Genomic DNA, 134,250 nt, shown 5'->3' on the forward strand with positions numbered 1-134,250 from the left:
CCTGCACCACAAGCTGGTACAAACTCTTTTTCTGGGCCTACCTTCCAGCTGGATGGCAGACACCATTGCCTTCAGGTGGTTAGCCAGACTCTTCCACTGGCCTGCCAGCCATCCATATAATTTTCCTGTGGGCCTGTGAGGGGTTAGGCTGAGTAGATTGCTTCAGACTGGTTGCCAGCCATCATATATCCATGGCAGCCTCTCTTCTTCAGGAAGCATCCACTTGTGCCAGAACCATAGGTAAGAATCTCACCCACATGATGTGGTCCACACTAATGATAACCATAAGGGATAGTACCACTACCTATTCTAGGGCTTCAGGTAGTAACTACCAGCATTAATAATTCAGTTTTTCCTTTTGTAATCGTGCAGTAGGTGTGATGCCTAAGTCAGATGGTGACTTTACCCAACAGTGTTCTATAGGTGAGACACGAGGCTATGGGAAGTGAGGATGGCACTGTAAGGCAGGGGAAAGGTGTGATATTGGGAGGACACGAGTGGGAGGAGGTGTGATATTGGTGAGCGGTTAGTGCTGCAGAACTGTGTGCCCCTCAGGGTATTACACTTGGCTTTATTCCTTGATTTAGAAGACACAGAAATAGGCTACCAAGATGCTGCTGCTGCTGCTCACCATCTCATACCAAAGGAAAGATCCTCTCAGGGTTCTGAAGCTTCTTTTGGTCCAGGTCATCCTCTCCAGGTCAGCCAAAGCAGATTTATCTGAAACAGTGCTGAGGCATTGGATAGCATAGGCCTGACTGTGTGAAGCCCAAGCCCAGTGGCAGTGTCCTCAGAAGGCCCAGACCAAACCTTTGGGTATTTTGGGTAGTCAAACCAAGGGGTTGAAGGTAGAGTGCCCTGGGAAAGCAGCTCAGCATTTACAAATAAGTCTCAGTCTGCACCCCTGGTGTACTCTAGGGTAAGTGTGTAGCTGTAGGAGGCCAAACAGAGGTTCTTCCCTGTCCTTCTTGCTTCAGGTTTGAGGATAAAGTATCCAACTTTACCCTCTGTGGATGAGAGGGTCTGGTCCACATGTCAGAGGATAATTTCATGGTTTCTGAGGCTGTAGAGCAGATTTCTTTCCAATGACGATCTTCAACACACTGTTTTCAGTGTGTTCAGCAGGAGTCTCGCTCCATGAAAGAGTGTTGGCATCTTTGACCATGCTGAAGAGCTACAGTTTCTTTATTTTGCTCTGATGCTGTCTGGATTTATTGTCCAAACCACTTGTAATGCAGCTGAGTCAAGCAGGCAGCAAACAGGTGATAGTTTTGGCATTCTGTGTTCCTACATATGTTCAATGGTCCTATAGGGATTCTGCCCCTAAGAAAAGATGGGCACATATATCCTTCCAAGGAGAACTGGTACCAGGGTATTTCCTGGCTCCAGTCTAACATGAAGAAGAGGATTGCACAGAGCATCTGAAGGGGAACACTACGAGTGGGAGCACTGTGTTGTAGCTGTGTTGTCCAGATCAGGTGAGTCTGTGGGATGTGTGTTAGAGGTGGATAACCTGCTCAGGTTAGGTGTATCCCCAGCTAACCACCAGCTGAAGTGCTCTCCTGCTATCACAGATGATCTTGTTGGGGCGGGAGAAGGAAATGAAGACACAGGGGATGTGCTTTGAAAGTAGCACGGGACACTGTCAATAAGTGCCCCCTGGATAGAAGATTGCTTGTCAAGGAGACAGTGGAATGATCCACTTCCTTACAAATGATCCCCAGGGGCTTCTGTCTATCCATTTGTCTTTCTGTCTATCTTTCCCAGGGAACATTCTTCCCACCAGTGACCTGCTCATAACAGATCTCTCCAACAGTAGTTTCCAGTACTTCCCTGCTACTTTCCAGGGGTGGTTTCTGAGTAAGAAGCCACTGTGGCATGGCACAGCGCAGCAGTGAGCCTGCCCAGGTGTATTCATCATGTGGAGGATATTCTTGGACATCAGGAAGTACTGGAAGTGCTTATTCTTAAATCTGATATGTGGGGCCATATGGTGTTATTACTGTGGCATTAATTATAAGTTTATCTGACCTTTTTTGGATAATAATTCAAAGATGTTTGATGAGCAGGTTCTTTAGTACACTTCCATAAATATCCCAAAGACACTTTCTTCATTCTTTTTAACACTATTTTCATCTTCATTCAACATGTTTTTGTAGCTGTGAATTACTTCCTGTGATTTCAATGCAAGGCACTTCCTAACCTCTCTGGAGCCACTCATAATTCTAAGGAAAACCACTAAGACAGTGCTTTATCTCTTACACCAAAGCCTGAAAGCCAAGAAATTTTAAACTTCATAAAGCTGGGGACACACAATATATGTCTTGGGCACAATGTTGTTAAAAGCCTGAAAGGGTTTTTTAAGTTGCTATATTTTCTCATTTCCCCATTAAATAGAGGGCCTTATCTATCTATCTTGTTTCTCCTAAAAATGCTTGCAGAAGAAACATCAAGAAGGGTCCTTGAAAAGGGATTTGTTCTCAGAATGCTTTTAATTCTGTAGACTTTTTCATTTTTCTTAATATCGCTTTAACTCAAGTGCCTGAGGTTTTTTGCTTTCCTTGAAGACGATCCCAGTCCCCAAACCCCCCTCCCAAAAAAAATCTCAGAAGTGCTCTTCAGCAGGTCAGAATTGAGAACACTTATCTTTTTTGACAACTTGATTTTTTAAAGTTTAAATTAATTTGTGAAGACTATAAAATTTCTGATCTTCCTGTCGCAGAAAACAGCCCAGAAGGACTGGGGCTGGAGGGGGGACTTCCTAGGAGGACATTTTCGGGGGGAACAAATTCGGAGCAGCTTCTGCATTGCAGACCAAGCCCCCGGAGGGGTCTCTGGCAATCGTTTTCCTGCCTCCTGGAGGAGGCAGCTCGGCTCTGCGTGGCCAGGTCGGGGCAGCCCCGGGTCGCTGTTCGCGGATCGGCGCTGCGGCGCTCGGCAGCAGAGGGCAGCAGGCAGCGGCGCCGGGACCTGGTCCGGTGCCAGGCTGTTCGCAGTCCGGCTTTCTATTCCCCGCTCCTGCCTGCCTCTCTCCCTCCTTCTCCTCCTCCCCCTGTCCCTCCCGCCCCCGGCTCGCCGCTGGCCGCCGCTCCGAGCTCCGGGCAGCACGGGCAGGGACGAGCGCTCGGAGATGTGAGTCGGGCTCTGGGGATGGGGATGCGCTGGCACAGCCGGGAGAGGGGCGGTCGGGGGGGGTTGACCCTTCCAGGGAGGAGAAGAGGTCAACGGGGCTAAGCTGCTGCTCGCTGTCCCTCTGTTAAATTGTTACCAGCTCGTTGAAGGGTCCTCCTGGGTGAAGTTTCCTGAGATCTGGGCAGTGAGCTTGTTTCGGAGGAACACAGAGGGCAAAAGGGGAGAATGAGGGGAAAAAAGTGTGAGTGCCAACTTTCTGAGGGCAGAGATGGAGGCATGACTGGGTAGAGAGCTGCCCAGGAGACACTATCAGGATTGCTCCACAGCAAACTGAACCTGAGATCTTCAGATCCTCGTCAAGGATCCTAAACTAGCAATAACCCAAAATGACCCGCTGGCCAAGGGGGACCAAACTTCTCCTGGTTCTGCAAGAATCAGCCCTACATCTTCTAGGAACATGCAGACATTACTCAGAGAATTCACCCATGCTCTTTCACACTGCTTCCTGGGTTGATGCATTTCTCTGGCTGGGTCACAATGCCTTGCTGGAACCTTGTTCATGCTGGTGTCTTCATTTCAGCTGCTCTCCTTGTTCCTGAGTGACCCAAGCCAGGAGTTGGTCCTGCAACTAGGCCTCCTGTGCTTGCATTCCTTTAGACAGTGCACAAGTCAGTTGTGAGGTGTCCCCTGATTTTGAATGACCTAATTTTGTGCAATGCCATAGTTTATTTGTTGTGTTCACAGGCATGTTCCTTGTCTCCCATGGGCCTTCCTCTTTTTCGGAGTGATCGGTTCCAGTCCAGTCCCAAGAGGGTCTCCCCTTTTTGGGGAAATCAGATCCCCTGGTTATCCCAAGCCATATCCCAACAATAACATCAGCAGCTGGGATATCCAGGTCCCAGAGGGCTATGTGGTGAAGCTGACCTTCAAATACTTTGACCTGGAGCCCTCTAGCTCCTGCTTCTACGACTATGTTAAGGTATGTGCAGAAATACGTGCAGGGGGTGCCTGGAGATGGGAATCCAGTGGCCACCACATGTAATGGCTCTTCATTCACCAGGCCTCCTCTGATTCTTCCCACAAGTGAAAGGAAAAGAGTTACAGATAGAAATGGGTGGAGCAAGCACTGACAGCTCATGGTTGGGTAATATCACTGCGTGGAGCAGACTCAATCTTATCAGGCTGCACTGATTTTCCCTTTACTTTGACAGATCAAAGCAGACAAGAAGGACTTGGGCAGATATTGTGGCCGGCTTGGGTCAACCACAGGCAATCACCCACGAAGAAAAGAGTTTGTATCTAAGGGGAACAAGATGCACCTAGAGTTTTACTCTGATTTCTCCAATGAGGACAATGGCACAGTGATCCCCTACAGGGGCTTCCTGGCATTTTACAAAGCTGTGGGTGAGTAGGAAATAACCTCAGCATGCAGAAGGAAAAGCCTGTGTGAATCCAACCAATTTTCCTCCTTGCCAGGCAAATAAAGAGAAGCTTTAAGCAGGGATATGGATCTCTAAGTAATTTCAGTGTGGAGCAGAGAGGTTTAACAGTCTCCTCCCCTTGTGCCTGCATTTCCTGTGTCTTCAGATTTGGATGAATGTGACCCTAAAAATGCTGCTGAGAATGATGAAAGGCCTCAGTGCCAGCACTTCTGTCACAACTATGTGGGTGGCTACTTCTGTTCTTGCCGGGTTGGCTACCAACTTCAGAGTGACCATCACACCTGCAAAGGTAAATAGAAATTTTAAAAGATCAGAGGGTTCCAGAGAAGGAGCCCTTCACCCAGGAAGGGTGGGAGAAGTGATTTAGGAAGCAGATGACAGGGCTGCAGAAGGCACAGCCCCACGATGTGACCACTACTTTCTTCCTCTTCACCAGTGGAGTGCAGCAGTGAGTTGTTCACGGAGGCATCTGGGTACGTGAGCAGCCCTGAGTACCCCCAGCCCTACCCCGAAGACCTGCGGTGTAACTACAGCATCCGTCTGCAAAAGGGACTGTCTATCACCCTCAAGTTCTTGGAACCCTTTGAGATTGATGATCACCAGCAAGTCCACTGTCCTTATGACCAACTCAAGGTACTGGAGATTAGCAAACTCTCCTCCCAGCCCTGCTGCCAGACCTGAGCAGGAATCGTGGGGATTCAGATGAGAAATATGGGATCAGTACAAGCAGAATGCCCCAGCATGAAGGACTGAGCCCCTGTCCCTCCCTCAGTGCACTGTCCTGAGGTCAGAGGCTCTGGGTCACAGGCCTCTGTGAGTAGAGACAAAAAACCTGTCCCTCTTCCAGTTTAATTTCCCTTTGATTTAATCTCAAGATTTGGAGGTGTTGATAGCTCTGATTCCCATGATAAGAGAGAAGCAGAGCTTGTGGTGGGTCAGTCTGTTCTGATCTGTCAGTGCAGGCATCAGCAAAGGTGGGTCAGACAGCCAGCCCTATTCACCATCATAGGCACTCTGGTAAACTTGGTCTGGACTGAAACAGGCATACTGAGGCAGAAAGGCACATGTGTTTCTGTCCCTGTGATACATGTTTTCCTCATCAGATCCGAGCAGGAGGGAGAGAGATTGGTGAATTCTGTGGCAGGGAAGCACCTGGCATCATTGAAACCAGCAGCAATGAGGTGGACATACTCTTCCTCACGGATGAGTCGGGGTTAAGCCGTGGCTGGAAGATCCACTACACCTCGGAGAGTAAGAGATTTCTCTCCCAGAGGCTACTGCAGCCTATTGACACTGTTTGCTAATCCAAACTTAATCTCTCCCACTCTAACAGAAATACGGTGCCCACAGCCTGTCCCACGGGATCAGTTTACCATCATCAGAGACCTGCAGCCTGTCTATCGATTTCAAGACTATTTTGTTGTCAGCTGCAAGACTGGGTATAACCTGATGGAGGTGAGATCCCTTCTGCACTCCCTTCAGCCATATTCTGTCTTCAGGTTGTATCTTTCACCTTTCAAAAAACTTTCGGAGATTTCATTCACAGCAACTTCTCGTAATTTCTGTTTCTTCTTCACTTCTCTCAGCGTTGTCCCAGTGGTTTCTCTTTCCTAGCTCTCTTCCTTATGCAGTTAACTCTTTCATGAAGCCCTGGTAGAAGATGAGAGACAAAGATCCCAGGAAACATTGGTAAACACAAATGCCTCTTTAGAAGGAAATTAAATCAGACTCGAAGCAGATGTTTCTTGCCTCCCTTGCCATCCTATTTCCAGGGCTGGGTAGCACCTCTGGCTTGTCATGGTTTTATAATTACTGGCTGCTGGTGTCTTGGCCTGCTATGAAGAATGCATAGCCTGTGGCAAATATAGGATACAGGGAAGGCAGGAGGAGACAGCAACTGGAACAGACTGCAGAGGGACAAATATTGGACAGCGGTGAAAAGATGGGCAGAGAGAATAATATTTTAATGTGGGGGAGGGAATGAAAGGCTCTGTACAACCAATAGATGTTTTTCTCTCCCACACAGGGTGACCGAAAGCTGCTGTCCTTCACGGCTGTCTGCCAGGCTGATGGCACATGGCATCAACCCATGCCCCACTGTGAAAGTGAGTGATCTGAGAATGGGGATAACTGCCCCTGCTGTGGCTTTCCTCCTCCAGGAACAGGGCGAGTTCAGCCTCTCTGACTCAATTGGTCCGTGCCATAGCCTTATGGATGTGCTGGCTGGAAGGACTTGCGGAAGTCCCCTGTTGACTTACACTCTTCCACCTGCCAAAATTCAAATGCTTTTCCTCCCTTACAAAAATGCATAAAATATCACTCAAAATTTGCTATGATGTTGCAATATCTAAAAGCGAAAGATCCTAGTATAGGATCCATTTTGGAAAAACCTCTCTCTGCCCACTGTCCTAACTGGTCCTTCACATTGTGGCCCAGACTTTCAGGCAGTCTGTCTTTGATTCATGTCTTCTTTTTTTCCTTTGTTGTAGTTGTGAACTGTGGCAGCCCTAAAAACCTGACCAATGGTGTATTCAGCTACGTTAACGGATCTGCAAACAACGAGTACCAGTCAGTGATCTCATACCAGTGCAATGAGCCCTATTACCACATTGTCACTGGAACTGGAGGTGGTGAGTCTTAATCCCACACAGGAACTAAAACCTGTCCCTGGAAAGCCCTCTCACGTTATGCCTGGAAAGCCCAGTTAGAATTGTCTCTTCTTCACAGGCTTGGGGCTCACGTTTTTCTCCTTTGCAGACTCTCCAGTCTTTCCTTGACCCTGCAACATTTCACTAGAGTCTCGTTGTTTCAGCCTGTTCCCACCCTGCTTAATTCCCAGAGTCCATCATATCCCTTTCCATGCTCTCCTTAACTTGTGCAGAAGGTCTTATTCTCTCAGCTGTAGTCATGGTTCACTCTTTCCTAGTGGATTTCATTCTTTCACTGAAATTCGAGGCATGGTGTCTGGGAATCACCAAAATTCAAAAAACATCTGTCCAAGTTGCTGCTGATGCAAATAAATAAACACCCTCTGCTCCACTGTAACACTGCTTAGCTCTTTGGAATATTGTTCAGCTGCAGAGATATCTAAGAGTTAAATAACATACTACAGAAAAATCTATTTTAATGCACCGGGTCAGAAAAATGAAGTCATCATTCAAAACCTTTCACATGCCTTCTTTTTACATCTGAGACATTACTTGATGACACAGGACTTTCTATTCCAAGAACAGCACAAGGAGTTCATGATTTCCTTGCCTTAGTTGCTCATTTGGCCTCCAAAAAAAAAAATTAAGCTGAATCAGTTTCTGGGTACAGTTGCCAGCATGGACACTCCATTGTGCTGCTTGCCAGAGAGAGGTGACACACTACTACTGAGGCCAGGAGCAAGCAGCTAGGGAGTTCTTTAAGTTGGTATTAATGTTCAATTTGATTATTCTCTCATCTGAGTTTAACTCCTTCATGTGGAATCAGAACTCAGTCTCATCAGAAAAAAAAGATCAGGAGCAAGTAAATATCTGCACTAGCCAAATTCTGATGGGGAGTCATCATAATTTAGTCAATTTTAAAAGAGAACAGCAAACACTATTTTAGAAGCATTTACTTCAGTGCTAAGACAAATTGTAAACAATTATTTTTAGTCATCAGCACAAACTTGCTAAGAAAAGCAAGTGTTGGAGGTAGTGGAGTTTGTGTTGAGAGGTGACATGTGAGTTTAGCTGACCTGCAACTTAGGCTCAGAAATAGATAGTGAGGATGCACAGTAACTGACTTATCTGGTTCCCATTTCTGGAGCAAACCACCTTCTCCTACTCTCTGCAAACTACCTACATCAGAAGCTAGAATCTAAAATCCATGCTTTTACTATTTCTCTCCCTTCTTTAGGCTTAATAAAGTCAAAGAGTTCTCTGTACACATGTAGACTCAGTGAAGTTAAGACTTCACTCAGACAGCCCTTCAGGCTTTTCTTGTACAGGAGCAGTGCCTGAGCTTTACTGCTCCCTTGGAAATGAGGTGCTTCAAGATGCACAGAGGGAAACATTCCATACTGTACCACAGGCAGCTTTACCCAGGAAAGGGTGCTTTGGGATGGAAGGGCTGAGGAACCTCTTGAAAATATTCTATTCTGTTCTATTCTATTCTGTTCTGTTCTGTTCCGTTCCATTCCATTCCATTCCATTCCATTCCATTCCATTCTATTTTCCCACCCCATGCCAACAGGCCTGGGTCTCATTCCCTCCCCTCTCATCCTACAGACAGATTCACCTGTTCTCCTGAGGGAACCTGGCTGGATCAAGCTGGCCAGAAGAGAATTCCATCCTGCTTGCCAGGTCAGTAAAAACTCTGACTTTGTCTGGTATTTTCTGACTCACAGTGAGTGGGAATGTGTACAAAAGTGGGACTACATGCAGGGAGGGAGTGAGGGTAGTGTATCAGTGAGGGACAACAGTGAAGACTATCCAGGAAGCAAAAACAATGTGAAATCAAACAGTCATGGTGAGGAAAGAGATAGAAAAGCCAGGGCAACAGAGGGTGTCATGTTCTTGTATTTCTCCACAGTGTGTGGGAAGCCAGTCCATCCCGTTGTTGAAGTCCAGCGGATCTTGGGTGGCAAATCAGCAGGGAGAGGCAATTTTCCTTGGCAGGCTCTGACTGGCATCAATGGACGAGGGGGTGGTGCACTCCTGGGCGATCGCTGGATCCTGACTGCTGCCCACACCATCTTCCCCAAAGGAGGAGTACGGAACAATGTGAGCCTGGAGCAGCTGGCAGAGGAGGCTGATATTTTCCTCGGCCACAACGATGTAGATGAGCTCCACAGGATGGGTAACCACCCTGTACGTAGGATCTTTATCCATCCAGATTACAGCCCTAAAGATGAGCACAACTTCAATGGGGACATAGCCCTGCTGGAGCTGAAAAACCCTGTAACCCTGGGCCCTACACTGCTGCCCATCTGTCTCCCAGATACTACCAACACCTCGTTCTACACACATGGGCACATGGGCTATGTGAGTGGCTTTGGTGTGGATAAAAACCGCATCTCAAACCATCTGAAGTACGTGAGCCTACCAGCAGTTGGTCGAGAGAAGTGTCAGAGTTGGCTGAACGCTAATAAGAAAGGTATCCCTATGGTTTTCACTGAGAATATGTTCTGTGCTGGTTTCCTAGAAGGCAAGCAGGACACCTGCCAGGGGGATAGCGGGAGCATCTTCACAGTGTTAGACAGGGAGAGTGGTCACTGGGTGGCTACAGGTATCGTTTCTTGGGGAATTGGCTGTGCCACAGGCTATGGCTTCTACACCAAGATCCTCAGCTATGTGGACTGGATCAAGGGGATAATAAAGGAGGATAGGCTCTAGATATTGCTGTCCTCCTAAATGAAGCATCACTGGTAGCATATCAGTTTCCAGACACAGCAAATCATATCCAAAGCTTTTGATGATGTCCCAAAGGCTTTTCAAGCACGCGAAGCATGTAACCCTCATCATGAGCACTTCTAAAAGCTGCCATACTGTTTGATTGTACCACTGACAGCTTGTGGGATGCTTTTGTGGATATTCTGGTTCTTCCAAATCTTATTGCTGGATGAAGCCTTAATATTATCAGGAAATCTCATGACAGCAAACATTATTGTTCAAAGTGCTGATGATATCATGAGACTACTGCAGTGTATTTTTGTGCTCTATTTTGTGGGAAGGTTGCAGGGAAGAAGACTTCCTTGAAGGATTTCTGCTGACTGCAGTAAGCCCTTTGGCATCAGTGAGATTCTATGAATATTAAAACATTTGCTGGATAAACCAGGTGTTTTATGTTTTGCTTTGTTTTTAACAATGACGGAATATTCCCCACCACTGAAAGTAACTTATGGATGTTATATAGGGATTGCTTTACCTACCACTGAAGTGTTTCCAGTTCTGCAATGGCCTGTGGCAGCTGCTCCTCTGTGCCAAAACTACCATTAGATTAACTGGGCTGAAACCCCAGGTGGCTTCAAGGGAGGCAAAAATAACTCGCCTGTGTGATGCCACATTCTGAAAACAGGGAAAACAACAACCAACCTCATGGAGAAAAGAGCCCAGGAACCTTTACTGATGAGAATTTGAGGATGGATTTTTTATACTATATGAAATAAAGCTTTAACTGCAGGACAGCAGCTTAAAAATGATGCTGCCTCAGATAAAAGATGACCTTTCTCGTGTTGTGGGTATTCTCTGTAGTTGTTTTCTTGACTGGTTTTTCTGCTGCTAAATAACCTTCTGTGTTCTTATGAGTCACTGAGAGAAACAAGATATAAGATCCTTGGTTACTAGTCCAACAATCAAATAATGTTTTGCTTATTACACAAGACTGAAGGTGCTTGAGCTGAGTGCAGGATTCCATGTGAAATCTCCCAAGAGCTGTGCACATCCTCCCCACCATTTCCTAAATTCTCAGAAAAACTTGGGCTGGAAGAAGATGTCTCTGTCCAATCCACTGCTGACAGTGGGACTAACTTCAGAGCTTCAGGGCCTTGCCTGGACAAGTTATCAAGAGATCTAGGGACAGAGATTTCCCAGTCTGTTGTGGCACTTGTTCTAGTGCTGACCCCCATCCTAGGAAAAAGCCTAACTGGAATTTTAGGTATCTGAATAGGGCAGTTAGATCCCCCTCTTAGCTTCCTCCTTGTCAAGCTGAACAAACTCAGTCTTCCAGTGTATGCGATCTGTACCAGTTCCCCAGTCATCTCAGTGGAAGGATGTCTGTGAGTGATATAGGACCTTCTGGAGCAGAAAATACCCCTAACATCTGTCAGGTAATATTCCATCCCTAAATCAAGAGAAAGTAGTGTTTTGGAAGAAAAATCAGGCTTTATTTTTTATCTTACTCAAAAAAATTTGAAAAAACAAAGCCTGAGATCAGGTGAACAAAATTATCTTGAAGACGTCTGTTCTGTTCAGCTTAATTCAGAAATCCGAAGTCTTCACTGCTGGTAATGGTTGATCAGTGAGATGGAACCATCTCAGAAGAACTTTATAAAGGCTCTTAGGTAGAGAGGTGAAGTACTAAAAGTTACAGCTTGATGAAAGCTGGCAGCTTAGTGGATCAGAATGTGACTCGATACTTTATTTAGGGAGTTTCAAGGAGAACTAGGTCTAGACTGAGTAGAAGAAAGGCAACACAGACACAATAGCACATTGCACAAAAGGCAGTTTGGACATTCTTTAATGCTGTTAGATATTTTGAACAGTACAGGAAATACATAAATCAGAAACTAGGCTCTGAGCCTTCCCTGGGAACGAACAATTATTCTCTCATGTCTTCATTGAAACCTCCCTGTCAGGTTTCAATGGGGCATGGCTAGGTCTTCTCCAAATGGCAAAAAATAGGGTAGATAAAAATGAAAGGAAGCAGAAAGAGTCTCTTTCTTCAGAATAATGTCCTCCTTTTACACTACCATGAGTGGAAGAAAGAGAATTTCCCTTCCCAGACATGATGACAGTAGGAGAAACAGATCCATACTCCTGACTCTCCAGTCAGCATAGACACGGTGAGTTATATTGTGTTATATATTGCCCATTATATGCACAGATTGAACAGGGTCACAGCCAGCCCAAACACGTAGCTACCACATTTAGAAAGGGTGACTGTGCTGAGAGGAGAAACAGCTATTTCTCCCAAGCTTCCTCATCCTCGTGCTCCCTCATGGTCTCTCTAATCCAGTCCAAGTAACGCACCACCTTGGTGTAAAGACCGAAGGTACCACATTTTGGCCCCCAGGAGATCAGCCCTGCCACATAGTACCGGGTGGCATTCAGGGGATCCTGGATGGCATAGGCCCCACCACTGTCCCCCTGGCAGCTGTCCTTGCCACCACCAGCACAGATCATGTTGTCGGTGAATATGTACACGACAGAGCCATCAGAGCCCTCTGGTTTCACGGATCGGCACTTGTCCATGTTCACCACAGGAATCTGGGCCTTCCAAAGATCACCAGGTAGTCTTCCTCTCTCTCTCCAGCCCCATCCAGCAATGTAGCCCAGAGTCCCTTCTTCCAGCTCATATTCAGGTGACTTACCAGGAAGACAGATGGGTGAGATTTTTGGACCCATCTTCACAGGATCCCTCAGCTTCAGTAGCGCAATATCATTGTCAAAATCGATCCTGGTTTCTGTGAAATCCTCCTTCCAACCAGGATGGATGAATGAAGCTTCTGGGATCAGCTTTTCAGCTTCATACTCCAGAGACTGTCTACGAACATTGATTACCCCAGCATACATGGTGGGCTTTTCATATCCATCCAGCACGTGAGCTGCAGTCATCACCCATCTGTCAGAGATGAGCACACCACTTGCTCTGGGGTCATTGAAAAACACCTGCCAGGGAAAGTTGCCCTCTTCTGCACGGGTGCCTCCAAAAATCCTTCCCTTGTCTTGGATGGGATTACTAGGCACCCCACAGACTAGAAAGAAAAGAAAATAGAGGAACCAGATGGGAGAATTAACAGTTACAAACAGGGGGTCCTTTGGTACTGCTAAAAAGCCTATAGACCCCTCCTTCCTCTGTCCTCTAAATAATTTTTGATTCTGAGTAATGAATGTTTATGTTCTATGCCTCAGTTTGCAATTAGCATTTACAGAGAAATCAAAGAACATTCTAGCAAAACTACTATCAACACTCAATTTAGACTGAAAATGCTCATTCTCAAATTCAGTTTTCTGGAAAGCAGTTGTCACCCTGACAGTGTTAGGTATGTCAAAGCTCACAATTTAATTGCCTTCTAGTTGGCATTTTCCCTTTGCTGCATTATGCTCTTTAGATGAAGGGATTGTCTTTGAAAAAATACTTGTTTGAGTTCTTAGAAATATGACACTGCTCTTTAAATTTTAAACTTTTTTTGTGAACTCCAGATAGTCTCAGGTTAAAAGTTCAGGTTTGTCACTGATGTTTTACCATTTTTCTTCTCCATTCTATTTGTATGTAAAATCTTAAGCAGTGGGGAATCTTATCTGTGGGTCTCATGTGTGCAGAGATGCTCCATCTCCATTTTGCAGAATGTTAATGCTAAGGACATAAATAAGGCTAGTCATTCTGACATAGCTAGGAAATTGATTTCTTACTCCATTGTTTACATTGAATCCTTAGATAATCAGAGATTAAGGAACTATAGCCAGCAGGTAGCTTCCTATTTGCATGAAGCAGAGTTTGTTAAAGAATTTCACATAATCATGGGAAGATTTAGGCTGGAAGATACCTTTCAGTGCCTCTAGAACAACCTGTTCCTCTCTAACTACCCTCCTAACTCCAAAGCCAGGTTACTCAGGGCTTTGACAGGTAACTTCTGCTCATTTCCCAGGGTGGTGATTAGCCAGCCTCTCTGGACAGCCACTCCAGTGCTCTGGGGGAGCATTTTCCCTTAAACACAATCAGAATTTCCTTTGTTGCAACTTGAGCCTGTCATTGCCTTTTATTGCTGTGCCCCAGTGAGAAGAGTCTGGCTTCATAGTATTTGTAGCTTCCTCTTGGGTAGCAAATTCCCTGAGCTTTATCCAACAATTTGCCTTTTTCACTGTGTACTTGTACAGCCCAAGTCACTGTCTGAGCTGGCCCTTAAGAGCTGAATGTCCTCCACCTGGATCTTGTACTTTGCCAGTGAGGATCTGGGGGTTTGAAGTAGTGAAAAGGCATCATGTACAACTAGGCCAAGTCATGCTGCCTCCTTTAAGAGCATAAACCACAGTGTGCAGAATACATGTGTTTTAAAATTCTCTCTATCAGCTGCAAGTTAAAGGGAAAACAAAACAAAATAGAGATGAAAGAAGCAGTGTTCTTCATATGCTGCATGGACATACACACAGTTTTGGGTAGTACCTGGGACACATTTTGGTAGCTTTGTTCCCATCTCTTCATTGACCCATTCTCCACTGGCTGAGCACTGATACACCACTTGGAAAACACGGGAGGAAAAAAAGAGTTCCATAAGGATACAATCAAGATGAACACAGGGTAAGTAGCATTACTGTATATGAAATATCAACCTCCTCATTTCCAAAGCAAGCACAACTTGGTAAACATTGCTGTTATCTCACTACCAGGTTGCCTCTTCCCCTTTTTCAGAGAAACCTCATCTAATAGATTCCTTGAGTCCTTTACTTTTCCACCACAACTCTGCGCTACGTGTGACAAAAACCTCCATGGTGCACTCACAAGGCAAATGGAGAGAGGACTTGTGAATACATTTAAGGTCAACAGTCCAAGTACTGGCATTGTCAGAGAGTATTAAAAACAGAGGCAACACAAAACTGCTGCCTCAATCCCACACCAGCCCTGACCTGATGGGATAAAATCCCAGCCCCATGATGGTGCCAGAACCATTTCTTAGGCCTTTAACCACAGGAATAAGACTGTGTAGCAGAGGCAAAGCTCACCATCCCCTTTGTTCTCTAGGGTGTAGTAGGGTGCCTCACACTGGTACCGCACAGCAGCTGTGTACAGAGGCTCTCGGAGTTCAGAGATGTATAAGGCTTGGGCATTGTCAACAGGAGGGGGATCACCACAGTTCACAGCTGTAGAGAAGAGACAAAAAGGATCAAATATAATCCAAGGGGAACCCTCACTCAACAATATGATTTTTCTGTATGACAGGGAACCACTCAGCTGCTGTGATCCCTTTACAGTCACAGGGCCCACTTTCTCTGTTCCTTCAGCATGCTCACATCCCAGTCTTTCAGCATTCTCCTAATATGGAGATACAGTGGATCTAGAGCCTAAACACTCCATTCCAGTTCCCTTCCCACAATACAGACATAGGTCACTTACGAACACAGCTCAAATGGGAGCTGCTCCATTCACCATTTTCCTGACAGCCAGAGAGAAAACTCGTGATGCTATCTCGTTGCTAGGAAAGAGAAGACATGATCCATGTAAGTCTTTGGACATGGAATACATCTGACACAGGTGTTCCAGTGGAGGGGCCTCAAAATACTGCAGTAGATGGAAGAGGTTTCCTCTTACTACTGCTGTGTTGAAAATTTTGAGTCCCCAAAGATACTCAGGACATCTGGTGCAAATGGCCTCAAGATGCTGCTGAGTGGGCTAGAGGGGACATATGATTTTTTATTTAACATATGATTTTTTTATTTAACTTACCCTCACAATTTCATAGCCTTCCACACAGGTCACGTTCACAATGTCATTTAAGATATACTTGTCCTTCTTTGGGTGAAGAAGAGAGTTGGGGATGACACTCATGGGACAGGTTACAGCTTTGAAAAGATAGGTGGAAATCAGTGATTAACTGGTTCAAGATTTACTCTCCTTCCAGCTCTCAACTTCCTTCTCCTCAGTGATTTTTTCCCCTAGTAAGCAAGCATCCTCTTTTTACTCAACACCAGCAGCTGTGAGCATGTTAGCATGCTGTCGTGCCATGAATGTGACCTGGGACAAACCTTGTCCCTAACTCAGCAGCAGAGTGAACACATTCCCGAGTGTTTACTCACGATCCCCATAGTAGCGTATTTTCCAGCCTTTGTGTTGCAAGCTGTGGTCTGTCTGGAAGATTATGTCAAGAGTGTTGCTCCTAGTTTTGATTTCAGGAGGACCTCTGAATTGGCTGCCACAATAGGGACCAAAATGCTGTTTTCCAGAGACAATCTGGGAAAATAGAAAACAAGAAAAATGAGAAATACCAAATGTATTGAGAGATATATTAAAATACACACTCAACATGTACATATTCAAATGCATTCATGCAAACTCCAAAAGGCAATGTAATTGAAAATAAAGTTAAGCAGTCCCAGAGTCTTCAGAATATGAGGAATTTGGTGGGAGATTCAGAGCACGCTGAGCTGCACACCTACTGTTAAGCTGTCGTGGCAGTTCCCGTTTGAGTCGGCTGGTTCCACATCAAAGTCCCCACTGTGTATGGTCAGCACCACGAAGTAGCCTGGGCTCAGAGCCACTCTGTAGTCACACCGAGAGTTCTCTGGGTATGGGTTGGGGTAGTTGGGGCTGGCAATCTCCCCTGTTGGCTCGGTGAAGACATTTCCACTGCAGTTCACTAGGATTAAGGAAGGAACAGAGTAGGATCCAGAGAGGAAATGGTCCATGTATGCACCTGACTCTCCCACTTCCACCCTATCTCCAGTCTGCCCAGCTACCTGCAATAACCATATCACAGTATTGCATCTTTCCAAGCAACTGAAGCCAGGGCTACTCTCTATCCAGTTAGCCAGGGACTTTAACTCCTTTTTACCCTCCACCTTCAATTTAGGCTCCCTTTCCTCATGTTCAGGTCTTCATATTATACTCCTTTCAACATGCACTGTTTGTGACCTTGCAACTTTTTGATTCAAGCCAAGCAGGCCCTTGGCCACTTTTGTGTCTTTATGGAACTGCCCTGTTTTGTCAGAGATTTAAAGATTCAAGGATAGAATTATGCTAAGAAGGGTTTCCATTACAGTCTTGAAAGAATTTAGTAGTTTCTTAATTCTCTTGGCCCAAAAATAAAATTGTTAAGAATATGTTAATAGAAATTTCCCAAATCACAGACTATTGCAGTTCAGATTTGCACTGATATGGGGGCTTTTCCCCCAAAAATATACTTGTTAAAAATGGCTGAAGAGACTGATAGAGAAAGTCTTCCAAGTACAATATCTCACTTGACCTAAATTAACTCTTGCTGTTGACCACAGCTCACGCACATCTCTTACCTCCACAAGTTTTGTTATCTTCATAGAGGAAATAATCTGGTGGACAGCTACAGAAGTAACCTCCAATATAATTATTACAATAATGACTGCAAGGTTCATCCACAAAATCTGTGCACTCATCCACATCTGCAAGTGTGAAAGGATGAATCAGCCAAAGTTAGGAGAGGGCCCTGAGGGCAGGAGAAAGTGAAGCAAACACTAGTGGACAACAAGGAAAAGGTATCCCTAAGACAGCATTTATACTAGTCATACTGGAATGCAGTTCTACCTGCTGGGATCTCCTAAAATAAGGCATTTCTGTAAGGAAAAAGCCTCTGTCAGCTTTCCTCCCAGCCTGGACACTACAGAGATTCAGAGGAGGCTGTTTTAACCTTACCCACTGCAATGTAGTAGGCTGCAAAACCAGTGAAACGCTCCTCATTGGAAAAGTCTGATTGGAAGGTCATAGTGAGGGTGTTGTAAGGGACAAGAAATTCCTCCACAATCCAGGAGCCAGGGGCACGAGGTTTCTTCTGCCCACAAAGCACACCTTCAACATAGCCATGAGACAGGATCTGCAGAAGAATTCAATGTCAACTCACCTCACTGCTTCAACATGTGGAATTACCAACACTTGAGTCTTTCAGCTTACAGGTGATAAGGTGCAGCTGAATGGAGCCCCTGGACAACCAGTTTCATGATATTGATAAGACACTTGAGGAATGCTCCCTCCTACTGACTTCCTTAATTTCTCAGATACAAATTAATCCAGACAGTTTGCTCTTCTCGGCCCACTTGTACAAAACAAACATCCTTTCCTCAGGCCCACTTGTACTAAAAAACAACACTGATTCAAAGCAGCAGAATCTACCACTAACAATCCACAGAGCACTCCAAAGAGCTCATAGATGTTGCAAAAGGACACATTTATTACAGGGCACACCTATTCTTCTGTCCCACTTTGGTTCTCCTCAAAGGTCTCCTGGTGCTGCATTTCACCTTACTGCCCCTTTTCACACAGAGCTATGGCAGGATAAGATGGTCTTGTTTCTCTCTGTTTCTGTGGAAGTGCTTGATCTTTTGTTCCTTTGTGGGACCACATGGAGCAGAGCTAGTTTTAAGAAATCTGTGATGCATAGATTGTAAAAAACTGTGATGCAAGGGAACACAGCACTTTATCTGAGTGCCCACTATCCACATACATCTGTATTGTTCTTAATCTCCATCCATTCCAATCAATTTCTGATTGCAATTAATCATCTATGTCCACTCATCAATTAATTCTGAATAATTTCATGCACAGCCAACTATTGCCCTAAGAAAATGATCTTTTTACACCGACACTTCAATGGTTAAGAGTATGTCTTGCAATAGGGAGGTGTCAGTGATGGCTAAGAAGGCTTTTCCTAAGAATGCAGGAGAAACATGGGATGGAGCATAAATGGGACACTCAGTTGGCAGATAACACTCACGTGGTTATGAAGCAAACTCGAATTGATTTCATGACTGCTAGTGGAGATACACCCAGTCATTTGGACATCTTGGAGCTCAGAACAGGAAGGCTGTGCCTAAATCCTCTTCCAGCCCTGAGCTTTGTGCACAGCTTTGCTGTTCTGTGCTCTAACCTGCCTTCTTGACTTTTTCTCACTCAAGGACATGGTCAGTACCTTCACAAAGTCATATTCACAGTCCTGCGAGGGTTCAAGATCCAGATGTGTGAAATAAAGATGAATACCATATCCCGAAGGGACCTGGATTTCCCAAGATTTATTCACATAATTGGGATACCCCTGAGGATAATTGGGTGACAAGATCTCTCCATACATGGAGGCTGCTTCAGCCCAGACAGGGAGACAGAAGAAGATAAGGGACCTGAGAAAAGAGAAGATGACATTGAAGAAGTGTTCTCAGTCTGTATAGGTGCACATCTTCCAGTGACCAAGCTACACATAGCATGCAGCACAGCTCCTGGCTTTGGAGTTTTAATGACCAGTGCTGTGGCTGTATGGGACTTGTCTTTCTCCTGCAGCTTTTCCCACAAGGGTACAACCTCAGTTGTGCTCTCTGCTTCTCTCAATCTCTGCAAGAGCTGGTAAAGCTGCAGGAGCTGAATGCAAGGGTCATAAGTGCTCTTCCCTACTCATTGCCCCATTCTGGAGGCTACTTGGACTATAGATACATTCAGATTCAAAAATCAGTACAGTATTACAGGAAAAATGCATGATTTATAGAACGAAATTACTAATAAACCTTGAGATTTAATAACTCACCACATCTGGGAAAAGCAGTTCTTCTTTTCTGAAAACCTTCAGGAATTGGACTTTGGAGTTACAACCTGGGACAAAAAACAGTGGGATTGGTTAATGTTGCCTGTGCTTCTGCTAAACAGGTCAAAGACCCTAAACCCCCAACTTGTGAAGTCTAGGTCAAGGTTTTGCCTGAAAAAAAGGAAGGAATAGAAAGCAAGTTTATATCTTGAAAAGCAAGTTTATATCTCTGTCCCTTCCTGCACAGAGAAAACCCAAGCATCAAGAAGGGAGGCTAAGATGCATACAGACAAAATCTCTGTCTTGGTACTCACCAGTACCCATGTCCTCCTCTTATGACCATCAGTGAATCCAGACATCATGCTGGTGCACAGCAAATTAAGAAAGAGAACACATCCTCCACAGGTACCCCATCCATTCTTCCCAGCACCTCAAAAATCATTTTAAGACCCTGAGGGTGGGGAGCATCTTGTCCTGACTCCTCTAGCTGTCAGACAACACCGCTGGGGAATATTCTGGTTTCTCATTCCTAATATCTGTAATATTTACCTTCTCTCCATAGGTCACGTCTGGTTTTCTCCTCTCTTGCCTTTTTTTTTTCTTTCTCTTTTTTCTTCCTGTGCACACCCTCTTCCAAACGCTCCCAAAGCTGAAGTCTGGGGAAGGGAGCTCTAATTCGCAATATCGCAGCACCCTCTATCTGTGCGATGCAGCTTCCCAGCCTGCCTGATAGCGTGAGATTCTGGTTTTGAACGCTCTCGGAAGGAAGGGGAATTTCCAGAAAGAGTTGCACAATCCTGTTGGCTGAAGTTGCCGTGGGGAGCGCACCGGTCTGGTAGTATTTTCGGGAAATCAGATGACTTTGGGGAAAAGGGAGGGGAACAGAGTTTTCTGCTGCCTTCCCTCTCCTCTTCTTTCCCCTCCCTTTAAAAGCTGGGAACAACATCCAAAGGGTGTAGAAAAGGGAGATTCCAATGCTTCCACATGGAAAAATCTGTTTGATCATCGTGCCCAGAGACCACTTCGGGCGAGTTCAGTCTCACTGCAGCCTGATGGCCACAAGGCTGCTCCCACTGTTCCTCATCGGGTGCTTCAGAGACCCTTTTATAGAGGAAAAACAAGAGAAAAAACAGTGGCCTATTCAGCACTGTGCCTCTCTGAGGCTACCAGCAGGAGCAGGAGTACACGGTTTTGCTGGGTTTGGTATGGGGACACATGTAGGAGTGGGAACACATAACTACGTTTTTATTTACCAAGTGAGCTTCATATAAGATCATGTTCATCATGTTCATGTTCAGCAGACTTAGCCCTGGAGTAAGTTAGATCCAAGACCCTTACAGAAAGGAGTTTAGAGATTTTCACCAGGTAGGACCCTTAACCCAGCCAGTGCCCAAAGCCAAGACCAAATACAAGCTGAAATATCTGTCACTAATACTCTAGAAACTCCCTCCTCCTCACCAACCAGCTGCACTGGGACTGGACCATAAATGAAAATGTAAAACTCCATTACAGACTCTCCCCTTTACAGTCAGCACAGCACACTCCAGAGCTTGCTTTAGACAGGAGGAAAAGTGCTTCAAGTTTCAACAGGCCATAGGCAAAGTGCATTAGCAAAGCCCATCTGAAAGAGTTCTTTATATTGTCAAGGGAGAGAAACACCTCCAGATGAATCAGAACTGACTTCATTGTAGTCAGGATAAAGGATTTGCTTGAAGAACATGCCTAGTCTGTTTTCTTTGTCAAAATGAGAATGGAAAGAGAAAGAAAACAGAGTGACATCTCACTTCTGATATCTCTTGGGAGCACAGCTTGATGTTTTGAACTGGAATTTTGAGAAGCAGGAAAACAGTGATGAAAGATACACAACAGATCACAGGGAGATGTTTTCTTCTCTGAGATGTGCAAAGTAAAAAGATTGTCAATGACTCTTCAAGACACAATCATATTAAAAATGGGTATGGTGGAAATAAAATGAGTGTGAACTGATACATTATGCATGTCATTTTATCACAAGGGAATTCTATATTTTCATAAAACCTGAATCAACTCGTCTGTAGCAGTGCTATATGAATATGAATATGAATATGAATATGAATATGTATATGTATATTAATAATTCCTCAGAAATTAAGAAATATTTATTATTTATCAATTAATTTCTATTAATAAAGTAAAACGTTGCTGAAGATAGTTAAATAAAGAAATAGCTGCATTTTATCTGGTCACATATCTGCATAATGCTAACTATTTATGCAGAAGACTGGTAATATTAATATATATTTACACTGAATACATATACAACATTTGATTGCATTTTCTTAAATCTGTATTATTTTTGCAACTTGTAAGATGAAATAGCTAGGTAATATATTTCACAATTCACTGCAACTATGTCAGATAACAATTTAAAAGAGGCAAAATCATGCTATTAAGGTTAGCAAGTGATAACATTAAATTTACCAATGCAATATAATTCTGCTCCGAGGCACACACATTCTCCTAAATTCCTTAATTACACACTACTTTTCCCAAATTGCATAAGATAACCCTTTTCTTAAAATGAGTCAGGGTTGTGTAGCTGTAACCTTTCTGCCAAATGTTATGAAGCACAGTAATGTTCCAGGTTTCATTAAATTACCATTTAAAACAGGCTCGACTGGCTTGTCTTCCCCCAGGAAGTTGGGAAAAAAAGCTTTTCCCAAGTTCTTGAGAAAAGCCACACACATCCCCATCTGGAAACACTGAGTCAGTGCATTAAAAAAAGGGCATAAACATAAGAAGAGAAAGCAACATTAACTAAGTGAATTGAGGGAATATAAGTAGCAGGAAATCAAGGATACAGAAGTAAGAAGCAAAATATCCTCAATCTACCAAGACTCTGGCAGTAATTTGCCTGTTTCCCATTCTGCCAACAGGAGGGTTCAGTGAGTTTCTTGCACACTGCACTTCCCACCACACTCTGGTGATCCATATCAGTTTTGTTGCTAGTCATTAAATTAGGAGCCTTTGATAAATCCCAGGATAACCTGGCAGTGCAGGTGTTTTCTGGCTCAGAACTGTTCAGTATAATTCACTGATTTCCACCTCTGCAAACTGTACCAGGAGGATTTTCACCAGAGTCTGTTCAAGTCTTTTATTCCCTCCATCACTGAGTCTCAATGCAAAATTTCCACCATCTCCCAGTAAAAGTGGCACTTGGGAACACTCTGCTCAGTGCACTGTACCACTGAGATGCCTGCTGCCTTCTGACTTCCTTCCCCTGGACCCCTTTTCCCCGGGTGTTTCATCCATTACAGTAAAATATTCCTAAATACTTGCGCTTACTTTCACTGAATTATGGAATGGTTTGGATTGGAGGGGATCTTAAAGGTCATCCAGTTCCAACCCCCTTGCCATGGGCAGGGACACCTTCCTCTGGACCATGGGGGCTCAGAGCCCCATCCAACCTGGCCTTGAACTCTTCCAGGAATGGGGCATCCACAGCTTCTCTGGGCAACCTGTTCCAGTGTCTCATCGCTCTCACTGTAAACAATTTTTTTCCAAATATCCATTCTAAACCTACTTCTCTTCAGGTTAAGGCCATTCCACCTTGTCCCATCTCTACTTGCCCTTGTAAGGCATCCCCCTCCAGCCCTCCTGTAGCCCCTTCAGGCACTGGAAGGTGCCATGCTGAGGAAGAACCCTTCTCTTCTCCAGACTGGGCAGCCCTAATTCTCTCAGCCTCTAAACCAGTTGACTATACGCTGTCGTGGCGACATTCCGGCAGAAGAACCCGCCGGTCCCGGCGGCACCGAGAGGCGGCAGCAGAGACCGGCGGGCCCCGTGGAGTCCCGGCCCCGGGAGCGCCCCGCCCGAGCCCAGAATGGATGTCGGGGGGTGACATCCCTGACCCGCCGTGGGTGACAGCCCCTGGTCCCGGCACGGAGCGTCCGAGCCACCGGGAGCCACGAACTGCAGCTCCGCCGAGCGGGGCTGGGGGAGCGGAGGCGGCGGTGCCTGAGAAACGGGGTCTGACATCGCACGGGACAAGAGACAACGGCCTCAAGCTGCCAAGGTTTAGGCTGGACATTAGGAGAAATTTCTTCTCCGAAAGAGTGGCTGAGCATTGGAACTGCTCAGCCAACTGATTGCATTTTCAAGAGTGGCTGAGCGCTGGAACTGCTGATCCACCAGGGAAGTGGTGGGATCACCATCCCTGGAAGTGTTCGGTGTTAGGGACATAGTTTAGCAGTGGACCTGGCAGTGCTGGATTAATGGTTGGACTCGATGATCTCAGAGGCTTTTTCCAGACTTAACGATTCTATGATTTACTTGTGCACTAATCTCCACACTGAAAAAGTGACATGATTTCAAGCATGCTATACCACTTCCCACCTGTGACATCCACCAAATCACAGTGTCTCTGTCTCTCTGCTTTGCCATTCACCCATTCCTGGATTTTTTCCCTATTGACTCCAAGGCCACCTATTCATCCATCTAATGAAAACTTATTTTCATGTCTTCCCCTGCCTGTTATTCAGAGCAGTCTCCCATCTCCCTCTATACTCCATCTCTTGCTAATGGTTATTTCTCTCCCCACCCTCTCTGTGCTTTTCCCTTTACATGGTTATTGACAGCAGCAGACTTCTGTCATATTTAATTTTATTCTGTTCTGGCTTTTCCAGTATCTTCCTCCTCCCCATCAGTGTTCAGCCCTAAACCCACAGCCCAAATAGTCACCTTGTCACAAGTAGCCAGCTCCTCTCCCATGGCTATTTCAATTAGGATAGGGGATGGGCTCCTGCTCCTGCCTGAGAGAAGAGGCACTGGTGAGGCAGGGAGCAACATTCCTGTTCCAGTTCATCAGCACACAAGAAATGGTCCTGGAAGAAAAGTCCTGCAGGAGCTCATGAAGCATCTGGGGTCTTGTGCAGCTGTGGTGTGTGGGAAAGCTGCATGAACCACTGGAATACAGTCAGTGGAAATGGATTACCAGAAGCTTCAGCAGCTGCATTCCCATCTTGCCACACCAAGCTCATGTGAACCTCAAGTTTCACATTAATATCCATGCAATGTTATGAAATCATGGTATAGCGAAAGGACAGTAAATCAATATTCTTGGCTACACCCCCTCCTCTCAAGCATAACACCACCCTGATTATTAAAATAATAATACTGCTGAAAAATAGTGGTACACTCATCCTGATCAGAGTTTCAAAACCTACTCTCAGAACTACTGTGCTCTGACTCCAAGTGGCTATCTATCATTTAATCTAAACAGGTCAAATATAGCAACATTTCAAGCAACTGGAAACTATCTTGCAATGGAAATTGTTAGGCAATCTCAGGAGCAGATGACGCTTTTGAAACCCTTCTCTGACAACAGCAAATTACAGAATTAAATGGATAATTTCTTGCCAAATGTGACTTGAGGAGGGTCAGACAGTTGTCATGCTCACGTAGAAGTCATTTACTTAGGAAAGTGGCCTTAACACCAAAAACACACAATTGAGCATGGAAATGAGACAGATATTCCATGGAAAGCCAGTCCTTTGACTTTGCAAAAAATTGACAAATTTATCCACGAGTTAGGGTGGACAAATGCAATAACCCGTTTGTAAAGTCTAACCTGCTGGAGTCAAGCATCCAGGAGGGTTTTAAGCCCTTACTATACATCTTAGCCTGCCACTCTGCATCTTACACTGCCTCTAGGGAACTTCTGGAGAAGAAAGCCAGGATCTCCCCTTCTTCATGCACTTCCTTACTCCCCAGCACAAGACAAGTGTGAACCAACTGGAAAGATCCCAGTGGATACATGACTAGAGCTTTGGTACTGAGGAATCTGGATTTGTTTAGCCTGGAAAAGAGAAGGGCAAGGAGAGGTAAGGTCTCATGCCTGATTTCCAAAGTAAATGAGGTCCATGTGGCCATGCTGCCAGTCCCTCTCCCAGTCAGATTTGGCAAGAAATGGGATCTAATAGGTGCTGGTGCTGTTACCTAAAGGGTGGTGATAAGGAGGATGGACCAGGATAAAGAGGATGATTCAGCACTGGTTCAGGAGCCCAGGCAGGCTGGGAGCTCTCCACACATTAAAATGTACAGCAATTGCCCAGACAATGCCCTGAGGAAATGACTCCAGGTTTGAGCTTGTGAGCTGCAGTTTGGATCAGAAAGCTCCAGAGGTCCCTTTTTGTGTGAACCTTTGCATGAGCCTGTGTTTGTCCCTTCGGCAAAGTTTGTCCAACCAAGTGACCCGGCAGGAAAATGGTAACACAAACAAAGGAAGAGGATGACATCCATTGCAGTTGAAACTTCAGCTGAGGAGAGCTTGGGGTGCACTCATGGCCAGCTGCATGAAGGGACACACCTAAGAGAAGGCCACCCCCAGATGAGTTATGAGGAGTCTGTGCGGGACCAGCTGCTGAGTGACTAGAGAGTCACAGAATTCCAGAATGGTTAGGGTTGGAAGTGACCTCTGGTGATCCAGTCCAATCCCCCTGCCAAGGCAAGGGAATTTGAGCAGGTGACACGGGAATGCACCCACGTGGGTTTTGAATGCCTCCAGAGAGGGAGACTCCAAAAACGCCCTGGGCAGCCTGTTCCACTGCTCTGCCACCCTCAGTGTAAAGCAGTTCTTCCTCCTTGGTGGAGGTGGAATGTCTTGTGCTCTAGTTTATGCCCGCTGCTCCTTGCCCTGTTGCTGGGCACCGCTGACACAGTGCCTGCCCCTGTGGCACGCTGAGCCGGGTGCCACACGTGCAGGGCAAAGGACAGGAGCTGCCGCAATGCTGGGGGGAAGCACATCCCGCTGAGGTACACGAGCCAAGCACCAGGGTTCTGTCCTCTGGGAGCCACCGGGGCAGTGGGAGCTGGCAGTGGTGGGGAAGCTCAAGCAGCGCCCTGAGCTGAAGCTGAGACCGAGACCAGGGATGGGGCTGTGACCGAGGCACGACTGAGGCCGAGGCAAAGCCACAGCCAGTGTCCAGCACGCAGAGCCAGGCAGCAGCCCTAGACCTGGACTCAGACCTGGCCCTGGCCCCCGACCTTGGCCGAGGCCCCGGCGCGCTGCCGAGGCGCCGCCCGCGCTCCCGCCCTCCCCGCGCGCCGCGTGTCCGCGAATAACCCCCGCCCCGCCCCGCCGCTCTCCTGTCCCGCCGCAGCCAATCGGGACCCGCGCCCCGCCCCGCCCGCCGGGCCCCGCCCCCCGCCGGGCCCCGGCCCCGCCCCCGGCAGCGCTTCCCCCAATCATTGGCCGGCGGGGCCAGCCCGCGTCACCGCCCACTCGCGGGTAACCTTTGCCTTAGTGCGCGCAAGGCCCTGCCCCGCTGCCACCGCTGCCCAATCGCAGGCGCCGCGGGGCGGGGCCGGCCGCGCCGCAGCCAATGGGCGCGCAGGGGGCCGCGCGCGGTGCGGGGGCCGCGGTGGCTGGTGCCGCTGCCGGGTTCGGGGCGCGACCGGCCGGCGGGGCGGCCGGCGGCGAAGATGGCGGTGGCGGGGTCCGGCTGGAGCCTGGCGCGGCTGGCCGAGGCCCTGGGCTCGTCCGAGCAGGCGCTGCGCCTCATCCTGTCCATCCTCATGGGTAAGGCGGGGCGGGGGGCGACGGGGCTGGCGCCCCGGGCGGGGCTCCGCGCCCGCCGTGCGGACGGGCGATCCCGCCGCTCCGCCGCCGCCACCGCGCCGCGCCGCGCGGGGGGCCGGGGCCGGGCATCGCCCCGCCGGCGCGGAACCGCACCTGTGCCAGCGCCGCTGCAACAGGCCACGTGTGCGCGCCGAGCCGGCGGGCGAGATCCCGCCGCCACCGGCACCGCCCGCCCCGCCCGGGCGGCTCGGGAAGCGTCCCGCAGCAGCTGCCCGGGCGAGCCCCCCGCCGTGCCGGTGCGGAGGGGCAGCCCGCTCGGTGTCCCCGCAGGAGGTCCGGGTGCGGTGCTGGCAGGCCGCCTGCGGGAGCGGGGCGAGGAGGAGCCCGGGGTGCGTGCGAAGCAGCCCGGTTTGGGTTCGGGTCCCGGGCGCGACAACTTTGTTTGCGATTGTCCCGCGAGCTCCCGGTGCCGCGTGTGCATCCAGTGCCCCGGGAGCGTGTGTCCGGCCGGGTGTCCGCTCGGGGATCTCCAGAGCCCCTCGGTGTTGCCCCGTCCCGGAGCAGGGATGTCACTGCCCGGGGACGTCACCCGTGTCTGCGGCAGCGGTGGCACTGCGAGTGAGTGGCGTGTCATCACGGGCACTGCGAGGTGGGGCGAGCAAAACCTTCCAGCCCAGTGCCGGGAGAACTGGAGTGATGTCCTGCGCTCCACCTGCAGCGCGAAGCGTGTTGCAAAACCCACGGTGCCTGCGCTTATGTAAACATGAGATACTTGAGTCCCATGCGAAATGGTTAAGGCAGGGCTTGAGTTGTGGTGTGGGCTGGCGATGGAGGGGGAGGTTGTAGCTCCCAAAACATTAATTCAAGTGTGTGTATACATGCTATCTGCGTAAATCTCTGCAGATGCTCAGAGAAACTTTGGGTTGTGAAAGCATTTGGTAGTGTAGTCACCTACCAGAAAGGAAATACAAGCTTTCCTCTGAACCTGAAAGTATATTTGAAGTGATGCAGCCACTACCGTGTCATCTGTCAAAATAAAGTTGCTTTGGGCAACTAGAAGTATGTTTTCGTAAAAGGAGATGCAAGCAAGAAAAACTGTGTCACTTCATAACCATGGTCTGCACCAGACTTATTTCTGCCGGATTTATTTTATGATGTGTGAGATCAAACTGAGCAAAACATTCCTCCTGTGAAGGGTAGATACAGCAGACTGAACTGACTGTCGTTTTGAACTCAGCGTAGAAGTTAGTTAAACCAAACTTCTGTAAAGAAAGAAAAGAAGTAATAGGAAACATAGAGGGCATGCACACAAGTCAACATTAATTAGTCTAGCAGCTCCCCAACGCTGATTAGGAAAAGTCCTGCTTTCCTTTCTCCCATGTCTGTCTCTGGTACTTTAATTGCAGTCTGATTGAATTTACTTGCTTGGCAGAAACCTAAACCAGAAAAAGCAGATAGTTCACTAGGAGGTTAGTCAACCGGATCAACCAAGGGACCAGTCTAACAAGTGCTGATGCAGAAAAGGTCCTGGAAAGCATGTGTGGAGGCAAACACCTACAGCAGAGAGATGGCTCTGCAGAGTGCATCTTGATCATATTCTCTGAGTTCCTTCTTGCTTCTAACCAGCAGTAAGTTAGGTCACAACGTTGGAAGGGTGTTTCCTGCTCAGTGTCTTGCGGGTGAGCAACACCACTTCTGAGATGAGCAGCAGATAATTATTGTCCTAATGATGATAAGAGCTGCCTGCTGCAGTCAGTAGATTAAGGAAGTGTGAGACTCCTGTGTGCTGTTGCGAATGTTCCTTGTGCAATTTTGACACTAAGACACTGAGATGCCACATTGTCCCTGCCCGAGGTAGGTCACCATCTGTTTTGCATAGTCTCAATGGATCTTTAGAATCTGTATGAAAATTCTTGGGATTGGGCTCTATAAAACCACTCACATCTCTCCCCTGCGTGCCTCAAATGGATATACCAAAGCAGGGGGCTGGAGCTGCACATTTCCCTGTACTTCCTCCCTAGCTCAGTATCTTTTAATTACATGCAGTGGAAGGCATAACTTCAGACAGAAGGCTTCAGGGCATGCAAAACAGCCTTGCCTGTACTTTGGCATTCTTGCAGGTCCTGTAGGTTGAGCTACTCAGGCAGAGGGGACTGACTCCAGCTGTCCTGCTTAATGGATGGGTGGTAAAGCATTATAGCATTACATTAAAAGGAAGGGCCAAACACTGCTCCAGAGCAACATGAGAGGAGAGAGGAGTTTCTTAGCCCAGCACAAAGAAATGCTCATTTAATTGCAGCTTAGTCTACAATCCTTTTAAGCTCATTGGTAATGCAACTAGTGCTGATGACCACTTCATAGGATGGCATGGGGTATAAAAGAAAGGCATTTTTGAGAGCTGGAGATGGCGTTAGGACAGACAAAGTATGGCTTTTCCTTCACTTCCTCCATTTCAGGTGTTTACATAGATCCAGGAAGAAAGCTGTTTTTGTTGGCTGCAGCCAATACTGCTGAATTATTTCAGAACAAGGCCATGAGGATGAGGCATGGTTCCAAAGATGGACTAAAAAATTGTTGCTTATTTCTTCCTGTGTGATGCAGTTTCCTATCTACACTGTGCAGTTTTACTGTGACAACAGTTTCTAGGGTTTCACTTTCAGAAGATCACCACAAACTGGTAAAAATAGTCTTCTGAAAAAGAGGAAGAATCACAAAGGATTTTTTTATTTCTTACATTAATTTCTGGAAAAAGCTGAATTATTATTGAAAAATATAGTCTGAATTTACTCTCTTGATTTAGAGTAAGTGTTCACTTAGTAACGTTCTGAAATAACCAAAAGAGGTAATTTAAAACTGTTGGCATTCTGACATGACTGAAAAAAAAATTAAATACTGGAGACAACAAGAGAATGAGAAAGGAGAAGGAAGAACATCCAAGAACTAAAACTGGAGTAGTTCTAAAGAGCACCAGTGTTGTTTCAGTGAACAAGTAACAGCACATTGCTGAGCAAATTATGGGGATTTTAGTCACAGCTTTGTATTTAAATCAGAGACAGGTTTATACATGCTGCAATTTTGAAACTAGAGAATACAACTAGAATAGAGCCCCTTACCCAGATTAAAGACTTACTGCAGACTTCCCCTATGTAAAAATTTGCATAGACAACCTTTGAAGAAATTAGTCTGCAATTTGGCAGCAGAATCAACAGCAGGAATACCTGAAGCACAGTTCTGGACCCTGCCACTATAAAAACTGTGCTGTGTCAGTACACTAATACCTGTCAATCATATGAGCATGTCTCTGAGAGATGAACTCTAGCTTGCATTCTTCAGTAGGTGCAGGGCCCAGTGTTCCCACTGGAGCCATTCCAGTGGTGTGAAGGACATCAGAGGGTTTCTGTGCTGCTGCTCCTGTCCTCACATGAGAGGGCACAGATTTCTTTCCTGCTGTCACCACTCAAAGCATAAGCCAGAGTACAGGAGGCCTTATGGCACTGTGCATTTGATACTTTATGTTGCTCTTGTTTCTTGCATGGCTGTGTGATCCCAAAGAATTAAAGCTATTTATCTGACCATAATACTACACAGTGCTTTGTGAGCTACCTGCATCATATGGAGGGGGGCCAACATGCTGTTGACAGCCCTGAGCCAGAAATGACCCTGCTGGTTTGCCCAGACCTGCCAGGAAAACCATTGGGAAAGTGTTCCCTCATCCATAGACATAGCAGGGACCTGCAGAAAGGAACACATTCTTACTCAATAGGTGCCAGAAACCTATTGCTTCACTTGCAAATTGTCTTATCTCCTCCTCTTCTACCTCTCTTCAATTTTTTTACACGCTCTGCTTCATGCTCTCTGCATCCTGAAGATTTTTAGGCTCAGTGAAATTCTTCCTCTGGTCACCCAAAGCTGCTGGCTCATCCCAAGTCAAGTTCCCAGCTGGTCAGCCAAGCAAGCACCTTATTGCAGGGCCTGTGAACGACTGATTCTGATGGGTAAGAGATGAAGTTTTAAGAGGCAGCACTGTCCTGTCACAGGGGCTAAAACCAGACCTGTCACCAAGCACTCATGTGCTGCCTTGTTTAAACTCCTAACTTCAAATATCTCTTATTCCTTAAAAAATAAAAAAAATTAAGGAGTTGCATAATGCTACACAGTGCCTGTGTCTACATTAGTGAGAAAAATGGTACAGTAGGAGCAGACCTATAGAGCAGACTTGTCTGTGGGTTTTGAGCATTTACTTTGGATTTGCCTCAGTCAGGTCATATGCACTGAACACCCATTGATTGGAGTGTGTTTTCAATTCAGTTTCGTGTGAAGAGAGCCCTGTTCACACGCTTTGAGACAGTTCTATTATGCAAACTAAAGCATCATAAGTGCACTTTCAGAGAAAGCTCCTGAGCTGAATTAAAATACTCATGTTTATGCACCAAGTGTTAAACAAGGTGTGGCACTTTTGCAGTGTTAGAAACAGAGGGGAATAACTTTGAAGTCAAAATATTAGGTAAGGCTGATATTTTAACACTTTTTTTTTTCCCGTTGTCCCCTTCTTCTTAGCTTTAGCATTCTTATAAAAAATGGAGACAATTGACCTGCTGGATGTTAACAAAGGAGGAGTTAACTGTGCAGCAAAAGGGAGAAGAGGAAAAATAGATGTACTGGCTTGAAGATGAAACAGAGCTAACACATATAAAAGGGGAAATAAAGGGAGCAGAGATGAAAAGAATGTTTCTGGTGTTCTTATCTGCAGCTTTATCTCTGGAAAAAGAAAGGCATCTTAATCACCCAGTCCAGAAGATGGCAAACTTGACAGCATTATTTTTGCTTGGGATTAGAACTTTACTCTTGCCTAATCCATGTTCTTGATGATTTAACTTCTTTTGCTCATTAGATGCTTGTATCTGTATCTGTGGACAACCTGGGCTTTGTGCAGTGGCCCAAATGGCTGTGGCCAAGAAGCTGAGCTTGTCCTTTCCTTCCATCACCTTGGTTCTCTTAACCAGAGATCATCCTCTTGTTCCTGTGAAGTAAAAAAAAATATATATATATATATATATCAATTACTAATTCAGTTCTGTAGAAAGTCTGTTTAGAGGCAAAACCCAGCTCTGCTTACAGACTGTTTTTCAGCTCTGTGGTGGGTAGGGAAGAATTACTTTGGATCAGGGCTTCCCTTCTGTTTTCTCCAGGAGTGTTACAGCCGCTTTCCTGCCTCGGTCCGCTCTGCTTAGGGAGCTGTGAAAGAGGAGTTTGGCAGAGTGGGAGCTGCTGGGCAGAGCCTCTTGGCAGCAAGGAGCAGGGACTCTTGTCCTGGTGCTCTGAATGGCAGAAGCAAAGCAGCACAGTGTCCTGCTGCTAGCATATCCAAAGGTGACATCCAGCTTGCCAGGAGGCAACCCTAACTCCAAAAGCTGCTAATTCAGGCTGCTTCAGGGTATGGTAGTGGGGCAGGAGTACTGTTGTTATCAGCAGAAATTGCTTATTATTTGATAGTTTGTGAGTGTTCAAAAGGGCACAGGCCACATCAGAATGACCATTGCTACTCAGTATCCACTGCTGTTTGAGGGTTAAAGTTTGTACCTGCAGCATGCAACTGGCCCAGTTGTAAAACAGAAAATTATCTCATGCAGCAAAGCTGTAGGTAAATTGCAGTCCAGAGTACTAACAAGTTACTCTGGATATCAGAAGAATTTAGGCTGATTTTGTGACTTTTGAACTGGAACAGCAGCCACGTAGTGCAAGACCAGGCTTTAAGTTTGTGGTTTCTGAAAACATAGATGCAGTGTGTATTAGCAGCTCTCTATTTGCAAGGGTTTGTAATTCTTTTTCCTTCAGAGCAGCATTACCCAAATCATGGCATGATCTCCTGTGTAGAGCTAAAAAGGAGCATGGCTGACAAATGAGACAGATCTCTGAAAGAGTGGGAACACTAGTTACATTATAGTGTTCAGTCATACTTTAATTATGTCTATAGAAATGGCTAGAGGGAAAAAAATTATAGAAATGGACTGTTTTGCAAAATATTAGTGGTTTTTGAGAGAGTGCGAGACCCTTTAAAATGTAGGTTTAAAACCATGCATGGTGATGAACAGCAATAAACTGTGCTTTGCCTGTATTTCTGATCTGATTTTTCTCCCCTTTGCTCAGGAGGGGGAAACATTTTTCCACAGGAAACCTCAGCTTTTTAACTTTTGATCTAATCTGATAGTAAAGCTTCATTTTTTAAACCACTTTCCACTTCTCAAAGCCAGTTCTTCTTATGTTTATTAAACTTCACCAGGAAAATTGGCTCGTGAACAAAGAATCCCCATTTGTGTGTTTCTGAGTAAAAGGCCAGTAGAAAATACTACCTTTTTTTTTTAAATCATGTGAATTGCTCTAATTCTTTGAGTTACTCCTGCATCCCCAGAGAGCCCATGTGATGAATTCTCTTTGCCAATTCCCTCTTTCCCCCTCAGCTGGTGTTCAGAGCAGCAGTGGGGGGGAATGGGACAGAAGTGTAAGAAGCATGGAAGAGCGGGAAGGGAGAGGGATGGCTTGGGTAAGGCATTTTGCAGGGGAGTTTGGAGCTGCTGTTTTGGAAGGGGAGAGCAGGCTGGGTGTGCAGGAGGGAGGTTGCCAGGCTCTGGGAGAGGAGGGCCGTGGTATGTGGAGCTGGCCAGAAAGCAGCCTGTGGCGTGGAAACCAGCGTGGGACACAAAAGGAGGAAGGAACAGCAACAAGGAGGCAGGGAAAACCCAAAGAGGGGTGGCAGGAGGCTGAGGAAATGGGGAGCAGCAGCTCGGTTTGGGGAGGCAGCAGGTACACATCTGGGCTCAGCAGAACACGCTGCCATCCAGGATCTAGGAAGGAGCCCAAAAGTCTCAAGCTCCAGGGCTCTCTCCCGAGGGATTTGCGGGGATGGAGAGGGCCTTAAAATGGCTCCAGGCTGTTAGCACTGACAGACTGCCAGGCATGTATTTTACATAACGTGACAGAGTTTCTCATTTCCTCTCACAGTAGTGACTAGACTTGGCCTTGCTTATTGGAAGCCTTCCATCCATCATACACTTCTCGGCAGAATGTGCATTTCATCACCTTTTATTACTGCTCCATATAAAACACGACCACCTCCTGCTACTACTACTCCATTAGTGCAGGTAGCAGAGCTCTGTCCACTGTTCCTGATGTCAGCTAGGATGATAAGTAGTGTGGATGCCAGTAATGTGGTATGTGATGAATTCCCCTTTTTGTGAGCAGGATGAGAGAACCCACAGGCTTGCAAAGTAAAGCAATAAAGTTACAAAATGCCAGAATTAAAGTGGCTTCTGCTGTCCCAGTTCAGCACCTTGTGCACATGCCTTTAGAAGCACTAATTGCATGCACAGATGTGAGGCGGGCAAGCTTCCCTTGCCACTGTGTATTAAGACATATTTATTGTCTAATATGTGGCAATGTTTACTGCACGCTTTGTGAACCTCACCTAGACAACAGAATTTAATTGAATCCTGGTGCTGTGTGTGACGCTTCTCGCCGTACTACGAGTGCTTCACAAATGTTTGCTTCTCACTTGAGCCAGAGATGAATAATCTGGAGGCATTCCTAACTTACACTGGGAGTTACCTCGCAGAAAATGCAAGGGAAAAAAACCCTTCCACTTTTCTTAGCTGCTCCATATGAAATGCTTCTGACTGATTTTTTTTTTTTTTCTAAAAATACTCATGCGTAGTACCAGTGGATTTTAGTTACAGCTTTGTGTACCCAGTAGTTCACAAATCAGATGCAAATCCAAAGTTGCAGAGTTAAAAAAGCAAGAGTATTCTACTGGAGGTCACCTGAGGAGCTCTGAAATTAAAGCTGAAAGAACTCACTGAGGTTGGAGTGGGACTGAATTTTTTAGGACACTGTAATGGTATTAACCATAAAGTTTCTCCATTCTCCCCCCTGCCCACCCCCCCTTTTTTTTTAATCTGGCTTCTTGCCAGGTTCATTGTATTTGTCACAGAATTTGGAAATGAATCAGAGGCTAAAGTCTGATTCATGTATTTCAGCATTATACACCTCATATACTGAATGAGGCCAGAAACTGTAATCCTGTAATTTTTTGCACTTCAACGTCAGTTTTGCTATAATTATGTTCCTGTTAAAGTATTTTCTTCTGTACAGAGTAATTCATCTGGAGTCTGTCTCCCAAGATGCAAATGCAGGATCAGGAATTAACACTGCGGTCTGTGTTGATAATGTATCATGTAAAGTACATGTTCCTAATGACATGTGCGAGAAGGCTATAGTTTGGTTCATGACAAATACTTGTCTAAACTTATTTACAACTCTTCCTCTCTTCCTTTTCTTTTTTTTTTTCCTTCTCTACTCAGGATATCCTTTTGCCTTGTTCCAGCGCTACTTCCTCTTCCAGAAGGAGACCTACCTCATTCATCTCTACAATGTGTTCACGGGACTCTCAATTGCTTACTTCAATTTTGGTAAGATGAGTTTGGGAAGAGGGAGCTGCCTGGCCCAGGACATGCTGCAATTTGGATGGACCTATAAATGTAATTTCTATTTCTTATCTTGCTCTTTCTTTTTCCTGCCCACAGGGATGCAGTTTTTTCATTCCCTGATATGTGTCCTAATCCAGTTCCTCATACTGAGACTAATGGGTCGCACAATCACTGCCGTCATCACCACATTCCTCTTTCAGATGGTAAGCTGTCCTTCCTACTCCCTGGGTTTGTAGAAGGGAGGCCTCTGCTCAGTTTTGCACTTCAGTAGCAACTGTGGGTGGAAAAGTGGAGGCAGATCAAAACCAGCTGGAGGAATTAGTTTGAATAACCCAAACAATGGTTTCTTTCAGATATATCTTATGGCTGGATATTACTTCACAGCCACAGAGCATTATGATATCAAGTGGACAATGCCACATTGTGTCTTGACACTTAAGTTGATTGGTGAGTGACACCTCTCTTCTATCTCTTGCACTCTGCAAGCTGTGCCCATCCCAGGGCTTCAAGCCACTGTTTCTCACCTCTAGGTCTGGCCATCGATTACTACGATGGAGGAAAAGATCCGGTGAGTTAGACACCATTTCTCCATCATTCCATGCTGTCCCAGTGAGCTAGAGATCGAAAATCAAGTTCAAAGTGATGTCAGTTAGCAGGCTCCATCATTAGGTAAAAGCTGTAGCTGAGAGGGGAGCCTCTGGGAGTGTCTGAGGGCACTGAATTCTGCGGTGGAATGAAATAATTTGGAACAGAGGCAGTAGTGATTAGAGATGGACAAAAGTTGCTTCAGTTATGTCAGAATATTACTCCTCTCCCTTCCAAATTCCCCACCATCTCCTTCCCCCAGATCTACTGCTTTAGATTCCCAGTTCCTGATGCTCTGTGTCTTGTGGGTAGTGTACTTTTAACTTGCAGACCATCAGTACTGGATCTCAGTTCCCATCTTCCTTTCTTTTGATGACTCTTACCATATCCTTGTCAATGGTTGCCCTTTACCATTTGTTAGGGCCCCGTGTCCAGAGCAGATGAAACTGTGGGAAAAGTTGCACAGTACAGCATGTGGCAGAGGGCACTACAGTCTCTCAATCCTGCTTCAAGTACCTGCATTCCCCATCTCCTGTTTGAGGCCTGACCAAGTCTGTAGCATCCATGGAATCACTTTCTTGCTGACTGCAAGAGAAAAAGGTCAAGCTGAAACTTCCTAAGATGATGCTTCAAGTACTTAAAGACAATTTTTGCATCAAGAAGTAGGAATTGTAGCACAATAAGCTCTTGGGAGAGTACAGGAGATTGCAGAGAGGTATTGGAATAGGTCAGATACAGTGCTTCCATTATGCCTACTCTGCTGCCAGGGATGCATGTCAGTAGATGCCTTCCGTGTTTGGAGCTTATTTGGGAATAGAGATCTGTGCAAATGGTCTCAACCATTTGATCTTGTTGCTGTATATAGGGGGTGGGGATAAAGAGGGCTGGGGAGAGGAATGGATGTGAAGTACAAAGTGTAAAGTTCCGTGTCCATGGAGAGCAAGAACTCAGACCAGTAAGGAGGCAGGCTGAGGACATAACATCCAGAGCCAATATGAGCCAGCTGGGATGATGTTAATGCCACTCCCTTTGGTGCAGGAGTTCCTGACCCCTGAGCAGCGGCGATTTGCTGTCCGGGGAGTGCCTACCTTGCTGGAGGTCTCAGGATTCTCCTATTTCTATGGTGCCTTCATGGTTGGGCCTCAGTTCTCCATGACAGACTATCAGAAACTGGCAAGGGGTGAGATGACTGACGTTCCAGGCCAGAGACCCAATAGGTAATACAAAGTTGTTTAGCTTTCCCCTTCCTACGATTCTAGAATGCTCAATCCTCCACATTCCCTGCAGCAGACTGCCTTCCTACCTGGACTCAGAAGTACTGTGACCAGAAGTGATTAATGAGACAAGGCAATCTTTCAAAAGTTGCTCGTAACTCTGCTTAGTGTCCCAGCATTGTTCCAGGGCATGAACATGAACAGCCATTTGACATCTTTAGTGCAGACTCAGTTCCAACCTGGTAGTGTTTGCATCCCAGCTTCCAAACGGAGGCAGCTGCTGCAGTGGAATGTGGTGACTCCCTATCGCTGTCTCCCCTACCTCCTCCTCTCCACCTCCTTTTTAAAACTGTGAATTTGATGGTCTCTTTTCCAAGGCATGTCTTTGACCTTTGTATTTTTCTTTCTCAGTTTTGTGCCTGCTCTCAAGCGCCTGAGCCTGGGTCTCTTGTTTCTAGTAACCTACACCTTGTCAAGCCTGTACATCTCTGATGAATACCTCACCTCAGATGACTATATGGTATGTACTCACTTGGCCCTGTGGCTTGTGGAAGAATTCCACTTCTCTGGTGGGCACTGGATCTACAAGAGTGGAATTATTTTTATTAGTTTTAGTTTTGCCTCAATTTAAAATAAGTCAGCAGGTAGTGATAAGCCTTTCCACTGCTGATTTGGCTTTACTGCCTGTCCTGTGGATTCCTTTTGATGCAGAACCGAAATGTGTTAAGCAGAACTGAAACAAATGAAAACTTTTACAAAAGATAATTGATCTTAGATGCTACTTTTGGTTTTGGAAACCTAACATACGCATTTTATGACCTTTTAATGACCTTCCATTTAACCATTATGTGCAAAGAACTTCACTAGAGTAACCTGTAAGGCTCACCAGAATCTTTGAGGTTCTTATAAAAACCCCTAACAAATAATTCCTACCTGCAGATTATCAGCAAGTATTTCTGTGTAAATTCCACAGTGATTATGCTAATCCTGGAGTCTTCCCAAACTCTACCTATTTCAGTACAGCCAAATATTACCAGAGGAAGGAGAATGATGTGTAAGTTTGCATAAGCCTGGCAGCCCAGCCCATATAGCAGTCATACATCAGATTAAAACAAAAGACAGTGATGAGATCCCATTTACCTTGTGTCATTATGGCCACTCAACTCTAGGTTTTATTTTTATTCTGTTTCCCTCTTATCTCTGCAGGAGAAGCCTTTCTGGTTCCGTTGTGGTTACATATTGATCTGGGGCAAAATTATACTCTACAAATACGTAACTTGCTGGCTTGTTACGGTGAGTCTAGATGTCATTCCAGAAACAAAAGACAAATGAATAAAAGTCCAAACCTCTTGGACTTAGCACTAAATGGAAGAAATCCAGATATCTGGAGATCAGTGCAGGTCAGTTCAGCTTGCTGTAAGTTAGCAAAGGCTATCTAACTAAAAGGCGGTTTTTAACGCATTTGTTCCACCTCTAGTGATGCTCTCAACACAGTGAGAGTCAGCACTTCCTCAGCTCTGCTTCTCCAGCAAAGAAAGGGCAATATTTTTGTCTTATCTTTCTTGTGCATTTTTTTCATAGGAAGGTGTCTGCATCCTTGTCGGTCTGGGGTACAATGGGAAAGATCAGAATGGAAAACCGTTGTGGAATGCTTGTGCCAACATGAAGGTCTGGCTGTATGAGACCACACCTTTGTTCACAGGCACCATTGCCTCTTTCAACATCAACACCAATGCTTGGGTAGCCCGGTGAGCAGGACAAAATTTCCCTTCTATAATGTGCCAGTTCTGTTCTGTCAGCAGAGCCAAGACCATAGGCTGAGCGGGAGCATTAGAGGAAGAATTTGCCAGTTTTCAGTTTGTGCACTTTCTTCATGTTTTGCTCCTGTGCCATTAGAAACAGGTTTTTGGGTTACTGGGTTAGAGAGATCTTTTAATTCACCTGGAAGAGCAGTTCATTATTAAAGGCAAGCAGTTGATGGCAGCAGAGACTAGAGTGGGACTACAGCGAGCCCTTGGGGCTGCCTGCCTGCTCAGCCAGCCAGAGCTGCTCTGACAGCTGCTTCCTGCATCATGGCTCTTGGTGCTCCCCATGCCAAACTCAGCCAGGTTTTGGTTCAACACTTGCTGGGACACACAGCTAAATTGTGTGTAATGAATCCCTTCTCTTTCTTACAGCTGGGATTTCTGTAAGACTGTTCTAATTTATGTTTTGCCCTGGTCTTGCCATTCCTGTCACTACAGGGCGTGCAAAGGCATTGGGTCCCCTGGGCTCTGCATCCCTGGCACAGCCAGGGGAGGGCAGACAATAACCTGGAGACTCTTTGTGTCTTTTCTGCTCTAGCTACATCTTCAAGCGCCTGAAGTTCCTGGGCAACAAACTGCTGTCACAGGCACTGGCCCTGTTCTTCCTGGCCATTTGGCATGGGCTGCACTCTGGCTACCTGGTGTGCTTTCAGATGGAGTTGCTTATAGTCATTGTTGAAAGACAGGTGAGTTTTGTCTGACTTACCAGAACGGGGGGAGCCCATGTTAGCCTTTCCCCCTGAATCTGGAAACTGCCATGCTGAAGGCTTTACTTAGATTAAATATGAAAAAGAGTTGCTCGCTTTGGAATTGGTTTTCAAGCATGGCAGGGTTTTGTTCTTAAGAGGTCAGCAGGTTGCTGCCTTCTGCATGGGCAAACCATAAATATATTGCAGAAGCTGACAGGGAGGAAAGTGGAAAACTTGGCATGTGAGCAGAGGGCGGCTGAAGTGTTTGGCAGCTGGAAAGATTGGAGGACAAGCACATGAGCTGAATGCCTCTGTTAATCTCCTGGTACTGAGAGAACAATATTCCTTATTAAAATGTATTTTCTTCATTAAAACTTTGACCATTTATTTAGCCACCTTTTTAGACTAGCTGCTTACTAAAACACATTTTACGCATCTGGATAGAGAACTTTGGCCCCAAAGCCTGCATATACAGCCACAGGACATCCAACTATTGAGAATTCTGGGGTTTTTTTCTTTATATTAGCTCATGAACCTTGTTCGGGACAGTCCTCCCCTAAGCACTTTGGCCTCCATCACCATCCTGCGGCCCATCTTCTACGTGCTCCAGCAGACCATTCACTGGATGTTTATGGGTTACTCCCTGGTGCCATTCTGCCTTTTCACCTGGGACAAATGGATGAAGGTATTTAGTAGCCACAAACAGGTGACTCCATGTGGTCAACCTGTTTTGCTCCATCCCCTGTCCTGTGTTCTTTGTTGCAGATCCCCAACTCTGCCTTTCTCTTTACAGGTGTACAGGTCTGTTTATTTCTTCGGCCACGTGTTGTTCTTCACCTTACTGCTGGTGTTGCCTTACATTCGCAGATTAATTGTGCCACGAAAAGAAAAGCTAAAAAGAGCAGAATAACAGCCAAAAGGTAAGGCTGTATGAGGCAGAGCCCAGGAGGTGAAGTGGGGCAGCAATGCTGCAGCCCAAGATGGAAGGCAAACATCATACCAACTGAAGCAAATATAGCACTCCTCTGTTTTTCAGATTGTACCACCTGTGCATTCGTAGGAGTTGATTTAACACTCCGGAAGCAAAGCATCACCTGCCAAGTTTGCTGTGTTGAAGTAGGACTTTTAATCAACGCAAGGAGGGGGAAGGAGAAAGCACAGGGTCAGAGACCCAAAAGGAGGGGATCCAAGCGAGCCTCCTTGAGACCCTCCACCTTCTGTCTGTTGCCTTATCTCTGCCGCCGGCACTCATCTCTCCGCTGATACCAGATGATTGTACCACACTCACGGCAGGTGCTGCGTTGGATTGGAGCCACCTTCTGACTTTTCTACGTTTGTCATCTAAGATAAAAATTGCTCCTGGTCTTTTTCACATCGGCTTCAGCTCCTTTCCTCTTGGGTGCCTCGGTGTGGGAGTGTGAACTGCCACATGCCACCAAGCAAGGCGATTCTACAGGACCGAGCGGCACCAGGGTGAGCAGGGCACAGTTAAGAATTGCAGTTCTGTGACAAATTTGGGCCAAGTCCCTGCTATAAAGGGATCCAGCCTGCCCACATATGAAACATGAGAAAGTAAAATTCACAAGCACTTTTTAATCAAAAAAGGTACCTTTAATAGGAGGAAAAAGGGTCAGTGGGGCAGTCCGTTTAAAGTCTCTTTGCTTCAGAAGCTACAAGGACGAAGTTGAAGTCTTTTCCGGGAGCCCAAAGTTGCACCAGGTCCACACCCAAGTTAAAGAGCCTTTCCAGAATGTGGAGTCACTGTATACAAGTCCATCATAACAGCAGTAGCAGCAGCAGCTCATACTACTCCCCACACTTCCTCAAAGGCAGTAGTAATTTTAGCACACGTCAGGGCAGCAGAGAGGGGATAGTTGCTGATGGAAACCATCTTTTCCGTATAGTCCACATTGACCTGGGAGAAGAGGCAGGGTCAAAAACAGACAAAAAAGAAAAATCGAGCTGCAAAAAGTTTTCACTGAGCCCCATCTCCATTGGTATAAGAAAGACAAGGAGCCACTGGAAAGGGTCCAGCAGAGGCCAGAAAGATGATTAGGACTCTGGACCATCTCTCTCAGGACAGACTGCAGGGCCTGTTTAGTGTAGAGAAGACTGAGAAGGCATCTCATTAATGCACAGGAATATCTCACGGGTGGGTGCCAAGAGGATGGTGCCAGACTGTCTTCTCTGGTGCCCAGAAACAGGGCAAGGAGCAGTGGCCATAAACTAAAGCACAAGAAGTTCCACCTCAACAGGAGGAAGAACTTCTTTATGTTGAGAGTGGCAGAGCACTGAAACAAACTGCCCAGAGAGGTCATGGATTCTCCCCCTCTGGAGACATTCAAAATGCACCTGGACATGTTCCTGTGTCACCTGCTCCAGGTGACCCTGCCTTGGCAGGGGGTTGGACTGGATGACATCCAGAGATCCCTTCCAACCCTAACAACTGGAGAGGCACGGTATTTCTCCAGCAGGGGAATGCTAGCTCTCACTATTGCCTGCTCGCAGGAGATAGAACAGTCCCAAGTGTTGCAGTTTTGGGCCTTCTTTTGACAAGCCTATGGGGGAAAATGGGGGGCTGGGCAGGGGGGGAACCAAGCCAAAAAAAAAGGCAGATAAAACCTCCATACTCAGAACAAGACTGAAATGTTTTTACAATTCCGGATAAGAGATACACACACTTACCGACCCGTGGGCAAAAGCTCCCACCACAATGACAACTGGCTCCGCTGCAGGAACCAGCTCACGTAGATCCACCACCTGGGAAGCTGCAAAAGAGGTTCCAATCTTCATACAGCCCACGGGCAGATGGTCACTGACTGGGTTTTTAATCACCTACAGAAAGCAGAATGTTAATAGGGGTGTAGAGGTAACAGATCATGACACAGAGCTAGGTCATTGTTTGCTAAAAACAACAAACAAAAAAATTCATCAGCTGGTTGCAGGCTGCATTGAGAGCTCATGACTGGTGCATCTGGAGCAGTCCATCCTCATTGTCTGTGGTATTTGCAAAATGCAGTAGTAGTGTCATTCCACAACCAACATTACATACACAGTTCAACATTACAGACTGTCCTCACCCAAAAATCAAATCCCCTTGAGGTACACATCCTGTTTCCCCTTCCCCCTGCATTAGCCAAGGACCAAGTACACACAGGTCCTTGAGCAAAAACATTCCCACAGATGGACTGGCCTTTGATTGAGGCCACAATGATGGCAGAGATGCCCAGGACACAGGTGGTGGAGAGGTAGAAGATTCTTGGCTGTGGAGAGCAGTAGACTGAGTTAGTAGACCTCCCCATTATCAGCAGTGCAATTCCTGAATAATCTAAATTTGAAAAAGTCCATGAGATCTCCAAGTGACAGGAGGCAGTGTGGAATAGCCAGGAGAAGCTGAGGCACAGCACTGCTCCCTGGGAGAGCATCCCAAACACCACCTTCTCCTGGAAAGGAGCCATGAAGTACATGTTGGGACACAACATGGTCAGGATCCCCAGGCAGAGGGACAGAACAAACCCCAGCAGGTGAGTCCAGATGTTGCCAGACTCTGTGTGTATCTGGAAGATGCTCTTGAGGTAGGCATGGAGGGCCTGTAGTCCCATTTAGGCACCTTTGTCTTGGCTAGCAAGCAGGCTTCTGCTGGAATTTAAAACCACTTTCCTTCTTTGGGGAATCTGGATTTTCCAGCAGAAAGTTACAAAGCATATTTAAGTCTTGGTCAGTTCTTGATTAGTTCTTTTTCACATCTGGGAATCTTGCTTCTGTCTGAGGAGCAGCACAGTGAGGTCCTGCTTCAGCCCAGCAGCTCCTTGTTCTGGCACATTGCTTGAGCCAGGTTCATGAGAGCCCTGTGTGGAAAAAGCTGGAAAGGCTGCTCCTTGTCTCTCCCTGCCTGCTGACCCGTGTCCTTGGGGATGGGCTGGCTGGGGCCAAGTGTTCTCTGCCAAGATGACATCACCACCACCTTCCTCAGGCTGCTGCTTTTCTGGCATTTCCAACAAAGGTAGTTCTTCATCCGAGGAATCCAACACTATGATAAGCCTTTTGTCCCTGCAGTTCATCCAGTCTTTCCCTCTGTGACTACAGAAGTTACCATTCGAGTTAATCACATCTTCATTTCTACCTCTCTCTGCCATTTTAAAAGCTGTACCCAAAAAGCATCCATGCCCAGGCACAGCAGTCAGGCTCACGTGAGGAAAGACCCCTCAGCTCCAAGGAGAGCTCTGTTTGGGGTTTCTTTCCTGCAGCACATACCAGCCAAGTGGGATGTGGGAGAGCCCTCCTGAAACCACGACCCCCAGCAATGATGTAGTAGGACAGCATACCAACCATGCCCACAACCAGGACCCCCAAGCCAAAAATAACAAAATAAACCCATCACCACCTCTGTCTCCTCCACCATCCCCCAAAAATCCCTGTCACTGTGAGAATGTTGCAACATTACCTGTGAACAGTTACAGAATATTTACCTTCAGTAGTTTCTGAGGCCCATCAGCTGCTCTAACGCTGAGCTTATGCAGCAGCTGAACTGGCAAAGAGAAAACAAGAAAATCACCTAAGTTGTCTGTTATTTCGCTGGAGGAATCCTTTGCTTTGCCTGAGCTGAGGTACATAAGAAGTCCATCTTTAGAGTTCCCATCGCTGTCTGAAACAAGTTATCTTGCTGATAGCACAACCTCCTGCAGGCATTCCCCACTGTGCTGAGGAATGCACAGCTGGGTGATGCATCTTGCAACATCACAGAAAGATGCTTTCACTTCTCTGCTCTTTTCTCACTTTTATGTTTCAAGGTTAGTGCCAGTTTGATTTTTCCCCGAAGTTTCCTGCACTCCAAACCACCTTCCTGCATTTTTCTGCAGCCTATGTATAGCTTGAATCACTTACCCATAAGACCACAGAATCGATCAAAAGTTCTTGGGATTCTGGTTTGGGGATTGACTTCAATTAGAACATTCTTCTTGGTATGGATATAAACCTGCAGGAGACCAGCCCGATTCAGGGGGCTGTCCATGAGCATCAGGAGACTCTGAAATTGAAAAGCACGTGGTAGCGGAAATAGAAAGGCAAAAAAGAGAGAATTTTGGGGAAAATCAAGAGTTAGCCCCCCCAAATGCAGAAGGGCCCGGTGTTGAGGCTGAAAGCTCTTCCCATTGTGGGAGTTCTGCTGTAATGCTGAGAATCAAGCCTAGACACAAATAGCGCCTAAACCCAAAAGCCACGAGCATGGCGGGGGAGGCCAAGCTCGCCCCCGATCTGCGGGGGCACAAGCAGACCCCAGTAGCCGAGGGATGATCCACCCGTGTCTGCCGGGCTGCCCCGAGCGGCCACAGGCTCCTCCGGGCCCAGCGGGTACCTGGTGGGTGATGTCGGGCCGCACCTCCCCGGGGTCCCGGCCGTTCCGCAGCAGCATCGCCTTGTGCTTGTCGCAGTTGAGCAGCTCGAACGTCTTCCCCACCTACGGCCAAGGCGCGGACAGGTGAGCGCGGAGCGAGGCCATCCGCGGCGCGGCCGGACCCACCCCGGCCTGCCCCCCGCCGCCCGCACCTTCACGGTCTCCAGACTCGCCCCCTCCAGCACGACCACGAGCCGCCGTTGCCCGCGGGGCCGCTTGGCCTCCACCGAGCGCCCCTCATCCTGCTGCTCCGGCGCGTCCCCACGTGCCCGCCTGGGCGCCGCCATTTTGTCACGCGGCCCGCCGGCCCCGCCCCGGCCCCGCCCCGCCCGCGCCCGCCGCCCAAGATGGCGCCGGGGCGCGCCCTCTATCTGGCTCCGGCCGGACCCGCTTCCGGAGCGTCTCGGCCGCCACGCCGGAAGGCGAGCGCTGGGGGCGGGAAGGGGCAGCGGGGGCGCTCCCGGCGCCGCGGTTTCCCGCCGGAGCGCCGCGACGGTCGCTCCTTCCGGTGTCCTTCCCGGCGGGGGCGGCGGCGGGGCGGCCATGGCGCAGAACCTGAAGGACCTGGCGGGGCGGCTGCCCACCGGGCCCCGCGGCGTCGGCACCGCGCTCAAGCTGCTGCTGGGCGCCGGCGCCCTGGCCTACGGCGTGCGAGAGTCCGTCTTCATTGGTGAGTAGAGTCGCCCCCGAGCCCTCGGAGCGTTCGCGCCCGCCGCCCCGCTGACCGAGTCCGCGCTCTCTCCCCGCAGTGGAGGGCGGCCAGCGCGCCATCTTCTTCAACCGCATCGGCGGCGTGCAGCAGGACACTATCCTGGCCGAGGGGCTGCACTTCAGGTAGGGCCCAGCCCCCCGACCCGCCCGGCCCCCGGCCCGGCAGGGACCCGCGTCCCTAACGCGCCTCCGCCCCGCAGGATCCCCTGGTTCCAGTACCCCATCATCTACGACATCCGAGCACGGCCGCGGAAAATCTCCTCCCCCACCGGTTCCAAAGGTGAGAGAGAGGGGCCACGAGGTGGGAGGCACGGGACAGGAGTTCGGTCTGGTGCTGGCGCTCCTCCGTAAGAGTTATGGAATGTTAAGGGGTCGGAATGGACCTTAAAGATCGTTTACTCCCAACTCCCTGCTGTGGACAGTTACAGTTTGCTTTAGACCAGGTTGTTCAAAGCCCCATCCAGCCTGGTCTTGAGCACCTCCAGGGCTGGGCTTTCCAAAGCTTCCCTGGGCAACCTATTCCAGTGCCTCACCACCCTCACCGTGAAAGATTTCTTCCTAATTCCCAACCAAAATTCCCCCTTTTCCAGTCTGCACCCATTACTCCTTGTCCCATCACCCATTTCCTGGCGAAGAGCCCCTCCCCAGCATGTTCCCCGCAGCCCCTGACCCTCTCCCTGTGCCCTCAGACCTGCAGATGGTGAACATCTCCCTGCGTGTGCTCACCCGGCCCAACGCGGCCGAGCTGCCCAGCATGTACCAGCGCCTGGGGCTGGACTATGAGGAGCGAGTGCTGCCCTCCATCGTCAACGAGGTGCTCAAGAGCGTCGTGGCCAAGTTCAACGCCTCGCAGCTCATCACGCAGAGAGCCCAGGTGAGCCGTGCCTGTGCTCACCTGGCACGGAGGAGCTGCAGAGCTGGGGGGTGGGAGTGTTGTGGCAGGTAAAGGAATGGTAGCTGTATGCAGCTGGTGGGTTCTGCATCCACATGGAAGGTGTGTCCTGCATGCAGTTTGGTTCCAGTGCAGGTGCAAATACTGTATTGTCAGCTTCTGGGGAGAAAACTGGGTCCATTAGTACACAGAGTGCAAAACTGCACCAAAATGTAATAGTGGGGGAGGGAGAGCTGATTTGCCTTATGGTCCATAGGTGGTAGTGGAACTGACTTTAAAAATACGGATCTCAGAACAGCTGTCAGAGCAAGTTAAACAGTTTTGAAAGATCAAAAAAACAATTGGAATAGGCAGTAAACAAAGCACTAACCTGTCAATGATGGATGCTACAGAAGGGTAGAAAATCTGTTTAGTCACAGAAAAGGTCAGGGTGGAAGGCACCACAGTGGGTCATCTGGTCCAATCTCCCTGCCCGTGCAGGGTCATCTCAAAGCACATGGCACAGGGTTGTGTCCAGATGGTTCTGTAATATCTCGTGAGGGAGACTCCACAACCTCTCTGGGCAGCCTGTTCCCGTGCTCAGTCACCTGCACAGTGAAGAAGTTTTTTCCTGTGTTCAGGTGGAACTTGCTGTGTTCCAGTTTCTGTCCATTGCCTCTTGTCCTGTTGTTTGGCCTCACTAAGAAGAGCCTGGCTCAGTTGTCTTGGCACCCTCCCTGCAGACACTGGTTAGAAAAAGCATAGAGTGTCATCTGGGGGAGTGTTGCAAAGTGGTAGAAATATTTAGCTTAAAAATGCCTGCTTCTGGAAGTTTGTGTTCTGATAATGTGATTGACAAGGATTGTGAGAGTGCTCATCACCTTGGCAGCTGAGGCAGGGAGGAGGTGCTGGTCTTGTTTTAAAAGGTTTTAGAGGAGGTCCTGCAGGACCAGGAGGGTGCTGAAGAGGAGTTGGATGAAATTCAAAGCATCTCTTAACTAGTTTCTGGTCTATGACAAAAGAAGCAAAGACTAGAACTGAGTGTCCAGTTTTTTTTATGAGAATTGATCTGTAGCCTTCTCGCCAAGGCTTCAGGGTTTTGTGCTCTTCCACATGGAGCACACTGGAGGGATTTGTTAATCTTCATGTAGAAAGAGAATGCATGGGGAGGATGTGACAGCAGAGAATATCTGTGAGGGGTTTGGCTTTATTGGAAGCAAAGGCTATTGAGCATCTATGATCTCAAGTAAGAATCATTCTCTGATCTCTGAAATTTTTGAACAAACTGAATTGCATTTGATTTCTTGTCATGTATCCATCCAGTGCTTATTATTTTAGAGTGATGTGTATTGAAGGGATTGATAATCAGAAGAAAATGAAGTGACTTTATGTAGTTGTGCACTCACAGTTCATACAGGAAAGGTTTCTGTCATTATTTAGAGTTCTGCTCAGAAACAGCTGCAGTAAAAGTAAAAGCAAATGCTCGACTGGCCAAGCATGTGATGCTGTAGCAATAGTTTCTGTTTAAGTCAATATGTGGTGCAGAAGTTGTCAGCCTGCTTGAAATAGATGCTGGCAAGTTAATATAGAATAAGTCAAAGTATCTGGCAGTAATAACCGTCCAAAGTGGCTAAGAAAGGTGGAGCACCCACATTAGACAAGTAGCTGCTATAATTAAGAGATGTGATATGGGTTAAAAAAAATTATACAGTCATTTCTTTTTCTGTGTTGGAATGCAATTGTTATGAGACAGTCAACCTGCAAACAATGACAAATCCAAGGTGGAGAAGGAAATGCTTATTGCCAAAACTATGGGAACTGTGGAACTAGATGTGGTAGGATGTGAAAGCAAAAGATGCTTTCAAGATTTTTTTACTTTCACAGTGTTACTTGCATGGAACAGTGAAGTAGTAACTACAAATGAGCTATAATAAATGCTATATGTGGCTGTGGATATGTTACTCAGAGATGTTGTTGGTGTCCATGGTTTGGAGCTTGGGTTAGGGAATGTCTCTCCTGACACTGTGAAGAGCAGTTGTGTTTCACTTTTGATTGTGCAGGAAGTGAGGAACACCCCGTGCTTGGTACTACTCTTGCTGTGTTTGTGTTTCAGGTGTCTCTGCTCATTAGGCGAGAGCTGACAGAGAGAGCCAAGGATTTCAGCCTCATCCTGGATGATGTGGCTATCACAGAGCTTAGTTTCAGTCGTGAATACACAGCAGCTGTGGAGGCTAAGCAAGTGGGTGAGTTCCATTGGTGCCTGAAAAGGGTGGATTGCCTTTGTTTTTCACTGAATTATTAAACAAGGAAGTGGAGGTTTGGTTAGTGTGTCACTGCTGTGTCGCTGTATCAGTGCAGGTACATAGTTACAAATCTCAGCCTCCTTAGTAACAGAGCGGAACAGGTTTGTTTTACAAGTGTTACCAGAAAGGCAATAACTAATGGGGTAGACCATCGGAGGGACTGAGTTCCCAAGACTAAGGTTCCTCTTCAGGCTGGGACTCTCTCACTCACTGTGGGGTATGTGTGGAGAGTCTGGGTGCTGTGGGTTTTACTTAAGAAAAGGTAAAGTGCTCTCAGATACGTTTTGTACTTGGATGTGGTCCCAGAATGTTATCGGTTCTTTGGGAAGCAGAGCCCCCAGGCCTCAGCTCTCAGGGTCTGATGGAAGACACAATGTGGTTCCAATGCCTGTGTCCCTTCTCCCTGCAGCCCAGCAGGAGGCACAGCGCGCCCAGTTCCTGGTGGAGAAGGCCAAGCAGGAGCAGAAGCAGAAGATAGTTCAGGCCGAGGGTGAAGCAACAGCTGCCAAGATGATATCCTGCTTCGGGAGATTTTGTGGGATGTGGCTTGGGAGCTTGGCAGTCCTGAGAATCTGTCACATTGGGCTCATGCTCAGGAGACTGTGATCGGATGATAGCTTCAAGTAGGTCACTATTCTTTATTCCCCTCCTTCTCCAGTTGGCTGGAGTGAGGTTCATCTGAGTTTACAGGTCAGAGCAGAGAAGGCCATGGGCCTGTACTCCCTGATGTAAAGTTGAACTTTCATTGCCTGTGTGTGACCAAAATCCATAATGTTCTTCATTTGGACAGTTAAAAGTATGCCTAGCCAGAGGCCCATGTTATTGGGATAGAAACTGCTTTTTACCCGCTAAGATGTTTTTTAATACGGCTTAGGAAGAATTCCTGGAGGGTAAGCAGCTTGTGTTTGCAGGATTTTCCTTAACTTTTGTTCCCTTGTACCTCGGGGAAGCTCTCAGCAGGAATCCAGGCTACATCAAGCTACGTAAGATCCGAGCTGCTCAGAACATCTCAAAAACGGTGAGCACTGGGGCACAGAATTCCCTTTGTCCTTGTGCTGTCCCCCCAGCCCAGTGGCCACATGATGAATTTAAGGCGAATGTGATCTGCCCTGTCCTGATCTTTATTCCTGCCCAGCCCTTCTCTGCTCAAGTAGAGCTTAAGACTTAGCAAGGATCTGCAATTAGATGTGAGGCTCAGAGTTCATGCCCTTCATATGACAAGGCCAGATCCACATCAGATTCCATCACCCACCCTCAGCTGCAGCCACCAAAAGGTCCTGGTTCCCTGCAGGCTGAGAAAGGGGGACAGGTAAATGTGGGATGAAAGGTCTTTGTGACAGAGACAGAATGAGCACTTCTTTTAGAAAGTCTGATGGCTCTGGGATGGGAAGTCAGGAAGTTACAGCATTGTTTTGGGGAATTGTGTTGATTTAATTGAGAACTTTAGTGAAGAAAACTAGAGTGCTGTATCTGGAGGGGGAGATAGGTTCCTAGTTGTATTCTTTCATGTGCATTTTTAGTCCTTGATGCCATGTCTGTAATGGACTTCTTTTTCAGATTGCTGCCTCACAAAACCGTGTGTATCTCACAGCAGATAACTTGGTACTGAACCTGCAGGATGAGGGCTTCACCAGGTAAAGGGGCTGGGTGCCTGGGTTTGGGTGCACCCTACCTACTAAGCTATTGCCCTTCCTGGAGACCTCTCAGGATCTTTGTCTGAGAGGAGCCTGATGCCAGAGGATGCAGCCTCTCTTACTGTGGAAATGGGGATTTTTGTAAAATCTAATCAATTTACTCTTGTTTTTTTGTCTCCCTACCCTCCACTCCTTACTGCACCTGCTGACACAGAGGAAGGTAAGGCACTGTATATTTTGATCCTTTTGTTAGTACTGGAGCAAGGGTGTTGCTGTTTCCTGGTGCCTGGGATGTTTCTGGCCTGAGCCTTTTTGACCCCAGCAAGTTTATTCCAATCTCTACCTCAGTTCCCATTTGTGATGTGAAACTTGAAGCTTTCCTTGTGGGGACGACACAAACATATTTGTGGAGTATGCAGCAATTGGAGCTCCATGTGTGTCCCATAAGGAGTCTTGCTTGGGAAAGGCAGGAGTAACTGTGGAGTATTCTCTGATCTGTTACATATATAAGGCATCCTGCAGTTATGGCAGACAGGGCTGTAAGGAGGCAGGCAGATGATTATGGACATTTATGTTGGTTTGGGTTAACAATCTCTAGGGAAGATGCTTTTTTATTTTCCAAAAGCTTTCCAGTTCAAGAAAACCTCATTTCCTGCTTTCAGAGCTGTCAAGAGTGTGGTGGCTTTGCCTACTCTGTCCAATGTTTACTGAAAAAGGTAGTGCCAACTGAGCTAACAGGATGCAGCTAAAAGCTTAGATTTCTCAGAACTGAGAAGGGAAACCAGAACTAGTTTCTTTTCTGTAGGATCTTTAAGTATAACATCCTTCTTCCTCACCTATGACCAGATTCTGTCATACTTGTTCCAGAAGATTTAAGGGGCTTTGGAAAAAAAGTCTGCCTAATATGAAGGACTTGTCACACCTTTGTATGTGACACCCCATAGCTCAAAATCCATATTGAGGAGCTGGTACAGCTTTGCTTGTGCTTTCTGGACTGATGACTCCCTTCTGTTTCTCTTTCAGTGACAGTCTCCTACTGAAAGGGAAGAAATGAAAGAAGCTGAAGATTCCTAGAACCAGCGTCGCTGACCAGCAGAAGATAAGAGTGAGGATCTTTGAACTCCCTCCTCTACTATTGTTTGCCCTCACTATGAAGTTTTTAATCCAGTAGCCAGATTTGGTCCCCATGCCCCTGCTCCATCTGTGGTGATTCAGTTACAGGAATGGGGTTTGCCTCTAGGCAGCTTTAATTCCTTCCTCATCCCACCACATAAGTTTGGAGAGGGGGCAAAGGGTATTAACCCACGTGGATATAGTAATTTGCCTCTAATCTTCATTAATATTTAGGTTTCTGTAGGATATCAAAATTCTTTTTTGGCCAAGTGAGGGAGTTCTGCTGCCATCAGCACCAGGCGCTTTTTTTTTTTTTTTTCCTTTTGTAGTAAATTTTGTTTCTCTTTCACTCTTGATCCCAAGAGAACTTGGGACTGAATTCAGGACAATGCCATTCTTTGGGTGCCTGTCACTGCTGGAATATCTTCCTTGTGTCACTGTCTGCTCAGTGATGCTTTCAAACATTTGTAAAAATTAAAAAAAACCAACCAAATTTATATTGTGTCTAAGTGTGCTTTAGTGCATGAAAAGCAAGAGGTTATGTAGTGGGAGACAGAATGAAGATTTTGTTTGAAAACAGAATGAGGAGGATGAAGGGAAAGGAACACCAGAAAGAAATACACTTGTGGTCACTGGCAGATCACAGTGTGGGGCGAGAAGGAGAAGGTTTGGATGCTCATACAGCTGTGTGGGTGACCAGGGCTGGTTCCTTAGCTGCCTATAAGGGCTAGAGATCAGGGTAAGTTTACCTGCTTTTCCAGGTCACAGAAGCATCTCAGTACTGTGTCTTGGTCTCTGTTGTTACACATTGGGCTTTTTACCCTCTCTGCTTTCCAGGCTGAAAAGAGGAAGAGAAATCTTCCTTCACTGACTAAAGTCTCTCCTTTGCTTGGGTTTCAACAGCAAGGTCTTGTGTGCTTTAGGGGTAGCTTCTTGCCTGTTTTTCTGGGCTGCCCTATACTAAGATTTAGGACTTGGATGTATCACAGGGTCATAGAATCATAGAATATCCTGAGCTGGGAGGGACCCACAAGGATCATCAAGTCCAGGGCAACCTAAAAGTTAAACCATAAGTGAGAGCATTGTCTAAACAAATCTTGGACACACTATAATATTTTTATTTCCTCCTTGTATTGTGGATCATGAAACTGCACGGAGTAGTGGCAGTGAGGCTGGGCCTGAGTGCAGTGGGACCCTCACTTCTCTGGCCAGTTAACTGTTCTGTGCCTAGTGCACCCCAGCATAACATACCTGGCAGGGCCTGCCAGCAGTCAAAATGCCCAGAGCCTTTTCTGCAGGGCTGCACTCCAGTCTCATCCTTCAATCTGTTTTTACATCCAGGATTACAACATTCCATGTGCAGAATCTGGTATTTGTCCTTGTTAAATTTCATATGGATGAAATTGTGTACATGTCTGGCTGTATGCTGAACACTGTCCAGAGGGATATGGTGAGAGTATCAAAAGCTTTTTCAAAATCCCAAACCCCACACCTGCCTTCCCTTTGACTATTAGGTGGGTAACCTTGTCATGAAAGGTTGTTGAGTTGGTAAGGCATGACCTTCCTGTCAAGAACTCGTGCACACTTTTATCAGCAACTGCATTGTCTTTCAAGACTTTTTCTTGATAACTCCTTGACTAATTTTCTCCATAGTTTTAGCAGACACCAGAGTGAGACTGATTGACCTGTAATTACCAAGGTCTTCTTTCTTGCCCTTCTTGAGAACTGGGACAACACTTGCCAGCTTCCATGTGAACTTCTCCAGATTCCTGAGGCTGTTGATTAATAACTGAGAGAGGTCTTGGAGTAACATTGGCCAACTCTTCAGTACCCTGGGAGGAATCCCATTGGGCCCCACAGACTCATGCACATTCAGTTGCAGCAGCAAGTCCCATAAGAGTTCAAAGTCAGCCAGGAGTTTTATCACTCCCCCAGCCATGGCCATCCAGCCCTGGGCTCTGGATACCCAAGGGCCTATCACCAGTGTCAAAAGGGAAGCAAAGGCAGCATTAAATGTCTCAGCTTCTTTATTTGGGGATGAGGTGACCCACCTTATCAAGTGACATAGTGTTTCCTTTAGTCTTCTTTCTGTTGTTAACATACACAAAAATGCCTCGTTACCCATCATAGTACCAGCCAGCTTCAAACTGAGCTTGAGCCATACCAATTTTTTTCCCTAGAGTGGGAAAGAGCTTGTCTGACCTCCTGCATAACCTGTCCTTGTTTCCAAAGTCCATACCCTTTCTGCTAAGTTGCAGAAGGAGGTCCCTTCTCAGCCAAGCCAGCCCTCTGCCTCACTGGCTAGACTTCTGACATGTAATTGCCTGCTCCTGCACTCTTGAGAGGAGGCCCCTAAAAGCTAAGCAGCTTTTATGTACCCCACTGTCCTCAAAAGCAGATTCCCAGGGGATCTTCCTAACTGCTTCCCTGAGTACCTTAAAGACTGCTCTCCCCAGGTCCAGGGGAGTAGCTTTACTTACAGTTTATCTCCTATCACCGAAATTTTAAACTCAGCTATTTCATGATCATGATGGTCAAGACAGCCAGCCATAAGACTATGTCTATTTACAACCAACCATCTCTTTTTACAAACTGCACCAGCTTGGGCTCTCCAGTGAAGAAGAGAGGCCTTTAGGGACATCTTCCTCTGCTTCATCAGAGCACAAGATGTTTAAAGGAAGAGATATAATCTATGGATTCCTGGTTTAAAACTTACTGGGAGTCACAGCCATAACTAATACCCATATGTTTTAACTTGCAACATCAAGGAACCACAAACTCTTTGAGCCAGCTTTGAAAATGCATTCTCAAATAGCCACCCAAAGTATTTGTGGGCAACAGAGCCTCTGTAAAGAAGAGTAGACTGCTTATGTCAGTGCTCTGTTTCTTTATGTGCAATCAGGATAGTTCTTGTTCAGTCTATATTTTCTGTAGACTGGACATTGTAGACACATTAAGCTCAGGGATTTGAACACAAATGAGGTTCTCAGTATCTTGAGCTTGTTCCACAAGATGTGTTCATTTTCAAGCTTCAGGTAGAGTTTAAGCTAACCCTTGGTATGCCTTGCTTTAGGCTGTGGCAGCTTTTTAAGAAGGAAGACAATTGGATCCTGTCCTTTGAAGCCACCCAGGAGTCAAAGGCAAAAGTAGGTGTTTCCTTAGACTAGGGCTTTAGCTTCTTCCCCATTGCTTAGAAGAGGGTATCTGTCATCATTCAGAGGTGAAACACAGTAGAACTCCCTCCACTCATTCGTACTTCTGCCCATTGTTTTCCCAACCATCCCTTTCCAGCTTCTTCCTCTAGTAGCAATGGAATTGCAGAGCCAGCTGGGAAGTGCCCAGGCCTATTGGCTCACAGGCTAAGGGAATCTAAAGCTCAGCACATGGAAAGAGGGTCTGCTCACCAAGTGTCTTCTGTCTTCCATCTTCCAAATTCTTCCAACCACGTTTCTTGCTGTATCAAATGACAGCAAGCAGTGTCCTTCCTCCCACGGTATTGCGTATAACTTGTGGTGGGAAGTGGCCTCCAGAGGCCTTTAGTCCAGGCTGCTGCTGCAAGTGGCACATACCAGCATGAGGTCAGAGCAGCTGTGGCTTTGTCTGATCAGGTATTGAAAACCCACAAGTAAAATTTAGGTGCAAAACCTGCGTCATAGTTTGTCACAGCTGACTTTCCATGCTCAGACTTCCCTGACGACCACCAACACTTGAACGACACACCAAGGAGCCATTATAATTGGTCACAGCTTCTGTTCAGGAGCCTGAAGGCAGCAGGAAATCAGGAAAACTAAGCTACAGCCGTCCTAAGTCTTTGCAGGGCTGCAGGTGAAATCAGGAGTACAGCTATACTCGAAGAGAAATTATAGAAAAAAACTTCTGGGACCTAGTAGTCAAACAAATACAAGTTTATTTACAAACACAGAAGGAAACATGGCCATCACATCAAATTCTGGTATATTTACAGGATCCAGTTGAAGGATGAGATAGTAAAAGGATCGGAGGGGGAGAAGGTTGGTATTGAGGAAAGAGGAAATTTTCTGTTGAATTGAGCTGAAACAGGTCGAAACCTCCACAGTTGAAAAGCTGAGGCTTCAGGGAACATAAACGGGCTAAACTCTATCTTGATGTAGCTCCAGGGATGACCTTCCTTAGCTCTTCCTCAGGAATTCCACTGAAGCTGACACAGCAGAGGTGAGTTTGGGCTCCAGTGCTCAGGGAGCAAGAAAAGGAGGGGCATGACGTTTTCCTGCTAATGGATGATGAGGGGGCAGCGAGAGACTTTGCTCGCCTGCACAGGCAAGGGACCGTGAAGTCGGTCAGCTGAGCTGGAAAGCACTCTGGTTCAGGACACTGAAAGCTGGCATGGAAGAGAAAGGGAAGGCTTTGTTCCAGTCCAAGAGCAAGGAATGTGAGACAGGCCAGCTGGAATGAGAGCTCCAGTCCTGCACCCAGGTTCAAGACCCCATGGGGCTACCTGCAATCTAGGATTATTTTTTCTTTAGTGAGCCTTTCAGCTTCTTCTCTAAGGAGCGCTGTTTCCGCTTCTCCTCCTTTTTCCCCAAGTTCTCGTACACTGTTGACTCCTCTTTCTGCCTGTAAGACCAGGGAAAAGCAAGGGAAAACATGAGGAAGAGGAATAAGCCAGCCAAGCCAGCAAGCAGACTTGCCAGAGGCAGGCAGAGCTTGGTCTCTGCTTTAGGTGAGCTCTTACTTGGAGGGTTTTCGTAAAACCTTGGCGTGGGCATTCCTCACTGCAGGGGGGTAGGCGATGTTCCCATACTCACACTCGTTTGGCTTGCCTTTCTGAGACTGCAGGAGAGAAAAAACAGAATTCTGAGTGAGGTCTGGGAGATGCAAGTGAGGCACCATGGAAGAGTTAAACCCCACTTTGCGCCAGGATCTCAGTGGAAGTGGGTGGATTACTGAAGTGTCCAGGCTCAGCACACCAACGGCTGCTCTCAGAGGTGAGCAGCAGCTGCAAATGCAGCCTTGTATAGGAGGTAACAGTGGGGCAACAAATCTCTGGAGGCACTGGAATGCCTGAGAGTGCCAAATTTCAGCTAAAGAATATTAAAACAGCAGGAGCTACTGGAGCCTGCCAGAGGCTACAAGGAGAGAGAAGAAAATGCCACTTAGCAAATAGCACAAAAAGATCTTGCAGCTGCAAAAGTGGGGTGTGAAAGACAAAGAGTAAAGCAGAGGAAAGTCTTTGCTTGTTCTAAGATAAGTTTGTAACAGCACTTACTGATGTTTTACAGAACATAGGTAAGGTAACTGCATTAAAACTTGCTGCTGTCTAGCACTTCAGAAGGGATTGGTACTTGAGCTGCTAATGAGCTTGTTCCCTGAACTTAAAAAGTCTTAGAAGAAAGGAACAGGGACTCAGATCTTAGTGCACCTTTGTAACCTGTGTAGGTCCCAGCATTAGCGTAAAGATTGTGAAACAGAGCACTTGGGCTCAGAGCCAGCACCATGCAGGGCTTAGGCTCACAGGACAGTAGAGCCCCCTTTCTCACCTGGATAACTTCCAGCTTTTTCTTGGTTGCCTCTATGAACTGGCAGATGGCCATGTAGATGAACTTGTACTGGGCCTCTGTCTGCACCATCCCAGATCGCTGAGCTCTCACCATCTGGATGGTCTTCTGGATGTCAATGTCACAGTCCAGCCCTAGCAAGGAGTGCCAGAAGAGTTTATGGACATGTTCAGTGCCCCCTCTTCCAGTTCTCTACCAAAAGCAGCCACAGTGGAGGTCAGTCAGAAAGACTCTACCTCTTTCCATACTCTTTATTCCTCTATGGACCTCCTATCTCTCCCCCTACTCAGCATCTTTCAAGTCTGGCTGGAGGAATAGCCAAAGCTCAGGGAAGACTGAAGCCATAGTAAGTGGATATAGTACAGAGATCCAGCAGAATAACCTTCCAGGGCCATGGCAGGGTCTTCTCCCACTGCCACATGGTAGTTCTCAACCCTTTGCAGCTGAACTTAGGGGCACAGCCCTACTGGGTAGGCCAGTTCACCCTGAGATCCTTTGGGGTCCTCTTACCTTTGGTGGAGATTGTTTCCACTATCATATCAATGACGATGATAGTCCCAGTGCGGCCAATCCCAGCACTGCAAGGAGAGGACAAGCAGAGGTCAGAGCAACACAGCTCCTGAAACATAATGCAGCTGCTTCTGAGGGAGGATGTGGCTCTTGTAGCAGCTGTTCAGTAATGCGACAAAATAGTCATGGATTCAACAGGTATGGAGTTTGGTTTGAGGGCATTGAAGAGGAAAAAAGCAAATAGGGAGACTGGGATATGCTTCACTCACAAATTCTGGGGTACAGCTGGAAGCAGCAGGACAGAATTTCTGTGTCTCACCCTAAAGGGATGGAGGAAGCATCAAACTCCAGCTTCTATACCAACCTGCAGTGTACCAGAATAGGCCCTGCATCAGGGATGCTCTCTTGCTTCTGGTTTATCTGGTCGAGGAAGCTGAGGACTCCTCCCGGCTCACTGGGTACACCATGGTCAGGCCAGCTCAGGTACTGGTAGTGCCAGATCTCACGCACAGCCTTAGCCTGAGAACAGCAAAGCACCCCACTGGTAAAACTGCAACCCAGCCCTGTTCATGGCCTCTGTCCCAGGGAGAGGAGGGTCTGAAGCCAGAGAGAATCTGTCTCCTGCACATTTCTTGGTGATTCCACCAGTGTGATTCCAGCCCAAACCAGGTGGGAACAGCAGCCCCAAGAAAGATAAAACAGCAGCATCACAGCACCCAGCAGTTCCCAGGTATAGATGTATGGAGTCTGTTAGACCCAGGAGTTGGATGACAGCCCTTGGTGAGACACACTCACATTATCCTTGGGACACACACAGAGGTGCCGCAGTTTGTACTCCAGCGCATCGTGCTCCCCAGCGTTCTCCACAAGGTAGGGACCATACTCCTTCGTGCTGCCCAATTCCGGCCAGTAAGGCACACATTTGTTCTGTGTGGGCAGAGAGGGCAGGGTGAGGATGGGCAGAGGGCAGGAGAGAGAGAAAAAACAGAGCAGTGGTTGAAAGGGAAACAGACACCTCCAGACTGCTACTTACCCGGCCTTTTTCTACCTCCCGCGTTGTCATCACAATAATGCGTGTGTTCTCCTGCCACACCATTTGCCAGAAGTCATTGACTGTGGCATCCAGGCAGCCCTGGCTGGCAATGTAGGTCTTGGTGCACTCATCTGGGCTGATCAGCGTGTTCTGAGTGTGGACAGGAGAAGATCAGGGGGGGCTTCAGGAGCAGGAAGGCCTTCCCTCACTTTGGGCACAACCTTTCAAGAGTCTCACCTTGACGTAGTTGGCATTGATGTAGTCAGATCCAGGTATATTTGGGTCCCTTCCCTGGAGGATGACTCTGGAGTGATCGACTGGGGGTGCAGTGAAAGAATAAACAGTGCAATGAGATACTCCACGCACAGCCACACAGAGCTCCCTCACTGCCCCATGCCACTGCAGTCATGATCCCCAATGCATGCCCCATATCCTCAGCTCTCCCTCTCTGGGCTCAATCTCACTCTGTCCTCCCATCCCTCTGCCTATGTGATGGACCACAGAAGCCAATGAATCTGCTGCAGGCCTCCCTCCTTCCTTCAAGGACAGGAAAAGGCTGTGCCCTCTCTCATCAGCTCTTAAATCCTCAGTGCTGCACACCTTGTAACCTGCTCTGGGGGACAGAGCAGGCTGAGGCAGGGCCAGGGATGACTTTGGACAGCTCTTCATTGCCTGTCTGTGTCTACTTGGTTTTTTTTATAGTGGAAAAGCAAGACTCACAGGGCAAGATGTTCTTGTATCGGTTCTTGCTCTTGTTTTCAGGTCTCTGACCCTCATGACGGTCAAACAGGTGCTTGGCTTCCTGTTTTTGCAGACTCTGAGAGCAGAAGAAAGAATAGTCATGGCAAGGTCACAATGTATGACGGGGGAGGTGGGCACTAGGAGGCACAGTGGTGGCTCTGATGACACATGGGCATGCTGTGGCAGAGCAGATAAGTGAAAACCAAATCTAGATTTGAAAAGTCCAAGGTTTGTGCTCTTACTGTCTCAGTGACTCATTCTCCCAATCATAAAAAAAGCACATTTCTACCTCACTGGGTTCACTTGAAGATGACACTCACTCCCCAGGGGAACAGGTTCCAAACAGAGACTTCTTTCATAGTTAAATTAACAAGACACACAAGGAGTTTGTGTGCAGGAAGAAATCAAGTGTAGAGAATGAGGTGGTGCACGCAGAATTCCCAAAAAGTCAAATAATGTCTCCCAGCAGTTTCTTACATCAAATTCCTCCCAGAATCCAGCCTTGGACGTCTCCTCAGACAGACTTGTCTTCTTGTTCAGTTCCTGCACTCTGTTCTCAATATCAGCAGCATTCACCCTCGTAGCATAGTAGGGCTGGGGATGGGAAAACACAGTAGGTGTGAGAGAGAGAGAGGGAGAGATGCTGCTGGACAGCACAGTGTCCTCTGTGCGCTGTGGAGAAAAGAAGGAAAAGGACACAAAGCAGAAACAAATAGAAAATCAGTCCCTCCAAAGGACCCCTAAAAACAGGAAACTGGACTTACCTGCTTCAGGTACACAAAAGAACCAGACATCTCCTCAATTCCAGTCTTCTTGAAGTGCTCCACCAGATCTGTCAAGCTGTCAAACATTTCAGCACCTCCAACTGTGTAGCGTCCATTCTAAACGGAGGAAGAATGTGTAATGTCTCACTCATAACATTCATAGAATCATGGAACAGTTCAGGTTGGAATGTTCCATAAAGAGCAGCTACTTTCAACCCCCCTGCCACAGGCAGGGACACTTTCCTCTAGACCAGGTTGCCTAGAGCCCCCTCCAGCCTGGCCTCAAACACTTCAAGGAATGAGACATCCACAGCTTCTCTGGTCCACCTGTTCCAGTGCCTCACCACCCTCACAGTAAAGGATTTTTTCCTAATATCCAATCTAAACCTGCCCTCTTCCAGTCTGAAGGCATTGCCCCCTGCCCTATCACTCCATGCCCTTGTAAAAAGTCCCTCTCCAGCTCTCTCATAAGCCTCCTTTAGGTAGTGGAAGGTGCTGTAAGATCTCCCCGGAGCTTTCTAAGGCTTCACAGCCCCCACTCTCTCAGCCTGTCCTGTAGACAAAGCTGATAATGTTCAGGAAAAAGGCAGAGCTGGGGTGCAGATCCATAGGCACCATCTAGGAAAGCATTTCCACTGGCAGGGAGGTCAGATGTGTTTGTCTTGAGAGCACAGAGTTCATGGCACAGTGCTCTCAGCATAGTGCTCTCAGTGGATGGAAGCTCAGAGAAGGTAAATTGCCCTCCAATCTCATTTAAGGTCAGTTGCTCTCTCTCCTTGCAATCTCCTCATCCCACATGAAAGAAATAGGAGAAATTGTGACAGCCAGGTTGGTAACATCCATCAGATGACTGCCTGTCCTGTTGCCCTCCCACTGCTCACCTCACACATGATCTTGATGTGTGTGACTTTGAGCCGAGGCCCAGAGGCACCGGTGGCCCCAGCTGGAGCATCAGACCCAGGCTTAGGCTGGTCAGTGAGGACAGACAAGACAAAATCCCCAGGTTTGCTGAGGCTCTCCCGCACCAAGAAGGTCCAAGGGGCGGCTTTGGCTTGGAGAAGGGACTCAGCTGCAGGGCCTGACAGATGCCCATGGTACCACCTAGGAAAAAAGCAAGAGAGGGTCAGAAAAGAGGTGGAAATGCAGTAAGTGGATGCCCTTGAGCTGATGGGTGAAGAACATCAACACTGGGGAAGGGTGAGGGAGGAAGAAAGGAAGGGGGAGGAGAGAGGAAGGAAAGAGGGAGGGAAGAAGGAGCAGGATCTTGGGAAAAGCAGATGAGACAGAAGGTAGAGAGCTGGCAAGAAGAGGAAAGTGCAAGGGATGAGGTGGAGGCAGCAGGGACCTAGGGAGCAGAAGGCTGGTACTAGAGGACACAGTGGGAAAGCACCAAGTGTGATCTATTGTGTGACACACACAAGCACAGGCAAGCAATACTTTCTGCCTGGAAGACCAGTTGGGGAAGGGCAGTCTGTGTGTTTCAGCACCTCACAGGATTGTTGGGATTGTTGCCTTGCTGCTGCCAGGGGCTCTGGAAACTCAAATACCAGGGAAAAAAAAATCAACCCCCACTGAGTCAGAAAGTCTCCCATCAGATTTAGCAGCACCTAGATGGCTGTGTTGAGATCAGATCCATTGAAGAACCATTCCAGCAACTCCTCCTGAAATTCAGTCATCTCTTCACTCAAAGGATAATTCCCATTCTCTGGGCATATCACACTGCAGCAATCACCCTAGCCATAGGAGTGAGCACCAGGAGCTGATCTGTGTGCACATTCCTGTCCTCAATGCAAACACTCAGCAACTCCTTCCTCTCCTCCCAGCACAAGGAGGGAGCATCCTCATTTGACCAAGGTGCTCCCTGCCTTGCCAAAGGACTGAGGGAGTGGATTTGCTTCCCACAGAGCAGCTAACATGGAAGGCATGGGGTGGTACTGGAGAACTTCACATTGTTAGGGGGCTACTTGTTCCTGAGACGTGAGATTGAGTTCAGAAGGCCACACCCCAGTCACAGAAGCAGCTGGGGCATTCATTCACCCCTGCATCTGGCCAGAGCAACGCATTCCTCCACACACAGCAAGAGGTTCACAGAGTTATTTGCCTCAGCAAATAATTTATAAGTTATTTGCCTTTGTTGACCTTCACCTCACGCACTGCAAGAAGCAGCTGGTGACTCTCAGTGTGTGGTTCTCAATAATTTCTGGACCGCCTCTCAAAGAAGTGCTCAGCCACCAGGCGCTCAGATGCCACCTGGGGATCGGCTGACCCCTCCTGCTCATCCAAGAGGTCTCCCAACCTCCCCTCCACAGGTAGGATGGGGTTAATGGGTCCCATTCCTCCCTCCCCCAGCAAAGCCCAGCTCTTCAAAGCCACGTGACGGAAAATCACTTGGGGAGAGAGTGAGGAGCTTTCGTAAGAGCCCCGGAGGGGGGGTGGGTAAGTTTCCAACCGCAGAAGTAAGGGAGGAAACTGCAGGGCCCCGATGCAATGGCCTTAACTGGAGAGGACAGCCAGCGGCAGACCTGCAGCCTGACCCCAGAGCAAGCTGGGGTGTACCCTGATGCTTCACCCAGGGCATCTCTGCTCCCTGCCTCCAGGTGCCCGAGGAGGACTTGTCCACCCCAGAGCAGGGGGCGACAGCTCCCCGAGCTGCATCAAAGGGCCTGAAAGCAAAACGCAAGGGCAAAACCACCTGATTTGATTTAGGAACTTGGTGTCAGAGACACATGCAAAGTGGGGACAGGAAGGAGACTAAGCAGGCCAGGAATAGCAGGGGAACATGGTCCTGCTTTCAGCTACATGAGTCACCCAGGCCTAGAATAAGCAAGGAGGTCTGGGGCGAGACTGAGGGCTTCCACACAGCATGTCCCCCTACAGACCCACAATGGGCACCACAACCTTTCCTTCTAGAAACAGTCTATAAATAGCAAAGGCAACCGGAAACCAGAAGTAAAAATAGAGCCCTATTAGGTCTGCTGTGATGGATCAAGGTGTGCCCAGCTATTCCTGGATGCTTCCCCCATGGACATAGAGGAGGCTAAGGAAAGCAGGAGCCACTTTTTGCAGGATTTGCCCTGGGGATGCAGACAGGACAGAAAGGAGGCCATGAAACATCTCATCACAGACACAGCAGCTGCCTTGCTGTCCCTGTACCTCTCTGTCGTGGGGTCGGAACAGTTGAGCGGGTATCGCAAGTCGATGATGGTTCCATCTTTGTCCTGCAGCGAGCCCTGTTGCTGTGTGTAGTACTCCACCAGTTCTGACAAGGTGGCAAACTTCTCCCCTCCATACAAGTCATAGAAATCCCCGGTATTCTGGATGCGGATGTGAGTTACCTGATCACCAACCCTGTGGAATGAAGCACAGGGCAATCCAATGGGGAGGAAAAGTGTCCTGCACTACCTCCCGCCATGGAACCAGAGCAAACCATCCCTGAGAATGGAGATGACTGGAAAGAGAAGCTCCTTGGGCAACTTGAAGGGAGGGTCTAGAAGATGCTGGGAAGCTGAGGTCCTTTTACAGCTTGAGAAGAACTCAAAGGAATAGAGAGAGGATGAAGAAGATACCCCAGGACATGTGAGGATCTAGGCAATCTGTGTATGTAACACTGCAAAGACAGAAGTTGGGGTCCAAGTTACTTACCGGACTGAAAGAGAAAAATCCCCCTGATTCTTCCGACTGGGTCTGGCCAGGAAGCTCCCATGGACACCTCGTCCCTTCAGTAAGGCTTCAGCTTCCAGCCCGCTCAGGTCACGGTGAAACCACCTAGCAGAGAAAATAAAAGCAAGACCAAGTGAATAAAAAAGGCCAGGCACTACTGTGGAGACTTTTAAGGTGAAGAATGGTCCTTGGTCAGCATCCCTAGGTGCTGCCTGTCAGCAACAGCATCCCTTCCTACCTGATGCCTCCCCCAGCCTGTGGAAGGTTCCCATAGAGATAAGGCTTCCAGGGCGATCCCTACCCTGATCCATTCTACTTCCCTGGTCACATTCTTTATGCACACGGACCACGCAGACCCTCTTACCTCACCATTGTGGAGGGAGAAAGAAGAGGTGGCCAAGTGGCTGCCACCAAAGCAGCTCAGAAAACACAGAGGAAAAATCAGTTCGCGCTGGTAAGAAAAGGGAAGTCGGAGGTCTGTGCTGGAGCACCCAACACCAAGCTGTTCCTGCACCTCTTGGGAGCTGGCCATGTATCTCTCCTGGAGGCTATTGTCAGTCCATCCAGACCCTCTCCATCAGCCTTTTCCTGGATAGGTGCCTCGATCCCTGTCCCGCTGTGCAGTGCTGCTGGGCACAGGCAGGTGCAAGCCCGTACACAGCCGGGCACGCGCAGCTCCGGGAACAGGAAGCGCTCTGAGCCATCCACTCCCCAGCCCCAAGCTGCTTTGCACACACTTCTGCTTCTCCTTTTGTGTCTTTCCTCCCATCCCCCCTATTATTTTTGGGTCCCTGTCTTTTTTGCATGAGGGCTGACTCTATGCATGCATCTTGGGTCCCCGCCATGCTCACAAAACTCAGTTCTGTAAAAACTCTCATAAAACTCTGTCCTCTGTTCCCCTTCTTCCCCAAAAGGCCAGTGAGCAACATGAGTGGTCCCAGATATCCTATGGGCTCTGTACAGGCACAAGGGGGAATCTGTGTGAACCCAGAGCTGCAGACTTCAAGGTCCAGGCTAGTGCTCTTAGCACAGCAGTGCCTGCCTGAAAGCAGCCTGGCATGGGATGGGACTGACACAGGCAGTGGCAGCTCAAAAGGTATGGGGAGGGTGGGAAGTGCCCAGAAAGGCAGGCAGAGACCAGGGCAAACAGCTACTCCCTACAGGGAGCCCACACAGCACCGAGGGAGCTGAGCCAAGGATCTTCAAGATCCCAGCACAGCATACTGAGGCCAAAGCTGACAACCTGGACAACCAGGTACAAAGAGGGAAAACTAACCATTCCAGTTTCCTGGCTGTTTCCAGCTGTGGCCCATGACCGCCCTGTCCACAGCACTGGTTTCAAGGTCTGCAGGTCTTGTGAAAGAATAGGCAGCTAAACAGTGGCCTAAGTGCAATCCAGCTGACTTTTCCCTGGGGCCATCTCAGCTACCCTGAGTGGCAGTGTGGGCAGCAGGAACAGCAAGAGCCTTGCTCATTTCAAGTATCAGCAGCTGCAGACTTCCCCGCACACCACCAGACTGGGAAATCCTGCAAAAAGATGAACAGGCTGCTAGCTACAACCTAGACAAAAACTCGTGGCTGAGACAGAAACCAGCAACAAAGGGAAGTACAGGAGAGACGAGTGGGAAGCTAAACTTCATTGCTAGAAAGGCAACCCAGGCACCTACAACAGCTTCCTTAGAAATGCTTCTGGTTTCATGCACATGGTGAGTTGGGGTGCGGTGAGCTGCAGGGAGCCAGATGTACTGACTTAGGACTGATATTAAAAGCCAAGGAGACATTTAGTGCACATGGCTTGTGGCTTAAAGGAACAACTTCTGCACAAAGTTGTAGAAGTTGCACCTGAAAGACTGCACCTAAATCAGAGTCAGTCTAGCACCAGCACAGAAAAGAAGTGTTGTTTAGAGCTAAGGGAGAAAAGGCAGGAACTTCTAGGCAGAAGTCCCAAAAGCGAATTCCTGATATCAAAAGAATATTAGATTACGTTGAGTCAATATGAAGCCAAGGCAGATGAAAACCAAAACCTAGGCATCCCTACACCTTATGAACTGATTGAAGGAGAGAATCTGTCTGAGGAACTGAACATTAGTTGGACATAAGGGAACAGGGAAAGAACAAGGTAGCAAAGAGTCCAGATGAGAATAAGAAAGGGTGAGAGAGCACTTATCCCATGTAACTCAGTACCCCCCAGCAGGACAAGCCACAGGGTGCAGTGTAATCCATTACAGTATTTTTATGGACACAAATCCCATATCACATAATTTACAGGATGAGTTTATGCTTCAGTTTGCTTTCATTTTCGGAAAGGACTTGATGCACGCAGCTGCCCTGGTGTCTTTGATCTGGGCCATCTAATTAAAAACTACCAGTAAGGGAGGGAAGTATCACCGCAGAGAAGCCATCAGTTGGTATCTTTGAGGTCGCTCTCCCAAATGGCTGCAGCATGGAACAGCAGACTATAATTGAGCCACTAAAACACTTTCCGAATATAATTAAGAGGTCAAAAGATTTCTGTAAAGAGACTACTCTTACACTGTTGTTTGGCTTTCAGTACAACACAGGTGTTAGAACCTCATCCTGTGAATCCCTCGTGGAACCAGGCCACAGCTAGCGCAGGAACAAATTTACAGGAGAAGATAAATGAAACAGCTAATTAAAAGACACACACATCTGGACTGCTGCAAAAGAAAAGGCACTGAGAAACTGGAAAGAATCCAGCATCATGCCACTAAGGCAGTGAAGAGCCTGAAGCACAGCAGAGAAGCTGGGTTTATTCAGCTCGGAGAAAAGATGGTTAAGGAGGGATTTAACACTTGTCTGAGACTACCTAAAAGGGGCCGTGGGGTTTAGAGCTGATGAGTCAGATTCGTTTTTGTGGGACACAACAAAAGGACAAGAGGCATCACTTGCAGCAAGGGAAATTCTGATTAGGTATCAGGAAAAACTGCACACATGCTCCCCCCAAGGGTGGTTCAGCACTTGCCACAGGTCCCCAGAGCAGCTGGGGAACCTCCACCCTGGGAGGCATCAGGACTCACCTGAACAAGGCCCTGAGCTACCTGAGCTAGTTTTGGGGCGAGCTCTGCTGTGAGCAGGGGGTGGGACTAGGCAATCCAGAGGGCAAAACGGTTGTCAAAGGAAGAGCAGAGGGAAAGGTTATTTATAGAGTTTCTTTTGCCCTTGTACTTTCTAAGCCTCTATTTAGCAGCTACTTGTAGAGTCAACCATGAAATCCATAACAAATTTTGCATCCTTTGGCAAGAAGTTCCACAGAAAGACCCCCTCCTTTGACTTGCTTACAAGCTGCTCCCTGCCTCTTTTTTAGTAAAGAAAATACAGATTTTCTTTATAAATAAAATAAAGGTTGTTCTAAAGAAAGAAAAATCACGTTCTAAAGAAATATCAGTGAGTGATTCCTGTTTCTGCCCTGCTGCTGCTCCAAGCTGCTCGTGGTAACAGACCTGTAAGGTCTGTATCCATCCCCAGCTCATTGCCAGGCTGAAGAATCCAGCCCTGCTAAGGTGTTCTTTGTACAGAGTTATTCTATACCTCTGATCACCTTTTCTGTCCCTCTCAGGGATATTTCCAATTCTGGCATCTTGATTTGGAGATAAGAGTGAAGGTGGGTGCAGAACTGTGGTGTTCAAGATGCTGGTGATTCATGGACAGTGAAGATTTCCAATGTTCACCACAACCAAGCATTAAGCTAACAATTGCATGGACTTACATGATCAAAGTTTCACTCCAGAGAGGTTACAATTAGTTCACAGTCATTGTTTCATATGCAAATTTTGAATTATTTTTTCTGCATGAACATTGTTTTACATAAGCCTATATGAAATTTCATCCGCTGTTCTACTGCCCACTCATTCACTGCCAAGGTCTTTCTGAGATTATTCACAGTCAACTCCCACCACATTGTCCTGAATAACTTTTTAATATCACACAATTTTCTCACTTCACCCAGATGTATTCCCAGATCACTTGGGAATATACTGAACACTGTGTATTTCAGATTAGGCCCCTGTGATCTGACTGACCACTGATGACTTCCCTTTGCTGCAAAAATGGGATAATTCCCACCTTCCATTTACTATTTTCTAGTAATACTTTACCCAAGAAAACCTTCATCTTATTTTTCTTTCATGCCATGACTTCAGCCTTACTTAAAGACTTTGCTGAGAAAATCTTGTCAAATTCTTTAAATCCAAGCAAACTGTATTGGCCAGACCTGCCTCATCCACAAGCTTGCTAAATCCCTCAGAACCCCCCAGTTTTAGAGGACTGGATTTGCCTTTACAAAAGCAGAATCTGGCTCTTTTTCTAGTATCACATTCATAGTTTTCTCCGTTATACTGTTTACCCTCTAACACAGATAAGACCTTTATTGTTCCATGCTTCCCTCACCTTTGGGGGAGCTAATTTGGTACCCTTTTTTTGAGAAGGAGCATTGCATTTGGTACTTCTGAATCTCAGCATTGAGATTATTTCAGACAGAAGGTTTTGCTGTTCTGTACAGAACTCCACTGTAGTTCAGTCATTATTGCAGAGGAAAGGCTATCTGGGAATGGGCAGATGGACCATCTTCCTGTGACTTGCCAAAGCCAGATGCTCTCCATCAGGCCATGAGGCTCCAGGACAGTGCTGGACCACCATGGTGGCCCAAATCCTTACCAGAAAGCACTGCCAGTGTGAATTCTATTTCCTGACACCCTGCCACGAGCCTCCAGAGCAACGTGCTCATTTGGACTGACTGTGAGGATTCTATGTCCTGCTCTTTGTTCCACAAAGGGCTAGAAAGACTGCAGCAAATAGAGGAATAGCCAGGATTTAAAAGGCCAGGCAGCCAACCTTCATCTGCAAAACCATTCAGAGATGCTGCAGCTGCAGGGTGGCAGAGGAACTGCAGTTGACTGGGCATCACAAACCCTGCTTGCTCTTTATCAGAGAAGGAGCAACAGTAACAGCAGCAACAATCTAAAGCACAGCGAGCTCCAGTCCCTGCAGCTCCTATTAGAAAGCTGGATTTTTCCCCTTCTGTACCCAACTCCTACTCCTGATATCTTTATTTTGTCACCAACAGCTCTTGTTTTCTTGCCCTAACTAGCATTCACAGCACTCACCCACGGGATGGCATCAGGATCTTGTCTCTCAGATCCCCACTGATGGAGGACTGACAGGAGCTGGTGGAGGAAGCACCACAGCCCTCAACCAAGGGGGTCCCACTAAAGAAAATAAAGCAATATTGGAATTACCAAGACAAGACCTTGAGATGGATTTGGGAAAGAGATCAAGGACCCTGGCAGAGGAGCGGTGGTCTGGCACCCTCCCGGCAGGGCTGGATGCTCATGGCGCTGAGCTCCGGGGTGCTGGAGCCGCAGCTGGCAGTGCTCGCAGGGCAGCAGCTCCCGTGACTCACCTGCGTCTGTGTGATCCGCACGGGACAAGCCCCGCACCCCGCCTGCTCCCAGGCACACCGAGAAGAAGGTAGCTCCAGGTCAGGCAAACCTCAGGCCTCAAGCCGAGGGCTTAATTTTCACCATTTGCAAAGCACTTCCTGGACTGTAGCTAATGAATAATCAGAGGGGTGGGGGAAGGCCAAGGCCAAGCTCGGAGAGGTAGATGGAGACGGAAGGGACCGACGGCTCTTCCTGCCTCCCATCCACTGAGCTCACGCCCTCGCTGGCTGCATTCCTGCCCGGTTTGTAACTCAAAGCACAGAGGCAGAACCTGACACAGCTCTCACACCTGGCTTGCAGCTCCCTGCTCTCCCAGGCCCGGCTCCTTTACCCCCAGCCCTTTTCCCCCGTTGGCAAAGACCTCAATTCTTCCAAGAGCAACAGGCACACAGGGCAGGAGGCTACAAGCAGACATACCTGATGTCCCCCTGAATCACACTGGAAAGAAAACATTGCAATGGAGCGAGGCTGCTCCGCTAGGTTGATCCCTCTGCAGTTTGAAAAAACGTGAAATGATTTTATGTTGTTTATGTTGTTCTAATCCAGGCTGCAGCCAAATGGGGCAAGTCCAGCCCTCCCACGCTCGGCCACTCCCTGCTGCATCTCCCTGCTGCCTTTTTCACTAAGGACAATGTGCTGGATTACACACTCGGCCACAAAACAAGGCAGGCACAGGCACTGGGGGCAGGAGTAAATTAGCACTGACCCTACTGGAGACAAGGGCCTCAGTGGCATTTACAGCACTTGCTGAACAGCACTAGATCCATGCTGAGGGACACATTTCCTAGTATTCTTCAAACAGCACATCTGAAAATGCTTGCCCTTGCAAAGTGCTTCATAGCTCTTACTAAAAAAAAAGTCTCCCTGATATCAAATCCTAGGGTCTTCACACTAGGGCTCTGCACAAACCTTTTTGCAGAACATGTTACATACTGGACCTCACAAAGCAGCACCGCAGGTGTCATGCGGAGAGCACCGCTGTAGCTGCCTCTGCACCAGCGAGCAGCACTGCTGAGCTCACGGCCATTCATAAAACACGGGCATTTTCAACACACGCTTTATTCACGAGCAGACACACAAGTGGGCACGAAGCATCCCATTCTTTCCAGGTCGGCGTCTCCCTTGTTCAAGTGCCCCATTCCCAGGGCTGACAGGACGTGCACCTCGGAAGGAGAGCAGCACCAGGAGAGCTCGGCGGGCTCAGGAGGCAGCAACTCCGCCGGTGCCCACCCCGTGCGGCGGCAGCGTCATGGGCGGCAGGAACATGGCCTTGAGCTTGCCCGACATGCTGGCGATCTCCGGGTCCTGCGACTCGTAGGACTTGATGAGCCGGGCGAACTTCAGGACTCCTGCAAGGAAAGGGGGGTGGGCAGGAAGCCCCGCTGCCCCGGCGGGCTCGGAGCATCCCGCCCGGCGGAGGAACAACCCACCTTCGCCGTCGCTGCTGAAGCCGTAGGCCTTGATCACGTCCTGCTGGATCTGGGTGGCCACGGGCAGGAGGAACTGCAGCATCTTCCCCATGTCGTTGCAGGCGTTGTCCCGAGCCTCCTCCATGCGCTGCGCGTTCTCGGGCGCCCCGAACGCCTTGATCACCTCCGCCAGCACGGCTGCAGGACACAGGCGCTCAGCCTCGACACCCGGCTACGCGACACGGGCACCGCGCCGCCGGCCCGCCCGGGAGACAGACGGAGCCTCCGGCACTCACCCTTAGCCTGCTCCGCGCTCAGCGCCGGCGGCACCGGGGGCTGCGAGGAGGCCGCCATGGGGCGCGGCGGGCCGGCCGCGGCTGCGGCGCCGCACGGACGATCGGCCGCTCCTTCCCGGCCCGCCCCGGCCGCGCCTGCGCCTGCCCGCCCTCGTCTGCCATTGCACCGCCGTGTGGGAGCGGCTTCCCGCGAGCGCGGGAAACCTGCTGGACAAATTCTAAAAGAGCTGAAATCACTGCCGGCCATTGCGCCCGCGCGAGAGCCGCATCCGGGCCGACTCACCCCAAGGTGAGGGCGAGGACTGGGCCGTCTCAGGCCGCCTCCCCCGCGGCTCCCCAGCCCGCTGCCGCCGCCCAGCCCGCCCCGCACCGACACCGGCGGCCGCTGCCGCCGCCGAACGGGCCCCGCCGCGCCGCCCGGGCCCTATGCAAATCAACAGCTTCTCATTGGCCCGCGCCGCGCACGCCCCTCCCCGCGGGGGCGGGGCCACTGCCCGCAGCCGCTCCGCGCCGTTCCCCAGGCGGTGCCCATTCCCAGCCCCGACCACTTCTCACCGGGAATGTTTCCGCCCTGCTTCCCCACCTGGCACCAGGGAAAAGAAATGAACACACCGGAGTCCCGTTTCTGGAAGGGTTTTTTTGTCTTTTTTTTTTCCTTTTTTAAGAGCTTCATATATATATTTATATATATAAATTATTAGAATGTGTGTCGGGGCTCGGGAGTGCGTGGGGAACGTCGTTTGGGTGGTTGGTTTTTTTTTCTTTTCCATAGCTGGGTTGTTGGTTGGTTTTCCTTTTAATGGTTAAGTAAATATATATATATATGGGGGACCAATCGAGAGATACAACTGTGAAATCAGAACACGCACGCGGGGGCAAGGGAGTCACAAGTTGCTACATAAAACTGCCACGTCTAATAGGATGTGCATGAGTTAAAGTACATCAATTAGGATGGGTGAGGGGAAAGGGGCAGCCACCATCTTACAGACAGTCCCAGGACGCAGTGTCACCGCTTAGCCACACTCAGCTCTCCCCACGGGGCTCAGAGGGGTCACGGTGGTGATGGCAGTCTCCAAAACAGTCTCCTGGTGCTTTGCACCTCGTGGCCATGCCCGTTCCCATCAGCCAGGGAAAGCACAGCCACCGTCCTGCAAACAGTCCTGCGGTGCTTTGCACCCTGATGGCTGGGACCAGACCCTCTGCAGGCAGGAGAGGCCACTCAGGAAGGGGCCTGGAACACTTTGCATCTGAAGGGATGTTGGAGAATGGGAAGCTGCTCTGGCTAATGTGAAAGAGTTCCACGTTGCTTTTCTGTATCACTAAGCAGTATCTTACACCTAAAAGGGGGTGGGGTGTTGAGGAGGCATCTTGAAAAAAGGCTCTTTTGGGTTTGCAGTTATTTCTTGGCTGCACCTCCTCATTGCAGAAGCAGAAAAGGCAGGAGCATCCTGTACATGAAGTCCTGCAATGCTCTGCATTTTTTATTCAATGCAACTGTTCCCCCAAAACAAAGGATGGAGCTGCTGCCACCCTGAATTCAAGTCAATCTTTGTCTTTCTGAGCTCTGTGCAATGCTGATTCTTTTCTTCAGAGCTCAGCTGAAATCACGTACCGATCGCTTCAGGTCCATTAGTGGTGTTTCAGTCCCTCCCCATTTTCTCTCCTCTACTTTCTGTTCCCAGGATGCCATCCCATACTTTCTGTTATCCACTCTTGTACTCTACTGCATGGTGGGATCAGGATGTGTCACTTTGCAGCTTCCCCTCCCCCAGGATTTGGTTGATTGATTGCTCCTCTTGAGAGAAAGACATGATGATGTCACACTGACAGTAGAAGTCCATTTAAAGTGGTTTGTCACTTTCCTTCTTCAGGTGGCTAGAATAGAAAAGAGGAACAAGGTGACAGTGAAAGGGAAGAAGACAATTTATTCTACCTCCCTGCCTTTGTTCATCTAGGCCCACACAAAACTGCTGGCTTGGAAGTTTTGCAAATCTTTGAAGTAGGAGATGCTATTGAGAAGGTGCAACATTGCACCTCCTTCCCAATGTGCCTCCCCATGCGCTTGTGAATGCCTCATCCTGGCAAAACCACAGAACCCCTGTAAATGTTTTGTATTTTGGCAGGGGTATTGGTTAGTCATAACTACACTGGCATGTGTGAAACACACAAATTATCTCCCTCCTCAGAGGGGAGGAGCTGAAACTTCCCATGGAATTAGCCACTGAATAGCCACTTGCCAAGAATGGCCTTCCTGGTGGCCAGCCCACAGCTGTACCCCTTGGCAAAGCATCCCTGCTCCCCATGTCAGCTTGGGCAGTCACCCGCTCCACGGGCAATGCTTCCCTGTCCCCACTGCCTGTGCCAGCCACCCCAGGACCGGGCCTGGAGGTGTTCTTGGGAGGAGAGAGCAGCTCCACACACCTGTAATAGTCCTCCTGTGTCGGGAGCGGCACGCCGTGCAGGGGGTGGTGGGCGTGGAGCCACTGCTGCTGCTCCAGAGCCAGGCGCTGCAGCTCAGCCGACTGCGCGTGCATGGCCTGCAGCTGGTGCGCCGCCGACATGGGTGCGGACAGGGAGCCCGGCAGGTCCCTGTAGGGTGCGGCTGCAGCCACAGGAGACACAGAGAAGAGACAAGTTAATGCTCCACCCGAGGCCCCACAGCTCAGTCAAGACCCTGCTGCACTCCCATTCCCACCCCTGCCCACGCGCAGGACCTGCTCATCCTGACAGCGTGGGCCTGTCCTACGCCGTGCCAGAGCTCTGTTTGACAGATCTCAGTTTGGTCCTCTGACCCCTTGGAACTCTGCAGATGCTCTTTGCAGACCAGCAGTTCCTGTGAACTTCCTTACCAAAGAGCTGGTGGCGCAGCACTTCATTCTCATGTAGAGGGTGAGGCAGGAGAGGGTTGGGGATGGTTCCGGCTGGGTATGGTATCCGGGTCAGGTGTGATCCCGAGGCGAGGGGGTCGATTAGAGGGTGAACAGAGGCTGAAGCTGGGAAGAAAAGATATCACTAGGTAATTTTTCCATGCCTTGTAGCAGGTAACACAGAGAAAGGCACAAAGCCTCACAAAACAGACACGGAGAGTGAGGGTTGCAGTGTATCAGGGATGGAACGATTTCACAGCTAAACAACACAGTGTCATCATCTCCTTCTGAGTGTTACTCCTTTTGCCTGCATGGAACTCCATGTGAACCAATCTGGCAGAGCTCTGTCCCTACACTCCTCAGGAAGAAGTACTGCTCCTTAAAAGTCAGTTCTGCAAGGACCTGCTGTGCAATCAGGTCTGCACCCCTGTGACTGACACTAGATTCCACTGACCGCTCACAGCACCCGAGCAGGGGTAACACTTTTTTTCTGATAGCACTGTAACTTGGGCTTTGCTTCCCTGAGATTTACATCCCTGAGTATTTTACTTTGCTTTCCTGTATGATGTGGAAACGGGAGGGAGCACCACTCAATTCTGAAAAACAGCAGCCTCCAGCTCCTTATGATTAGTCCACCTCCTTTCCCATCCCATCCCACTATCTGTAGCAAGAGCCACAGAAGCAAACCTGAGAGCAAACATTTCACTAATCCTAACAACATTGCCAGAACTGTTCTAGCAGGGCTTCCACTCCCTTTGCAGACCCCAGTCTAAGGAATGCAGTTCAGAGCAGCAACACCCAGGTTGTCAGTGGGACTCCAGCGCTTGTACTGCTGTCCCAGAGATCCAGAACAAAAGGAATTCTGCAAACAATTCTGCTGGCCACTATTCAGCAATGTCAGTGCCTTTGGTGGGATGGGAGCGAGGGCACGGAAGAATGACCACAATGTTGGGCTCTTCTGACTGAAAATCTATGGCTTCAAAGTTTAGTCTCGGCAGCTTTTAGGGTTCCCCAGGGCCAGAGGGAGGGAGCGCAAGGAAGGCACAGTAGGACTGAAAGCAGGGCTTTGTGCAGGGCACCATCACCACGCAGCCCTTACCTGCGTGTATGGCATCCTGCTGGTGCAGATGGAGGTGGGAGTGGATGTGGGAATGCTGATGATGATGAGGAGTCACATTGAGCATCTGCAGCCGGGCCAGAGGGTCATTGCTGAGAGCAGCCACCCGCTCGGCGTGCTGGCGTTCAGCCGCCAAGCGCTCGGCGTAGGACATGTCAGGACGAAGGGTCGGGCCGGCTGCCAGCGCCAGCCTCTCCCGCTCCAAGTGGCCCAGCCCTGGGTGGAAGGGAAAAGCGGGATGAAGGCCGGGGGCTGTCTGCAGACTCAGCCCGCCGTGGCGTGGGAACGGATCCATGGCAGCAGCTGGCACGGCATGGAGCTGCTCCAACTCGGCTGGTTTGACTTCAAAGCCGGGCTTGAGACGTTCGCGCAGGTCCCGGTCCCTCAGGTCTCGTTCGCGGGCCTCCCGCTCCCTCAGCTCCCGCTCCCGCGTGGCTGGATCGCTGCTGTAGATGGCTGGCACGTTGTACCCCAGCAGGCCCGGGTCGACAGCGCCCAGGGGCACGTAGAAAGGGTGGTTGCGGTTGCTGGGGGACATGACGTGGGGCCGGGCGTATTCGCTAAGGGTGCGCAGAGCCGGGGTGTCAGGGCCCAGGTATGGGGGAACAGTCGCTACGGCACTGCCCTGCTCGAAGGAGGGGCGGTGAGGAACCGGCCCAAGGGATGAGCACTCGACCGGCCGGCCCTCCTGGGCCATCTTCTGCAAAAGAGCAGAGAGACCGGCTTCAGGGTCCCAGCAGGGAGCGGCCAAGGGGGCCCTCGAGCATCCACCCCGGCTGCGCTGTGGCAGTGGGACTCCCAGACCTACCACACTCCTCTCCAGCTCCCGTTCCTTCTCCCGCTCCCGCTCCTTCTCCCGCTCCCGTTCCCGTTCACGCTCCTTCTCTTCGCGTGCCTTCTGCTCAGCTTCTCGACGCACTTTCTCCACCAAGTCTGCCCTTTTCTTGGCCAGCTTGGAGCCATCAAGGGGCACAAAGTACAGGTCCGTGCGGGAGCAGGAGTTGAAGCCACGGTCCAGGTGTTTGTTGAATCTGTGGATGAGAGGTGAAGCCTATCAGTGTTGACAGGGCTGGCAAGCAGAGATGGGGACAGGGACAGCTACTGTGAGAAAGCCACCATGGGAATGTGACCATTATAAAAAAGGCAAAAGGGCATAGCTGCGTCTCAAGTTGGGGGTCACTTCCTCTTCCCTGCCCCATAGGTCTGTCCTCACCCTGGAGACAAACCAGCCTCCCCTCACCTGGCTGACTGGCTGGCATGGCTTGGCACATCCACCACCTTGGGGGGCGGCGAGGGGCTGCGAGCAGGTGGCACTGGGCTCTCCGGGGGCTCATACTCCTCCGACGGCTCCTGCTTGATCTGTGCAGCGCTGAGGGGGAGCGCGGGTGGCGGCGGGGCTGGGGCAGCCATGCTCCCTGGCAAGGGTGGTGGGGCAGAGGGGGCGGGTGAGGGGGCTTTGTAGCCCCCCGCCACAGGGGAGGAGGCCACCCGGTAGCCAGGAGGGGTGGCCGCCCGGAAAGGGGCAGCTGAGGAAGTGGGGGGCGAGCCCGGCTTGTAGGGTGCAGGGGGCTGGAAGGTGGGGACAGGGGAGGCCGCCCGCTTCCCATATGGGGCCACAGCTGAGGGGGGTACCGGGGGCGACACCGTCTTGTAGGGGGCTGCAGAGGGGGAGGCCATGGTGGCGATGACGGTGGACAGGGTGGTGGCAGCGGAGGTGACCGGAGGGCCAGCCCCATGAGCAGGGGAGGGGGGTGGCGGCGGGGGGAAGGTGTAGGTGGCAGGACTCTGCCCCGGTGGGTGAGTGCACATGCTGGGGTAGCTTCCTTGCGAAGAGGCAGCAGAGGAGGAAGAGGAAGAGGAAGAAGAAGAGGAGGAGGAGGAGGAGGAGGAAGAGGAGGAGGAGGAGGCAGAGGAGGAAGAGGGGGCGGCTGCAGCAGTGGCTGAGGGAGCCTGGCTGTAGGCGGCCTGGCTATGCGGAGGGTAGAGGCGCAGCCCATAGCTGGGATGGGAAGGGTGATGGCTGTTGGACTCCAGGCCGTGGGGATAGCCGCCAGGGGGTTGGGGAGGAGCTGTGGCTGCCGGGGAGACACCCCCGCTGCTCCCGTGGCCATGGTGGTGCTGCTGGGGCGGCTGCTGGTGATGGGGGGACTGGCCAGGGAAAGGAGCAGCGGGGTGGGAGCCGGCATTGCCCAGGGGGCGGCTGTAAGGCGGTGGCCCCTGGCTCCAGACAGGCTGAGAGGGCAGGGAGGGCTGGGTGTACTTGGGGGGCTGGCTGGAGACAGAGAGGCCGCTGGGTGGGGGGAAGGAGTGCCCATAGGAAGCACTGTAGCTGGGCAGGGGCTGGCCCGGGGAGGGCTGGGGGTACTGGGCAGAGGAGCTGGAGGGCGGCAGCGGTGGTGGGGCATAGGGGTAGCGGGAGGGGGCCAGGGCCGGTGCCTTGTCCTGCCCCATGCTGTGGGGTGAGGGCAGGTGGCCGCTCAGGGCCTGCCCCACCATCCCCGGGGAGCTGGAGGAGGCCACCACGTTGTTGAGGGGGCGCAGGGCCGGCGGCGGAGGCAGGTTGGAGGAGACGTGGGGGAAGGAAGGGGCCGAGGCTGGTGGGGCAGCTGGAGGGTTGGCTGGGGGCGTCTTTTGAGGGGGGAGCCCTCCTCCTACCGATGCCAGCGAGATTGGGGTGGTGGGTGGTGGATTGTGCTTGGCGCTGAGGGTCTGCTCACGAGGCCCTGCTGCTGGGAGCCCCCCCACTCCACTGGCAATTTTGGCCCCAACCTGGACCACATTGGCCGTAGGATAAAGGGGAGTATGGGAGGAAGAGGAGGAGGAAGAGGATGAGGAGGAGGAAGGGGGAGCAGAAGAGGCAGCAACAGCAGATGAGGAGGAGGAAGAGGAGGAGGAGGAGGAAGAAGAGGAGGCAGGTGTTTGTGGGGCTTGAGCCTGGAAAATGCGGGAGGCCTGGCCCTCCAGCTGGGAGTGGTAACCTCCTGCTGGGGGTCCCTGGGGGTGCACCTCGCCCGGGAGCCCAAAGCTGGGCTCTGGTGGACGGGCCAGGCTGTCGGGAGGGGGAGCTACTGGCGGGCTCTGGGGGAAGAGTGGAGGGTGGTGGTAGGGATGAGATGGCCCCTGGGACAGCACAGAAGAGGAGTCGGAGTCATTCTCCACGCTCCCAGGGCTGTAGACACTGGGTGAGGTGCTCCTGTTATCCTGGTCAATGTCCCGTGGGTCACTGCTCATCTCATCGTTGAAGCTGTGGCCATCAAGGCTGTCAACATCGGATGGGGATGGAGGACAGGGCAACTCCTGAAGCAGGAAGGAGGAAGAAAGAGGCATTAGGAGGCTTACCAGACCACACATGAGGTATTTCAAATTCCCAGAGAATTTGCTTTCTGACCTTTCTCAGCCAACCCCAACGATACCTTAACAATTTCTAGTTTTCACTCTCCATGTATCTGTAATTTGGTGTAGTTCTGTGCTTCTTACAAAAGGCTAAAAACCCCTGATCCCAGCCACGTTAGCCAAAACAATTGCCTCTGAATAGAAATCCAAGGACATTTGTTGTCCTAGAGGCTGAAAATATGTAAACAGTGAGTTGTGGGGGGAGCAGGCCTGGGTGTGATTGGAGAATTAGGGGCCAGTATGCTAATACTACAGAACTTATAAAAGGTGAAGAGCTCGTGACCCATTTTTGGGTGTAGCCCAAGGGGGCTTTGCTTGCCTGAATGTATCTTGAAGGCCTAAATAAATTTGTCTGCTTTTTATTCTCCTAACTTTGTCTAGTCCTCTGTTTCAGGTAGCTTGTTTTAGGCATGACCAACACTAGAAAACCCCACAGAAAGAAGGAGACACTGTCTGGCAAAGTGTAAGTAACACCAATCCTCCTGCCTCCTTTCCAGTGCTCTCTCGTCCTTCATGAGCATTCCACAGGAAGGAGAACGCTCCATGAGCGTTCAGGAAGGAGGCAATGATGGGTATCTTGTGTAAAGAGGCAGCGAGGGAGGGCAGAGAGCTGTAACACAGAGGGTCGAGAGGGAAGAGGTACAAGAACCCTTGCACCACCATCACCAGTGACGGGCTACTGGCCAGGGAATGGTATCACCAGTGGCATGGAGCAGCACACACCACAGTGCTCCCAGCACAGACCCTAGATCCAGGATCATTCTCCTTGCCCCTGCACAGCTCTCCCTGGTCAAGGAGACCAGCTCCCCTCCAGACCCCTCCCACTGCTGCAATCCTTACCTCCTGGAGTTCCCTCTGTGCTTACCAGTCCCTGCTCTTCCCTTGTCGCCTCAGACAATGTGCATTAGTGATTAAGCAGTCATCATGGCTAAGGGTAATTAACAATTGCTACTCTAGCAAGGGAGGCTAAGCTGAAAAAATGTCACTGTTGAGCTGAACAGACTGTCCATGTGGAGAAACTACAAAAGTGTAACCAAGGTGGTTTAATTACAATGACCTCTTACCATGAGCAAATATCCCTATGTTTGCAGGCCTTTAAGGCCAGTTCCCTGAACAGGCTAATAGGGAATGGGGAAGCATATGAGCTGAGTCTTCTTCCAACCACCCAACCACCAATCCAGCCTGGTGCTGTCGGTGCCTCGGAAAAGCCCTGCCACGACTCTGTGCGTGCATGAGCAGGTTTTGTGTGACTGTCACCTGGAACCCACCAAGACATATTTGACACTGCACTGGGGGATCAGAAGAGGCTGACTCCAACCCACCCTGCAGCTGTGCATGGAGTCAGGCTCTTGCCACTAAGCCGGGAAAGGCAGGGCACATCCCCAGCTCCAAGAGCACAGCAGCCCCCTGAACACAAACACAAAAGAGACAGAGAGCCTCCATCTGCTCAGTCATCACTCCTGGTGGCATTTTTGCAGCCAGGCAGATGCCATTTAGGTTGGAAGAGCTGCAGTGCAAAACCCAAGGTGTTGAGGCTCCCAAGCAGCAGGAACATCAAACTGGGCAGGCATGAGCAGTGCAGGTAGGGAACTGGAGACTCCTTTGCTCTGGACTTGAGACATGCCAGCAATCACAGCAGGGAGAACTCACCTCAGTTTTGGGTTTTTTGGGAGCATTGGTGTCTTCCCCTTCACTCTCTGAGATCTCTTCTGTTCGGCCCTGCTTGCTGCTCTTGGGGGTGCAGGATTCCTCCAACCGGCCTTTCTGCAAGGGACACAAGGAGAACAGGGAGGTGGAGAGTCACAGGAAGTTTTCCAACCTGACAGGCCTTCACAGACTGCAGCAGGTGAGACACAGCCACCATGGCACGTGTGTTGATGACACTAGCAGAGCAACATGGAGCCAAGATATGGCAAAAATTAGCACCCAAAGGGTCTGGAGAGACTGGACACCAGTTCTTAGGAAAGTGCAAGAGGGTGAGGATAAGAGCAAAGAGGGATCCTGCCCATTTCAGGGAGCTAACCCAGCATGGGTTCCTTGGTGGATCTCTTCTGGCCTGTGTCCCTGGATCCTCAAATGGACCCTACCCAGTCTGGGCAGTCCTTGGCCTCCCCACACTTGTGTTCTAGCTGATATTACCTTTGTTGCCTGTCGGGATTTCTCAGCCTTGCCATCACTGCTGGAGGTGCTGACGCCACCAGGGGAAGCTCGACCCCGTGACCTGAGCTCCTCTCGGGGCCCTGGAGTCTCTTTCTTCCGTCCACTCCGCATTGACATCTAAGACAGGGATCACTGTGTCAGTCTTGCTTTCCACCTCCCACCACTCCTGCCCTGTCCCCAGCCTCCCAAAGGCCCTGAACCCCTTGCACTCCACTGTGCCAAATTCATGCCCACTAGCTTTGCACAGAGCCTCAGCCACAACCCACAGCTCCAGCCCGGCTCTCATGTCCCACCTCCCTCTCCCACCTCACGTACTGAGTCCTTGTTCTGTCGTGTCTTCATTCTTTTGGGTGTGGGACCCCCATTCTCCTTGGCCCGGTTTGATGAAAACATAAATTTTTATGACTCCACAACCCCCTTTGGCTGTTTCTGAGGAGATGGAGATGTGCAGTTCTTCAGGAAGGGGGGCTTACACCAGCCACACAGTGAGATCCCACTGAATCCTGAAAGGCAGACAAGCAAATGAAGAGGGGAGAAAGACTGAGTGGACTACAGAACATCTTTTTGTGGTTTGCTATAGAAATATGACAAGATTATTGTTTCCTTATTTAGATACTCAAGGATGTTTACCAAGAATACAATAAACTCTCCCATCAGTGTGGGAAAAGATTTGCCCACTGCCATATCTGATTTTCAGTTTCTAGGAGTGATAAGTGCACAATGCCAGGTATTCATTTTTAATGGCTTCAAACTGAAAGAGGGCAGGTTTAAATTGGACATATGGAAGGAATTCTTTACTCTGAGGATGATGAGGCACTGGAACAGGCTGCCCAGAGAAGCTGTGGATGCCCCAACCCTGGCAGTGTTCAAGGCCAGGCTGGATGGGGTTTTGAACAACTTGGTCTTGTGGAAAATGTCCCTATCCATGGCAGGGGTGTTGGCAGTAGATGATCTTTAAGGTTCCTTCCAATCCAAACCATTCTGTCATTATTTAATTCTATGATTCAGGGCCCAATAAAGCTGCTTTGAAGAATGCAAGGAGGAATGGTTACCAGGATGTTAACTGTCTTCTGAAATAATTTCTGTTTTTTCATTTCCTTGGGAGAAAATAACAGGAAAGTGTTTTAAAATGTTCCCAATTGCAACTTTTCTGACTCTGTAAGTTCCTCTTTGCACCTATCAGTGCAAAAAGTTACACCACCCTGACCTGACCGTGTGCTGTCACTCGCTTGCCCTGTGTCATGAGCCCCAGTGGCCCTTGGTGAAGGGCACTGCACAGCCCTGTTCTCTCCAGAGCACATCCACATGCACTCATGCACCACCATCTTATGCAGAAAACGTGACAAGTCTTCCCTGGGCTGTCCAATGCCCAAGGTACACAAAGAGGTGCAGGAAAACACATTTAGCTTTGCTTTTGCATGACACAGACATCATCAGCTGTTTAGCCTGGAGTGCCTGCCAGGGTCTCCTTCTCCTCCACATACTGGATGTTTCGCAGTGCATCAGACCGAGTCATGCCCAGGGATGCAGAGGACATCCTTACACTTTGCAGCAGTGGGAAGATTTCTGAGATCCCCCTGGAACAATTTAAAGCTTTGTGCCATGTCCAAAAGCACTGTAGATATGTAACACCCTGTTATATCACACAGTTCCTATTCTCGAGTATGAAAGCACCGTGATTGTGTTAGCCTGGGAACTGGAGAAAATTATTCAGAAGTTAGTTTGCTTGAATCCAGCAAGCTGAAGATCTCTTGCACTGCTCTGCACTGCACAGACATAACCAAAACCACTTTATCCTTCCCAAGCCTTTCATTTGAGTTGCTATACTCAGCCTCTGGAATAGACAATCTGAAAGGCAAGGGTATGTATCCTGTGGAAGAGGCATCAAGAGGAGAAAGCCACATCTACTGTCTTTTATTCTCTCATCTGGAAGCACAGACAAATTTTGTGAATAAGATGATTTGGGACTCCTGAAGACCATCCTAGACTGGGAAAGAACAGCTTCCAGCCAAGTAACGCAGAAGCAATCTGGATGAAATCCATTCTTCTGAGAAGGGAGCTGAAACTAGGGATCAGAACGAAAGCACCCAACAGGAGAACTCTCAGACCTCTTGTGCAGAGCTGCTGCTGGATTGTGTGGCCCCAGGGTCACTGCTTTCCACTGCCTTCATCTGACCATGAAAAGAGAGTAATGACACTGGCCTGTCTCTCCTGGGGCTCCACATCTTCCCTGACCAACGCCGAGAGAAACCCATCCGGAAGGTACTTAGGAAGAGCAGGGGATTGTTTGTTTTAATTCCATTAATATTTCATTTGACCCTCATCACAAAAGCCCCAGGGGACTCATCCAGCATTAATTCCCACACACATCAATTCATTAACTGAGACCTCTTCTTTAATAGAAAAATAGCTGACGATGGTTTATAACTGACCTAATGGAGGCAGAGCCCACTCCCAATGCCCACCCGCTGACTTGTTTTACAGCCTCATATTTCTGTCACACTTTGGCCTTTGGTTGCAAATTCAGCCAGTTACACTGATGCTAGTCTAGATAAGCATCCAGAATCAACACTTCTTACATGAAACCAATATTGTAGTAAGCAAGGTGATCCTAATTTAACTCAACTTTGACTCATGCCATGGTGGTAACCTGCAAGTATTAGCTCAGCTCTGAAGGCACAGCAGCAGAAATGGCATACCACCAATGTCACTGCTCCCTGCATTCCACAGGGAGTTCACCCACACCTCCCACACCAAAGAAGCCAGAATGATAATGCAGCACACAGCTCTCACTTCAGCTTTCTGGCAACCCCATAATGACAGTTACCATCTTCTTCCCAGAGAAGTCAGTCAGGGAAATAATATGCAGCCAACCACAGGCTGAAACTTCTCTTTTTAAAAGGGATACCCCCTCAGTACTTATTGCAACCACTGAATATGCAGTAACAAACAAAGCCAGAAACAAATAGGGATGTTTCAGGAGACATAATCAACCACTGACTGAGGCAGAAGTTTCTGTCACTTAGACAGTGAACACTTTTCTAAAAATTTTAAGAGAATTGACACACACATTATTAGGCTCAGTATAGCAACTGTTACGGCCAGATGAGAGGATGACAACACTGCCTTCTAATTTTAACATCTATGAAATAAAAGCTTGCAACGTGAGCCTTGACAATTAGCAAAGTTACATCTAACCCTCCACATCACTGAAGATCCCTGTAAATGTCTCTGAAGGGCTCTTAGGGCTCTGTGGTTTTGGTTAGGAGGTGAGACGTGACAAGGCTGCTGTGGAAGGTTTAACCTTTCCCTGGCCCTGTGAAGCCCTTTACAGGTTCGATTGAGTTATGAGGCATTGCGAATTGCAATTTTCTGTTTGTGTTTCATACAACCCAGCTTGGTTTGGCTTGCTGCCCAAACCCCTCCATATTCTCCTGTAAGCCCTGGTGCAGCCTCCTGCGAGCAACACACACTCAACAGGCATCCTGCACGTGGGATTCAAAATGGATCCCACTCCTCCTCCTCCCCAGCTCCAAGTAATTCTCCTTGCCAAAGCTGGACTGTCCTGCACCAGCAGCCAGAACCTTATGAGGTCCAGCTCATCTTCCATTCAAGGACACAGATAAGTTCTCTCATGCCCAAGCTGTCATGTTGAGCAATTCTCCCAGGTAACTAAACTGGAAAAAAGTCCATCTCAAATGAGAAGCACTCAGATTTTACCTCTCTTAGAAAGCAGGCTGAATGCTTGTCCCTGGCTCAGGATAGCATTTACACATTAGGCTGTGGGTTGAGGAAATAAACTTTCCTAGATGGCGACAGAAGCAGACCGAAATGGGAACCAAGTCTCTGGGATGGTGTCTGGGTGCTTGGCCAGGGCTGTAAATGACAAACGAGTCATGTGCCCAAAGCATTGCACATGCTGGGGCTGCACACAGGGGTACACCCAGCACGTGTCCTGACAGTAGGGAGCCCACTTCCACTGAGACCAGGAACATGGGGAGATGCTGCCAAAGCCACAGAGAGTTGTGACACTTTGGCTGGTGCTCGATGGCAGAGCAAGCCCCAGGATGGGCAGCCCAAGTCCAAGGCTCCAGTCTGCTTGAGAAGGTTAAACACCAGCTAAGGTCCAGCTAGCCCTCACTGGGGTCAGTGCCAGGATGAGAGAGAGCTGAAGACTCTCAGAATCTGTGTAATTTAAGAAAAATGCTACCATATTCCTCTGCCAGGCTGGGGCCTGTTTAGTTTGTTTACTATAGACAAACCCATCATCCACTGGATGCTAGTCCATGTGAATTTGGAGTAAGGAGCCAGTGGAATGCCTGTTTTAGCCTAAGTACAGATGTTCTGAAGTGCAAACCTCTTGTTTTCTTCAGTTGGGAACTATTTAAAGTACACAGGGACTACTCTTTAAGTAATTTTTTTGAAATATAGGAATCACATCCAAAATCCTTCATGAAATCAAAAGCATTTGGTTTGCAAAGGCAGGGACTCAGAAATCAAATGCAAGAGTTAAACTCAGTCTGGTTCTCTGCAAATCAATAGCTCTGCATTCCCATCCTGGTTTTTCTCTTCCCACTTCTACAAAGGGATGAATTAGCACTGGAGGGAGGAACCAGGGTGGCAAAATGAGCACAGCTGCTTTCTAACACATTGCAGATGCTGGAAAGTGTCCTGAAAATAAGCTGGGATGATAAGCAAAGGATCCCTCTTGACAGGTGAAGATCACTAAGAAGGAAGTAGCCACCAGAGCAAGATAGATAGACAGATAGATAGACAGACAGACAGACAGACAGATATGACACATACATATACATGTCATGTATGTGGCATTTATATATATGACTGCCCAGTGAATGATGGTCCCAAATATTTTTAATTCCTGTCTCAATCTCCCTCATTTTGTAAAATGAAGGTAAAATTTCCAGTAATGTAATCAGTTTTAACAACTATGTAACATCTGGAAAACACTAAGTTTTGTCCCAAATACTGCAATCAGAAAACCTGAAGTACAGCATTTCCTAAAGGCTCATTACCTGATTTCATGCTTGAATCCTGGCATTCTACTATAAGACATGGTGGAGAACGGGAGGGAACGAAGGGAAAGGGCACTGCATTCAGTGTTGCACAGCAATGAACAAACAGGTCAGGGTTCGGGCTGCCTGTCACAGTCTTTTGATACACACCTGCAGCATGACACTACTGTAAAAGGGAAAATTACTCTGTGAGCAAAGGGATTAGGATGCCAAAATGGTTGAATACCAAGATGGCAAACATTTGTGGCTAATATTATCTTGGGTGTGAATATTGCCATGACTAGCAAATCTTTTATATTCAGTAAATCTTGTTAAGAATAAATATATGAGGGTATACAAATGAAAGGTAGTTTTCAAAAAACGGCATTTTTCTGTCTCCTACAAAATAACTACAATGCTGGGTGGATGCAGGGGCTGTGAACTGAGGCTGGAAAGTGGATTAATCAAGGAATAAGACTCCTGCAGGTCACTCCCATGCAGGTCACTGCACACAGAGACCCCAGGACTGGAGCACACACCTCTCAGTCCTCTGCTGAGCCCTCCACAGTGCCTGGGACAGGCACATCCAACCACCAGCAGTTGTTGAGCATGGCTGGGAAGGGCTGAGACCTGCCCTGCTAGGGAGGTTTGGAAGCACAGTGTCATGTGGCAAACTCAGACAGAAATGCCTGCAACTGAAGTGAACACTGTGACTACTTCTCAGAGGTCAAAATATAAATCCAATAAGAACACAGTGACAGCTGTCAAATTTTGGTATTTTCTATAAAGACCCTGATTTCAAATTGGCAGTGTCCTGGAAATTCACTGGATTCTTCTATCTTCAAAATATGGCATAGAATGGGTCACTATGAGATGTGTTAAAATAAATTTAAACAATAAATGTAAATGCATGCTTTCAGAAACTTCACTCTGCACCAGAGAGCAAATTACACACGCTTTTAATATACAAGCTGAATGGACTCTGCTAATTTAGATCTATGTATGGAAGATATGTATGATATGTAGACATGTATGTAAAAGCAGATTCACGATCCCATTGTAAGAGGTGTGGTTTGAGACCACCTGAGGAAACTGAACATGCACAAATCCATGAGACCCAATGAGATGCATGCCAGGGTCTGGAGGGAGTTGGCTGACATAGTTGCCAAACCACTCTTCATGACATTTGATAATTGGATGGATGGCCCCATCCACAGAGTTACAGTCAGCAGTTCAATGTCAAAATGGAAACCTTGAACCAGTGGTGTCCCACAAGGATCTGGGACCAATACTATTTAGTATCTTCATCAATGACACAGATGGTGGGACTGAGTGCACCCTCTGCAAGTTTGGAGATGACACCAAGTTGAGTGGTTGATAGGCTGGAGAGGAGGGGATGCCATCCAGAGGGACCTTGACAGGATTGAGGAGTGGAACCACATGAAACTGATGAAATTCAACAAGGTGAAGTGCAGGTCCTGCACATGGGTCAGGGCAATCACCACAATCAGTATAGGCTGGGGAATGAAGAGGCTGAAAGCAGCCCTGTGGCAAGGATCCTGGGGACAGTGGTGGACAAAAAACTGGGAATGATCTGACAATATGCATTTGCAGCCCAAAATGCCAAACATGTCCGGCACCAAAAGCAGCATTGGCAGAAGGATGAGGGAGCAGTCCTATGAAGAGAGGCTGAGGGAACTGAGGGTGCTCAGCCTGGAGAAAAGGAGGCTCAGGTGGGACCTTATCACTCTCTACAACTGCCTGAAAGGAGGTTGCAGCCAGTGGGGATCAGTCTCTTCTCCCAGGCAACAAGTAATGGGAGGAGAGGAAATGGCCTTAAGTTGTGCCAGGGGAGGTCCAGCTTGGACCAGGTTGGGTATCAAGAATAATTTCTTAATTGAAAGGGTGGTTAAGCACTGGATTGGGCTGCCCAGGGAAGTTGTAGAGCTGCCATCCTGCAAAGTGTTCAAGAAATGACCTGACACAGCACTCAGTGCTATGGTTTAGTTGACAAAGTGGTGTTCAGTCAAAGGTTGAACTTGATGATCTTGGAAGTCTTCTCCAACTTCAATGAGCCTGTGATTCTGAGATTCTAGTTATATAAAGGTGGCTTATATGAAAGGTGGAGACACAGTTTTTACCAGGGCCTGCAGTGACAGGACAAGGGGCAATGGTTTTAAACTGAAAGAGGGCAGGTTTAAATTAGACATAAGGAAGAAATTCTTTACTATGAGCATAGTGAGACACAGGAACAGGTTTCCCTAGAGAAGCTGTGGCTGCCCCATCCCTGGAAGTGTTCTAGGCCAACCTGGATAGGACCAGGAGTAACCTGCTCTAGTGGAAGGTGTCCCTGCCCATGGCAGGGGAATTGGAACTGGATGATGTTTAAGGCCCCTTCCAATCCACACCAGTCTATCACTGTATAAAATATCCTAAAATTATTCTAAAATAACACCTCCCGTGCCAAAAAGAGACTCATCCTGAGGCAACGACTTCAATCCTTTTCTTACATGTACTCGTGGAAAAATTCACTTGGCTACCTAGGTGCTCCTTCTCTGCAGTAAAATAACATAAAAATTAAAATGCTCACGCTTCAGGAAAGGGTGCCAAATAAGAATACTAAAAATAAATGTGCAGAGCGCAGGCAGTCTTAGGAGATAAAGCCAGTTTACATTTTATTAAGCCTGTATTAATGTTTTGTTTTCTTAATTTTGCACAGCCATGAGGAGCAAGAATATTATTTTGAATATGAAAGCTCTAATTCTGGAACCTCCATTCAAGTAAAAACGTCTCTGAGAAAAAAAAATTCTGATGAGCAGAGTGAAATAAAAACAGAGCTAAAGGAAGGTAATAAATAATAAAAACATTCATGCATTTAACAATAGCTTAATTTACAGCATAGAAGAAGATATTAATTTTTGCAAAAGCAACTGAAAAAAAAGTTTGATTCACTAAATGAAGGTTAGATGTACTAAAGAAGGTTATGTTAATCGTAAAACAATTCCTGAGGGCACAGTAAAATGACTGTTAAGTATGTAACAGATTTACTTAAAAATCCCAGAAGAATCATTCTATCTCCCCAGAGGAGGGCTTCCAGATCTCTCGGAGATACAGGCTGGCAGAGCCCAGCAGTGGATCACAAAACAAAGCACACTGGGCTCTCTTCTGCCAGTGGGATGGAGGCCTATGGATGCATGATTCAGAGAAAGGACACATCACACTCCTCACACTCATTATTTTACTAAGTGCAGCATCTTCTGTATTTGCAACACCTGAGAACACCTTACGTACCTGGGGAGCTGTTAGGGACCAGGGGTCTACTGTAATACTTCACACCCTTCTTTTGATACAGATGTCCCTTTGCTAAGAATACAAATTATTCCAAGACATCACAGGATTACATCACAGGATGGTTGCCCAGAGACTCAAAGGAGGATGTCAGCTGGAAAGGACATAAGTACTTTGACCTGACCAGTTCAATTCAAGAGTGATATCCTTTGGATACAAGAGGCAGATCCATGAAAATGCACTCTGGCATCCAGCAGCCATCAAGGAAGTAGACTGCATGCTAGAATTTCCTGAGGAGAACGTCATTATGCCCCCTCACAAACCTGTGGCTTTCCCATATCTTGATATGCGTGTGCAATTTAGTGGCTTCCACAGGAACTAGAAGGGGCAATGAAGAGGCATGACTGAGTGGGTTAGACATCTCTGTCCAGAGAAAAGGTTATTGAAGTGAGGATGTGACTGGGGACTGTAAAACCATGCACAAAAAATAGAGGTTGGGTACGAAATATTTTTTTACTGTCTCTTCCAGCACAAAAACTGATGACCATCAAACAACACTACAAAGAAACATGTTCAAAACCAACTGAAAAGAAAAAGTAGCTCTTGAAACAGGTGGCTGCAGAATTTCCAATCAAAGGACACTATGGGTGCTAGAAGGTTCTATGCATTTGATGGGAGACTGGAGAGTTTCATTCAAGAGAGAGCTGGCACTTTCTGGATAGCTAGAAACCACATCTGGCTATGGCAGGTCCTCCACTGAAAACAGCTGGAAGCTGTAGGAGTATCAGAGGAAAATGGCACAGGATTAGATTAGATTAGATTAGATTAGACTAGATTAGATTAGAAAATAACAGTATTAGATTAATGGTTGGACTCAATGATCCTGGAGGTTGCTTCCAAACTAAATGATCCTATGATTTTGAACCACTGACACAAAGGACACCCTTTAGATTAGTTTCTTGGGCTTCATGACTGACACCAACGACAACACGAGAGCCATGTGTGCCAAGGGCAAGCATCTGAACAGGATGAAGATGGACAGACACATCCAGAACGAATGAGTGAACAGGGAGATGGGCACAGGAACAATTGTACAGCAGACCTGAGACACTGGTAAACTTTGAATCACTCCTGGGCTTGGGATCCCACAGCTTTTCCTTGGTCTACAGGACTGGCTAAGTGGGATGATCCTGCCCTTACCCCTGGGGCTGAAGGAATGAAAACCCAACAGGGTGTCCTGGAAGATTTGCCTTGGAAGAGATTGCTGGAGGTCTCCACTCAAATGCCCTGTTCATAGTAAACTGTCAGTACCTCAGAGAACTGAGCATCTCCAGCCTCCCTGGGAGCCTGTGCCAGTGCTGAACCACCCCTGGGAGGAAGGAGAGCTTTTGTCTTACATACTTCACCAAATTCATGGTGATCTCAGTCCTTGTGATTTTATGAAATCAGAAAACAGAGGTTTATGGCTAAATTAAGGTCTTCCTGGTCATGACACAGTGAAGGATTGGAATTTACAAGTATTCAAAATTCTCCCCGATCCCAAGCAATCCATGCAGAAGTGCTACCATCCATAGATATATATAACCTGCCTTCCCAACCACAACAGGCCTTTGCCTCTCAAGTAAGCACCCACACAAGAGCACAGAAACTGAGCCTAAACTAGGCTCAGGCTGCACTGTGAGGAGAAAAGGCACCAGAGCAAGTGAAACCACTGCCTGAGATATTTTTCATGCCCTGGGCTATCTCTGCAAAGCAGAATCTGCCAACCTGTGGGATAAAGCTTGGTGCACAGCTATGGCACAATGATGACCTGTCCCAGCAAAAAGATGTCACACATGGATACCCACTGTCACAAAGCAAGGCCCCACCAGTGAGAGGCAATGGCAGCCTAACCTGGAATGTCACTGGTAGCTGGGGAAGGCACCGACTGAACAAAGTTTTCTGAAACCAAGTTTGCAGGTGAGGCAAGTGAGATGGTAAAATGACAGAAGAGAAACTGGCACGGACCAGTTGGTGTTAGTGCTGCAACGGGGTCGAGCAGAAAGACAAGCGTCTTCACTATCCAGGATTTTTGCATCAAGAAGGGAAGAATGCAGAATGCTTTTAAGCATGAAAATCCAAGGATACACGTAAGACCAGAAAAGATCTTGTAATTAGTGGCTGGAACATGAGTTCTCAGCAGAAGACTTCTAAGAGGGCTTTTCCTGAATGAGTGAAATCCAGAGGTGAACAGAGAAAGGAATACTGTTCAGGAGCAGGAAAAGAGAGGTGATTTTTATGATTATACATAGGATTGGTGGGGCTATTATGGGAGTAGTGCATGCCATTTTTACCTGTGTACTCCAGAAAGGATGCTGAAAAATTGAGAAACCTGATAAAGTCCTCCCCCTTATAGCCTTAAACTGCATATGTATAGCTTACCGGAGAAAATATTAAAAGGAGACTTGAAGATGGGCTATGAGCACTACAAAGGGAGAAGATTTCTGACAGCTCTTTAACCTACACAACAAAGACCCCCAGACCCAAAGGATCTAGCTAAAGCTAGACAAATCCAACACAGCAATAGCGCAAAATTTGAAAAGTGGGAGAAAACAATCGCTTGAAAAACTTGCATAGGAACCTAGCACATCACCAAAAATCTTTCAAGGGTTTTATTTTACTGTAAAATAGATACTCTTAATATTTTCTGCACAGACCAGCCAGCGGATCAGAACAAGTTTCTCAACATTGAACTCATTAGCAGTCACAGACATTGGCCAAAAGGTGACGGGATCTAACTCTGGGTAAAAATGGACTTTGAAAGGAATGGGTCTAGCAATGTATGAGGAAAGCCTGATGGATAACCATGACTGGATAAACCATTCTTCATGGAGGGTGGGCCCTCTTTATGTGTCTGGCAAAGTCTGAATAATTCTGAGGTAAATCACTTCATCTGTTGCACTGCCTGAAAGAAAAAAATCAGCAGTATATCCAAAATACTGTGCTATAGATACACTTTATATCCAATACACTCTGCTATATATATCAATATAAAATTTAATAACTATATAACATTATATTTTATATAAGATATATTCTATTATACAAACTATCACATATATTGTGATATACACACACACATAAATATATATACACACACACAGTAAATCCAATTCACTGTCCAAACAGATGAAGGTTGCTCAAATGCAACCTTCACTTAAGTGATCTATAGCACAGAGAGACCTTGTGGAAGAAACAGGCTATCACCAAGTGCATTGTACAGCAGGGAAGTACAAGACTAAAATTTTCCAGCTAAACTATCTGTGATGAAGAATGTCACCAGGGCAGGAGACATGAAGTAAGATTGAGAGCAACCAGCTCCCCTCCTTCAGCAAAACCCAGACAGACCATCATTGGCTGAAATTGCTTGGAGAAGATATTGCAGTTAGCCTTTGGTTTGTAGGTGAAAATACTGCCACAACAATCAATCAAACATTGATATTTTTACAGGAGGAGACAACAACAAATCAGTGTTTGCTGCCACAACACAGAGAAAACAGTCAAAAACTTCTGCAGGAGGATTATCAGAGCTGGAAGCAAGGCAAGGCTTCTGAAGGGATCACTTCCTCACAAAGTTGACTTCTGTTAAACTTACAACATGGCCAAATCCTCATCCCCAAACATTCAAAGCCCAAACAACTAATCAGACTAACATAGGGAGGTGAAGCTCAAGCCACACGAACTGGAAACATCCCCTTCTGTCTCATCATTCTCCATTCACACCTCACAGAAACATGGGCTGTGGGCCCACGATTGCCCAACACGCGAATGGAAGGACAGAAATATTCTCCAGTGCTCATCTCAACGTGACACAAAGAGCAGTGGGACATGTACCTGGCCAGCCTGGCAACACATGCCTTGGGCACTGCTCCAGCCTCAGTAAATCAGGGAAGGCACTGAGAGGGAGCATCTCATGTTCATGTTAAATCATCCACTGTGACCAGGCTCCAGCAGGGATCACAGGAATTAATTCTGCAGAAATACATGTCCTAGGTGTGCTCACTTGGTTAAGAGCATGACTTTTTCAGAGATGCTTCCACTTTTGAACACAGCTGGAACTTGTGCTGCCTTCTCCTTTAGCCTTTACGAAGTTTGTAGAGCATTGCTCTTCTGTACTTCACTAGACATAGTCTTCAAGAAGTACAGATGGAAGAGATGAAGTGATAAACACAAGAAATGTATTTCACACTTCCAAAGTATCTCCTAATGGAGGAAGAATGAGACCAGAAAATCCAATGAAGGCAAGAAAATAGTTTATTTGTCCAAAAGAGAATGGGAGAAATCAATGAACTGGGGAAGATAAAGTCTGACAGAAAACCAGGTTCACAGAAGAAAAGGCATTACACAAGGAGGGATAATTTAAGGTGGGTAAACATTCAGGTAGGTATTTAAGGAGGGGCACAGCTGAACATGTGCACAGCCCAATTCCAAAGATTGCATTTACAAACACATTACACCCCAGATCTGGTAAATAAATAAACCTTGCCTACACAGCTCTGTATTCCACATGGACTACTCCTCTCAATATCATCTCCATCCCCAAGAAAAACAGTGATGAACATAAGAGGGCTCCAGGACAAACTGAGAAGGCGTACAAGGAGTGATAGGGGCTGAACTTTGGGAAAAGAAAAACCTGCCTGATGCAGTTCAGCCACAAATAAAACAAGGATGGAATATTTCAGTGGGAAGGGACCTACAATGATCATCTAGTCTGACTGGACTAGATGCTCCTCCTCCTCTTGAAGAACAATACAGATCAGGTTGCTTTTAGTACAGCAATCCCACGAAGCTATAGAATCATAGTTCCTTGCATGACCATTATCATTTTGGAATATAAGTACACCCACAAGAAACATCACAGTAATTCTTTGTGCAGGCAAACCTAAAGGTGAGAATGCAAAGAACATTTCAGAGGTATCCAAGGGGTACAAAACCCGGGGAAGGAGGTTAATGCATATGAAGAGAGGTAAAGGCAGGTCACTGCAGCAGGTTAAACCTGTTAATCTTGTTCATTAAGATTCACTGCACATTTAATTTTCAAATGTTTGGAGGGTTTTTATATTTTCCAGCAAAAACCAGGGTACTACAAGTTCACTCCTTGGCCATGCTTGAAAAGCTCCATCATGAACCGTAACTGGAAAAGCCTGGTTTGAAAGACCAGGTCATTCCCAAGACGTTGGGGAAATACACAAATGGTTGGTTGTGCCATCACCAGTAACAGACACAAAACAAAAGAAATTAACAACTTGGCTGACAAACAGGAAAAAAGAATGCAAATCATTCCAATGAACAATTTGATCATTCACATTTACACGTGTCCCATCCATGGGTAATGACCGTGGAGCTCCAGCCCCTTGGGAATGTGTGTGCAGCACAGCTGGGATGCACAACACCTTCGGGCTTAGAAGAAAGGAGAGTCCAGCTTTCAACGGAGACAACTGTGGGAACGAAGTCTAGTGGGAAGTCAAGGCTGAACTCTGCAGCTTTAGGCAGCAACACCTGAAGGGTGTGTAATCATGCCCCACCACTCAAGTGGACACAAAATGAATGGCAATTGCAACTTCTCCTCCTCCACTCTCCTGCTACACACCTTAAGGTAATGGCCCACTACTTTCTCCTCGCTTTTTTAAGGCTGGAAAGCATAGCGACTCGGAGGCAATCCACCCAACACAACCAGAGATAATGACAACAGATTTGGGTGCCGAGTTCTGTAAGGACATGCCGCTCCTGAAGAACCACAGCCCTGCAAAACAGACCCTGCAGACAAAAGCCTGCAAATTCTTACAGTAGCCATTCTGGCAAACGAGTAATCAGCTGCGGAACTCAAGGCAGCCACGGCACTGAGGCAAACGCAAGGAAAGACAAGCTGCCCGTCTGGGAAGCAACTTCGGGAACGTACAATAGCTATCAAGGCAGAACTCCACGGCAAGCAAAGGCGGCGTGCAAAGTAATGCCACGGTGACCAAATGGCTGCCACTTCAACAGCACAGCGGCCACTCGGCAAAATACAGCTGGCAATTCGCTGGGCAACAGCAGCCGAGCCGGCCACAGGCCAGCACAAGCCAGCAGGGCAGAACCGCCACTGGCCCCATGGCACAGCCAGAAGGGCAGTGTGGGAAACCCAGATGGCACTTCTTCAAAAACCCATAGCATATGAATAGCAAAAGGACAAGCAGCCGGACGCACCAAGGGATCTCGGCCGGTTCGGCGGGAGCGCAGCCGCCACCCTGGTGCCAGCCAGCCGTACGGGGTCTCGCCAGCGCCCCGGTCCCCAAGCGGCACCCTGGCGTGTCAGAGAGGGCAGCGGGAGGGGTGAATCCCACCCGTGCCCGCGGCAGACACGGCGGGGGAGCCGACACTCTTCTCGGTGCCCGATGTAAAACGTTACTCGCAGATTCTCCTGCCCGCTCCCCGGCCGCACCTGGGGAAGCGGGGACAATACGAGGCCGCCCCGAAAGGCAGGCAGGCAGGCAGGCAGGCAGGGCGGGAGCCGGTCCCTCTCCAGCATTGTGCCGCCTTCGTGCCCGCACGGCGCCGGGCCGCAAACTCGCAACTCCCGCCCGCCCGCGGCCCCCCCGGCCCCGCACGCCCCTGCCCCCGCCGAACTTCCCGCCGCAGGGAAGGGGGGCTCCGCGGGCGCTGACGTCACGCCGGGCGCGCGGCGGGGGGTGTCCCCGCCCCGGGACCCCCGCGGCGGGCGCGGAGCCCCCGCCGGACCCCCGCCCCCCGCTCCGGAGGGAAGGCGCTGCGCCGCCGGCCAGCGCAGCCGAGCCCCGGGCGGCCAGCGCCTCCCGGCGATGGCGGAGCGCCCCCAGCCGCGGCCGGGACCCCCGCCCCGCAGAGCCCCCCGTGCCCCGCGGCGCTGTCCCGGCTCCTTCCCGGCCCCTCGCCGCATCCGCGCCGGGGCAGGGACCGCCGGGGACCCTTCCCCAGCGCCGCGGGGGTTAATCGCACTCTCGCCCCTCCTGCCCCCCAACTTTGGTGTTTCCCCCCCGCGCCGCCTCGCTCCCCATCCCGACAGACGGACCGAAGGGCTAAAATCCACCCGCGAAAGAATTCAGCGAGTGGGCGACAATGACAAGCGGGGCGGGAGCGGCTGGGAGCGGGCGAGGGACTCACCGGCGGCTCCTGAGGGGAGGTCGAATGAAGGGAGGAATGGAGGCGGCGAGGAGCGGGGGGCAGGGATTTAAACGCTGCCCCCCCTTCTCTTTTTTTTTCCCCCCCTTTCCTCCCTCCTCCTTTTCCGCGCTCCCTCGTTTCCTCTCGCGGCTCCGGAATAACCGGTCGGCGGCAGGGACAGCGGCTCCGGGAGGGGGGTGCGGCGGGGAGCGGGCCCCCCCGCCCCGCGGCTCTGTCGCCCCCTCTCCCGCCGCGCTCAGGCGCCTCCGCCTGCGCCCCGCCGCCCTCCCATCGCTCCCACCGCTGCCCGCCTTAGCCACCTCCCATTTCCGAAGGGCCCAGAACGAGCCCCCTCCCCCGCCCCTCTGCTCCGCGCTCGCCGCCGCCCCTCCCCGCGAAACACCCCCCGCACACCGCACCCCCCAACCCACCCGTGGGCAGCGTGGGACGGGGGAGGAGGAGACGCGGCCGCGGGGCGAGCAACCAGCCCGGCCCCCGCCCGGCCGGGGCCGCGCCCCGCACCGCTGGGCCCCCGGCGCCGGCACAAAGGCCGGGCAAAGCGGGGGAGAGAGAGCCCGGAGGGGCGTTTTTGGCAGGACGGGCCCGGGGCCACCGAGAGCTGCGGGGGGGTGGCGGCCGGCCGGGGCTGCGGCGGGGCCTCCCGAGGGGCGGGGGCGGCGGCCGCCCGACGGGCGCTCAGCGGCGTGCGGCCGCGCGCGCATCCATCCCCCCAGCCCCACTTCCCATCCCCCGCCCGGTTGCCAGGCAACGGCACAAAGGGAGCGCGAGCCTCGTGCGGGGGCCGCTCCGCTCCGCTCCGCCCGCACCGGGCAGCGGAGCCCCCCCGGCACACGCACACACACGGCAAGGCCAGAGCAGCGGCGGCGTGCGGAGCCCCACCGGCTCGCACACATACGCGCCGCGGCAGCGGCGGGATGCGGGATCCGGCTGGCGCGGGCCTCGCCCGAGCGGCGCCACATCGCCCCCCCTTCCGCCTCCCGCGGCCGCACGGTGCGGGGGAGCGGCGGGGCTCAGCCATGGAAACGTGAAACATCCCCCCGCGGCTGTTCAGAAACGCGGCTGCCTCCCCTCGCTGGCCAAGTTCATGGCGTCGATGGCCATTTTGGAAAAGCTGCGGTGTGAGGAAAGGCTTTGGGAAGGAAGCGGGGAGCCCGCCGGCTCTGTCGCCCCGGCCAGCCCGTCCCGGGGCTAAACCAGCTGCCGCCGCTGCCTGCCGCGGGAGCACGGCCGGCGGGAGCCCGGGGCTGGGCGCCCAGGAGATGCTACAAGTGCTACCCTTCCTGCCCCGTTTAGCTGCAGAAAGCACGGCAGTGGTGGGGCAAACCTCAGGCCGTGTTGCACGGCACAGCTGCATGTTTAAATAAGGGAGCCTTCGTGTGCAGATGGGCAAGTTTCACTCTGATGGCCTTCAAGCATAATCCCAAAATATTTCTTCGGCGGGACCTCTCGGTGAGCAGGCTGGATGGCGTGCTCTCCGCAGGCTTTTATTCAGCAATTCTCATTGTCCGTTACATGGCTCCGAGCACTATTTACTGTACAGCATCCAAACTCGGCTCTGAATACAGATGTATTCGTCTCCTTGTGGGGGTTTCAGCAGTGCTATTAACCCCAATGCTTTAAAAAACATTAATAACAATGTCCCTTCAACATCCTTTTAAGCCGATGCCTCCCGGTGCAGTTGTTCCACACCCACTTCCCAGGGGTACTGCGCCATTTCGGGGCCTCCCTATCCTGGATGCAGAGTTGTTCTTGGTGCCTCTCATTCCCAAACCAGCCCCGCTGGCACGCAGCACCCTGTTGCACAACATCAGCCTGCCTCATGGCTCTAGCCTTCATTCATTCTCGCATCCACCCTTCTCCCCAGCCTACCTCTTTGTCCTGCCCCTTGCCGAGAGCCTCTGCCCTGCCAGCAGTAATCCTGAGGTGCTGTTGTTCCCTAGGACTCTCTGGTTCCCACAGCTGGCGTGGGGGATTGAAAAAGCCATGGCTAACGTTTGCAAAAATGCCCACTTGGCTTTGTGTGGTCAGTCCAAAACATTTCAGCATATTGTTTTGGAGGTGCTGAGTGGAAGGGAACACCCTGTGGATCCCAAGCACAGGGGTAAGCCTTATCTGCTTCACAAAATGCTTCACCAAGCTGAGCCCCAGACAAGAAAGCAGAATATTATTATTGCTCTTGAGGTAGTGGTGTTTGCAGTTGTCACGGCTGCTTCAAACTGTCGCCTTTAGGAGTTGACAGCCTTGCATCCTGAGCTCACAGTGCGTGTGACCCTCAGAGGCCAAAGTGATGATTCATGAAGGAGGAAGATCTTGTCAAGATCCTTGTTCTCTGGATGCTAAACAAAATACCCAGATCCCCAAGGTTTGTGGTTTGAGGAAAAGCCTCTGTGGCAGCTACAGTGGTTGGTATTGCTGAGATCTTCTGGATCAGTAACATGTAACACCAAGTTTATTTAACCACGATGTCAAGCCCCAAATGGTTTTCATTTCATCATCTCCCATAACCGGGTCAATTGCTTCTGTTCAAAAAATTGACTTAAATGTTAAATTTATTATCAATATTTTAGTGTCATTTGTTGTTTCAATAAGTGAAGAGGCAGAGACTCCCATATCTTATGAAAATCTTACTAGATTTTGGTTTATTTCAGGAAGCCAGCCAAAGGTGGCCTGCGCTCTCAGTTTATGAGGAGACATCAGAGGTGATTCAAAAGAGACACAGGACCAGGGCAACCATTCCTTTTCCCCACTCATGAATGCTCGTAGACAAATTGCTGCTAGGTCAAGCCACACTTTGCTCTGGTTCAGGGCAGTAAGCACAGGTGGAAAATAGACAGGAGAAACATGAGTGGTTGTGTGTGCTCATGCAGTGAAACCAAGGTAGACTGGCTGCAGAACATGGGAAATAAAATTATCTCGTCTTTGGAATCAACAGACTGAAGACCTTGGGCAAACCAAGAGCATTATTAGCTGCAGCTCTTTGGGATGGATATATGACATGGGGAGTCTGTGAGCCAGCTATGAGACTCGGCAAGCAGATACCAAACTTGCTGGGGTGTAGCTGGTCCTCCCTCGGATTAGGGAGATAGGACATGCTGCTTTGAGATCTCTCCAGCCACATCATCCCACTTCTTTCCAGTTCTACCAGGGGACAAACAGCTGCCTGCAAAACAAGAGGCCCTGGCTGGGATGTAGCCTTCTTAGAGAACTACAGCACAAGAGAGGTGCTGATAGTCCTGTGGGGGAGGGAATGAGATAAGTGAGGTGTTGGAGCTCATGGCATACACGGGGAGGCTGAAAGAGCTGTTTCTTTCAGCCTGGAGTAGAGAAAAGTTAGGAGGTAACCAATTACAATCTTCAGCTTTTTTTTTTCCTTTGGTGTGGAGGGGTACAGAGAAGGCAGAGCCAAGTTCTTCTGGCAGCTACACCATGAAATGCCTATGAAATTTGCAAGAAGCAAAATTGTGACTAGATAAAGGGAAAACCTCCTCCTTAAAGGTAGTTCAGCACTGGCAGAGGTTTCAGAATGGGCTGGGGAATCTCCTCACCTTGAGATGGTCAGAAACTGCCTGGCCAAGGCCCCAAGCAGCCTCAAATAGGTCTGGAGCTAGCCCTGCAGTAAGCAGGGGTCTGAAGTCTAGACCTGCAAACATCTCATCTCAATCTTCCTGTGAAACTCTGATTCTAAAAATACATATAGCCCCATTTCCCTCTTGACACAAAGCATATAGTAGTCTCCTTCATAGCAAGAATAAGGAAGCAAATTATAGCTGCTTCCACACCAAGACATGCAATGCTCTAGTACACAGATCTTTGCCTAGAGAGAGGGCTTCTGACAACCTGTCCATGCTGTCTGTATTTAGTCTTCCAGCAGTGGAACCAAATACTCTTCTTTAGATTAAGTTGCTCAGTGCCTCATAGGAAATACCCAGCACCCAAATTTTTGGACTTCTTGTCAGATGTTCATCGAGACTGTCCCTGACAACCTCCTAGATTAAACACATTGGTTTCCCAAGGTTGGACAACATCCCATTGTTCTTGAGACAGACAAGAACATCCCAGAGAAATCTGGTAGCTTGTCATCATTAAGGCTTTTCTCTGCACTCTACAAGCCCAATTCAGTGCCATCTCCCCTTTCAGCTCATTTATGAGTATACACACATATTTAGGAAAAAAAAGAAAAATTGTGCAAGTTGGGGGGGGGACAGCTAATGTTAAATTATCCTTTTAACAGCTGAACATTGCTCTGAAAATGTAATCTAAACAGAGTATTATTTGAGAGGTAAAAGAAAGCAAATCCAGCAAATGTTTCCATTCACGGATAGCGTCACATCGCCAGCCCATCCCCGTGCTGTTACTCATACTCTGACTGCATTCACATTACAGCACAGCAATCTGATGGAGACATCAGCTTATACAACAGGAGTCCTCAGGTGCGGGAAAAGCCGAGTGCTTGGACATTTCTATCACAAAGAAACTATAACCAAATCTCTGCCACTGAGCCAAAGGGAGAGCAGCATATGCATCTTAGGATGCGCTGGCAAAGGACAAGTGTTTGCAGTGACCCAGGCAAGCATGCCAGCATCACGTATTCCTTCTGTACGTTGTGCCAGCAGTGATGAACTCTTTTGATTTAGAAAAGGCACCAAGGTGAGGTACTGCTATGGTGGGATGTGTTCCCATCCCCTCAGGGCTTTCACGATGTGCTCCTATCCCCTCAGGGCTTTCACGCACCTTCCCTGACACGGGGACGTGGTGATGCCTCACTGGCAGAAACTCTTCCCTGACAAATTCTTCCCACACTGTAGGGACATATAAACTAGTTCCCTGCTGCTGCAGCCTTGCTGCATTTAAATGGGCAACACTAACTACCTTGGGCACTTAATTGCCTTCCGTGCACAGAAAAAGACAAATGGGAGGGACGGAGAGGAAGGGGGGGGAAGGGGAGATGTTCTTGGGATTATGAAAGGTAAAAAAGTTGGGGGTTTTTCTCCAAATAACCTGTCCTGATTGCTAAGCAGTAGCCATACTGTTCACAAAATCCCAGTATCTAAAACAAAGGAGCACTGAGGTGTACAACGGGAAAAGACAGCCCACTGCCTGTACCCAAAATGCACATTCCCTCAGGAAAACAGCGCTGTCACGCACACAACCGCTTTTGCGGGAGACGTGGCTGTGGGGAAGGGCTGGGGGGGCCCACAGGACCCCGCGGGGTGCCGGGTGCCGCCGAGGGGACACGGAGACGGGAAAAGATGGAGAAGAGCCATCCCTGCGCGGCGCCCGGACTACAGCTCCCAGAGAGCATGGGCGAGAGCCGGCCTGCAGCCGGGGCACGAGCTATTCCCTGCCACTGAGATGTGTGTTGTGTGCACTGGTGATGCTCTGGAAACCAATCCTGTCTCTACCCGCACATTCTCCCTCCCACCCTCTTCTCAGTTCTGGGCATGTGTGCCAAAGTCTTTGTCTTCACTTCTTGGACTTAGTCCTTAATCTATGCTATTTAGTAAAGAATCAGCAGTGAAATGCCAGTGTTTTAAAGTTCTGCTTTTTGATATTAAAGAATGCTTTAGGACACAGTCAAGGGGGATTGGGACTTGCTGAGCAACCTCAGTTTTTACCCTTGTCGTTGCTCATCACAAATGATGAGAGCTAAGCAAGGGTCTGGAAACTTTCTGTAGGGAAGTGGGGCAGGAGCTGAGTGTGCCCAAGAACATAGTGGGGCTACTGATGTGAATATAATGGTGGCCATGGTGGTTTTTCCATTTATTCTCCAGTTGGATTTCTCACAGTAGCACCCCCAGCCTCCCGCCTTCCTTGGAGTCAGTCCAGAACAAAGCTGTTTGTTGAGCAAGTGCTGGGGTTTGCTGGCACCCAGCCTGCTGGGGCACCGGCTGGAGCACGGACAACTTTCCCTGAGTACTGCCCAGATGCCCCTGTGAAACCAGATGGAGCTGAGAGAGACTAACATCCCACCTATGCCTCTAGTCACTGCTCTAGAAGCCCCTTTTGGGGAAGGACAATCAGCTTTATCTCTCTCAAAGACTGGCCATTCCAGTCTGCCATCACTGGAGTCCAGCAGACAGATGGCTAGGGGCCCACCCTGAGGTCTTTACATCAGTGGAAGGGACAATTAAAATACCTGCACAGCAGATCTGCATACAACAGGGTTTGGTAGAGATGACAGGGGCAAGTCATCCCACATGCCCTCCCTTTGGTGTTTCCCAGCTGGTGGCCAACAGAGCAGTCTGGCTGTGGGACAAGACTGTTAAAGCAGGTGAGGGTACCTGGGTCTTTTCTTCCCCTTGCCAGTCCCCTCTGCTTCTTTTTTGTTACCTTTCTGTGAGAGCATCTCCTGCTCTGATGGCAAAACGTACCCAATTCCCAAACAGTGGCATCTAGAGATAAACATCAGACCAAGTCAAGCAACTCTGGTGTGAAATACATTTTAATAGAGTTTAGGGATCTGTAGTTTGTCTGTTGCTCAGCTGAGCATGGGCTGTCCAGAAGGTGAAGCAGACATCATGGGCGGAGGGGAGGGTGAAGGAGTGCAAGAGGGAAGGGAACAGAGAGAAAAAGGTCACAAGAAGCAAATGAGAGCATGGGTTTGTTTACGGATGTGCTTTAATACATTGCCCCACGGTACTATGTGCTGAGCCAGAGACCGACAGCACACACACACATACACACGCACACCCAGTGTGGGACAGCAGTGCACTTCAACGCTAAGCTGCCGGCAAGCACAGCCCAACACAGCACGGCCCAACACGACACTGCCAGGGTGGAGGCAAGGGACACGCGGGTCCCACCAGGGCTCGGTGCAGACACACGCCTGGGGCACAGGGACGCCGTAGGCCAGGACACGTACACACACCTACACACATGCACAACGAGAGCGAGCCGCTGGCAACACTCGGCTGGACGCAGCTACGGCTGCAGCAGTGTCCACACACGCCGGCTGACACACAGATGGTCACCGCACATGCTTCGGCGTACGAGGGGACGCTCCGGGCACACGCTCCCGCCGTCTGACACGCGAGCAGAGTGGCCCAGGCGCGGCCCTGCACAAACAACAGAGACACACAACGCCTAGATCCAGGAATGCTTATGACCCCACAGCAAGGGACGGGGTGTAGGCCGCTCTCTCATCCTTCACCTGGGTACATCTAGCCAGGGACACCTGAACTCGAGGGGTTTCGAGGTGAGAGGAAACCAGGTGACAGAGTGGGGAGAAAGAGCAAAAAAGGGAGCAGTGGAGGGAAAGGGGGGTTCAGAGTCTGTGAGGTGGGAAAGAGCAGCAGGGTGGCTGTGCCCTGGGGACAATGTTCAAAGAACACTTGGGTTGCGAAAGTTGTGTCCGGCGAAGCGTGCTTCATCGCCGAGCTCTTCCTCAATCCTGCGGGAGAGAAACAGCACACATCAGGCCCTTGCAGTGAGGGAGCATTGGAGGCACCAGGAAGCTGACATGTGCTGCAAGAGCTCAGCTCCTGCCAGCTGCTCTGCCTTCAGGGCTGTACCCTCACACCAAGGAGGAGGAAAGGAGTCCACCCCAGAGGCCTCCCCAGGATCCTACTGTCATCTCTGTGCCTTGTCTTCATAACATTTTACCCATGAGCCCCATCTGCCCTTGGGATTTCTCCCATCCTCATTTGTTACTCCCGCGTTCTCTCGTCTGCGTTCCCATCCCTGGAGCCCCTTACCTCATGAGCTGGTTGTATTTAGCCAGGCGTTCAGACCTGCAGGGAGCACCCGTCTTTATCTGTAAAGCATTCCCCAAAGCAAACACTGTAAGACACTGTTATGACTTGTACCAGTTTCCCATGGCAGGGCAGGGGACTCTCTTTTGACACCCCTTTGCTTTCCTCCAGGCCTGTGCATGGCCTGGGTTTCACCTACCTGCCCAGTGCACAGTCCTACAACCAGATCAGCAATGAAGGTGTCTTCAGTCTCCCCAGATCGGTGGCTCACCATCACACCCCACCCATTCTCCTGGGCCAACTTGCAGCTGCAAGGAGTGAGAAATTCAGTCAGTAGCTCCTACTCCTATAACCACCACCCACACAGGGTAAGATCCAGGCACCTTCTGCTCTCACTCTCAGCATCCTACACTCTGGTAGAGACAGAAGTCTCTTCGTCCAGTGCACAGCATTACACCTTGCTGTGGCTCATCACCAACCCTTTCACAAGACAACAAGGACAGTGGGCTGGACTTACGCTTGGATGGCCTCTGTGACAGATCCAATCTGGTTGACTTTGAGCAGGAGGCAGTTGCAGGCTTTCTCTTCAACAGCTCGCTCGATGCGCTTGGGGTTTGTCACTGTCAGGTCATCTCCCACTATCTGAATCCCCACATTGGCAGTGAACTTGGACCAGGCCTCCCAGTCATCTTGGTCAAAGGGATCCTCAATGGAGACCACTGAAAGTACAACAGAAGAGACACGAGTCAAAGCTGCCTCCCTTCTCACCCCAAGAACACAGAGGGTTTGTGCCTGGTCAGTGTGCAGCACCAGTGCTGATTCCCTGCTGCCCCACACAGCAGCTCACCTGGATAATCACGCACAAAGCTTTGGTAGAGGTCACCCAGCTCATCTCCAGAAATGTAGCGGCTTGGGTCATCTGGGGACTTGAAGTCCAGGTCGTATTTGCCATCACGGTAGAACTCAGAAGCTGCCACATCCATACCGATGACAATCTTGTCCGTGTAGCCTGCCTTGTCAATAGCTTCCTTGAGCAGCTCCAGAGCTGAGAGGAAAATTGCAGTCAGGAGAATCAGCCCAGGCAGAGAGGTCTGCCTTTTGGTGTGAGCCTCCCCTGGGAAGGTCCTTAAGCCAGTAAGAGTCTGGTGGTGTGATGGAGAAATAGAAGGGAGCCCAGAGCGCAACAGAAACATGCCAAGGAGCTGTAGAGGTTGTGTCCAAAGGGACAAGGAGGAATTAAAATGCAATCCCACAGCTCAAAGACAAGTTTGTGGAAGGCCTTTTAAAAGTGTGCACATGTATAAAAGGTTTGTATGGAGAGACTGTGGCAGATCAAGGCCATCCCAAAGAGAAGGAAGTTAGAAACCATTCCCTAACACAGGAGGTCAATGACACTGAGGCATCATCTTTTGAATCAGTCTTTGGGAATGCTGTGAGCTGGGCATAGGAACCCACAGCATTGCAGGCAGGGGTACCCCATCTCTGCAGGGCTCTCACCTTCGCTATTTTCCAGGATGTTGGGGGCAAAGCCTCCCTCATCACCCACATTGGTAGCATCTTTGCCATACTTCTCCTTGATGACGCTCTTGAGGTTGTGATAGACTTCAGCCCCGATGCGCATGGCATCACGGAAGCTTTCGGCTCCCACAGGCAGGATCATGAACTCCTGCATGGCCAGTTTGTTGCCTGCATGGGAACCTCCATTGATCACGTTGAAAGCCTGGAAAAGTCAATAAGGGAGTCAGAGCTGAAGGAATCAGTCTTGGCACTACTTAGAGGTGGCTCTCAGATGCCCATTCATGCCTCATCCCACAAGGTAACACAAGCACATCAGCTACAACCATCAGACCAAAGGCACATAAGCCTGGAGACTTCCTTCCAGTAGTGGCTCAAAGCTCATACTTGGAGAGGATTTTCCCACCTGTTTCCCTCTCAGAGATCTCCTAAGCTATGTGTGTTTATCTGTGCTATGTTTATCTAAATGTTTATCAGCAATGTGGTCAGTCTCTCGAGATTTTTCCTTGACCCTGTGAAAATTTTTGTATCCACAACACCCTTTGTTGTGTTTATCAAGGCAGCTTCCCCTGGTGGGAAGACTCATATGCCCTTATTTTGAACTGTGCTGCAAAGGGTTCACATCATGCCCTCTGGTTCTTGTGCTAAAAATGAGATCCTCAGTCAGCCTCCCACCACAACCTCTGCTGCATCCTCCTCGGGCTCCTTTTTCCAATTGAAACTTGACAAATCTCAGGCCTTGGTTTGCTTCCCTGACAAGTGCAGTGCACTCAGCTGATGTTTCAGCCCCATACACCTTCCTTATCTACGTTCCAATACATCCTTTGAAGTTTCTTTTGGGAACACCAATCTTTAGGAGTTTTTGAAGGTGGATGTCAAGGAACAAGGAGTCTTACTGGCACAGGAAGGATGAGGTCAGAGTTGCCGGCCAGGTCAGCGATGTGCCGGTACAGGGGCACATCCTTCTCTGCAGCTCCCGCCTTGCACACGGCCAGCGAAACTCCCAGGATAGCGTTGGCGCCAAACTTGGCTGTGGGCAAAGGAGGAGACAGGCTTTTCAGGTGGCAACATCCTGCCCATTGGGTGCCCTTGCCAGCCCAGCCTTGGGCTCACCACAGCTCTCACAGTGCCCCCCGCTCCAGCCCTGCAGCCTCCCATGCTCATAACTTCCCAGGCCAAAAGAGAGGGATAAATTACATTTGTTCTCTGTGCCGTCCATCTCAAGCATCAGATTGTCTATCTTCTCTTGATCCACAACAGAGAGGCCCTGCAAGAAAGAAACAGCTCCTGAGAAGGGGAGGATTGGAAAAGCTCCTGGCTTTGGTGTGCGGGAAAGGAGGCGTTGATGGAGAAGCTGGGGGTACAAGGACCTTTTCAGCTTGTGGGAGAACAAATGCACACAAAGCTCTGGAAACTGGTGCCTTGGTATTTAGTCAGGTTAGGTAACCACGATGGTGTTGCTGCAGTGCAGTGTTGATGCACCCATGGTGGAGAGGGGGTCAGCTGCAGCCCAGGCAAGGCCACGCATTGCTGGGGACACAGGACTCCCTCAGCCATTTACCCAGCCTTTTGGCAGCTTCCAGGGAGCTTTGTGGTGCTGTGGCCACACAGAAGCTAGGCAGAACAACAGTACATGCTCAACCTCAAGCAAGCAAATGTAGACTGGGTGGAGCCATCCCCAGGAGTGAGATGGAGAGCAGGGCTAGACCCAACACAGACAGCCCTCCACCAGCCTGGGTATTTTTCAGGGGTGGAGAGACCTGGGCTGTCAGCCAGAGCCAACCATGGGTTACATGGTGTGTAATATGTGGCTTCAGCCCAGCTCTCCTCAGAGCAGGCTCCAGGTCTTCAGGTGTAAACAGGCTGCAGACGTGACACCACTGCTCTGCAAGGCTGTGCCAGACCCTGCACGATACAACCATTGCTCATCACACCAGGATGAGGCCACAGACATGTGGATGTGATTCAGTGCTTGAGGGGGAGCACAGCTGAAAGAGGGAGTGAGCTCTACAGGGAGCACCGAGGGGACTAGTTAGGCTGTACAGATGCTGCGGTGGATCGGGAAGCGTTAAATCCTTTCCTCCCAGAGAAAAGATCACTGTGGACACACAGAGGCATGGAAGGCAGGAGGGGTGTGCCCAGGTTCACAGAGAGCATCACTATGTCTGTTAACCCAGTGAGATGAAGAGAGGCAGAGACAGAGATCAGGGGACAGAGACGGACCAGAGTAAGCGTTGGACAAGGGAGAACAAAGAGAAATCCTTACAGAGCCCACGAGAGCTGGGGCGACAGTGCTGTTGATATGATCCACGGCCTGCAGGACCCCTAAAGAAGGGAAGAGGCAGAGAAAGAAAGAGAGAGAGAGAGAGAGAGTGAGGCAGAGAAGAGTGGAAAGAGGGAGGGAGAGGACCGATAGAGAGACTGAGAGGGAGACAGCAAGGGAAGATCGAGGCCTGATCTTTCACTTTATGCTTAGGTCTGTGCCTCTGTGGTCTCCCTGAGGGCAGTGGGACACATTTGTGTCACACTGGTGGATGAACAGTACCCTCCAGCAGAGCCCCACACACAGGCACCCCCGAGGGTGAGGTGTGGAGTAGACATCTCCCCACCTTTTCCAAGGAAACGTGACTTGTCATTGTCTCGCAGCTCCAGCGCTTCGTAGATACCAGTGGACGCTCCACTGGGGACAGCTGCTCGAAACATGCCTGCGAAACAGCAAAACAGTGGTGTGAGACGGGCAGAGGGTAAAGAGGAAAAATCCTCAAGCACCTGCTTCTGCCCTGCTTTTATAGGAAAGGATGCAGCAACTGGGTGTGCAAATGGATGGCCCCACTGGCTGGCTGCTCTTGGCTGGTCTTCTCAGAGGTGGAGGACCTCGGTGGCAGAAATAAATGCACCCAGGGCTTTCAGACTGAGGAACCTGGATGTCAAGCACCCAGAGATTCACAGTGATCCCAGAACTGTGTATCATGGGTGGCAGTCTGGTTCCTCATCCCTCCTCCTGGTTCCAGAGGCAGCCTGACTCACAGCCACCCTCAGTTTCCTCCCCCTCAGACTGAGGTTTCTGCCTCGCTGAAGAAGGAAGACAATGGTTGGATGCCTCCTCTGGCCTCTCACTGTTCCTCACCCCTCAGTCCAAGTAGTTTTGGGTGCAGTGCAAATGCAGCTCTTGCAGCTGAGACCCATGCATGAACATACCTGCACAGAGATCTCAGGGACTAAGGTTTACCCCTGCCATGAGCAGGGCCATGGATGTGCTACCAAACTTCTACTGTGCCCAAGGACTAAAAGCATAGCTGCAGCAGGGCATCGCAGGGGTATGATGAGAAGGTGCATATATTTGTGATAAAAAAACCTTCTGTCCCTGTGACGAGCAGGCGCATGGCTCAAGTCACACAGGACAGCCAGCTGTCTTGTGATTTGCCCACCACATGTGCAGAGTTGCTGAGCACAGGCACAAGCAGAGCCATGAGCAGAGTTTTGGTCTCTGCCTCTTCCCCTAGCTTGCCTGCTGGGAGCTCACCAGTGAGGACCCTCCGTGCTCTCAGCGTGCCAGGCTGCTGCACAGCGCTTCCTCTATCTCTTATCCTCCCCCACATACCTTTGTGTGTGTACAGATCCACCTCAACGGTGGGGTTCCCACGGGAGTCCAGGATCTCACGGGCATGGATCCTCTCGACTGCCATGGTGAGTCTGTGGAGAGAATAGGATACATTCAGCTCTGAGAAACCCCGAGAAGTGGTGCTCACCCCTCCTACGTCTAGACTGACAGAGTGAAGGGAGTTCCAGGAAAAGTGACTTCACGAATTTGGGCTATTAGCCCCAGGAATTTTAGAAATTCACCCAGAACCTACAAACATTTTTCCAGGAACTGGCTATCGGTTTGAATTTACTCTGTCCCTCTGCTGCAGATGACAAACTGGGAGCACTGTCTCCCTCTCTCCCTGCGTCACGGCAGAGCACCCGATGTGAGCCTGGATGGCAGGGATGGGGAGGGTGCCACGGGCAGCACAGAGGGAGGGATCAGCTGGCGCAGCGGGGAGGTGCCCCTGGCTTTGGCGTCAAGGACGGGGCAGCAGCTCCTGGCATCTCCTGTCCCCTTGCCGGGAGGCGAGGACAGCGCCTGGCAGGCCAGACAAGCGGCTGCTGTGTCCCTGGGAGCCAGCCGAGCGTGATGGGCAGGGCAGGGGGGCAGCCAGCCAGTGGGGACACCCAGCCCCTCTCCAGCCCGCGGCAGGGGAGACATCCCCGCCTGGCTGTCTCAGATCCCAGCCATGTCCCCCCTGCCGAGCACCTGCTCAGCCTCCCTGTGTCCCCAGAAGCTGCAGGGTCAGGCTGTGCCGAGGCGGTGGGAGTGTGGAGCCTGGCAGCCGGAGGAGCCATCTTGCTGAAGGCCACGGTGCCTCAGATGTGGGAAAGAGGGCTCTGAAGGGAGGGGGAACCTGGCCCAGCTGCCGACCCTTTGCTCTGCTCCTGAGATGGGGAAGCAGACGAGACTGGGCTGCATCTCTGTTGTTGGAAGAGGAAGGTGAAGAAGCCTGGCATTTGGGGGCACCTGCTTAAACCTGAAGTAGAAAACAGGCTGGTGGGTGATGATGGCTGTTCGAAAGAGCTTCTCTTGCTGCAGTTTGCTCTTTAGGGGCTCCAAACCAGCTCGTTCCCCCCATGCCACCTTCTCATTCCACTGGCTGTGGGGCTGCAGCAAGGTGCCCCCATGTTCCCAGCACTGCCAGGTTTTCCTCCCACAGGTTCCCTCAGCCCTGAGCAGGGCTGGCAGAGGCCAGAGTAGCCATGGAGCCCCAGCCACACTGTGTGTGAGCAGGGGTACAGCCAGCACAGGGCCTCGGCACAGAGGGAGGGGGGAATGAGCTTGACCAGCACATCCCAGCACTGAGGGGAGCTAAGGATGGGGGAAGCCAGAGTCAGCGCTCGACCCCACTGCCCCAGGGGGGTGAAAATCACAGGGGTGTGACAAAATCATGCTGTTGCTGTGAAGTTTCAGCCAGAGCTTCTCGTGTGGGGAGTTTCAGTCAGCAACTCCAGGGCTCTGTGGAGCCTGCACAGGGCCCTCCACCATGTCCATCTGGGCTGGGATCCCCCATCAGCCGCTTTGGCAATGCTCCTCACGCCATCTGGCACACGCCACAGGAACTTCCTCGTGAGCCGTGCCCGCGCAGCCAGCCGCGAGCTTCCTTTGCAGCAGTGTCCTGGCCGTGCCTCAACAGCCTCCACGGGGTAGTGAGGGACAGAACCATGCTTAAAGTGATCTTTGACAGCAAACCCACCCCAGATGCTCTGCCTCTCTGCTTATGTGGTCAGGCTGCCCCTGGTCACATCCCTGTGGTCACATCCACCTGCCTCTCTTGGAGCCAGCTCCGAGGAAGCCAAATGACAAGCCCAAATCCAGCTTTGTCTGCCCCACCCCATCACTTACATGTCCTCTCCCCTGTAGTCCTTTAAACCCTTTTCTCCACTTGTGTTGCTGTCCCACGTCCCCTGCGTTTGCCCTCTTTTGAACAGAAACACCCTGAAATCCCTGGCATCAGCTGCACTGTCCTGAAAGGAGGTCAGAGGCGGATAAGCTGGGATAAGGGATTGGGATGGAGCCATAGCTGGGAGGCCAAAGACCACATCCAGGGAGAGAGAGGAGGCTGTGCAGCCTCCCGTGAACAGACGCTGGGCAGCGCACGCTGGGATGCTGATGCTGCTGCAGTGCCTTCCTGTGGAGCTGGCGCTGGCAGCAATTCCCTGTCCCCGCCAGGCCAGCACGGTGAAGACCTTTCCCCCAAGGCACTGCCACCAGTCCCGTGTGCTGCTGCGATTCCCCCGGGCTGGGCACTTCTCCCAGGAAGCCCGCACTGCTGCAGTGTCGTGACTGATGCAGCTATTGCCTGCCTGGCTGTCACCTCCTCTCCCTGCTCTCCCCCTCCCCTGTGGTGTGGGGCTGTGCAAATAGGAAAACATCCCCTCTCCTCCCTCCCTCCCTCTCCCTGAGCGCCCGTGTTTATGTCAACACCTCGGGAGACTGGGGGGGCTGGTCTGCTCTGAGGCTGGATCCTTTCCCCAGCGGTGCCCAGACTGAGCTTTGCCTTCTCCCCACTACCACCCCCTCCCCCAGGGAAAGCTCCATCCCGCAGCACCTCCCGAGAGTGCCCTTGGGAGCACCACCTGTCCTCGTTGGTTGCCCCCCCTCCTGCAGTTCCCTGGGTTCACGTCTGAAACGATGATTGCCGGGAGGGGAAAGGGGGGGGGATGCTTGGGAAGGAGGGAGTACGTGAAATTAAAATCTGAAAGAAAAGTGAGAAGGATGGGGGTGAGGAGAGACAGGTGGGAGGAGCAGGGGGAGGAAGTGAGGGGAGTTTAGTTGTTAATGCCGCTCACCGTGGTCCTTCTCTGCAGAGACCCCAAAGTGCGTGTGGGGTTTGGAGGGCACAAGGTGGGCAGCAGAAACCTGCATGCGGTGAGGAGGGTGCTGGCCGTGGGGAGACACTTACCTTCCTAGGGCAGGGGTGGACGAGAATTGAGAAAGTGCTGGTAGAAAGGAGAGAGCACGAAGCTGAGGAGGGATGCAGGACCTCAAGGGGAGATGATGTGTCCTCTAAGCCAACGGTGGCGGCAGCAGCAGGATGGAGACGCCCCTGATAGGGCCGGGACAGCAGCATGTGACCCAGAGCTGCGATGAGTCAGGATTTAGCAAAGCTTTGCAAACAGCACGTAGGGGATGGAGAGGCAGGCAGGCAGCAAGGGATAGACGTAGACAGATGAGGGTGAGAGAGCCAGGGAATAGGAGTGGGTGTGCAGGATAAACAATCCCAGTCACTCCAGGCTCATTAATTATTTTTATTCAAATCAGAAAATCTTGCAGGATTTTTGGGAGTCATAAATCAAACCACAGAACCTGTAACTCTCCCCTTTCCCCTCTCAGGCCTACTGAGAATAAAACACATGAGTGCAGGGACTGCAAAAACACTGCAGTGCCTCAGGGCAGCTTCCAGGACCAGGGTGGGTAGCCCTCCTCTTTTCTCCAGAGGTAAGATGAGGTGAAGCTCGTACCTAGAGCTCTCACTTTTCCAGCCTCACATATGGGGGAAGGCATCTCCACATCTTGACAGCCTCCGGGAACAGGTGTTAAAAACAGGTCACTCAGTCACTCAAGAGATCCTTCCATTTCCTGAAGAAGGGAAGAGGGAGAAGTTAATGACTCCATGCCAGACGTCTCTTCCCCTTTCACTATCCTCTTTTGCTAGTGGGGTTAGGAATGGCAGCCTAGTTACATGCTGGCCACCACAACCAGGTTGCAAAGCCTGGCCTCTTCTTTAGGCTCTTGTGCTCTTGTGACTCACCCTTTTCCTCATATAATACAGAGGAGGAAAGGCTTTATCAGCATGTTTGATCCTTTTTCTTTCTCTTCACCTTCTTCTTCTGCCCCCACCACATTGATCTCACCTTTTCTTGTTCCTTCCTCATCTGACGGAGTTTCACCGCCTCTTCCCGCTCCTCTTCCTCAATTAATTCCTTGTCGAGGCGTTGCAGCCGTGGCAGCCGGAGCAGAACCTCCAGCCGGTAATCGGGTTCTTCAGTGCATGGATTGTCCATCAGCACCAGTGCCTGCAGCATGGGGAGAACCTGCAGCTTTTCCACCTCCTGAATGCTACGGATCCCATTGCTCCTGAAGAAAAGGAAGCACAGAGAGCAGGGGAAGGAGACCCATGCAAGTAGTGAAATCCCTTTGGAACAGTAAGTGGACAAGACAGATGAAGCAAAACTTAGCAGCATGAGGGACCATGGACCTTAGACCACAGATCTGTCATCTAAGATCCAGATCTGTCTGCAGCTCCCCAGACTGAGGGACGAAAAGGACATCTCATCTGGATTCCTCTGTGCTCAGACAGTGCATTGAACTGTGTGACATCACCATGGCCCTGCATGGCAAAAGCCAAGAACTAAAGGGCATTTGGAGGCAGAACATAGAGAACATGCTTTGAGGGATCCAAGTAAGTTATGGCAAGGAATGAAAAGCATGAGGTGGGGTATGAGAGTAACTGGAGAGGCAGCTATCTTCTGAGCAGCATGGGAAAGGCCGTGGCTGTTAGAGTGCCTAGACAGCTGAGTGCTGAACACCAGTTAAGGACAGTAAATATCAACCCATCCCTAGCAGGTCTTCAACTTCCAAAAAAAAAAAACCCAGAAAAGCCTAAAGATCTAAATGGGAGTACAGTGTGATGAAGGGATCTCTGGTCCCAACACAGAGCAGGGAGGACCCACCGTAGATTGAGATACTGCAGGCACTGCATGCTAACAGAGAATCCATCCAGGGCCTCAAGCTTGTTGTCACGCAGGTGCAGAGTCTCCAGCTGCCCAAACTCCTCAAGGCCTTCAAGGCTTCCAATGGTGTTCTTGGCCTGAGCACCAGAGAGGCAGGAAGAGAGAAGGAAAAAGGGGACACACACGAGAGGGAACAGCAGTTATTTCTGCCCTTTAAAGCTCTTTCTACCCTTCAGACTCTCCACCACTCATAACACAGCTTTGTCTGAAGCTAGATCAGGTAGTTCAGGGTCTTGGCCAAGAGGGTTCTAAGAATTCAGATTCAAGGACCAATTGTTTGCTGAAAAAGTGTTTCCTGGAGCATCACTTGGTGTCTGAGACAAAACCACCCCAGGTGAATACTCCACTGCCAGCACAGCACCCCTTACCATGGCAGGGCTGAATCTGGGACTCAGGGAGCAACAGCATGGAGGGGAAAGCACACCTGAACCTAAAACTAGTGTGTTTAAAGGGTTAGTAACCAGCCCTGCTCAGTCACATAGTCCACGGAGTCCAGGCATCTTCCAGTCAGCTGCTTCTATTGTGGGGAAAATCTATGACCAAGAAGTTTCTCCTGCTCCTCTGGGCTGTGTCTTCCTTAGGAAGTTTAAAATTCCCCATCATTGAATTTCACTCACTTCACTGTGGTGTGGGTTAACGAAGCAGGGAAATGCGGAGCTCTGAATTTCAGGATTAGTTTCACAGCAGGATTTCGGCTGGAAAAGACCACTAGAGGTCTCCTGCCCAAGCGCGGGCTCCCCGCAGTGCCAGCACCTATGCTCTGTCAGGCTGCTCACTGCCTTGTGCAGCCAAGTTTGGAGCATCCCTGGTAATTACCATCTCCCTGCCAGGTTCTCCAGCCTGGAGCTGAGCAGGGCTTCCTTTGCAATGTGGCTCGGGGCTGCAGTCTCTAAGGATGCTGAGGCCTGAATGAAAAATGGGGTGAGAGGTGGTGTTGTGTTCTCTCTTCCTCAAAGGTACCCAAGCAGTGATGTGGGCAATACCTGAGACTAAAAAAGGGACACAGGCTGAACTGGTGGGATAGAAGAACACTTTAGGGCTGAGTCACTCAGAAGGACATTTTGTAGAAAAGGGGGATTTTAATAGAAACTGGACAAAGGAGAGTCTGGACCAGCTGGGCCTAGTATAAAGAGTAACAGCAGGACAAATAGAGGAAAGCTGGATATTTAGTGAAGGCCACATGAGCAGATTTAACAGTCAGGAAGGATTAGGACATTGCACCTCAGAGAAAATCGTGAGCTGGTGTGGGTGGGAAGCTCACTGATCACTGGTGTATAAAAGGAATAGTAACCTCCCATCACTCTCACTTTCTTCATCACTTCAGTGTGAATAGTTTTACCAGCTCTGGCCTTGCAAGCACTAGTAGGACAATGCAGAATGAGTATTTTTCAGAGTTGTTTTATTCTTTTTCCCCTAAATCAAGTAGCATTCCATCTGACATACCATCACCTTACCTTTGATATCAGTTCTTCACACAGATGTGATGCCACCATTTCTTATGGAAAGTTACCATATGTTGCCCATGATTTCCTCTCCCTGCATCTCCTGCATACTTCACCTTCCTCTAGTTAGCCTTTGCCACTACTGCTGCACCATGACCAAGAACTAGCACAGCCCTACTGTGATCCTCAAACTGGTGCAAGTGCCACATGGTACACAGCCAGCTTGTAGTCTTTCTGCTGGTATGTACCACCTTCAACATACTAAATTTCATCTGCAACTATGTCATTTATTAACCAAATGTGGTTCAAGAGAAATCACCTGCACCTTCCCAAGGCTGAACTAACACCAAAGTCTTTACACAGAAACCAAAGTATTACTGGGAGAGGTCTCCCTGCAAAATGATTTAATGAGCAGGTGGACATAGGAGACAAATTCAAGCTCTAAAGATTCTTGAGAGTCAGTTTTTCTAGTTTTAATAATCACCCCTTGCAATTTTTGCATTTCACATGGGCAGCTCAGAAACTCCTCAGTCATGCCAGGAACCTTCCCTCAATAGAGATGCTGTGTTTGCTTCCCTCCAATAACTCATGACTGGGTGTGCTTTGAAATGCTGTATTTTATCTACTGACTTATTCACTTCATCCATTCTTTGAGCATTTCTGGTCATAAAACCCCAGTTTTCCACCAAAAAATTGCAGGAAATCTCAGCAAGCAATCTCCTCAGTGTTTTCTGCCAGGGAATCTTGATGAAAAGAAGCCACATAGTTTTTCAAAGCCTTTGTCATATTTAATTGCTTTTCAAGAGGTAGTGACTCAGGACATCTGTTGAGTCTTCGCAAGCTGTAGCACAGTGTGATGCATGGGGCTAAGCCATACATACTCTCTTCACTTGCATCTCTAGGAGTAAATGCTTCCTTGAAGCAATTGTTTATGATATTAAGAAATTGCTTCCCTATCTTAGTTTCACTGCAATGTTGAATCAATCTCTTTATTGGCAGCTGGAGCTGTGAATCATATAATTGTGCTGGCTTTAAAGCAGTATTTGATTAAGCCCATCAGAGAGAGAGAGGAGAAAGAGGGATTGCCTCCCCTTGTTACCCAAAGAGCAAAATTGATGCTTTGCCCAGTGGTCACTGGTGGTCTCAGGGTACATAGAATACAAGCTTGCCTAACACTGCCTGAAGGGAAAACTGGCCTCCTGCAGGAGGCTGTGAGGGAAGAACCCAATGCACTGAACATGGACTCCTCTGTGATTTGTGGTTTGTGGCTACTCCCTATGCGCTATCTGGGCTGCAGGTGCCAGGCTCTGCAGCAGTTCTGTCCCACTCCCCAGGCTGGCTGATCCCTTACCAGATAGAGCTTCTTGAGCTTGGGAAGACCGAGCCCTGCTGTTGTCTTTAGTTTGTTTCCTCGCAGCTCCAGGACTTCCAGGTTGAACAGCTGGTCACGACTGAGGCCCAGCACTGTCTGAATTTTATTTCCTGAGTGCCAGAGGAAGAAGAAACAAGAAAGTTAATCCCACTGTTCAAAGAGAGTGTCCCCACAAGAATGAAGAGAGGTGGTCTGTATCACCTTTCAGGCTGAGGTTGGTTAGGAGAGGGTGAGTAATGCCCTCCATATCTTTGATGCGGTTGCGATCGAAGCTGATGACCTGGATGTAGGGCAGCTCCTGCATGCTGGCACTGGTCAGCAGATTCCCATCTACCTTCAGCCAAAGCAGCTGGGTTAGGTTGCTCAGTGGGGACAAATCTCGCAGCTTGTTCTTTGACAAATCCACATATCGCAGGTGAATGAAGCGTTCAAGGAGGCTGATGTCTGTCAGGCCCCTGAGGGAGGGAGAATGTGAAAAAAATACCTCTCATATTTCTCCACTACCAGCTTTTGGGTTACTTCTTGCCACTACTGGAGGGAGGGCAACCTTCTCCCCCACTTCCCTGCTGTCCTAGAAAGCCTTACAGAAAGAAGGAAAAAAAGGCAGGTGATAGGGACAGGCCCAACAGTCTGTAAACAAGGACAAATGCTAAGATTGGAGCTGCTTTGCTGGCAGAGGGAGTACGTATTCCCATTGAATTGTATCCTTCAGGGCAGGGCACAACCAGAGCAGAGAAGAGGGTAAGTTTTGGGGAGGGGTCTGTTAGACATTAGTGTCAACATGGAGGACTGTGTGGAAGGACTTTCCTAGTGGAAAAAAGGGTGGTTGAAATACCATATGAGGCTGCTGAAAGAAACAGTCTTACTGGGGCATTAGTTAGGTGAGTGTGCTGGGGAGGCTGAGGCTCCAAACTGCCCCAAGGCTATTGTGACAATGTACCTAGAGCTGCCTGCCTTAAAGATTAGCTATTTGCAGGACAGATGTCAATGGATATTGCTCAAAGTGCCTGTAGGGAGGTCACTCTGTTCAGGTTCCCCTAGTAAAACGCAGAGCAAGAGGAAGGCTCCCCTAAATCTTGACGGACACTGATGTTCCCAGGGGTGTGTCTGGCTGGGGTGGAGGCAGTGCCCAGCCCAGGGCTGAGGATGGACAGGCTATGCTGAGACACAGCCTGGAATCCAGGCGGCTGGAGAGCAGGCCCTGGATGCTCCTGTCCCGCATGGCTGGGCACCAGCTTGTGGCACAGCAGCTCCACGGCCATCGAGGAAGGGCCTTCTGCCAGGTCAGGCGCTGCACACTCACTTGTCTTTGGCTTCAAACTTCACATAGGCGTGGGCCAGCCCGTTGGCGGTCTTACTGAGGAGAGAGAGACCCTCCTTGAGGACTTCCTCCGTCAGGGGACAGGGAGCAGGCTCCTGGGAGAGAAGGAGAGAGCACAATGCCAGCCCTGGTCCAACCACAGCCAGGCGGTGCTGAGGGCCTCCCCCTCACCTCTTCTTCCTTCTCCTTATCCTCTTGCTCGTCCCCTTCCAGCTCCTCGTCCTCCATGCTCCCGGGGCAGGCCCCGCTCGCCGCTCCCCGCTCGCCGAGGCCCGGCCGCTGCCATGGGAACGGGGGCGGGCCCGGCTGCCGGGGCGCGGCGCGGAGCCACTGCCGGGCGGGCCCGCCGCTGTCCGCAGCGTTCGGAGGGCTCCGAGCGTGCCCCGCCTTCACCAGGAACAGGGCTCCGAGCGTGCCCCGCCTTCATCAGGAACACTCTGCGATCCCGCTGCACCTTCCCAGCTGGGTGACATCTGCGATTGGTAGCGTATCCAGAGAAGCGAAGGATGATTTCCGCGGAAGGGATCTCTGTGCGCACCGCAGCTCCAAACGGGTTCAAAGTCAGGCTGGGCTGCACAGGGTGGTGGTCATTCGGGCGGTGAATGCTTAATTAACCTTTAATTTACCCTCTGGTAAATGTTTGATTAACGTGTTGAGCAGAATTAGCCTTGGGCTCTGCGTGAAGCTTCCCTGACCATGACCTGGATGCCAGGAAAGGGTTTTTGGGGTACACTGCTCCCGCCCTCTCCTCCAGGCTGCGGAGCTGGGAAGGGTTGAGGCTGCCAGTGCCCAGCCGATGCCAACAGCACCTTGTGTTTACCAGCCGGGAACGCTACTCAGAGCTGACAGTCACCAGTCATCTGCAGTCAATACAAAGTCCAAGGCTCTGCTCCCTTTCCCTCCGGTGCACTTTGCTCCTTTGCAGTGCCTGGGTAACGTTGGGGTTAGATAAGCCGGTCCAAGCAGGGCTGAACACGCAACGATCAGCCATCATCCCTGCTGCAAAGCACTCCTGTGCTCAGGGCTGCACGGCAAGCTCCTGCCTGTGTCCCTTGCCATATCCCACTGGACTCCCCAGCCGACCTCTTCTCCTGTGCCGCACATCTGAATTCACTCCCTGCTCACTATTGTACAACCACAGAATGGTTTGGATTGGAAGGAACCTCAACAATCTCGTTTCAACCCTCCTGATGTGAGCAGGGAGGCAACCCACTAGACCAGATTGCTGAGGGCTCCATTCAACCTGGCCTGGAACACCTCCAGTGATGGGGCAGCCACAACTCCTCTGGGCAACCTGCTCCAGTGCCTCACCACCCTCAGAGTAAAGAATTAATCTGCATATGAACTCTTCCTTTCCTGCCTTTTCTTCCTGCCCTAAACAACCCCTAATAGCAGAAGGAAACCCAAATATTTAAACTAGAGAATATACATATATATATGATCCCAAACCTAACTATACTGATAATTAAGGAGGTTATGTGCTAATAGCTTGCCCACACACCCACAGGGGAGCACAGGGTGATGATGGCAGGAGGGGGAGCCCAAGCAGCACCTGCCAGGCTGCTTCCAGGCCCATCCCAGGAGCCATCAGCCCGCTAAAGGCCCATTTCGAGGGGCACAGAGACACAACGGCAGGTGGGAACCCAAATTAAGGACTCAGAGAAAGGGAAATCCTGTCCAGCACCCTCCCAGGGAAGCCTCAGCCCCAGAGCACCTTTAGGATTGGGGATGTTCCTGAGTTCAGGGGTCTGGAACACTGGACAGGATGCAGGAGAAGAGCATTTGGGGATTGCATAGGACTCATTAGGGAGTGTTTAGAGCAGTAACCAAAAGCGGGTAAGGGAGGGATCTGCGTGACACAGAGAAACAAATGTGGGATACAGGAATAAAAAGGGCCAGTAAATGGTTTGTGATGGTTTGGCCATGCCCTGCATGGATCAGTGCAGCCTGTCCTGTCTTCTCATTAAACTTTCACACTTTGCCCTGAGTGAGGAATTTGTAGCCACACGACCACAGGGAGTTGGCTACTGGGGGGCTGGAGAGGTTTGGATTGAGGGGCAACTACTGGGCAGTGCCTGAGCCCAGCTCCTGGAAGGAGATACACTGTGCAAGTGTGTGAATAGTTCTGTAAATACACATATATACAGAGATCCTTGCTCACTAGTGCACCTCCATCCTGCTCAGCTGGAGCAGAGGCTGGGGATGAGGCTGCCAGTGCTGTGTGGGATGCTCTGTGTGGCTGGATGTGTAATCTGTGTGGCCAGCCATGGTTATATGGTTAAGTGGAACATAGTCAGACTCAGAATATTCTGAGTTTAAAGGGCCACCCACAGGGATCCTTGAGTCCAACATGTGTGTGGGGTGCCTACTGGGAATACAAGCTCAGCCTGGTTATTGTTTGGGGCTGAGGATGCAGAGCCATTGCAGCCTCTCTCAGGCTGTCACATCTGGCACAATGCATTTTTCTCCAACAGCAACCTGTTTAAGATCCAACCACTACAGTTTGCTGTGAGGATCTGGCAGTATTTCCACTCCACAGAGCTGCAGTCCTGCCAGAAAGCAGACAAAAAGAAGAGAAACAAGATCTGGCACTCCTGCTGATACAGAAATGATTTTCCATGAGTTTATTCCTCATTAAATTAATGCTTTCATGCCTCTGTGTTCTCCTCAAAGCAGCAAGATCAATGCTCAGCTCCCATCTGTTTTTTCTATGTAGGTCACTCTTCTGGGCTCTTGTGCTGTAGGCAGGGCTGGGCAGGAGCTGACAGTGGAGCTGCAGCTGGTGGCCCATTCCTGAGTGATTCTACCCATTCTGTGCAGCCTTAGGACCCCTGTGTGACCCTGCTGTGTCACTCCTGCTCTGGTCATTTTGACCTGATGGCCCCAAACAACAGCCATGGCCCAGCAGCCTCTCAGAAACACATACTCTGGTTGTAAGAAACAATTTTCAGAATTTGTTTTTTTCACTTTTGAATTATCCTCCTTTCCACATTACTACACACACACACAAAGCTGGGAGCTGCCACCTCCTTGCTGCTGTCAAGCTCTTCCTTCTCAGACCACCTGATACCCTTCCATGTTGGATGGCCTTGCTCCTGCCACTCAGAACTTCCCAAGAGTGCTTATCCCACCAGTTTCAGCACCGTGTTAACCTGCCTCTCTCCCACCAGAGGCTGTGGCAGCAAAGGGTTCCATTCTGCTCCCAACTGCAAAGGAGATGCCTCTGAAGGGTTCTCCTATCCCCATTCCCTTTGAGCTGGGCAGCAGAATGCTCCCCCAGCAGTAGTACAGCAGGAGTCCCCACAGCATCAGGCATTTTCCTCCTTGATCCTCAGCTCCTGCCCCTCAGTGCTCAGGTGATGCTGGCACTAGCAGCTAGAACACTGGCCATAGGCTCCCAAGGATGTACTGCCTCACAGCTAAGCTCCTTCTGAGGCACTTGCTTTTTCATCATCCTCAGTACTACCAAAAAAAATCAGCAGCTGGGAAGCTGTCTTGCTTTCTCATCCAAGTCTTGCTTTCTCACCTACCAGCACATAGCTGAAAGCAGGCCCCAAGCACTGCCCCAACACCCAGCCTAAACAAAATCCTTCCCTGCACAGAGATGGAGCTGTTCCACTCCACATTTAATGAGCAAAGTCAATTACCAGTCCTTATACAGGCAAAGAGCAGGGATGAGCACATTACTGAGCCTGCCAGGGAAGACTAGCTCATTGGTGGAACAGCCAGGTGCTGCAGCAACTGCTGGAATAGATACACAGATGGAAAAGTTACAATCAAATCACAAGCCCAAAGAAGTGCTCTCAATGACAGAAGCAAGATGCAGGCTGAACCCATGCAGTGCCTATTGGGTAATGGTGGGCTCTCAAGGAAAAGCCCACAAAACCCACAATGCTCTCTGCAACCAGCCACCTCCAAAAGCAGTAAGTTCTCTACACTGCTTGTCCCCAAGATGCTTCCAAATAAGATCCAGGACACACCTCTGCTTTTTCTGGTTTTCATTTATTGTTCAGTACGGGACACAGGTGAGGTAAGACATCTCACAAGGGTCTAAATTGACAAGCTCCTTGCTGATAGAGCTGCAGGATGCAAGAGACTGTGGTTCCTTTTCACTCCCCACAGCACCAGCGGCCCTTGCTCCCTGCAGGGCTGCAGGGAAAGGGAGAGATACTGGCCAGGTGGGCTGTGGGCTCTTAAGAGGCCAACAGGCAACTGAGGGTCCAACTCAGAGAGGAGACTGTCAAGACTCTGCCAAGACAGGCTCCTGCTAACAGGACTCCAATGTGGTGGGGGTGGTTAGCAGAACAACTAGAACAATGACTGTGGAGGGGGAAAGCCTTGGGGGAGGCCTCCGTACTGAGACGTGTGCAATGAAAGGTCCCTTCTTGCTTCCATTTCTTAACCACAAGGGACGGCTCCTCATGGGGTGCTTCAGTGTTTGGCATTGATAATATCCACAAACTCTGGCTTGAGAGAAGCTCCACCAACAAGGAAGCCATCCACATCATGCTGAGAGGCCAGCTCCTTACAGTTGCTGCCAGTGACAGAACCTAAGGAGGGAGCAGTGTTTTAAGGTCAGATGTGCCAGCTCTAGGAAAACAGGGTCAGGGCAAAGGCAAGACTGGCAAAGTACCAGCCACCTCCTGCAGACAGCAAGACTCCCATTTATCCAAGAAAGCTACCCAAACAAGCTAGAAAGTGGTTCTTTGTGCTCTGAAAATCAAGTGTTTCCTTGCCAGGCAGAGAATGATGTACAACTGCAGCAACAGGTAGAGAAACAAAGCACTTCCTGCCCTGGAAAGTCACTTCAGACTCACTTACCTCCATAGATAATCCTAGTTGACTGAGCAACAGCATCAGACACGTGGCTTTTCAGCCACCCCCGCAGCTTCTCGTGAACTTCCTGAGCCTGCAATAGAACACAAGAGTCCCACTGAAGCCTGAGCCATCCTGCACACAATTCCCTTCCAGAGACAAGAGAACAGTTAGATATTCTCTAAGTCACTAAGAATCTCCAGAAGATTCTCAGTAAGAATCTTTATGAAGGTTTCCTGAGGGGGAAGGGTCAGTTGGCCATTTAGTCAGCCACCTTTCCCCTGCTCATACCTGTTGGGGAGTTGCAGTTTTACCAGTTCCGATAGCCCAAACTGGCTCATAGGCAAGAACCACTTTACTCCAGTCCTTCACATTATCTAGGGAGGAGGGAGAAGGTTATAGGAGAGCACAATACCACCATGCTAGGAAGAGCAGAGCTGGAAAACTGTTAAAAAAAACCCACCCAAACAATTTATTTTTTCTCTTACCAGCAATAGCCTTGGTCTGTTCAAAAACCACCTTCTCTGTTATGCCAGCTTCTCTCTCATCCAGCTTCTCTCCAATGCAGGCAATGACTCCAAGGCCCTCAGCCAGAGCATGAGCCACCTTCTGCCCAATCAGCTGGGAATGGAAAAGAAACAAGGCAGTCACTAAAACAGGACTACAGGAGTAGGTCTGGTTTAATTGAGCACTTTTCCAATCTTTGCAGACCCATCTGAGATGCACCATCTCTCCATTCTATGAGGCCACTCACCTCATCAGACTCTCCAAAAACATGCCTTCGCTCTGAGTGGCCCAGGATCACCCATGCAGCTCCAATATCTTTGATCATTGCTGGGCTGGGGAGAAAGGAGGTGACTCACTGGAGGAAATTCATGGTCCAGAGGCACCCTGACTTTACTCTCTCCAGGGCTCACCTGATCTCTCCTGTGAAAGCACCCTTTGGTACCTTGTAACAGTTCTGTGCTGCAACTGCAATCTTTGCATCGAGCTTCTGACGGGCAAAGTCAAGGTAGATGGCAGGGGCTCCACAAACCACCTCTGCAAGGCAAAGCACAGGGCTACCCTTGAAACAGCCTAAGGGCAGAAACTGTACCCAGCCACTGATCCCACAAATCCCAGCCCCAAGAGGTCATCCTTCTCTCCTGGGAAGGCACAGCCTGCCCCCCCCACTGACACTTGGGGGGCTCTCTGCCACAGGACAATCCCTGATATCCGATGACTCAACAGGGAGGAAAGCCCTTTTCAGAGGGCTGGACAGGCCATACCAGGCCGACGGTCAGGTCACAGGGGTCCCCTAGAAAGAGCCCAGATAAGACACGGGGCGAGAATCCCACCCTGCAGCCTAGGCCGGGTCTGGCCGGACCGGGGAGAGCCGCACGGGGCTGCACCGGGGGCTGTAACCGGGCCCGGTGGCGGGGCAGGGGCAGCGCAGCCCGGCACTCCGAGACCCCCGCTCCCGGGAGAGGGGCCAGGCCGAGGGAAGGCGCGGGGCCCCGAGACTGTGGGCCGTGCGGGTGTCCGGGGATCGGCCCGGGGCGCACCGGGGGCCGGCCGCACGTGTCCGCCGGGCCCGCGGGAACCCGGATCCGGTTTCGCGAGTATATTTAGCGCCGCTGCCGCGGGGTTATATTTAGGCCCCCGCCGCCCTCTGACATTTGCCGCTCCCCCGCCCGGGCCCGGGCCCGAGCCCCGGCTCCGCAGGGCCGTGCGGGACGTGCGCTACGTGCGGGCCGCGCCCTCACCGGTGTCGGCGGAGAGCTTGGCGCCGTTCAGCGTCTGGATGAGCTCGCCCAGGCTCTTCTTGTCGCCGTTCATCTTCCAGTTGCCCCCCACGAAGAACTTCCTGGGCGCCATGGCGGGAAGGAGCGGTGGCGGTGCCGGCACCGGAGGAGATGCGAAGGTCAACGGCGACAGCGCGAGCGCGCAGACCGGCGCCCTTTTATAGCCCGGCGGCGGCGGCAGAGACCACGCCCCTTTAAACCACGCCCCCAACCCCGCCCCCGCCCCGTAGCCACGCCCCCTCCCCACCCGCGTTTCCCCCAGCCAGGCGGGGGTCAGACAGGAGCCAGGGGGGTATTTCGACTTTTATTTTGTCCCTCGTGTATTTTGGCATGTCAAGGGCACACAAGGGGAAGCGCTGCTCGTGGCCCGCCTTGCTGCCCGCCCCACGCCCCCACCCGACAGGGCGGGCAGAAGGAAACCCCCCATTCACAAGCCACACGTACACACAAGCCCCCTCCTCTCCTTCCGGACAGCAAGGAGGTGGCATCATCCCACCAAGCAGCGAAGCACTAGGGCTGTGTGTCACGGGGGTGGGGACAGTGAGGACATTTCCTATAGAAACAGATATTCCCAACCCCCCAACCCCCTTCACTCATGTCCACGGGGGCTCCAGCCCCCAGTCGATTAGTCAGTGAACTCTTGTCTCCCCCTGTGTCTCCACAGAGAGGCGTGAAGGGACGACTGGGGAAAGAGGAGCAGGGAAGAGAAGGACCCTGCTCCCACCCTCACTGCCCCCACCCCTTTCCCCCCCCACACCTTCAGCCCACTCTCCCCCCACCACACACAGCAAGAGGATGTTCTAGCTGGGAATCCGCTGATAGAAGTAGATGTAGCCCAGGTCCTTGGGGGGCTTCTCAGAAGCACAGACTTTCTGGTCGTTGTAGATCACCCACCTGCAACAGGCACAAGAGGAGCTCAGGAATGCCATTCTGTGGTTAAGACACAACTCCATTCCACCCACCTGCTCTCAGCCTCAACCCCCAAGAGCTCTGAAGAAACGGGAGGATGGGGATTGAAAGCAGTACCTCAGAATTCCCTTACACTGTGGAAATCCTTACCTGCCATCTTTCTTGATGTGACAAACATAATGTCCACACATAGTTGAAGTGCCCATGTGGCTGATGAAGGCAAACAGCTGATATTCTTGAAAGAAGGAGGGAAGAGAGGATTGTCAGGGAAAGAGGAAAGATATCTTAATCCCTAACACCCTTTGCAAGGCCCTCTCTAGAGAAGGATCACTGAAGGAAGCCCCGCTGGGTAGTAATTTAAAACTGGATCCCCATCAAGTGTGACTGTGAGTGGTCTTAAGGCCAAACATAGAGGGAAATAGGAGATGAAAACTTCCATTTAGCCTTCTCTCTTCCAACTTTTTATTTGGGCCACAGGTGCTGGATGAGTAAGGCACGGATTCCCCTTCCCCATGGCACCCAGCAGCCAAGCACCACCGGCACCAACTGTGTGCACAGACTGGAACTGTTTGTTCAGTGGGAACCAAATGGGCAAAAAAGCCTCCCCGAACCACTGGATAAAAGCACCACAGCCCTTCCTGTCTTTCACTTGATGGCACTTCCTCTGCCTCTCTTATTGGCTTCCAGGTAATCCTCACCCAGCCTGAAGGCTCCAGACTACTTTGCCATTCCTGCCCTCTCCCTCCCTGCTTCCACTTCTACAACCAGACCAGCTCTGTGACAGCTGCTGCTGCTAAAACCCGCAGTACTGCGTGGACCGGGAACAACTAAGTCATGTTGAGTTTGCACCCCAAACTCCACATGCCTATGGCCTGGAACTCACTTCCAGGCCCATCGCGCACTTTAGGACCCACGGGGACGGATTCAGAGATGGACTCGGCTGCTGAGCGCCCCTCTGAGATATCCATAGCAGCTTCTGCATCAAGGTCATCAATGTGACTAAAGATCCAATCCACAGCGCGCTCCAGACTGTTGTTCTGGAAGGAAGCAGAGAAGACAGTGAACTTGGGAATCCCTGTTCCCAGGAAAATCCTTGCATTCTGATGCCACCAGTGCTCTCACCGTGGCTCTGAGCGCCTTCATAGCCTGGTCCCGGGAGAAGCCCATGGAGACAATGGTGGCCACGCTGTCTTCTGAAGGAGGGTCTGGGCAGGCAATAGTTGATCCTGGTCCACTGGATCCAGGGAGAACTAATGGGTTAGCAAAGTCTGCAGCAGGAAACAGAACACAGCTCAGAGCAGTTAGATCTCACCAAGAGGGTACAGTCCAAGTCCAGACTACTTCAGTTTTCCACTGTGGTAGTAGGACAGAAGCACAACGGCCCAGAAGCATTAAACTTGACCATGGTCATGTGGCCTCATACCTGGATCATCCATATGTGACATGACCCAGTTCATGGCCGCCTCAACCCCGCTATTCCCTGTGTAATACACGGCTTTGCGGCAAGCATCCATGGGAAAGCCCATCTCCACCAGCTGGATAATCACCGACTCATCCAGCATGGGTGCTGTGGGAAGACAGAAGTTAGAGCCACCCACTCCCACCCATCCCTGCTGGCTCCATTTTGTCTCGTGTCACTCAGCCTCCAAAGCCACCACTTCCTGGCTTTATTTCACACCAAGTTCCATCTCTCTGCTTTTCTCAACCACCTTTCTTCTTCAGGAGAGCAGTCTCACACATAGGCAAAGAACAAAATGATTCAACCCATGAACTCAGGAGCACTGGCTCTTCCTAGGCTCCAAACCTGATCTCCCACCGCACTTTGTGAAAATTAAAAACTCCTACCAATTAAATTCTGTATAAATCCCAGCCCTGCCTCCTCTAAGTGCACCGGACATGCCACCCCCCCACCCCATCCTGCACAGAGCAGGAATCAACAAACCCCCTTGCATAACACCCTTGCATAACAGGCATGCAAGGGAGGCAGCTGGCAATCGCTGACAAAAGGACAGGGAAAGTCTGAGCAAGTGGGAAACTGCTAGCATGGGACACAAGGCAAGGAGAGCAAGGAGACGAGTCAGACATCAGGAAGAGAGGAGGAGAATCACTAACATGTCGGAGAGGAGAAGTGAGGGGAGCAGAAGGAGTCGTCGTCCTCGTTGCCATAGAACCCCAGGCTACCTTTGGGCTCATCTGGTGTCACCAGTGGGGGTGCGATGTCTGGCATTTCTTCTTCTCCATCCTGCAGCCCTGTTCCCTGCAGTGCAGAGATATCCAGCTCCTCTGGCATTTCAATGGAAACATCTGCAAGATATGGTCTTGCTCAGCCTCCATACAGGGACAGAAACAAAGGACTTGGCTGGGAGATCTGGAAGGGTAAGTCCCTGGGGATGCCTGCAGCAACTTTTGGGATAGTTACTTTCCACTTGGCAGTAATGACCACAACATCCATATGTGACTCCCAGTCACATATGCTCTGTACATCTCATCCTCCTTACCAAGCTTTTTGGGCACCCAGTCCAGACCGAAAGTGAACTTCTTGATCTGGATGACCAGATAATCTGGGAAAGAGGCGAACCGTGTCGTTCTGAAAGAGACACATAATATTTTTAAATACCTTGTCAGCAACGACTGAGGGCATGTAGCTGATTGAAGAAACCAGTGAGTAGGACAGAGCTATGTCCTGAGCAGAGTGGGGGGGGATACATCTATCTATGCAGCTCTTCTATGCTGAGTTTAAAGCTCCTCAAACACAGAACCATTTCTAAGGCAGAAGCCCTAACAAAATGAAATGGAATACAAATTCTGGGAATGAGAAAAATAGTACATATTCTCTACCTTTCAATCCTGTATTTTACAAGCCTGGTTAGACTTTGTTTAATTAAAAGTCTAACCTTAAGGTATGTAGAGGAAATAACATCGTTTATTAGATCAACAAATGCAACTGCAGGAACTGACAAGCTTCCAAGCACAAGAGCACTTTTTTGGATACAAAACTGCACCAGTGAATTTTAAGTTAACTGAATTTGATTAAACATTATTCAGTTAGATAATTTGAGAGAGAAAGTGTCTGGAATCTATGAAACAGAGGGGAATGTTTGTGAAGGGAGAAGCACCTGTGAGACAGATATTTTTTATCAGGTGATAGTTGCAACATACTGTAGAACTAATTTAAGCAACGGAAGTTTTTGAATACAACTCAGTAAACATTAAAACAAAATGTTACTCTTCAATGCAATCATTTTGTTTGTAGTATTGCTTAATAATGGAATATTTGTTAGAAAAACACTTCCAGCTCTTTGAGGACTTTCATTGCAAAAGAACACTCGGTAGCATCACAGCAGAAAGCTGCTAACATTTGTAATCTTCTCACTACAACTTTGCACTATTGCATGTGCTACAAGCAGTGAGAAAAATTAAAGCTGTTTTTTAAACCTTGCTACTAGCATTTAAGTGAGCATTCTTTAAAAGAACTCATGCATCTGTTACACTCAGTGTTCTGCTCAAATCTTAACAGTTGAAAACTTCAAGAAATTTTAGAGATGATGCAAGATCAGTGTCATCATACAGTCAAGTACTGATTCCAATGCTAAGTTTTAAATTTCCAGTAAAAGCCACTAGCTTTCTGGAGTATCACTGTATTTTCATAGCCCTTCAGCAACTGAAATCTGACAGTTAGGACTTCACTAGCACTGCTGTTCTGCCTGTGGAGGGCCACCACTCCAGCCCTGATGAACTGGTCCCCTCTCTGCTCCAGTGTTCTATGGGCCCAGTGTCTGGAGGACTACAAAGCTTCAGTAATGCTTCTTCCCCCCAAGCCACCACAGAAAGTTTCCAAAGATGCAGCTATGGACAGCTCATCACAGCCTAGCTGACACACACTTACTTGAGAGCCACAGACTTGGCCTGCAAGGCTGTGCTCCAGAAATCATCCACCTGCTCTGGAGCTCCATAGGCCTCTAGGCAGGAGCTGAAAGGCACCTTGGCTCGCACCAGCTCGGGCAGTGGCTGCTTCTCCTCCTCTGCCTGCCTCTTCTTCTCCTCATATTCCAGCAGTTCATCTAGAGAATACAGCAGAGGAGTCAAGGACCACCTCTAGGTACCTACAAAGTAACTGGTGTAAGCTACACCCAGAGGCAGAATAGGCCTGTAGATACTCGCTGTTGAGAACAGAGCACAACTTCCAGAGCACTGTTCTGCTACTGCAGTCACTCCTGTTTTGCTGCTGAATCACAGCCCAGCTTGTGGTGTCTGAGGGAAAGGCTCTAGAGGGACATCACCATGTCACACCACCTCTGAAGAAATCAGCCCAATCCCACAAAAGCAGGAGAAGGATCTGGCCTCAGAAGTGGCAAAAACGTCCCTTTCTCATTTAAGGAGTTCAGTAAGAATAGTACAATATACAAACACAGGGTTTGCTATTGTTCTGGTCTTGGCACATTACTGACCTTTGTTGAGTGCAGCATCCATGGGCACAGGCAGCTGCATAATATAGTCCACTCGCTGGGTGTATTTCACCTTTTCTGTGGCCAGGCACTTCAGCTTCTCCTCCACCAGAAAACGGAAGACCTCATTAGGGTTCTCCGAGCTGCGGCAGTTTCTCTAAAGAAGGAGAGATTAGAAGGACAGATGTAATATCAGAATGGCAGAAAAAAATGATCTGCAGTAACAGTGATGCCACAGAGGACATGGCTGAAGAGTATTCACTTCTGTGCCCAGTCCCCTGGAAAAGACAATAAAGAGGAAACTAAAGCCAGCTCTCTACTCCAGGAAGCCATGGCATTCCTGCTCCTAAAGAAGAAAGTTTACATCTACAGTTGTGCTGCTCCCAAAGATTTTTCCAAGGAATCAGTCCTGAAAACGTGGCCAAGCACCTCTCCTTCTCTGCCCTGGTAGGTGCTAGCTGGCCCGTTTCCCTGTGTTCTCTCCCTCTCTCTCTCTGCCAGCTTCTCACCTCCACTCCTCACCCCTTGCTGTGGGAAGAAAACCAAGCTGGACTCTTCCATGATTTGACAGATAGACTCAACCATTACCTCCACCATGTTGATGAAGTGCAGAAAGAATTCCTGGGCATCCTGCTGTCGGTTAGTGGAAAATTCTGGGTGCCCCTTTCCGATGAGGGACTTAAACATGCGTGGAGCAATGCCGTTTTGCATACCCTGCAAATAACAATATGGAAGAAGAAGGTGGTCATAATTTGCCAAGCATGTCCTGGCATGCAGCACTCTACTCTTAGCCATGCCTTTTTCAGCTGACAGGCCTTGGAACAAGCCTCAGCACATCTTCAGAAAGGGCTCTCCCTCCTTTGCCATGTCACACACACAATACCTCATGCAACACACACATCAAGAGGATGCTGAATCCAAGCCTCACCTTCTGATCAGGCTGCTGCTCCCCATCTGCAGAAGCTGGCCTTGAATACTCCCCAGAAAGCAGTCCATGGCCCAGTTTGGCTCTGGAATAACAAAAAGTCAGTGTTAGTATCAATGTTTCTTCAATCTCACATGCTCCAGGACCACATCAACCCATCCAGCTTTAACACTGCCATGGGCTGTCAGTCTCACAGATAGGAGCTTTCACTGCTGCACCAGACAAGATAATCTTATTGTGGTTTGCTCTCTGGCCCCAGGAGACATGCTGACTTCAAGGTTACCAGGGCTTTTGGGTGCCAATCTCAACCACTGCTTGCACACTGAGTAGAACATGAAGGAACAGCTGGTGCTGAGGCACACAGCAGCTGCGCAAAAGCCAAGCCGAGCTGCAGCCTGACGTGGGGAATGGAGCAGTGTCTGACTGTGCAGGAGACAACAGGGCACAGAGAAATTGTCTGAGCCAGAAATAGCACTGCTGTGAGCAGACTGATCACGTTTTCCCAGAGGAAAGACTGACTGCATGAGGCACTTAATGGACAACAGTATGAGTTCAGCGATTTCCTCCTAATGCCCACACTCTCCTGCGATTCCATTTCACTTCAGTCCTTCCCCACCATTACTGCCATTTGTCTGGAACCAAACCTTACCAATTCCTCCCTTTGTCCAGGCAATAGTCTTTCTGGCTGCCTCACTTTAATCCCCTCCCAGTGACACCTCAGTAACACTCCAGGCTGCCCAAATTTAGAATCCTCTCGTGCCACTGAAATCCCTTTTCACAAGTGCTACATTCCATTCCTCCACCCCAAACTTCCCCATGCTGCTTTCTTGTTTGAGAGCAGCTGTAGCACAGATTTCATGTATTTAAAATACAAACCCCTCTGAAATCTTGTGTTCCTCCTTCTGCATATTCTCCTGCACAGTATCTCTTGAGGGAAACCTCCTTAAGCATACATAAATGATCCATTGAGAATAAAGCTGCCAAAATCTATGTATCCCCTTGCTCTTTGTCATCTCCCTCCATTGTAAACTGCAGGCCCCTTTTTGCTGTTATGCAGACAGAAGCTGCCTCCCAGAAATTCCCCCAGTTTAACAGGCATAACACACATAATACATTTCAGAGCCTCTCAAGGACAGTGGGTGCACTCTGTCCTCTCCACCTAGGGCATTCAGCTGAACCTTCTTGGCTTAGATCTTTATTGATCACTGAGGATCAGTGTCTCTTGTGACAGGCATGGAAAAAGGGGCGAGGCTTGAGGAAGAACCCTGGAGCAAAGCAGCACAGAGTGGATGCATCCAGGCAACCTCAGCCTTCCTTCTCTCACCAAAACTCTACGTACACTTGTGTGCTGAAGTCCTGGGTGGGGTCTGAAGGTGCACTTTGGAATATCTTCTCCAGCTTTTCCACGTACCTGCAGAGCAAAACGGAGCAATCTAAGGGACATGCGGGTTTATCTAGCAAAAATGCAGTTCTGAGTATTACTGCAACAGAAGCTCCTAGCTCTAGGAGACCTTTGTACTGATCCCAGCCTAATGGAAAGGAGTGATTATGCTCACTTACTTTCTCTGGAAGTCTGGGATACTGAACAGCACCTGCATCACAGAATTGAGGTAGCAACTGTTGCCCAGGTTACGGATACCAGTGTACCCAGGCCCATAGAGGGGCTTGAGTTGAACGCCAGACTCCTGGATGAGCTCCCACTCCCCAATGCGCTGGTTCATGTCTATTTCCAGTTCTGTCATTGTCTTGTCTGTCTGCAGAGGGAAAGAACAGGAAAAATCCTCAAAGAAGACTCAAGAAAACATCGGAGGTGTGAAAAGTGCAATGCTGTAGAGAAACAGTCAAATCCATTCTGTTTTATTCTGTAAGTAGAGGAGGAATAAACAAGAATTATTTCCATATATATGAACACTAGGGACAGAAAGAAGAAGGAAAAGAAATATGGGAGAAACCTGAACCATTCACCATAAAGAGGCATGGAAACCATACACTAACCAAAAAAGCTGAGCACCTGGGAGCCTCCCTGACCATAGTACTGACACATAACCCCAAGGAAATAAACCTGAGGGACATGAAAGAAAGGCAAAAAAGGCAATCAAAGAAGAGAGGCAGATGAGACAACTCTCTGTGTGACAAAACCCAGGCCTTCTCAACCAGGAATGGTTCTGCATAGCCACAGAAAGCTGGAATCCAGCTAAGACATCTCAGAGCTGCTTCTCTCTCCCTCTGGTCCTATGGAGGACACCACTTCCTCCTCACCTTCTGCATCTTGAGCATGTCAATCCCAAAGTGTGCCAGGTGCTCTGCCAGGTTGGGATCCAACACCATGTCATCCTCGTCATAGGAGTACACATCTATGCAGGAAAACAGAAAAAAGAGAAACTTATATTAACCTGTGATCTCAAATTCACAGCTGGATGAAGAGAGTTTGACAAACTTAGCAGTTGGGGTTTCTGCCCTTTCTCAGCAGATGTGACAGATGGAATATTGAGATTCCTCCACAAAATGTGACAAGACAACTTTGTCACTGATCAGGGTACAGAGGTATACTTATGCCTGGAGTAAGGAAAGTGGGTTACTGTGCCATATACTTACTCTCTGCTCAGGATTTGGACACACAATTCTTTGATAAACACCCCACCACAGAAAATCAGATGGCAATCTGGATAACTATTCTAAAACCTTCCAATTACAAGGGAGGGGCAGAGGAAGGCAGGGTTTTATCAGCCCTTTCTTTGCCTCACACAAAAAGCAGGTCAGAGTGGGAAAGTTCACAATGGGATGACACTGCATGTTCCAGGTCACAAGATGGCCAGCACCACCCTAACAGCTGGAGAAGATTTGCACCAGCCTGAGTGGTGCCTGGCATCCTTAACCCTGGGAGGATCCCCCTTCTCACCAGCCCCATCAGGAGTAATTGTTCCCAGTTTCACAGCCAGCGGGTAGCCGGTTTCTCGGTAGTGCTCGACTGCGTGATTGTTGCCACCACTGCCATCAAAGTAGCGCCGACCACAGAGGATGGCTCCGTCAGTCATGTTCAGCCACAGGTTCTCCTTCATGTCACACTTGCTGCATTTCCAGCCACTGTTGGCAAGGAACAGAGGAAAAGAGGTCAGAGTGAAAACCTCTGGGTTCTTCTTCCCATGCCATTACTGCCCACTGCAGTATCCATAGTATAAGTGATCTCATTCTTTTTTTACTACAAAACACTGAGCATCCTGAAATACCCTGGTGTGCCACCTCCCCTGAATTTACTATGACAAGGCACAGTCAGAGACTCACAGAATCAGTCTCATCTGCTGCTACAGTCCAGCACAAGAGAGGGTCTGGGACACAGGGTGACACAGCTGGTTCCAGCACTATGCTCACCATGGTGGGATGCGGACATCGTTCTGAAGCTGCTGCAGGGAGAAAGCG

At 49.5% G+C, this 134,250-nt stretch overlaps 12 protein-coding genes and 1 non-coding gene across 19 annotated transcripts in view; 3 read left to right on the forward strand and 10 right to left on the reverse strand.

Moving 5' to 3' along the window:
- Window positions 1–2,874: 2,874 nt before the first annotated feature.
- C1R (complement C1r) lies at window positions 2,875–10,375 on the forward strand. Its single transcript, XM_085068379.1, has 11 exons — window positions 2,875–3,132; window positions 3,877–4,111; window positions 4,344–4,536; window positions 4,720–4,863; window positions 5,011–5,207; window positions 5,678–5,825; window positions 5,908–6,029; window positions 6,601–6,679; window positions 7,064–7,204; window positions 8,831–8,905; window positions 9,135–10,375. Coding segments are annotated over exons 1-11 (2,139 nt in total). The 5' UTR covers window positions 2,875–3,130; the 3' UTR covers window positions 9,938–10,375.
- Window positions 10,376–11,763: 1,388 nt separating this feature from the next.
- On the reverse strand, window positions 11,764–20,261 carry C1S (complement C1s). Its single transcript, XM_085068390.1, has 12 exons — window positions 20,062–20,261; window positions 19,516–19,580; window positions 18,913–19,117; window positions 17,643–17,820; window positions 17,267–17,392; window positions 16,415–16,614; window positions 16,055–16,208; window positions 15,705–15,820; window positions 15,375–15,453; window positions 14,984–15,121; window positions 14,427–14,501; window positions 11,764–13,017 (listed from the first exon to the last, which is right to left on the reverse strand). The coding sequence occupies exons 2-12, from the start codon at window positions 19,518–19,520 to the stop codon at window positions 12,224–12,226; spliced, it is 2,070 nt and encodes a 689-aa protein (XP_084924516.1). The 5' UTR covers window positions 19,521–19,580; window positions 20,062–20,261; the 3' UTR covers window positions 11,764–12,223.
- A 6,638-nt stretch (window positions 20,262–26,899) lies between these two features.
- On the forward strand, window positions 26,900–41,215 carry LPCAT3 (lysophosphatidylcholine acyltransferase 3). Of its 2 annotated transcripts, none has more exons than XM_085068541.1 (13): window positions 26,900–27,070; window positions 35,425–35,532; window positions 35,647–35,753; window positions 35,904–35,997; window positions 36,081–36,118; window positions 37,174–37,352; window positions 37,761–37,869; window positions 38,556–38,642; window positions 38,931–39,097; window positions 39,693–39,840; window positions 40,370–40,528; window positions 40,637–40,763; window positions 40,862–41,215. In XM_085068541.1, exons 1-12 carry the CDS (start codon window positions 26,974–26,976, stop codon window positions 40,751–40,753), a joined length of 1,410 nt encoding a protein of 469 aa, XP_084924667.1. In that variant the 5' UTR covers window positions 26,900–26,973; the 3' UTR covers window positions 40,754–40,763; window positions 40,862–41,215. The 2 variants fall into 2 exon arrangements, with proteins under 2 accessions (XP_084924667.1, XP_084924657.1); XM_085068531.1 differs by having other exon boundaries at window positions 26,901–27,070; window positions 40,880–41,215.
- Window positions 41,216–41,432: 217 nt separating this feature from the next.
- Window positions 41,433–45,545, reverse strand: EMG1 (EMG1 N1-specific pseudouridine methyltransferase). The gene is made up of 6 exons (XM_085068631.1): window positions 45,388–45,545; window positions 45,197–45,298; window positions 44,728–44,869; window positions 44,313–44,371; window positions 42,529–42,678; window positions 41,433–41,758 (listed from the first exon to the last, which is right to left on the reverse strand). Exons 1-6 carry the CDS (start codon window positions 45,520–45,522, stop codon window positions 41,645–41,647), a joined length of 702 nt encoding a protein of 233 aa, XP_084924757.1. The 5' UTR covers window positions 45,523–45,545; the 3' UTR covers window positions 41,433–41,644.
- A 143-nt stretch (window positions 45,546–45,688) lies between these two features.
- On the forward strand, window positions 45,689–50,758 carry PHB2 (prohibitin 2). Its single transcript, XM_085068591.1, has 8 exons — window positions 45,689–45,905; window positions 45,985–46,069; window positions 46,147–46,226; window positions 46,636–46,820; window positions 48,931–49,060; window positions 49,530–49,633; window positions 50,061–50,138; window positions 50,678–50,758. The coding sequence occupies exons 1-8, from the start codon at window positions 45,779–45,781 to the stop codon at window positions 50,756–50,758; spliced, it is 870 nt and encodes a 289-aa protein (XP_084924717.1). The 5' UTR covers window positions 45,689–45,778.
- A 4,996-nt stretch (window positions 50,759–55,754) lies between these two features.
- Window positions 55,755–69,349, reverse strand: PTPN6 (protein tyrosine phosphatase non-receptor type 6). Of its 3 annotated transcripts, XM_085068490.1 has the most exons (16): window positions 69,233–69,349; window positions 64,092–64,214; window positions 63,603–63,797; window positions 61,331–61,550; window positions 60,450–60,566; window positions 60,163–60,279; window positions 59,665–59,761; window positions 59,182–59,261; window positions 58,945–59,094; window positions 58,707–58,838; window positions 58,276–58,430; window positions 57,912–57,979; window positions 57,384–57,535; window positions 56,579–56,676; window positions 56,342–56,460; window positions 55,755–56,224 (listed from the first exon to the last, which is right to left on the reverse strand). In XM_085068490.1, exons 1-15 carry the CDS (start codon window positions 69,244–69,246, stop codon window positions 56,355–56,357), a joined length of 1,824 nt encoding a protein of 607 aa, XP_084924616.1. In that variant the 5' UTR covers window positions 69,247–69,349; the 3' UTR covers window positions 55,755–56,224; window positions 56,342–56,354. The 3 variants fall into 3 exon arrangements, with proteins under 3 accessions (XP_084924616.1, XP_084924607.1, XP_084924624.1); XM_085068481.1 differs by having other exon boundaries at window positions 55,755–56,460; window positions 69,233–69,334; XM_085068498.1 differs by lacking the exon at window positions 69,233–69,349 and adding an exon at window positions 64,474–64,839 and having other exon boundaries at window positions 55,755–56,460.
- Window positions 69,350–70,609: 1,260 nt separating this feature from the next.
- Window positions 70,610–71,547, reverse strand: C1H12orf57 (chromosome 1 C12orf57 homolog). Its single transcript, XM_085068643.1, has 3 exons — window positions 71,274–71,547; window positions 70,999–71,175; window positions 70,610–70,917 (listed from the first exon to the last, which is right to left on the reverse strand). Exons 1-3 carry the CDS (start codon window positions 71,518–71,520, stop codon window positions 70,769–70,771), a joined length of 573 nt encoding a protein of 190 aa, XP_084924769.1. The 5' UTR covers window positions 71,521–71,547; the 3' UTR covers window positions 70,610–70,768.
- On the reverse strand, window positions 71,452–71,512 carry LOC146445163 (U7 small nuclear RNA). Its single transcript, XR_014855813.1, has one exon. It is a non-coding gene; the product is annotated as a U7 small nuclear RNA (small nuclear RNA).
- Window positions 71,548–71,895: 348 nt separating the features above from the next.
- On the reverse strand, window positions 71,896–96,904 carry ATN1 (atrophin 1). 3 transcript variants are annotated; one of them, XM_085068412.1, is made up of 10 exons: window positions 96,700–96,904; window positions 81,117–81,313; window positions 80,790–80,927; window positions 80,301–80,414; window positions 76,498–78,554; window positions 76,066–76,288; window positions 75,240–75,957; window positions 74,123–74,266; window positions 73,695–73,875; window positions 71,896–73,148 (listed from the first exon to the last, which is right to left on the reverse strand). In XM_085068412.1, exons 2-10 carry the CDS (start codon window positions 81,201–81,203, stop codon window positions 73,115–73,117), a joined length of 3,696 nt encoding a protein of 1,231 aa, XP_084924538.1. In that variant the 5' UTR covers window positions 81,204–81,313; window positions 96,700–96,904; the 3' UTR covers window positions 71,896–73,114. The 3 variants fall into 3 exon arrangements, with proteins under 3 accessions (XP_084924538.1, XP_084924530.1, XP_084924549.1); XM_085068404.1 differs by lacking the exon at window positions 96,700–96,904 and adding an exon at window positions 96,269–96,596; XM_085068423.1 differs by lacking the exon at window positions 96,700–96,904 and adding an exon at window positions 96,269–96,595 and having other exon boundaries at window positions 81,126–81,313.
- Window positions 96,905–102,713: 5,809 nt separating this feature from the next.
- ENO2 (enolase 2) lies at window positions 102,714–112,149 on the reverse strand. The gene is made up of 12 exons (XM_085068554.1): window positions 111,990–112,149; window positions 109,097–109,188; window positions 108,105–108,200; window positions 107,762–107,820; window positions 106,693–106,762; window positions 106,392–106,525; window positions 105,478–105,700; window positions 104,828–105,025; window positions 104,498–104,699; window positions 104,180–104,288; window positions 103,984–104,042; window positions 102,714–103,679 (listed from the first exon to the last, which is right to left on the reverse strand). The coding sequence occupies exons 2-12, from the start codon at window positions 109,179–109,181 to the stop codon at window positions 103,610–103,612; spliced, it is 1,305 nt and encodes a 434-aa protein (XP_084924680.1). The 5' UTR covers window positions 109,182–109,188; window positions 111,990–112,149; the 3' UTR covers window positions 102,714–103,609.
- A 166-nt stretch (window positions 112,150–112,315) lies between these two features.
- LRRC23 (leucine rich repeat containing 23) lies at window positions 112,316–118,337 on the reverse strand. Its single transcript, XM_085068579.1, has 7 exons — window positions 118,127–118,337; window positions 117,938–118,050; window positions 116,836–117,089; window positions 116,614–116,744; window positions 113,761–113,897; window positions 112,942–113,164; window positions 112,316–112,666 (listed from the first exon to the last, which is right to left on the reverse strand). The coding sequence occupies exons 1-7, from the start codon at window positions 118,181–118,183 to the stop codon at window positions 112,643–112,645; spliced, it is 939 nt and encodes a 312-aa protein (XP_084924705.1). The 5' UTR covers window positions 118,184–118,337; the 3' UTR covers window positions 112,316–112,642.
- Window positions 118,338–121,938: 3,601 nt separating this feature from the next.
- On the reverse strand, window positions 121,939–124,707 carry TPI1 (triosephosphate isomerase 1). The gene is made up of 7 exons (XM_085068603.1): window positions 124,516–124,707; window positions 123,688–123,811; window positions 123,525–123,609; window positions 123,259–123,391; window positions 123,062–123,147; window positions 122,777–122,864; window positions 121,939–122,505 (listed from the first exon to the last, which is right to left on the reverse strand). The coding sequence occupies exons 1-7, from the start codon at window positions 124,625–124,627 to the stop codon at window positions 122,387–122,389; spliced, it is 747 nt and encodes a 248-aa protein (XP_084924729.1). The 5' UTR covers window positions 124,628–124,707; the 3' UTR covers window positions 121,939–122,386.
- Window positions 124,708–124,845: 138 nt separating this feature from the next.
- USP5 (ubiquitin specific peptidase 5) overlaps window positions 124,846–134,250 on the reverse strand; it is a 14,808-nt gene continuing 5,403 nt past the window's right edge. The window contains exons 5-20 of one of the 2 annotated variants that reach the window (XM_085068442.1): window positions 134,203–134,250; window positions 133,733–133,917; window positions 133,093–133,187; window positions 132,394–132,587; window positions 132,173–132,244; window positions 130,837–130,918; window positions 130,497–130,622; window positions 129,912–130,065; window positions 129,350–129,524; window positions 127,962–128,050; window positions 127,645–127,767; window positions 126,887–127,030; window positions 126,586–126,731; window positions 126,347–126,500; window positions 125,614–125,698; window positions 124,846–125,448 (exon numbers count right to left, since the gene is read on the reverse strand). The exon at window positions 134,203–134,250 is cut by the window's right edge and continues 98 nt beyond it. In XM_085068442.1, coding sequence (XP_084924568.1) covers window positions 125,355–125,448; window positions 125,614–125,698; window positions 126,347–126,500; window positions 126,586–126,731; window positions 126,887–127,030; window positions 127,645–127,767; window positions 127,962–128,050; window positions 129,350–129,524; window positions 129,912–130,065; window positions 130,497–130,622; window positions 130,837–130,918; window positions 132,173–132,244; window positions 132,394–132,587; window positions 133,093–133,187; window positions 133,733–133,917; window positions 134,203–134,250 — 1,966 coding nt within the window. In that variant the 3' untranslated portion in view covers window positions 124,846–125,354. Of the gene's footprint in view, window positions 125,449–125,613; window positions 125,699–126,346; window positions 126,501–126,585; window positions 126,732–126,886; window positions 127,031–127,575; window positions 127,768–127,961; window positions 128,051–129,349; window positions 129,525–129,911; window positions 130,066–130,496; window positions 130,623–130,836; window positions 130,919–132,172; window positions 132,245–132,393; window positions 132,588–133,092; window positions 133,188–133,732; window positions 133,918–134,202 lie in introns of both variants that reach the window. The other variant, XM_085068436.1, reaches the window with a different exon arrangement.

This window comes from Lichenostomus cassidix, chromosome 1 (genome assembly GCF_008360975.1).
Source record: "Lichenostomus cassidix isolate B80296 chromosome 1, HeHo_3.0, whole genome shotgun sequence".
In the NCBI taxonomy this organism is placed as follows: domain Eukaryota; kingdom Metazoa; phylum Chordata; class Aves; order Passeriformes; family Meliphagidae; genus Lichenostomus; species Lichenostomus cassidix.

Excerpts from the sequence above, each read along its gene's own strand:
- PHB2 (XM_085068591.1), top strand. The coding sequence starts at position 45,779 with ATGGCGCAGAACCTGAAGGACCTGGCGGGGCGGCTGCCCACCGGGCCC. Across the intron at positions 46,227-46,635 it reads CTCCCCCACCGGTTCCAAAG|ACCTGCAGATGGTGAACATC; the intron begins GTGAGAGAGAGG and ends CTGTGCCCTCAG. Across the intron at positions 46,821-48,930 it reads TCATCACGCAGAGAGCCCAG|GTGTCTCTGCTCATTAGGCG; the intron begins GTGAGCCGTGCC and ends TTTGTGTTTCAG.
- ENO2 (XM_085068554.1), bottom strand. The coding sequence starts at position 109,181 with ATGGCAGTCGAGAGGATCCATGCCCGTGAGATCCTGGACTCCCGTGGG. Across the intron at positions 106,763-107,761 it reads CCCCAGCTCTCGTGGGCTCT|GGCCTCTCTGTTGTGGATCA; the intron begins GTAAGGATTTCT and ends TCTTTCTTGCAG. Across the intron at positions 104,043-104,179 it reads TAGGACTGTGCACTGGGCAG|ATAAAGACGGGTGCTCCCTG; the intron begins GTAGGTGAAACC and ends AATGCTTTACAG.
- C1R (XM_085068379.1), top strand. Across the intron at positions 5,826-5,907 it reads GATCCACTACACCTCGGAGA|AAATACGGTGCCCACAGCCT; the intron begins GTAAGAGATTTC and ends CCACTCTAACAG. Across the intron at positions 6,030-6,600 it reads CTGGGTATAACCTGATGGAG|GGTGACCGAAAGCTGCTGTC; the intron begins GTGAGATCCCTT and ends TCTCCCACACAG.
- ATN1 (XM_085068412.1), bottom strand. The coding sequence starts at position 81,203 with ATGTTTTCATCAAACCGGGCCAAGGAGAATGGGGGTCCCACACCCAAA. Across the intron at positions 75,958-76,065 it reads GGGAGCTGGAGAGGAGTGTG|AAGATGGCCCAGGAGGGCCG; the intron begins GTAGGTCTGGGA and ends GCTCTTTTGCAG. Across the intron at positions 73,876-74,122 it reads GCTGCGCCACCAGCTCTTTG|CCGCACCCTACAGGGACCTG; the intron begins GTAAGGAAGTTC and ends CTGTGGCTGCAG.
- C1S (XM_085068390.1), bottom strand. Across the intron at positions 14,502-14,983 it reads CCTAGAGAACAAAGGGGATG|TGGTGTATCAGTGCTCAGCC; the intron begins GTGAGCTTTGCC and ends GTGTTTTCCAAG. Across the intron at positions 13,018-14,426 it reads GCTACCAAAATGTGTCCCAG|TCTGTGGGGTGCCTAGTAAT; the intron begins GTACTACCCAAA and ends TTTTCTTTCTAG.
- LRRC23 (XM_085068579.1), bottom strand. The coding sequence starts at position 118,183 with ATGGAGGACGAGGAGCTGGAAGGGGACGAGCAAGAGGATAAGGAGAAG. Across the intron at positions 118,051-118,126 it reads ATAAGGAGAAGGAAGAAGAG|GAGCCTGCTCCCTGTCCCCT; the intron begins GTGAGGGGGAGG and ends CTTCTCTCCCAG. Across the intron at positions 117,090-117,937 it reads AAGTTTGAAGCCAAAGACAA|GGGCCTGACAGACATCAGCC; the intron begins GTGAGTGTGCAG and ends TCCCTCCCTCAG.
- TPI1 (XM_085068603.1), bottom strand. The coding sequence starts at position 124,627 with ATGGCGCCCAGGAAGTTCTTCGTGGGGGGCAACTGGAAGATGAACGGC. Across the intron at positions 123,148-123,258 it reads ACAGACCAAGGCTATTGCTG|ATAATGTGAAGGACTGGAGT; the intron begins GTAAGAGAAAAA and ends CCTCCTCCCTAG. Across the intron at positions 122,506-122,776 it reads AACTAGGATTATCTATGGAG|GTTCTGTCACTGGCAGCAAC; the intron begins GTAAGTGAGTCT and ends CTCCCTCCTTAG.
- C1H12orf57 (XM_085068643.1), bottom strand. The coding sequence starts at position 71,520 with ATGGCCGGCAGTGATTTCAGCTCTTTTAGAATTTGTCCAGCAGGTTTC. Across the intron at positions 71,176-71,273 it reads GAGCGCGGAGCAGGCTAAGG|CCGTGCTGGCGGAGGTGATC; the intron begins GTGAGTGCCGGA and ends TGTGTCCTGCAG. Across the intron at positions 70,918-70,998 it reads CTTCAGCAGCGACGGCGAAG|GAGTCCTGAAGTTCGCCCGG; the intron begins GTGGGTTGTTCC and ends CTTTCCTTGCAG.
- LPCAT3 (XM_085068541.1), top strand. The coding sequence starts at position 26,974 with ATGGCGGTGGCGGGGTCCGGCTGGAGCCTGGCGCGGCTGGCCGAGGCC. Across the intron at positions 35,754-35,903 it reads CCACATTCCTCTTTCAGATG|ATATATCTTATGGCTGGATA; the intron begins GTAAGCTGTCCT and ends GGTTTCTTTCAG. Across the intron at positions 39,841-40,369 it reads TAGTCATTGTTGAAAGACAG|CTCATGAACCTTGTTCGGGA; the intron begins GTGAGTTTTGTC and ends TCTTTATATTAG.
- PTPN6 (XM_085068490.1), bottom strand. Across the intron at positions 61,551-63,602 it reads TCCGACCCCACGACAGAGAG|GTGGTACCATGGGCATCTGT; the intron begins GTACAGGGACAG and ends CTTTTTTCCTAG. Across the intron at positions 57,536-57,911 it reads GGAAACAATCTCCACCAAAG|GGCTGGACTGTGACATTGAC; the intron begins GTAAGAGGACCC and ends ACTCCTTGCTAG.
- EMG1 (XM_085068631.1), bottom strand. The coding sequence starts at position 45,522 with ATGGCGGCGCCCAGGCGGGCACGTGGGGACGCGCCGGAGCAGCAGGAT. Across the intron at positions 44,870-45,196 it reads GGCCCGACATCACCCACCAG|AGTCTCCTGATGCTCATGGA; the intron begins GTACCCGCTGGG and ends TTTCAATTTCAG. Across the intron at positions 41,759-42,528 it reads GAGCTTTTGCCCACGGGTCG|GTCAATGTGGACTATACGGA; the intron begins GTAAGTGTGTGT and ends CTCTTCTCCCAG.